This window comes from Drosophila elegans, unplaced genomic scaffold, assembly GCF_018152505.1.
Source record: "Drosophila elegans isolate 14027-0461.03 unplaced genomic scaffold, ASM1815250v1 contig_183, whole genome shotgun sequence".
NCBI classification, from domain to species: domain Eukaryota; kingdom Metazoa; phylum Arthropoda; class Insecta; order Diptera; family Drosophilidae; genus Drosophila; species Drosophila elegans.
The window spans coordinates 1,481,831-1,615,861 of NW_024545550.1; the positions used below are offsets into that span (position 1 = coordinate 1,481,831).

Sequence of the window (134,031 nt, forward strand, 5' to 3'; positions counted from 1 at the left end):
TTTGTTGCATTTTTTCAAAAATATACACATTTGAAGAGCGAAAGAAAAACGAACTGCAGCCGCATCTTTATCTAAAAATTGAATTGAAATGTATGTCATAATACCTTTGGCATGCCGGCCAGTTGCTTGACATTAAAAATGCGCTACACCCCCTTCACCCTTCCACCATTCGTTTCGGCCAGAAAAAAAACCACATATGGCTGAATGCAAATTTGCTGCCATATGGAGCAGAAAAGCTGATGACGTCGTCATCGTCTCACTGAAATTGAAATGCAACTCGCATTTGGGGCCCGCTCCTAGTTGAACAATTTGTGTTTTTCATTTCATTTTTCGCAAAAGGGCCCTGGTGTTTGGAGGTTGCTGTTTCCCACGTTAAATGGGTCTCCAGTGCGATATCGCTATACCGAGATCTGGGTCCCCGTCCGATGAGGGAGTGTTCCACACGCGTTCCGCACACCTGAATGCTTAAACAGATCGGAGACCTGGCGACGGAATCGGAATCGGAGTCCGGACAACTAACCGATAACCTTCGGGTGATTTCTGGGGCTTTTCCTATGGAAAGTCAAGCCGGTCTACGGATTTGGTAATAGTTGCCGGACAATAGACCGAATTTGGTAGAGGCCGGCAAGGGGCAAGCGCAGATTGATTGATAGTCGCGGCACATTCCAAGCTTCCCTTTGAATGCACCGAGAGAAATGTAATCCCTCTTGTTATGTTTTGTCGAAATCTATGACGCAAGTAACTTTATCGCACAACAAAATTTAAATTAAGGGAAACTTTTATTTATAAAATTGTGTAAATATATTTTAACTGATAGAGGAAAGTTAATGTTTCATTCAAAATTATAAGTAAATTCAATAAGTTGATTAATTTTTATTTTGTTAGAAAATAGAAAAGTGAACTTCTTATCGTGTATATATAATTTACTTATTTTTAATGTCAAATGCAAACTATTATTTATATTTAAATATTATTATATCTTTTATTTTTAGTTATACTTATTTGATTTGTATTTAAAAGTTGATTTAATTCATTCAATGTTGTGAGGCTTGTAAAGACAACACCTTATATGTCAATTTTATTTAAAACACATAAACTTTTGATTCTCGAAAAGGAAGGCGGTGATTACTCATCGTGCATATCTACTTTATTTATATTTAGTGTCAAACCGCAACTTTTTTCCGTGTACACCCCCTCCATAAACGTGTTTTAGCTCCCTCTCCCTTCCACTTTCCCAGTTTGTAACTCTCTTGTGTCTTTTGCAAAGCAAACGCGATTGGATCAACAAGCCAAAGCGATGATTAATTGGGAATGACGACTGGAGGTGCGAACCTCAGATTGGGAATGGTGGTACCCTGCCATTGCAGATGGGTCAGAGCCAGAACCCAAAACAGATCGTCTAAAATCGTTCAATGAACCAATCGGAAATAAACACAAAGGCTGAAGATCTATGATCTGTGTGGAAATAAACACCGTTGTTAAACTATAGCCATTGATTGGGCTTTGTTCTGGGCTCGGGATTCTTGCAAACTGATATTTGCATGTTTGGGCCAACCTTTCGCTTGTACCGTTAAATCTGCGCCACTCTCTTAGCACGGTCGTAAACAATAAATTAGCCAAAGCAGAAACAAAATGCCTCATTAACACTTGGTTTGCGTGCGATATGCGAGAGCTTTCGATTTAACGGTTTGGTCATGCCTGATAAAATGATTGAAACCTAATTTGATTTGGACCAAAGGGTTCAAGTTCGAATTTAATTAGATTCTTTTCTCAAAAGCACCTGAAGCCGTTCTAGTTGTAACTTCCTATTACAATCTTTGTTTGGCATTTAAGCTTCCTAGTTTTCATGGGAGTAGATTCCGTTCTCAAGATATGTAACTTTCCTGTTTTGTGTAGTTTCATATCCTAACCTATATTACAACATAACATATTGTACCGTATTTATAATATTATTTTATCTTTATTATTGGGGTATATGCATATGTGTTAATGCAGTACTGACTTATTATATGATGTAGTAACATAATTTTTTCAAAATTCCTTACCCGAGAAACGTTTTATTCGCGGTATATAATTAAAAGCTTGGGGGATCTTCTAAAAACTATATATAATCAGCAAATTTCTTTTAAAAAGGTTTTCTGTATATTTTTCTCAGAACCATTTCTTTGAACCTTACCGATATGTGCGAACCTTGGTTAATGTGTTTTAAAAACTGTACTAATAGTATTTATAGCGAATGACCTAATGTGATCTAAGCAATATGTTTTTATTGCCAAATTTTATATTTTTTATGTGCAGTTGCGAATGAGAACAAATTCCCCAACTATTAATTTTAAATGCATTTCCCAGCACATTAAATATTGAAAATAAGATTATTTTAATCTATAATCCCAAAACAATGGCAAACAAATTTTGTTGTCTTTATTTCCGGCACAAACCATTCTGAACTATAATAAATTAAATTTAACAGTTAGTTAATGTAAAACACTCTATTTTAGTGTTTCACGAATTAGAAAATCAATAAATATTCTTGTTAGCTGCAGACCAAAACGTGCAGTTTTCAAAGGAATCCAGCGTATTGTTTAAAGGTTTTTTTTTGGTAAGGAGTTCAAGTTCAGAGCCCCGACATCGTTGGTGGTCTTGGGTCGCCTGTTTCCTCCTCTGGTTCTCCTGAGAGCACACACTCTTAATTAAAATCAACTTGCGCTGAAAATGAAAAGTGCAAACAGAACATAAATCAACTTTGAGTGAATCAGAATCAGAATCCGATTCGAAATCGGACTCCTCAATTCTGAAGATGCCCGGATCTCTCGTGGACTGGACCCAACGGCCTTGCTTATCAGCCGTTTTCCCTTACTTTCCTCATTCGCTGGCTCTTTTGGCTGCCCGTCTTGCCACACGATCTTCTTATTCCCTTTGTTTTCTTTTTCGGGTTCAGTTTTTAAGTTCTTCTTTTTCAGTTTTTGGCTAAGTTGCAGGCCATTTTGCCGCAACAGGTTCTTGGCTCGCTTCTTTGACTCTCTCTTCGGGCCTTCCAGTCCCGCTGCCCGCTGCCCGTTGCCCGCTCTACCCTCTCACGCTTCCACAATCCAGAACTGGACAGCGGCAACAGGTTCTGACCGAAAAGAGAGCCGACTCTCACACTGAGATAAGTGACTTTCAATACGAAATACAAATATACCTGTTTGCTTTGGCTCTGCTTGATAAGAGGCTCTAACCCCCATTATTTAGCACTAAATTTACCACTGGGTCTTGGGCACTCGCTCTCTCTCCCGCTCACACATACTAGAAAACCACAGGTAATGCTCTCTGATAGACTGATTTCCAGCTGGCTGTTAACGTGGCTTAGCCGTTGGAAACTGGGTATATTAAGCTATTGCAGAAGTTTGTAACAAATGGCAAAAATTATAAGTTGAAAAAATAATAATTAAATATGTATGTCCTCTAAATAAACCAGTTAAATGTTATAACTTTGTTTTTAGTTAAGTTGTTAAGTTTATCTAACCTTGAGACAATAAAAAATAACATGGAACGATAGTTTTAAATGATAGTTCGACCACTAAACATATAGGCTTAATCTTATAGTCTATTATAAAAGACTTTATAAAAATGGGTTTGTTAAGAAAGTTGAGCAAGCCCCTTGAAAACCGAAATATTAATGGGTATTTCTTGTGCGTGGCGTAAGTATTATCGAATATATGTATAGAGGCATTTTCGCAATCCGAGTGAGAGAGCCAGAGGGAGAAAGAGCACAAGTGCGATTGGAGAGGCATGTGGCACAGCACACGAGCTTTGCTTGGTCTGATCGCGAGTTTCAGTCTTATTTTGGCTCTCGCAGCGTGCAGTTCGTTAAGAAAAGCAGAAAACCCAAGGAAACTCAGAGCGTTGCATGCCCCGCGATTCGGGGCTCGTGTCCGTGTGTTCGTGTACCTATGTGCCGCGTGTGTGAGTGCTAGCTTGTGAGTTAACCAAAAATTAAGCAACCAAAAATGCACAACAAAATTAAATGCAGTTTCTACTCAATGAAATCGCTGTGAATAAGTTTAATCAGCTCTCAAGCTCGTGTATAAAAGAGCAAGAGAGGAGTCACAAAAAACCTAAGAAACAACAACAATTAGTGGCAAAAAGCACGAAACGGCATAAAAAAGCGACAAAAACAAAAGGTGTCGTGTAAAAATGCGCCTGAAAAATTACAAAATTCAGCAAACATAAACAAAAAACAAAACCGTGTACAAAGATCAACCTTCTAGGCTTGAAGAATTCTTCCGCCTAAAAAATAGTTCTTACAATAAAAAAGGTTGGGTGTTGTGGTTGCTTTTGCCTTTTAGGCGGGTGGCAAGAAGTTTCATATTCTCCCTCTTCTGTATCTTCATCGTATTCTTCTGCGTCTTCTTAGTTTTTTTTTTTCGTGGCTGCCCCAACAAGTTTTCCCCCCAACATCAGCGATTTTTCCAACCAGTTTTTGGCGCTTGCCATTTTCCGCGCTTCAAAACTTCTTCTGCTTCTTTATTTTCTTCGGCATGTGGGGAGTCGGAGAAAGAGTCGGGAAGAAAGACCGACAGAAAGAGACAGAGATATGGACGATGTGGAGCTCAAGAGCAGCTGCAAATTTAGCATGGGTCAGTTTCAAAGACGAAACCATTCCGATCTCGATTCCATTTCTTCACCTTTAACCATAAAACCTGGCTTAGAAATATGCCCCTTACCTCCGCTATACAAATATGAGTCGGGCAGTACGTGTTTTTGATTGTTTTTGATACTCACTACAAAAATACATTTGCGGTAAGAAACTTAATTCGTAAAGCAAATGTATCTTTGAACTGGGTTTGAAATTGTGGTTCGTGAGACCTCCGAAGAAGTTACATAAGCTTAATGAACCAAAAAAGATAGACAGAACTTAAAACTGAGGGTGTTTTCTTCTAGACTTGATAAAGGAGTATTAGAACTCGGAACAAAGAAGGTTAAAAAACACTAATGCAATTGAAAAGCTGATAAGGCAGGTAGTGTCAACTAAAGGAAAATGGATACAATTGGGTTAGTAATATAGTGCATTAGTGAAAAAAAAATTGCTATGAATAAAATTATATTCTTATATTAAAATTGAATGGCATGTAAAAATATTTACATATAATAATAATACATATATATGTTTACATATAATAAAAACAATTTCCCCAGTTGTAAGACTACCGTTTAATCGATCTACTTTTATAAAAAAAGAAATTCAATATAAATCAAATGCAAAGATTGGCCTGGTTTGGCCTAAACAATAACCGACGCAAAGTCCCCGGGGCAGTGGAAAAATTTGCATAGACAACAAAGCTAGAAGAAAACAAATTCTCGAGTGCTAAAGAATTCCGAGTCTGATTCTGCCAGCGATAACGGATGATAAAGAGCAGGAGAGGCAGAAAGAATAATTCAAATCCCCCCGGCCAGGTGACAGTTCTGCACTGCAATTCAGGGAAAGTGGGCGTTAATGGGAGAATGGGCGGTTCCCGAGGGGAAGGGACTCGGGAACTCGGAGCAGGCGTAGGGTTTCCATGTCGTTTCCATATTACGACTTATCAACTGTCGCGACGGCAGGAGTCGGGATGGGGGGATCCCATAGCATCAACATCAAAAACTACTCAAGAATTTCAAAGCAAACTTGTTTGCTCAACTTGCTAGCGATTTGTGGGAGGGTTGGGGGTTTGCTACACAGGAAGAATAATATCAATCATACATTAAATAAGGATTATTCTTTCAAATTGATTTTTTATAAACCTATAAAAGGAAATAAAATACAGATAAAGTAATTAGTACCTATTAGCTTTCAAATACACGCCTATTAATATCATTTGATAAAACTAAAAAAAGCAAAAGTAAACACATGTAGTTTTTTTCACCGTGTAGTCAGGAAGGTAGGTAGGTGGAAATGGTGGTAAAGGTGGAGGTGGAGCAAACTGAGTTCAATACACTCGGCGGCATTCAGTGACGAACATTTGGCTTTTTGGGTGTTTTGAACTCATTTCGAAATGCGTAAAATTTGTTTTGTCTCTCGGTCTTTTATGTGTGTGCCCGCCGTTGAAAGATTGATTAAATTATAAAGATGTGTTGTCGAGCACCAATTGGCTTGCCGATGATCTATTTAATTAGGAAGGCAAACATCCGTGGAATGCGCTGCGAGACGACCTTGCCGTATTTGACGACTGGCTTTTCTATCTGCTTTTCATTCCCAGCCTTTTCAAGTAGTCAACTTCATTGGCAACCCGTTTGCGTTTCTTTTTTTCCTGTTGCCTCTTTCCATGGAGAGTTTTATCTTATCGGGCACTGTTGCCGGCTTGGCAGGCTAAGACTAATTATAATCTTATCTGTCACAACTAAGTAGTGCAAACATCAGTGGAACTGTAACCGAAACAGAAACAGAAACCCTATGAAACATCGCTCACCGAGAATTCGGGTTCAGATCTGAGCTCCCTCGTTCAGTTAAGCTGTAAATTCCTCATATAATAAGCTGAAATTTCGGGAAACAACATGCAAAGTGGTTTTCCAAGTTGCGCAAAAAAAAATTGGGTTCCTCTTGCCTCACACTTGTCTCGCAAAGGCCCAGCTAAGTAAATAAATACTAGCATTTATATAGGGGAGAACACCACCAGAAGAACTCAACAAGCTTAAAAAATAACTTCCCAAGAAATTGCCATTTCATCGTTATTTGAGATAGAACGGGATGCGAAGCAGGAAAAGATTTACCAAAGGTAAAAGCAAATACAGTTGTGGAAGAACCGATCAAACTTTCTAAGATTGCAGGCATGTTTAAGGGGAATTTCATAAGCTATCGAGGAGTTTTCGGTATATATTTCTGAAGTTATAACTTTTGTTTGTAAAGTGATTTAGCTTTCAAAACTAATGCAATGAAGTCATCGTGGGATTAATTTTAGGCTTTATTTTCTTTATTTTGCTTGGTTTGTTTCAGTAAATGCTTTAACAAAATGTCTAAAAAATAAAACAGTTATAGTTCTAGTCTATTCTATTTTAAAAGCTAAAGCTTTTCTCCTTTTTTCTGGGGGTTTTTGTATTTTTACAATTTATATTTGCACTGCATAGAGTGCGGAATTCGCTAAGTAAATATTTGTTCCCCGTACAACTGGTATGTACTTGGGTCTGTATCTGCCTCCATATAGCAGATACTTTCCACCTTGGGCCAGCATCTCAGCTGTGGAAGTGATAAGCGAATAGTACGACCTTGTTTCCGAAGCCAACGACCTTCGCAATTTACCAAACCAATTACAACTTCCCCGGGCAAACAAGAGATGTAGCATCCTGCTGCGAGATTGTGATCTGGGATCAGGATTGTGGGCTCTGGGATCCGAGATCCGAGATCTTTGATCCGACGGAAGTAAAATGGAACAATTGACGGGCTCACAGGATCTGCTTAGGTAGTTGACAGGATCATAAACAAATGCCGCTGGCGAGCTCAAAGAATGAGTTTCAAATCTGCGCTGTCTCTTTCTTTCTTCGTGGTTCCTGCTGCCTCTTTCACTCTGCATGGGATTTTTCGCGAGGTTTTCTCGATGTGTGGGTGTTTTCATTTGCAACTACCAAGAAGCGCGGCTTGGGAATATTTTTTCCCATTTTTTTTTCCATCTTTTTGTGTTATTTGCTGCAAGCCAAGCGCGGCGGAGCACTAAAGAAAGCGTTGAACTTGCTGCAGGTTGCAATTGCCAATGTTGCCAGGCCCTTTTTTGCGGAAATCCAGCGAACGAATTGCATTTAATTGTAAATTTATGCGTCTGCTTCCGTTGCCCGTCCCCGTCCCCATCTTCCCATTCTTTTACTTTGGGCCTAGTGTAAATGCCTCGCGATCTTCACCTTTTGTGTGAATGTTTCTGCAGCAGGTAGTTGTGTGAGAATTGACAAAATTATAATGAGTCGGCAATCTTGAGAGTGCACAGGGAAAAATCAAACATATAAGAGGTATGAAATGTATTAAAATGTTAAAGCAATTACTTTTGTCAACGAAAATATCTTATCCCAATTTTTGTATAAATATTGTTTTTGTGTATCATATTCATAACAATCATAAGATTTCATTGGGATTTCGTTTTAAAAAATTTTAAATTTGTTGGTATTTTTCCTAAATATGAACATTAATGTTAACAAATTGAGGTGGTAATTGTAAACACATTGGTCATATTTTCTTGGTTTTTTCCAAGTGAGTGTTAAAGGCAGCAAACCAACGGCAGCCTTGCCAACACCTCCGCCCAGGTACATAATCATAACACATAACCGGGCAGGTAACAATTTCCATTCATCTTTGTTGCTGCTTTGTTACGCTTGTTAGTAGCTGACACTACACTACAGAGTAAGACTCAGATTTACGACGACCTTTGGGCCCTCTTTGCATGCGGCTATCAGGTATCCGGGCATCTCAATCTCGGAACACTCTTTTTCGGAATACGACCACCTACGCCGCGGGTAATATTTGGCAGATACTTTTAAGCTGATAGGCAAACACTTGGCTTGCTGAAGTGGAAACAGGGGTCACAGTTCAAGAAAAGAACCGAAGGTTGCCAAAACAATATCTCCGTGATTTATTGTCCCTTTGAAGAGATTCTCGTTGCGGAGATTAAGATATCAGCAGTCAATAGGAAGATGTTGAAACCGTATTTAATATGCTGTTTTCGTTGAGCATATCTCCCTGGATACACCGAACATTATATTGTTAATAGAGATCAATGTGTTTCGCTTTGGCGGGGTTTTAGCCATTTGTGACCTCGCCATCGATTGGCTGGGCAATAAAAACCCGTTCTGGGGACTCGAACTGGGAGCTGCTAACTGGAATTGGAACTGGGAACCGACTAGCACTTGGTATTGGGACTGCAATCTGTGGGGCTGGGGTGTGTGTGCTCATTTCGATGGCGCCACTCCGATTTTGCATGTTTTCCGCATTATTTTTTTGTTGTCATTTTGCATTTTAACGTGGAATTTTTGTGGCCAGCAAAAGTGTCTAATTTCGGTGCAGAAAATCGAAAAGCCACTTCAACAGCAATCAGAGAGTTGAGTTGTCGACAAGAGTTTCGGAACTGACCGAAATCGAAAATAGCTTGCGAGAAGCGGAGACGTTGAATTCTACCCAAGGCCATAATTAACAAATTGGTGATTAGCTGGAAAGCTTTCCCACTCGAAAGTCGGGAGTCTAGGGGGCATGAAAGTGCATGGAGCAGTGTCATTGCACTCCTGAAGCTGCAGCAAGCTGATTTATCTACCACGTACTTTGCCCCCATCCCGAAAACAGGCTTCTTCTTTGGGGGCTTCTTGCCAGGGCCTAGGTCTTCTGCCCCTACACAGAGAAAAACTCAAAAAAGGAATCAGATTTATGTAGTTTTCAGTTTCAACAATAACAAAATTGTTGGACTAAGTTTCAAAGAATATCACTTTTCAAAAACAAATGTTAAAAAATAAAAAAAAAAAAATTTTTTTTTGAAAAATTTTTTAAAAATATGTTTTACTGGAAGTTCAAAAACATACATGAATAGGTCAAAAACATAGTCTTGGGAACTTGACTATAATGTATATTTTAACTGAGTCAAGATATGAAAAATGAATATAATTTTACCAACTACATGTCTGAGAACTAGAAGAAACTGTTTTTCTTTATACAAATAACTACAAAAATCCGGATTAAAATTTCACTTTTGAAATGCTTTGTCATGTCTTAGACTTAGGCTTTACCTTTTTGAATGCTTTGTCATGTTTTGGGATGGCTAACTAAAATGGAAACCTGAAGTAATTGATTCCTTGTATTGGAAGGATTATCTTTCGGCCAGTGTACCTCCGACTTCGATTTGTGTCTGGGTTTGTCAACAGCCTGGCAGAATCCAGTTTTCGCCTAGGAGTTGCTTGCCAGTCGAAGTAGGAACACAAGTCGATGAAGCCGAAGCAAAAGTCGAAGCCTCTGCAGTTCCAATTCCAGTTCCAGTTCTTTGGGCCGGCGCAGCAGCTCATAATTATGCATTAAACACTCGAAGTTTACGGGCCAGAAGTGGCAGCTGCAACTGCGGCTTTAATGGACATCAATTTGCATGGAAACCATACAGAAAACGATGACATTTCAAAGAGCCAACTGCGTGGGCCGTTTTCTATATGCTGTCCAACCGAAACGAAATGCAGTCGCCAAATCGCATTTGAAAATGCACAACAAAAACTTGTTTATTGGCTTAGACCCCTCAGCGTCGCCTCACTGCATATTCGTCTCGTCTCGTATCGTCTCTTCCCAACTCGCGTCTCGTGGGTCAATGTTATGTAAACCTGGTTCACTTTTTTATATTTATTTCTTCTTTTTTCGTATTTTTACCACACACATAATACGCTCAACTTATTACACAAAAACCCAAATAACTCAACAAATATTTACGGACGCAGTCAACAGAAATCGATTCAATTTTCCTCCCTACCTCTGTCTATCTGACTCTTTCTTTTGCGATATCCCCATCTCTGTCGGTCGGCGTCTATGTGGATTCGTCTTACTGGTTTGGCTGCACTGCATTCCAAAGATGCGAGTTGCGGACCGGACCCGATAACAGAAATAAAAGTGCAAAGCGGCCACAACACCAACAGTCACCTCAAAAAATGTCGCCAGACCAAATTAAAATAATTTAACACATATAATTTCGTGTATTTTTCGCTTACATCATAACTCTTGTCTTGACTTGTCAAAAGGTGGCCGAAAAATGAGATTGAAATGAAAATCGGGCAGGTCTAATCGCAAAATCACATCAGCAGAAAAGAAGGGGGAGAAAAACTTAAAAACAATTCCTGATCCAAAAAGTTTATTTTTTTTAACAAAGTTCTATTAACCGGTCAGCAGAGAAAAAATAAATAACAGTTCTTAAAAAACTTATAATATCATAAATTCAGTTAAAGACTATTTTACTTTACGTGCTTGAAATAACCCAAATAAACCCAAATAACTTTTTGATACAATCAATTTCATAAACCTTGTCTGTCTGACCCTTCTCAGAGGTGGCCAAAAGATGAGATTGAAATGAAAATCCGGCAGCTCTAATCACAGCAAGCGATCGTAAAAGCAACCGAAAGAAAAACTAAATGAAAATGCGCAACCACAAGGAGAACGGAAACGGTTCGGATCTGAGTGATCCCAAGGCGGCCGGGCAGAAAAACTTGGCCAAAATGGAGCCGGAGAACAACAATAAGATTTCGGTGGTGTCCAAGCTTCTGCTGAAGGATAGTAATGGGGCTAGCAGTCGCAGCAGCAACAGCAACGGCAACAGCAACATCAATAGCAACAGCAACAGCAACAGCAACAGCAATGCCAGCTTCAGTTCCGCATCGGTCGCCGGCTCTGTACAGGTAAGTCACAGAGTCCCTCTCTCTGACAACCGGTTTCGGTTTTCTTTTCTTCGGCCGTCTGACTTGTGTGCTTCTTGTTTTATTATTCTTGTTAATAAATCCTCAAAAGCGCGCAGAATTCCAATCGCACGGGCTGGCTGGCTGACTCACAGACCCCAAAGACCCGGCTCTCGGCTCTCGTATCTCGGCTTTCGGCTTTCGGCCAGCAAATGAAACAAAAGTGAAGGCTAAGGAAAAAACAAACAAATAAAACAACAAACGAATCGGAGCCAAAAAACCCACGCACAGTGGGTCTGGGGGTCTGAGGTCTGGGAATTCGATTTTCGATTTTCGGACCACTGCAGGTTCCTAATTGAATTATGGGTCTGACCTCCATTTGCATTGCCCAACCCGGGAAGTTTCGCTTTCGATACTCCATACTCCATACTCCATATACCCCATCAATACATTTACCCCGCAGCATTCACTCTGTGTCACTCAGTCACCCGAAATAATATACTGAAAACGGTACATTTACCACTTGGAGAGCTTTGTTTACTTTTGGGATCATCCAGGGGAATCCGCTGATCGATCAACCGACCACTCCTCATCTTTCTCCTCCGCAGGATGCGAGTTATTAATTGGACAACTGGCCATGAATGAAGCCGTAGGAATGTCGACTTGCGTGTGAAGTTGTTTTCTCGGTGCCAAATGAATGAATGAGTTGATGTTGTTTTGGTGCTTTTTCTGCTTATGAGATAAAGTGTGGGGACTGATAAGGAAGCTGTAGAAATGTGGCTCAAGGTGCGGTTCTAAAAATAAAGAGGTTCATTCGTTTTTTCTCATATATAAATTGCAAAGCGCAGTCATGAAGTCATTAACTACTTGTTAAGTAGAAAATATATATCCAATTTTCTCAATATTACCAGTTACCATGAAATTCTTTACAATCTTTTTATTTTCATGTTTTCACTTGCTTAGAAAGAAAGTTAGCCATATTTTGCTTGAGTATTTCTCTCTTTTATTCGCTTATTTAACGCGAGTATCTTGTGGTGCCTCACATAATAAAATAATTACTTTTAATGATTATTTTGTGGCTGCCAAATTCCCAGAATATTTTGGGATCTTTCACTTCTCTTTTCAACTTGCCCTCAATGATCCCATTCTCCCATTAGACACATAGACATACATATGTGTTCGATTCTGTTTGATTTGCCCCGTCACCCATTAACCTTAACTGAATTATTTGGAGCCAGGGCCACTGTGTAATCCCACCGGCCGCCATCCGATGCTCCACTGTGTGGCAGTGAATACCACACATTGGAAAATGGATTGGTTCGCGTCTAAAATGCAAAATAATTTACCAAATTAACGGTACCATTATCAACAGCGACGATCCGATCAATCAAAGTGAATCCGATCAATTAAATGTTGCCTCCGAGCGTGGCACAAAGCATCGAGAAAACACAGAAGAGAAATAAGCAATAAGAGGAAAAGAGGTTATGAACAGAACAGACCAGAATGCTAAGAACATAGCTCGTAGATGATGGTACACGTATAAAAAATGTAGGTACTACATACTGATAGATGTTCAAGTGATACGAAAAGCATTAGGTTGTTAGTTATTATATCTAAAATAGTTTTGACAACATGTTTCTTACTAGAACATCTGGCGTTAAATAATATACAATTTTCTTTGATATCCTCTTTATAACTAGCAGATGTTCCTAACATTGTACTCGTATGATCTTTATAATCTCTTTAAACAATGTTCAATTGGCAATTTCGTTTTTCCAGTGCAGCTGATCGTGTTGATGATAACTGGGCGAAGTTGGAGAAATGTGGATGAGAATTGGAACAGCATTGACCTTATCACCGAAAGCACCGTCTGCAGGGGGCTTTTGATTAATCATCTCCATTCTTAATTGTGGCCCCATCTTCATATGCCGATTGTTATCATCTCTGCGCCTTCCTCTTGGCTTTGCAAAATAGCCAGAGATATGTATTTTCCATAGCCTTTGGGCCTGGCTTAGAAGCCGAAAGAGAATGGCCAAGCGGCGATCAATAGATGGATCGATTCGCGGATCGATGGACGATGGCGGGCAGGTTATTGAACCGCTTTATTCTCGGGCATTTGTAACGTTTTATTTTTTGTAATTTTTTTCCATACATTTTGAGCTCTTCCACAAACGCTAATTACTGCCGAGGCGCACGCTTTAGTTCCAGTTATTAGACAAGACTCCAACTCCAACTCGAGCTCCAGCTGGCTTCTAACTCCAGTACTCCAATGCTCGTACTCCGTCCATTGATGGTGGTCGCACCACCACGCCCCGTCGGTCCCACAGCTTAGAACTAGTTTCGGGGTCTGGCTCAGATATTTTTGCATCGATTAGGCCACATTCCACGCACCTATCTCGCGCCGCTGGGCGTTGCAATCTCTTTGGGGCTATTTATAGCTGCAATCGAATTAATTGTGGCCACGCCCCAGCGTTAGTGCCGGAATCTCTGACAAAACAAACTGTAATGCTCCAAGTGGATAATGGGCGATGGGCAATGGGCATTGGGCAATGGATAGAAGGTAATGGCTAGTAGGCAGTATCCAATGGGCTTGACGAAGGTCGTCGCTGACCATTCTTTAGCCTCTTCTTTGCTTTAGATGAATGCGCAGATTTCTAAAGAAAAATATTTTGGTTATAAATGTAAAGATTTTTTTCTTCTTTTTTTTTTTTGTTTTGCTTCACTTGGCTTTTTTTGTATTACTACGTTTTTTTCTGTCGAATCAGCCAAATCACTTGACGCTGCACTGGAACCTCTTTTATGTATTTGTGTCTCGGTAAAGTTCAAGTATTTGTTGGGGCTAAAACTGAAGCGTGAGCTGATCAAGTTGAAGCCAGTGGGGCACCTTAATCGTCGCTTCATTTCCGCGCAGAGCTTTCCTTTTAGCTGCGGAAATGATCGCATATTTCGCCAAAAGAGCTCTCGGAAAGCCGAACTAGCCCATCGAGTTGTGCAATTAGGGGCGGCAAAGCGGTCTGGTCTACGCCTCAATGGTTAACACTCTGGGTGGTATGAGGGGTCTTTAAATTTGGGTCTAGACATAAATCTTTAGGAATTGCAAGAAAAGTATAGCTTCGTTTAAGAATTTTTTATAGAGCGTTTTTACAAAAATATTTGGCGCCCTCGGGTGTACATCCTTCACATTGTTTGACTATTTTAATTAGGTGCATGGATTCATTTTTTTTTATTGTTTTTAAGCTTAAGATGAAAATAGTTTTTTCTCCAATGTGTAAGGTTGATACTTGTATAACTTAAAATCTTTTGAGAAATGATTATGAATTATTTTATTAAAACTAAAACAAAAACTGGTCTACTTTGTACTTTTCCATTCTATTATAATTATGTCAAGAGTATCTCACCATCGATGTTCGCTGGCATTTCCTGGGACTGTCTTTTATTTAATTTTCATTTCAAACGCCTGTCGAACGCTTCAAGCTCAGCTCAGCTCAGTTCAGTTGAGCTCGGCTCTTAACGCTCATTAGTTCTCTAAGTCCGCCTGCCCCGACTCTCGTTTTGTTTCTCACACACCACACGCCACATAAGAGGCTTCAGCTCTGCAATTAATTAATGCCAACAGTCCGGCAGCAACATCAACAGCAGCAGCAACATCAACAGCAGCAGCAGCAACAGCAACATCAGCAACAGCAACATTGGCAGCAGCAACATCAACAAAAAGCAGCAACAATGCCGCCTGTCAGAGCTAAATTCTAGCCAGATTCCAGCTAAATTGTTTTGGCTTGTCTTTGAACTCGAACCGCCAGCTTTTGCTTCAGCTTCTTCCTTCCCTAGTACAAGGTACTGCCGATGGTTTGCATTTTTTCAGCAGAAAAAAAAAAATAAGAAAATTATAACAAATAATTGCGCTGCTCTTGCGACAGGTGCACACAACACACAACACACAACACACTCCTTCATCTTCATCTGACATTCTGCCCCCGGAAAAATGTAGTGGAAAATTTCACCTATGTCGCTGTGCTGCGGAATCCATTGTTCCGGACCTGGAAATACTCGGCTCATTGTATGCACTTCTTCTGGCCATGGGGCATGAAGACTTCTTTATGAGCGAGCAACTGCCTTAATTAATTAACAGGCCAAGTGAAAATGCATTTGGCCAGGTGCCGGTGGCTTTGCTCTGATCTGCTCTGCTCTGCTCTGCTCTCCTCTCCTAGCCAACTTCGATTTCATTTTCCGCTGGAGTTGCTGTTGGCTGTTTTTCGGCTAGTTCTTGAACCCACACGAGCAACAAATTTCACTTTTGTTTCTCCTCCAGCAACGGCAGACAAAGCGACATTCGAGCCACGAAAATTTTGAGGTCAACAGCAAGAAGCGTAGACGAAGACGCGAGGCGAAAGACTCGTTCCCATTACCGGAGATTCATTCGTCTGCCGGCCGTTTTGGCCAAAAGTGGCCACAAACATTGTTGCCATCTGACGACGTCTGTGGCTGGGACTGCGAATGCGACTGGAGTCCATTGAAATTCTTGGCATCGAACAGAAACTCTCCGCAATTTAATGCCAACTTAGAAGGCTCGAGTCGAGAGTGGAGCAGCTCGTCAAGAGCGACAGCTGCCCTTTCGATACAGTTGCAATTTGGGCAAAGTAAACATGATTTGCCATTTCGATTTTCTGTGTTGTCATCCCCGGCAGCTCCAGACAGCTGGAGGATCGGATCAGATCGGATCGGATCGGATCCTCAACGCTGGAAAAACAGAAAGTGACCGAGTGAAAGATTTTCGGCTTTCTAATTGGATCTGTGTGTGCTGGTGACTCTTTTTTTCTGCGATTTTTATTTTTGTTATTTTCGTTGGCCAGTCCAGTGGGGCTTGGCTAATTAAGGGTCTCGCAGCAGGGCTAATTATGGCAAATATTTTCCATTGGCACATGTGTGAAAGTGAGACCAAGAAGCGCAAAATGGGAACCAGCTTGCCGACTGCTCTTGACTTCATCCGCACAGTTTTCGGTTGCGGTCCGCTGGCCGAGCTAAACTGAACCAAGCCGAACTGGATATATGCATATATAAATTGCGATATCTGTACATGTTCTTCTGACCTTCTGGAGCTGGCATTCTCCCGCATCTCGAGAACCAGTTGGGGTTGTTGCACTGCGAATAAAAATGGTTCTATAAAAGTAAAAAGGTTCTGTCTTTTATTCTGAAAATTTAATGAAGGAAGGTAGTTTGAATACCTATGAATTCGATATCATATGGATTTCTGTAAATCTTCAGATTCAGATTTATTTATCAAATCCAACGCAATATTTAATCAGTCTTCAATTCATAGAATATTGCTTAAGAACTTTATTTAATGTCTAGCTTAGATGAAATCTTAAAATGATCGAATGTAGACCGAATTTTCTCCATGTGTCTGGGCAATTTATTTGTTCTTGTCGCAGTCTCCTTTTTGGCCCGGCCCGTTGAGGTTGAGTTGCGTTCCTCGACTGGCCATGTTCGTTCTTATTTGCTGCACGCCTGAAACTTATCACTGGCCATAAATCTAGCCGCATGCCAAGCGGGGCCAAGTTGGCATACCAGACCAGTGGATACGATACGATACGATACGATGCGATGCCAGTGGATGTGGATGCCAGTGGACCAGACGAGTGGATACCAGTGGAGACCAGCGGATCTGACCAGTTGCCATGCCATGACTATTACCAGTTCTCGGCTGCTTGGCCGTTCGGCCGCTCGGCCAGTTTCGCCAATAATATTAACGCCACAAGCGGCCATTGAGGTCAAGGATGCCTCGGATCCTGATCCCCAGTAAATCCATTTCACTTCATTGCATAAACTCATTCGCACTAATGAGACTCACCCACCGCGAGCTGCCAAAAACTATTACTAATGAACCGCAGATTCACTTTCATCGGTGGCCCACTTAAAGGGATTCACCGCCAGTTGGCCAGTTGCCCAGTACTTGCGAAGTTGGCCAGTTGTCCGTGGCCAGTCGTGGCCGATCACTTGACAGCTGGCGAAAGGAGTCGAAATCGAAGTGCCAGGCGTCATCGCCGTCCTCGCCTTTCCCCGCTTTTCCCCAACTTTCCCCGAAAGTGTGAGTCTGGCCGGGACCTCCCGAGCTCGCTGCCACTTTGATTTTATAAAGCCAAGAGCTACGCAATCTGCGGCGGTGGAAGCGAGCGAAATAAGTATTCATGCTGTCGGCCATTGTACAGTGGTTCCAACTGAGTATTTATGCAAACAAAAAATTGTATAAAGTTTTGTCGTATATACATTTAAAAATGTTTAATGGCTTCAATATTTTATTTAAATTTTCTGTTTGCACGAAATGATAGGTGGTGTATCGAAAGCACCGATCTAGTTAGTAAAACCTTTTCTTAGCATGACTGAGTTCTAAACTAAACGACTATTTGTTTTGTGCGTGTTTTAAAACACTTAAGATTTTCTTATGAACTTTATTTGCTTGGCCATTTTTTGTTGAAGAAATGCACTTAATAATCTTTAATCAACAATGCTTTGTGTTTGGTATTTGTTTGGCTATTATTCAACCCAATGTGCGACCACTTTTGGCCCGGCTCGCACTGCCGTTTTGTGACTGTGTCCAATTTGGGCGCAGATTGACAGCGATATGCGTTTAATTTGACGATAAATGGCCAATATAGCACGCAAGCCAAGTTGGGGGGAGTTCAGCGGGCAGGACTCGGGATTTTGGGCTCTTTGCAATTCAATTCTAATGCTCGAGGCCCGCGGGCTTCCCCGACTCGTTCGTGCTCTCGCCAATTGCCAAATTCAAATCCAAATCCAAATCGCAGCACGATCCAAGCTGATGCTGAAGCTGAAGTTGAAGTTGAAACTAAAGCCGAAGCCGAAAGGTTGAAGCTGAGTCTAAAGCTTAAACTGAAGCTGAATCTGAAACTGAAACTGAAGCTGCAGCTTGGCCACGTTGGCAACTGACACGTTTGCTCGCATTTTGATTGCAATTTCTTTTCTTTGGCCGACTCTCTGCTGGAAAGAGTCAAATTCGTGTTGGCCATTAAAAGTCAGCGACAATGGAAAACGCAAATCAAAATAGCTGTGGCAGAAAAAATTTACAAATTTTACTCACGAAATCATTGTGGCCAAAATAAAAGCCAAGTCAATCGGCTACACGAAAATCTCTGCATTCTCGCTGCAAATTCCGCATCTTTTGCGAGACATGTGGGCGGCTGTCAATCTGTCTTTGTCTCTGCCACTGTCTGTGTCTCTTTCTCTTTCGGTGTTGCCGTCTCTTTCTTTGTCTCTGGGCCGGCGTGTTGCTGTCTCGTATCACGCGACGGAGAACGTCTGACAGTCTGACTATCTGACCTTCTTGCGAGGCATGAGTCAAGCGTTTCGGTGATAGCCAGCGATATTTCCAAGCAAAGTCAACTGGATGCAAGCCAAGCGGTCTGACTAATGCCATACAGTAGAACTTCTTTAGATTCAGCTTTTCGATACAAATAAATTACATTTTATAATTATTATATTGATAATTCTTCTCTTAAAGAAAAATAATAGGCAGTTGAAATAATTTTCTAGTATATATAGCAGTGTGTTCTTTAATATCAGAAATGAAAGGCAGACTTAAATAAGTCCAAATTTAACAAAAGTCTCTTTTATTATAAAACTCGAATTTGTACATAGCTCTACAAATTAATATTAACCATAAATCATTTATCATTTTGTCAATAATCATTTTAAGACTTGGTTAAGGTTCCACAACACTATTATCATTAACTTAAAGAAAGATAAATTGTCGTAAATATATAAAGAGAATGCCCCCTGTAATATTATAATCTCCTTTTTGGATGGAATGTGAAAAACAATTAAACTAAACGGAAATCGAGTTAACCAAACAATTAAATGCTTGTGGCATGAATATTATCCCGCTAGGTTTAACCCATGGCTTTGCTAGCGGGTTTCCTCTCTATTGATATACTTTTAATGGATTTACAAATATTACGCATACGCCCAGATGCCCGCGGTCACCTTTCCCCAGCAGTTTCCCAGGCAATTTGTTTTGCTTTTCCTGCAGGCGGCTAGTCGGGCACTTAGCACAATTCATCAAGTGATTTATTTAACACGCGCCGAGCTTTCGGACGGAAGTTTGATTTTGCCCGTGGCACGGGATCATTAAGAATCCCACTCCAGCGGATCCAGCTGTGACCCACTGCACCAGTTAGGATCCCAGCTTTGGATCCCACTTGGTCTTCGGCTTCGGCTTCGGCTTCAGCTTCGGCATCAGCTTCATCTCCATCCCGGACTTTGGCCCTGGCCATTGATTTATGGTGCTGCCGGAGCTGCTCATCCAGGGCAATTTCACATGGGCACACAGCTGTGGCCGATAATTATGGGTTTTGGGCCAAAGAGGTTTCTCTAGGAATAAAATGGGCCAAAAGACAGCGAAGGCAAAGTAAAGGGCCCCGTGGGACAGTTGCTGATTTAAATTCGTGTTAGAGAGACAAAATAATTACGGCAATTGGGCAGAAAAAACCCCAAACCCAGGTGAACTGAAATGAAACTGCACGACGATCGACTGACTGACTAACTGAATGACTGACTGGGTGAGTGAGTGAGTGAATGAATGACTCTACTCTTGGGAACATTCGGAGAGTGGCTTGGAACCATTAACATTCTTGGCGATGCGCCCTAGGCAGAAACCAAAAAACCAAAAAAAAAAATCTGAAAACCAAAACCGGAGAGGGAGAGACCGACCTCAGACCTAAGTAGTTGACCCAGAAAACAATTCTATTGCATATCGGCAACTGTCAGTCATGTGATTATTATTGTTATTATATGTATTTGCCATTAAGCATTTATGGTTTTCTGATTTATTTCAGCTGCTTTTGTGGCGCCAAAGTCAAAAAGACAATCAGCAGCTGCTGCCCACGTAGCTACCAACAAACGCATATATATATATTTGTATATATATATATATATATATGCACATTTATATATCGTTAAAAAAAAAACCTCTACAATCCCCAAACTCAATGCAATCGAGACTTCAAGCCAAGTCAGTCAAGTGGCTTAAGGCTTGGTCTTGTAACGTTTCGTTTTCGTTATTTTGAGCGTTAGTTTTATTTCGAGTCGACTTATATTTTTCCCCTGCTTGCTGTTTCTCCATGTGTTTCGGCTTTATGCTCGAGTATTTACAATTCGATTTGGTTTAAAAGAGTCGCAGGCGCAAACATTCAAAAATTAAGTATACGACACGAGGGCTGGCAAGCAAATTGACTTGATGAGTTGATGAGTGGCGGCGAATTTCGGGAGGTGAATGTGGTCGAGGGGAGGTCTCATAAACTGTGATCACAGTGGTAATAAATGATTAACGAGAATAGTAATGACTGTGACTTGATTTATTAAAAGACTACCACCCCTTCTAGGCTTGAATGCTATTCAATTGATTTATGGCGAGCTGATAGAAAGCTATAAATGTGTCATAAAAGTAAAAGTATGTTATTTTAAGATTTCGCATAAATTGGGCTAACGATGTGATAAAATCACAGTTTCAAATTTTAAACTGAAAGCGAACATAAAACTATCCTTAACCAAATTTTAGTTACATTTTTTAGGTATCTAGGCAATTAATCAATAATTACAATATCAATCTCTTATAAGAAAGGCGTATGAATCATAAAATCAATTAAACTCCAGCTGATAGTGATGGTGAAAAGAAAAGCATTCATTATAGGAACAAACACTAGAAAAAGATAAGGCGTTACTCATTCGGTTTGTGAATGTATAAGCAATGATTCTAAAAGATTATTTACTGGACTACTTCCTATTTATATTTATTTCACGTCCCAGACCCTAACAATATTTAATGACTTTGAGTTCAACGACTTAAGTCACTGTTTGCCAGAAGTATTAAATACCCATGAATCTACCAAACCCAATCCCAGAAATGATCATGTTATCGATCTAATACTTTTTTTAAATCCAAATTTTCACCAAATCAAGTGAACTTGATCACTGTATCGCAGCATGAATCACGGCTTGAAGGCTTGGAGCCCTGCTCATGTGGCTCCGATTCGCTCGCCTTGTGCACACCATTACTTAATCCGGCTTATTATGGACGCGACGCTCCGTTTGGCGGTTGTGTCTGCATCCGTCAGTCCGCTCCCCCTTTCCACTGCCCCTCCCCCTTTGGCTCCCTCCCACGTTTTGCCTGCTGGTTGTGTACATAATATATATGCTTTGGCAACATCGCAAGTTTGGCTGTTGCCGCTGCACTTCAAATATGTTTGTTTGTCGGCAATTGCATTGCCTGCACTGCAATAATTTTCACTTAATTATCTAATGACCGATCCCAGACCATTGTCGATTTTTTGGCTTAAGCTTTGACCGTAATTATGGCTGCGCGGATCATTTGCAAATGTGAGCTATCCGGTCAGCGGCGGTCACATAACTAATGATTAAACCATTTAAATGCTTCGGACTTATGCAACGTCGATTTCTCTTCTCTGATCTCTTGCAGGATGATATGCCGCACCACAACAGTGGCCAACTGAGCCAACTGAGCCATCTGAGCCATCTCAGCCAACTGGGCCAGCACCACCAGTCGATGGACCAGTGCGGACTCACCCAGGCCGGACTCGAGGAGTACAACAACAGATCCTCCTCGTACTACGACCAGACGGCCTTCCACCACCAGAAGCAGGCCTCCTATGCCCAATCCGAGGGCTATCACAGCTATGTGTCAAGTTCGGATTCCACATCGGCCACGCCATTTCTGGATAAGTAAGTTGTCGCTGAAAAACTGGGGGAGAAATATCTGGTGTACAGAGAAAGAAATGCGGGAATCCGTATTTAAACCTCTTTAGTTTCTTTATCTTTTATGAAACTTAGATCTTTAAATAGGAAATATAAACAGAATAAAATATATATGATATATTCTATATTTTGATCTTTTATCATTTTGATATTTGATTTTAAGCTTGTAGACTTACTTGTTCATACATTTGCGTTGTAATTTTCTCTCCGTGTGGCTGCATTGCAAACACGTTTTTCCGCGCACATACTCGCATCAAATGCCGAACGACAATTATGAATTTTATTTGTACACTTAAAAATGCCATAAAAAATTCTTGGTAACACAAACACATGAGATTCAGTCCGCCGACGGAGCAGAGAAATAAAACCGAAAACGAGCAGCTTAAGCTTGACTCTCAAGGTCTTCATAGCTCAGTCTTCGTCTCCGGTTTTAGCTCTATTTTCTGTCTGAATGACTGGCTGTCTGATTGTCGGACAGTCCGACAGTCCAACCATCCAACTATGTATCTGAACTTGCCCCAAGTGCCGAAGAGAGTCCGCTTCTGGCTCTATTGCCCGATCCGAAGGCTAAGCAAGAAATTCAAGTAATTGCGGCCATGCGAAAAGCAGAAACCAGAAATCGCAAATTTCTGTAGCACGCAATGATTTGCCAAAAAGCTCAGTTCAGTTCGAGGTACTTTTAATGTTGACTTCAACTTCAACTTCCACTTCAACTCCAAGTCTAATTCCAATTCCAACTGGCTGTTCTATTTGCAGATTACGTCAGGAGAGCGATCTTCTGTCGCGGCAATCGCATCATTGGTCGGAGAACGACCTCTCCTCCGTTTGCAGCAACTCGGTGGCGCCATCGCCCATTCCCCTCTTGGCTCGCCATTCCCATTCCCATTCGCATTCGCACTCCCACTCCCATGGCCACGCCCACTCCCATGGAAACTCCTCCGCCTCCGCCTCCTCGTCCAGCTCCAGCAACAACAATAGCTTGAGTAACGGCAACAGCAGCACCAACAATAACAACAGCTCGGAGAGCACTTCCTCCACGGAAACCCTCAAGTGGTTGGGCTCCATGAGCGATATATCCGAAGCAAGTCATGCCACCGGCTACAGCGCCATCGCCGAATCGGGTAAGTCATCCCGTAAACCTGTAAACCCAACAAAAAGCTGAAAACATCGTTTTAATAATTGTGTCCTAAAAATAAACTACTGACTGTTAAAAAGTAAAAGCATTCATGCAATACTAAATAATATAACCCCTATACTCTTTAGTTTCATTACTATACCGAAGAGTCTAACACTGTTGTGAAAGGACTTTTTTAAACCATATAAGTGTTATTTTAATACTTTCGTGATAACTTTTCATCAATTTTGCATTTAACATGCATTTAACAATATAATATAACCCCTATATTTTTTAGTTTCATTTCTATACCGAAGAGTCTAAAACTGTTGTAAAAGGTCTTTTTTTTAAACCACACAAGTGTTATTTTAATACTTTTGTGGTAACTTTTCATCAATTTTTTATTTAACATGCATTTAACAATAGTTAAGTTCCTATGACCATTTTCTATTAGTTGTACAATACAATCTGCCATAAATATTTGTTAACTCATGTACCTAAACAGCCCGATTACATTAATATGGTTTTTCTTATATTTATAATGAATCAATTTAAAATTAAAGTTTTAAACTTTTTATGACAGTTTGGTTTGAAAGCTTACACGTCTGATCCTAATTAAAGTTCAGTCAATATATTGGTTTTTAATATTCTCTAGAGTTCGATTGAGTTAATCTAGTTAATATGGTGTATCAACATAAAAGTATAATCATTTCAATCAAAAAAGTGGCAATTGTGGCTATGAATCGAGTGGGGTCACAGTGGCAGTCACAGTTTCTGGGGGGGTGAATGGTTGGCCAGCTGTAATAAGAGAAGGTTGCCCAAAAATATTGGGCGACTGGCGGGCGAACCCACTCCCCCACGACCTTGGCTCACCGTTGGCCCACTTTTACTTGGCGCAGCCGCAGCAACTCCTTTTAGAATGGCCGAGGACACGCCCTAACCGTTCTCCCTTTGCAATTGCAATTGCAGTTGCCTCCTCGCAGCTGATTGTGCACAGCTCCCGGGTGCTGACCCCCAAGCGTCACCATAGCGAGAGCGTGCTGTACCTGCACGACAACGAGTCGGCGGCCCCATCTCCCAGTTCCCCCACTGGCAGCACCTCATCCACGACGATCGCCGAGGAGGACGTCGCACCAGCAGTGGTGCAGCAGCAGCATCAGCAGCATCAGCAGCAGCAGCAGCCACTTCGCATCCAGCACCGCCACAGCCCCAGCTATCCGCCCGTGCATACCTCAATGGCACTGCACCACTTCCAGCAGCAGCAACAGCAACAGCCGCAGGATCGCCAGTTGCAACGCCACCACTCCAATAGCAACACACAAAGTTCCTTGCTGGAGCTATCCTCGCCCACGGAGAAACCGCGCTCCCTCCTCGGACAATCCCACTCCATGGGCGATCTCCAGCAGCAGCAGCATCAGCAGCAGCAGCATCAGCAGCTGGGTAGATCCGCCGGCCAGCAGCACAAGTCCAGCATTTCGGTGACCATTTCCAGCAGCGAGGCGGTGGTCACCATTGCGCCCCAACCGCCGGCCGGAAAGCCCAGCAAGCTGCAGTTGTCGCTGGGAAAGTCGGAGGCCCGCAGCTGCAGCACCCCCAACATGGGAGAGCAGAGCCAGAGCCCCACCAACAGCATCGATTCCTACCGCAGCAACCACCGCCTGTTCCCGGTGAGCACCTACACGGAGCCGGTGCACAGCAACACCTCGCAGTACGTGCAGCATCCCAAGCCGCAGTTTAGCTCCGGGCTGCACAAGACCGCCAAGTGAGTATAGAGTATACTACTGTGGGCAAAAAGGATGGTTAATTTTCAGTTTAAACTTCGCGGGCCTACCATCTCGGGCCACTGCTTTTTTTCATGAGTTGGCAGGACTGTTAATGACATCTGTGCCAAATTTCATGTCAATGTAATTATCAGTTATATATTTCTGCTTGTGTTTACCCAACGACCAAGAGTGCATTTTTCGATTTTGACCATATCTGATTTTAATGAGCAATGAGGTCTCTCAAAATGATTTCTCAGATCCGTCTGATATTCAGATCATATCAGTAAGGTCTCTAAAAGTAATAGTAGATTCACCAAAGGCCTTCCGAAATATCCTCAAAGTTTCGGGAGCCGAAATTTCATTCCGTAAACAAAATTTGATGTATTGTCAACTCCTCAATTAAATCATTCATTGAAAAAAATCGAATAAGACACTTTTGGTCTTTTGGTAAACAAAAGCCTAAATACATATATTACTAATATATGGCTCAGATGTAAATAGCAGTCCTGCCAACTCAAGAAAATAATTGAAAATTCACCTTACTTGTTGCCCTTAGCAGTACATCACCAAAACAATTCAATACTTATTGGGTCCTATTTAACAGACTTCCTGTGATAACGCCAGCGGGGGCCACTGTGCAGCCCACCTGGCACTCGGTGGCCGAAAGGATCAACGACTTCGAGCGCAGTCAGTTGGGTGAGCCGCCCAAGTTCGCCTACTTGGAGCCCAGCAAGACGCACCGCCTCTCGAATCCGGCTCTGAAGGCGCTGCAAAAGAATGCGGTGCAGTCATATGTGGAGCGACAGCAGCAGCAGCAGAAGGAGGAGCAGCAGCTACTGCGTCCGCTCTCGCAATCCTACCAAGCTCTGCATGTGGAACGCAAGTCGCTGCCGAATAACCTGAGTCCCATAATGGTGGGCCTGCCCACGCGGAGTAGCTCCTCCTCGACGCGGGACTGCAGCTCACCCACTCCGCCGCCGCCGCCACCTCGCACTGGCAGCCTGCTGCCCCATCTCCTGAGGCGCTCCAGTTCGGCCTCGGACTACGCCGACATCCGGGAACTGCACCAGGCCCAGGGGCAGGTCAAGGCGCCCAGCATACGGAACATTAGCAATGCCGAGAAAATTTCCTTCAATGACTGCGGCATGCCGCCTCCGCCGCCGCCGCCCAGAGGTGGTCGAGTGTCGGGTGTGTCGGGTGTGTCGGGTGTGTCGGGTGTGCCCGCCCGACGCACTTCCTCGGCCACCGAGTACGCTCCCATGCGGGACAAGCTGCTGCTGCAGCAGGCCGCCGCCCTGGCCCACCAGCAGCACCACCCGCAGCAGCATCGCCACGGAGCAGCAGTGCCGCCCGAGCGTCCGCCCAAGCACCCCAATCTGCGGGTGCCCTCACCGGAGCTGCCACCACCGCCGCAGAGCGAACTGGACACCACTTACACGTTCGACGAGCCACTGCCGCCGCCACCGCCGCCGGAGGTGCTTCAGCCACGCCCACCGCCCTCGCCCAACCGGCGGAACAGCTTCGCCGGGCCATCCACAGCCACAGCCACATCCACTTCCATACGTCGCACCGCCTACGCAGCTCCCTTGGCTGCAGCTCCCAAGGTGCCACCGCTGGTACCCAAGAAGCCAACCAGCTTGCAGGTGGGTCGTCATCATCGTCGTCGTCGTCGTCGTCTGTCTCGACTACTGTTTATTAATTGGATTCTGATTTTTGCAGCACAAGCATCTTGCCAACGGAGGAGGAGGAGGCGGCGGCAGTCGCAAGCGCCCGCACCACACGACTCCGCAGCCCATCCCCGAAAATGTGGCCAGCCCCGTGGCGCCACCGCCGCCTCTGCTGCCGCGTGCCAGATCCGCCGCCCATGACAACGTGATTGCCAGCAACCTGGAGAGCAACCAGCAGAAGCGGTGAGTCCAAGCACTTTTCTATTAGGTTTTTATGGCGGGTTTACTACAACACTCACTTAAATTATTAGATATTTAGCTCCTAGCCATTTCATTTAATTTGTTTTTTATTTAAAGTAATCTTCCACCCCATGGAATTACATCAATTACAATTTAAAATGTATTACTCTTCAGAAGCGATTAGGCTGTGTTTATATAGGTGTATGTTTTTATTTTTGACAGGACTATAAAATAAAGGCCTACGGTTAAAATTATAGGATAAATATTTTAAATAAAAAAGCTATAGTTTTACATTGTCATAAGATAACTTATTAAATTTTTCCAATATGTAGCGATTAAACTGTGTTTACATAGGTATATGTTTTTATTTTTTAATTTAAAACTAAAATTATAAACATAATAATTGCTTCTTTAGTCTTTGCTTAGAACAGTCAAAACCTTAATTTTTTACCACAAATTTAAAGTATTTGTAATATTATTTCCTAGTTATTAAACCCTATTAATAGCTTAAATTAGAAAAGTTAGACTTGAATTAAGTAGTTGAGGGCCATTGAGAAAATCACAGCACAAGATTGCCTTCCCAAAGTCAAAACATGTTCAGTGAGCTTTGCAGCATCCGTGGGCTTCGACGACCACTCCCTGCTCCATTGTTCTTGACCTTATCGAATCCAATTAGCTCTGAATGGAGTGCGTGGCACGGTAGCCAGCGAGCTTCGCTGATCTTGGCTAATGAGCCGCTTCCTTCGCGGCCTGGCCGTCAATCAGCTGTCGTCTAATGCTTAATTGGATTATGAAATACACTGCTCGCTGCGCAGCTCGACTTTCGCTTTCGACCCACTAAGCCCGACCAATTGCCAATCGCCAAAACTAAACGGCAATTGAGCCGCCGCCACCTGAGCGGCCACAAAAATGTGTCAACCGAACAACGATTTATGTTTTGCTCCTTGGCGTGTGGGCAGCACAGCAGCGCAGCACCACTCCCCAGTTCCCCAATCCCCGAGATTCCCATAATAATCAACCCAAAAGCCAAAATGCCACCCCACTCAACTCAACTCCGCTGCTCGGTTCTTTGTTCTGATTGTGCTGGTAAAAGGCAATCAAATTGAAAATCGAAATTTATCCGGCCAGCGGGACAAAAGGTCCATTCTTGGCCGGGCTTTCGGCCTGACATTGATAGATGAACGCCGGGCGGTTCATTAGCGCACCGAGCGCATAGTTTTTGCATTCACTGTATGGCATCGCACCCAATTTTCGGGCATTAGATAACTTAAAGCCGCACATTGAGTTCAAGCTGCGGTCGCACAGTGGTTATGATTTCTATGCTGAGGCGATATGTGAGTCATTAATGCAGTTTCTCAATGTCTTTAAACTCATTTATGAAATTACATTCAATGCAATGCTAAATTTCCAATAGATAGTTATAAAATTCTCATTAAAAATCTATACTTAATTTTTAATGCCACAAATGTAAAACCACATGAATTATTAAAAAAAAATCAACTAATTAAGGGAAATATTTGAGAGAGCAGTAAAGTTATAGATTGTAATTCATGGGATTTTGTAAATAATGAATGTTCAGTGCTCTAGTTTGGATTACAACATTTAGTTGTTATTTAGGATACCACTTCAAACAAACAATGTTAGCCTTTTTTGTATCCGTAACAATCTCCATTGTCACACGTTCAATTGAATCTCTCCCACTGTGCACTGTCCATGTTCAATAATTTCTATGGACTGTCATGTTTTTTCCTCCGTTGTTCCTTTTTTATTGGGGGTGGAGGAGGAGGGGTTTTGTTTTGGTTTTCTTTGGTGGCTCAGTTGACACCGGGGCAGACCTTTGCGGCACGATTTGTTGCAGCAGCAGCATCCAGCACGAGACAAATATTGACACAATTTGTGGCGAAGTTTCCAGGCTGAGCCTGGCTGGCTGGATTCGGTTGGCAACTTGTAAATGGGCTTGTCAGAGAGGCTTCGTTGTCGTTTAAGCCTGGTCGGGGGTTCAAATGCCGTTCACCGCGAACGTGCCTAATTTGCATTTTGAAAGTTTGGCGTGCGGAAAATGGAGCAAAGGGCAGTCATCGCTTGCATTTTTCGAACCGAGACTCACCTGCAGCCACTTTTCGAGCGACTTCAATTAGAGCAGTCAGCGAGCGGACAGCAATCAAAAAACCGACAAACCGACAAGCCGAAAAATCTAAAAAAAAAAAAACCCTGAGAGGTGTGCCATGTGTTCTCTTGACAGCCCCTAATTATCGCCTCGCACAGCCGTTGGCTTAAGATTCGGCAAAGTGCAGGCATTTGCCGAATTAATTCCCTCTGTGGCCATTTGGCAACACTCCAGCTAGGTCTTGGCTGTATTATTTTCAAATTAACTGCCAGCATTGAGCTGCGGCCACAGACCACGCGTCGTATGCGCGCTATAAATCACTCATTCGCCGTGTTGCCGCGGCCAAGTGAGCCAGCAAAAGGAACAGGCGAAACATAATGGCAAACGCCAGGCCAGACAATTCAATTTATCCAGCCGCGAGTCGCGACTCGCGACTCTTTCGATGAAGTCGCCGTGATTAGAGGCTGCCTTTCTGGCCAGCTAGCTAGCTGGATAGCTGGATAGCTGGCTGGCTGGCTGGCACCGCATTTAACAAAGTGTTTGCCATAATTCCTGCCCGCTATCGCCAGCTAAATATCGACAGCACACAGAATGATCGATTGAACTTTGCTCCGATGACGATGCAACAGCAGCAGCGACAGATTGGCGATGAGAACAAGCTGGCATGGCCCAACAAAAGGCGATTGAATTTAATGGCTATGGGGGATTGGTACTGACAGCTGCAGTACGTATAACAATAAAGCTCGTTTTAATCCGAACAAAATCTTGATAAAGCAGAACAGGGATGTATTTATATATCTCTACCTTTTATGGTTCATACAAGGTTCCTTGGTCTCTTTAAGCTACTCAAATTGTTGCCTACTTTTGTGCGGTGGATAGTTACTTTTTAAGTTACAAACACTCTGCGCTTGAAACTATGCTTTAATTTCTTGTTAAGAGTAAAGTCAACATAATGATCAATTCCAATTCTCTTAACATGTTAATCAACAGAGTTTCAACAGAGTACTGTTACCTTTACGTTACGTTACGTTTTTTTGGATTACGTTCGTTGACGTTGCCGCAACTTCAAACGAGTTTAATCCGCCGTGGCGTTCGGACGTTCGCGCTAGTTGAGTCGACCAAACGAATCGAAACAAACAAAACAAAACGCGTGTGTGGAACATAAATCAATTGCATTTGCCTCCGAAATTCGGCAATTAAAAATGTAAAACTTTGGCGACACTTGGCTGCATGTGTATCAATTTCATTTTGCGGCCACAACTTCCTGATCGCCAATAACCCAAAATAAGGAAGTTCAGTGGCGGGTTCAAATGTTGGGCCAACAAACTGCATACCATTTGCACAAATAACTGGCAAATAACAAAAGGAAGCAAGATATCACGCAAAAGTTCGGTTTATTTTGTTGTCATTTGGGATTGTCTGCATCTCTATCTGTATTCGTACATCGTCTTGCATCTTCCCAACCAAATTGGATTTCACAATACTGGATACCGTCTACCACATGAAAATGGTGTTCGGCGGCAAGTTTCGAATCAGAAGGTAAACACACTTTCGCACAACTCAATTGCCAGCCAAGTCGGTTCGGTGTGGTTCGGCTGGTCAGTTATTATGATGATCTCAGCTGATAACGCCGGCTATTAACGACCGCCATTAGTCAGCGGTAGCAGGAAATTCTGTGAACTAAACCTCGCAATTAGCTGTTGGCACAGCGAAAAATGTGACATCTGTTCTAAAAAGACATTAGCACTTTTGGTTCAAATTTCAATTACTTGGAAATTCATATATACAACATAAATGTATAAAAAAATTTATTAAAAATAATATTCGAAATAACATTCTTTAAGATTGTAAAATTTTAAAACACATAGTTATGGCTTATAAAGAACATATATTCTCAAGATTGTCAAACTTTAATATATACAATTAAAACTAGTAGTTTAAACCAATTTAAGCAGACAACTCATTAGCTTACAAAGAACGTTTATCCTCATTTTTGTCCATGTACTGCAACTAAGCTCACCGCTTGAAAATGAAAACTTGACTTTTAATAAGAACGCGCGTCAGCCAATGGAGTATTTTTATTTTATTTTTTCCCAAGATAAGCTTTTCTGTAAGTCGTTTGTTAACTGCATTGCTGTCTGGCTTTTGATCTGAGCTTGCTGCTGGGATAGTTGATAGTTGATGGTTGTAGTTGTAGTTGTAGCTGTAGTTGTTGCCGCTGTACTAGTTTGTGGCGACGTTGTCGGCTAACTTCAGTGAAACCATATTTAGCATGCTCAATGCCTAACGTCTTCGCTAATGACAACAGTTGTTGCTGGCTGCACAGCGAAAAAAAACCCCTAACTGTAATAGCAGTGCATTTTATGGTTTTTAGCTATCCCTATACTAATTAAAATTATATAACTTTGACAATTAAAAAGAAGCAATTATAGAAATGGGTATATTTGTTTGTAATGATTTTAACATGCAAATCTTAAGAAGTTGTCCTATATTTTCTGCCAGTGTGCATCTCTGACTTCGTCTGAGGCTCTAACAACTTTAGCCCGAGCTGATACATTTTCACAGCTGTTGCCTCTCTTTCTTTATTTCTTTCTTTCTCCATTATGGCCATTCCCTTTGGCAGCCACGTAGGCGGCAGGTGCAAAACTGCGGCACGTTTCCCTCCCCTGCTCTGCATTTACCTTTACCATTTACCTGCTGCCATGGCAAATTGTCTGCAGACTCACCGCCTCGATGTTTAAAATGGTAAAATTTTATTTGAATTCCATTTGTATCGGTGTGGCCGAGACACGCGTCATTCGCCATAATTCATAACGAGATCTATTGACATTCGGATTCGGACCATATAAGTGATAGGTGGGTTACACTCTGTATGGAAAGGCGGCTATCACTGCACAGATCTTATCGATTTTTGTGCTGTATTTGATATTCGCCGGAATGAGAACAATGAGGACCTTTGTTTGGGTTGGCAAAAGCGGCTAGAACCGGTTTTGGCCAAGGAACAGTTGGTGGTTGATTGGTGGCTCAGTTGGTTCATTGGTCACCCCTAGGAGTGGTATCTTAGCAACTGTTAAGGCCAACAACCCTCGAGTGGTACATTAAAATGGGGACACCACTTTCACTTGAAAAAAAATAGTTCTAAAACCAAGAAAATTTGCCATGCATAAAGGAATACAAGATTTTTAGGTATTTAAGAAAAGATTTTCCTTTTCCTTTTATGTAAAAAATTTAGTTATGCAACATCCGTCTAAGAAGCAATTAAGTAAAAACTAACTCAAACGAATGGATTTGATGTGCCTTAATCTTGAACACTCTATAAAAACGCAAGAGAACTTGAAGTGCTGCAAATGCCTGCCAGCTTATATGCCCAAATTCGTTGAGGGTATAAACCATTAGCATAAAAAAAAGAAATAAAATAATATTCAGCTTTGCCGTGTTGGTTCGCTGTTATTTTTTTTTATTGAAGCTTCGCACGAATTTCGAAATAAACGACCGGCAAAAGAATTTGCTGTCTACGAGTAAAAATTTGTTAGCTCAGCGACGACAGCAGCGAATTTCTTTTGCTGCATAAACAAAACCGTAAACCGAAATAATCAATAAACATTTTTACAATATCAAAGCGGAGACAAGAATGCTCGATCGATCTTGTTCCCAAGAGATCCATGAAATTACTTCGACCTTCGGGCCAACTTAGATTTCTTCGATTTGTTTGTGGTGTATGGTGTATGGTGTGTGGTGTGTGCCATTTGCAGGGCTAAATGTTTATTGTTATTGCGACGGCCCATTCAACTAAGCTAACATCAAACAATAAATGTTTATTGTGGCCTGCGTCTGTTTTCATTGCCAATCGATTTGCCGTGGAAAACTTGTAATACCAATCAAACCAAGTTCTCCGCTCTGCTCTGAATTTCTGCCTTGATTTGTTTGATTTTTTTTTTTTATTTGTTTGTGGTTTCCATTACGAAAGCCCGGGATCTGTGATTTGTTCAATGCTAATTATAGGCGGCGACAAATGTCAAGAGTTTTCAATTAGCAGCGTCTTGATTGTTCTTTACACTCGGTTGATTAGATTTATGGGCTTTCGTCTTCTTCTCCGGCTCTATTATTTCATATTCAGGTCGCAGCACATTTTTTGGAAACGTTTCGCGACTATTTTTATGGCTAAACGATCGCCAACAGTTGAACAAACAAGATACCCACGAATTTATATACTGTATGGCGTATATAATATAAATTAACTTGCTTTCAATTGAAGCAACAACAAGAATGAGAATCAAGTACACGCGGCCATATTTCAGTCTTAATAAAAATGTATAAAAATGCCATTTCTTAATCAACGTTGACAAATCGACAATTTGAATAACATCTGCAAAACAAGACTTTAACGGAAGCACGTTTTAACGAGAGAAAAGTGGCGGAAGCCTGATAAAAAGATTCTGTTAATCAACAGGGTTCAAGAATCCCACAATCTACCGATCAATCAATCAGTCCAGTTCCCTGCGACTCTATTCTGTATTTATGATAATAAGATGGTCTCGTAAACCGAACAAATCGGTTAATGTGTTGGCTTCTCTAATGAGTTTGCCCTAACAACAATCGATTGCTCATTGTCGGGGCTCTGCGATTACGTATACGACGCGTACTGGGTACTAATGGTTGGGCTTCTGGGTCGCCCACGATATGCAAATGGTGCCACCATCGGCACGTGAAAAGCTCTTCATTATCGTCCAGCTCTGGAACTTGGGAACTTTGCAACTGAAAACTGGGAACTGGGAACCGGGATTCGAATTCAGTTTCGAAATTTCCCCCACAGGTGGGCTGGTCCCAACTCCAGGGAACTTGGCACTACAAAGAACCGCTCCACAATTTGCCAGGGGGGAAAAGCGTTAAACAAAAGCTACCTACGTAGAAAACACGATTGCAATTGTAATTTATTTTTTTGTTTTTTGTTCTACATATATAGTATATGTATACCCAACATTCTTACTTTCCCAACTTATCTGAAAGTGAACGGACGAACGATCGTTACTCATCAGTCGCAACAGAACATAAAACAGACAAAATGAAAAAAAAGACTGGCTTCAGCCAACCATCAAGTACGACCAGAACTCTGCATGAAAGCCCTGAATATACAGAGCATATTTATACAGATACCTATATTGTATATAGAACAAAAAGCCAAATGAAGCTAAATGAGTGCAGAGTGACAAAGGCAAATGGGTGAACTCCGTGGGTGACAAAAGCGACTTCGCAATGCTCTATCATAAAAGCGGAAGTGTCAAGTGAATTGGGTGGGAACAGAATGGGAGGTGGCCTTTGTAGAAAGTTGACTTCTCAATGCGATTGTGCTGAGTAATTATGAATTTGTCTTTCTTGATGTTCTGAAAAGATATTTCAGGAAATGGGTCTTAAAGTCTTCTAAAAGCAGATGTCATTGGGTGTTAATAAGTTGAGTTAATTTAAAGGTTCTTTGAGTGTAATTTAAAAGAGTAATAAAAGCATTTTATTAATCTTTTTGTTATTTAATATATTATATAAATACTGCCTTTGCAATCGTGTATTTAGTTTTTCAAATTAACAGCCTTAAGTAAACCTTACTAAACTCTTAAGCAAACAAACAACATTTTTAGAAAGGTTTTAGGCATAAGTCGTTCAAAATATATAACAAACTATAACTAAATCATTTTTATTTTGTAACCTTAAAACAGTAAAATAGTGCACTTGTTGTCATTTAAAATCTTTAATATATTGTAGGTAATACGTGAGGTTAAGAACTCAACCATATAATGAGGTGTTCTAAACATTTAGGTTTTGAATATTTGTGCACCTGTTGATCTAGGTCCAATGCGATGTGTTTTGAGACTGTTCCAAAGTGTGGCATGTGGGCAGGGTATAATTACGGCAACGGTTCCCATTCCAGGGGCAGATAAAGTTGCGGGTTCCCCCACAAGAATAACAGAAACAGAAACAGAAACAGAAAAAGGCAACAAGTTCAAGTCGAGCGGGCAGACAGAGTACCGCAAAAGTCAAACAAATGTGGCGGCAAGAGACAATGAGGGATATATAGTTTTGGTGTATATGGAATATATAGTGTATATAGGTGGGGGTACCACAGATGAGTTCCCCCAGCCAGCAGCTGATCGGGCATTGAGTTAAGAACATTTGGCATACATTTTTTCTTTTTTTTTTGAGAAGGGGGTACCCGGGTCAACGGATGTGCTTGCGGCTCCGGCATATTTATATCTCACCTCGGTACAAGGTCAGAGTCGTGGCCAAAATGATGGCAGCCAGAGCCAAAGCCGAAGCCGATGCCGATTCAATTAGCCACGAAATTAATGAGTAAGAAACAAAAAAAGCCAAGACTGCGGCTAAACGCTCCAGTAACCTCCGGCTGCGAGCGACTTCCTTCTGAATTCGTGGCCAAAAGAGCCACGCAAATCATTAAGAAACAACTGAAAATTTCACAAATTAACTTTATAACACGAAAATTTCTCGACGCCAGACGAACCAAAGATGGTAAATCAGAGATACTGGCACACACACATAAACATATACGTAGTATGAACAAAAAATTAATAATTATGAGCCGAAAACTGCCCAAAAGGTAAATAAGTCTCTGGCTTCCTGCTCAACTTCAGTGTTCGGCTACTGTTGAAACCCGATTGGATCTTCGACTCCTCTGCAGGGTTTTCTGCTTGGGCTTTTTACGGGCACTTCGATTTTCTGGTTTTTTGTCTTGTGCCGTCCACGAAAATTGCTTTGACACAAAAACAATGAAAAAACCTTTTTTATTTAGTGGGTCACGCGCGTCATGAGCAAATGAAAACCACTGGACAGTCAGCCAGTCAGCCATCCAGCCAACCTACCAACCCACCCAGATGATAAAAATCAAAACATGCGCAAAAACCAAAAAACCGAAAACCAAAAAAGCAATACCAAAAGCAAAGCAAAACAAAAAGAGCAGTCAGAAAGCCAAATTAAAATCAGAGCAGCACTTGGCCCGGGTTTCCCGGCTCAAAGCGCATGTTTAAATTGTTTGCCTAATTTGGTTTTTTTTTTGTTTTGTATTTTTGTGCTACTCTTTTTTTTTTTTTTGCTCGGCCGCAACTTGGCTAAAATGTATTGCAATTAACATTTTTTACATACAATATATATGTAGTTTTAAACGCAACAATTTCTCATCGGCCTGGGAAGGTTTTTTGGGCAATGAAATGCTCATGAAATATGCAATTTGAGGCATTTGTTGGGTTATTTGAAGTGGGCAATAAAAACAAGAAGTGGGAATGAGTTTGACAAGACCACGTTTTATTTTTGGGTGATTTTTATGGGAATTCTGTTTAATTGGGGCCTTTAATTATACCTGCTTTTGTGGGCTGTGGAGTTAAACTGGGTTACTCGTGCCTTGATAAAACTTAGCTTAACATTATAACTGAAGCCATTTAGTCCATACTTTTACTCTTAATGTCTAATAGTTATGTTTTTTTTACTGCATTGTCGGTCAAAAATGCTAGGTAAATATCAACCAATGCCCTAGTTTTTTTTTTTTATTTTAACAAAGATGGTAAATTTGCAAAATATAAATTGGCTTTTGCTTATATATCTTATCTCGATCTTATGTTTCGATTTATTGCGCTTTTGGACTTAACTACGTTTTATTGGATTCAAGCTGCTTAGTATTTTGACGTTAAGGTGTCTTTTGGATCACTGGTAAAAAAATTACTTAATTTAAATATTTTTCGCTTTGTTTGGCATACATAGCGGTTAAAAGTTATTTTAAAGATGATGATATTTCAAATTCAAAAGTAAGATATTTAGTTTTACCATTCAATTTTTTTTATTAGTGTTGCTTGTTTGCTTACTTTAATCAATAACTGATAACCAACTGGCAATAAATGATTCTCAAATAATAGCAAATTAGGGGAATTCCCTTAGTCTTTTTGTTGTTTAGACTGTGAAATTACAAAGTCAACAATACCTTTCCTTATATAAATACCTGATCGTGTGCTCTACCTTTGGAATATTGCGCCTTTGGTTTCGAGCCCTCAGAAGTTCCCTTCGCCCCCTTTTTTCTTACCGCGATTTCAGTGTTAAGTTGGCTATTGCCAAAGCTAATGACCAAGTCGATAACCGCAGCACAACGCAATCGGGCGTGTCGGCTTTGCGGCGATGAATGTCGCTGTCAATGAACTTCGTGGCTAAATTACGTGCCTGCAATTATTCTGGGGACCCAGGAAGAAGGGGGCCCAAAATGAAAAAAAATTCTGCATAAATTTCTGGTTGCGCAATGAGAACTCGCTCGATTGGTGTTTAAATTTGTTAAATTTGTGAAAGATTTTTACAGCCCATACGTGTAGATCGCATTTGCGACAGTTCTGCGGCGCAAAGAGCCGTTAAAATGGGCCCCAAAGCGAGCTGAGCTGAAATTCAATTAGCGACACCCACAGCCGCTCAGATTTTTCGGATCATAACGATGGGAGTCGCGAGTCTGAAAACTTAAAAAGCAATTTCGTTTTATGATAGAACTCAAATTGACACCGAAAATGTAATGGCCGATCGGATCGGATCGGATCGCTCCATTTGGGCTGTCTGGGAATCTAATGGGATGGGAAAGTTTTCTAATTTCATTGAAATGTGCGTAGCACTTGGGCCAGACATAAATATCAAATCAGTTCAAATAAATGAAGGCGAGAGGCGGAGAAATGCGTGTGCATTATGCATATTAAATGCTTTCACTTTCGTTTCTATCACATAAAAGTATTTCAGTTTTTTTTGGCAATGCCCTGCACGACGATGGCCGGTGTAAAAAAAAAAAAAGTGTATCTCGATCAGTCGAGCAGCAAATTGCGTGAAAGCCGAATCTCTGGGCCACAATTGAAATGCAAGACGCGGGATGCAGCTATTTCTATATTTATTTCTATGACTGGCTGTATCTGTGTATCTGTATATCTGGCCATGGTCAGCTGTTCGTTGACTGATTGTCAACCAGCCCGATAGCCCGATACATCGTCGTCTGCCTTGTGCCCAATCATTACTGCTAGTTGCATGTTTTATAACGCAGATGATCACATGAACAAGTAGTCATACTTGGCATTGTATTGGCTACAGACAGAAAATAAAGTGGGACATAATAGATATCATATTATTATCTGAATTACTAATAAGTTTAATAACACTAAATTCTTTGAGGTCTAATCAGCTTTGATTACTTGATATTTAATTTTACTGATAATGCAATTAAAGGTTATTTCAAGTGCTGATAGATATGCATTTAATTATTAAGGCAGATAAGATGGCTGAACTTGAAATATTTGAAATCCTTTCTATGAAACCCTTTATTTTAAACTGAAATATTGATATATGCATTTTCTGCGAGTGCGGGCCTAATAGCTCGTAAATCCGCCAAAGTCTAGACAAAGTCTGAGGCGCTGGCCAACTTCGTGATTGATTCCCACAAATGCAAATGCGCGGAGGCAAATGAAATGCAATCAGGGAGGGTTATATATACATATATTCCCTATTCTCCCTGCTGCCTCAGAAAATTGCCATAGCCATAAGCCAGCGTCATTATTATGCGTGCAAGTTGGGGATTTTGCTTTCGTACGTGGCCATTTTGCCGCCGCTTCAAGGCCAAGAGTCTGTCATTGCAGCAGATACCTCGAGCCCCCTGCAAAAGCGTTAACTAAGCTTTTGTGCTGTGTACTGTGTGCTGTATGATGTTCTCCTCGACCACATGACGAATTCAGCCAACAACAGAGACAACAAAGACCACAAATATGCATCGATCCGCTGATCCTGAGACTCTTGGCGGCCTTTTGCGGCCTTCGCATCACGTTCTTCAGGGAAAACCAAAACCAAAACCCAAGAAGCAGATGATGATGATCATCATTATCGATCATCATCATCGATGATGATGATGATGGGCTGAAAAGAAGGTAAACAATTTTCAATCAGCTCGGCGAACTTGCAAGCAGCTACCAACTGCCAAATCCCTCGGCTCCCCGACAAACCAATTTGCAATTTAAGCAAATGAAATGCAAACCCAAGCGTACAAATTTCAATTCTTCGTTCACACACCGCATCATCATAAATAAGAAATAAGGAAAAGCAAACGCCCCATCTGCATTCCTCGGATATATAGTATATGTATCTGTTAGATCATATACACATTTTGGGTCAGCCGCACTGCATAAATCAGAGCAGCCGCACTAAATAAGAGCCAATATGTCAGGCCGGCATCTAATTTGTTGGCTAATCAGTTGCAGCTCCCGTCTCCTTTTCACTGGGAAATCTGTGTAAATGGAACGGCGCCGATGTCAACTTCGCCACATGTTCCCTGGCATCCAACCCCGCCTCCTAAATAGCAACTCATCCCATCTCATCTCATCGCATCCCATTGCGTCGCTGTCATCGTTGCCAAATAAATTGTTTAGCTGAATTATGCCATTTATTTTTAGTCACCATCGCTCTCATTTTCCCAGTTCTCAATGCAATGTGTTGTTCTACAACAGGTTCTCTATGAGGACTTGTCCTACTGATTCATGGTTAATGACAAAAAAGAGCTTACCTTATCGTTTTGATAGCAAAGTATGCCCTATCGTTAATGGTTCTCTGATAAATCAAACTGGAGAGCAGAAAATTCATCAAAACAAAATGTTTTATTAGACAAATTTGATATCTCCAGTTATATAAAGCTTACCATACCATAAATTAACCAAATACCTTTTTATCAAATAGGTGTACCCTAATAAGGGTGTGATTAATGATTTTGTGTTTTCTTAATTTAAACAAGATTAAATTATCTATACAGATGTCTAAAAATATGATACATATTTAATTTAACAGATGGTCTATTAATCTGGTTATATAAGGTGATGAACTAATAGATCAAGTCTATAATGCTAACTATTTTTAAGCTCTCCATCCTTATAAGTAATGATATCATATTTTTAATCTCTTAATATAGTATATATTCGTGTTTATATTATTCGTGTAATTTTATTCACCCGTATAAGAACAAAATACTTATCATTATTTATTTATTTAGTAATCTCTATTAATTTTTCAAAGGGTATTGAATATTCCCTTTGGCCTCACGACTTTAGCATTTATTGACTTTACGTTTATTTTCAATTCGATGATGGCACATATCACTTTATGACATTGTCTCTCCCTGTCGCTCCTCGATTTTCATTCTCGCTCTCTCCCTCTCTCTCTCTCTGTCACGCCGAATGTAAATTTTCGCATTTTGCCAGCACCCTCAGTTTTGTTTTGTTCAATGAATCGCGTTGTCGCGGCTTTATTTTCGGCCGTTTATTTGATTTATTTTGCGGGGCAATTTGTTCGTGCCCCAAACGATTCGGTGCGATTCGATACAAAGTGAAGTGCCGCGTGCTCAATTGTTTTGATCTTGCCCATCGACTGGGTTCCTGAACTCGAGCCGGACAATGGCTCAGTGGTTTCAATGGCTCAACTTTCGGTAAAAATGGCAAATGCCATCGCATCGCATCCCATCGTCTAGACAAAAACCTATTATGCAGAAAATCAGCGAAATGGGAAAAGCTCTGACGTCATGCGGTGGAAAACAGGCGGCGGAATGCGTGAAGAGATTACGGATTCGTATTCGTTCGTTTCCTCGGCCATACTATATATGACTTTTAATTGCAGCGCCAACTTGGGCAATGCAATCCCCATAACAACCTTGAAAACGCAATCCATGCCGCCATGCCGTCAAATCTTGATCTCGTTTTTCGTTATTTTCGTTTTAGTTTTGTTTTTTGCCATATAATTGCGTTTTTCATTTGCTCTTGGCATTCACAGTTGTTGGCCAGACTGAAGTTGTACAGAGAAACAAAATGTATTGCTTTACATTTGAGCTGAAATTAAGGATAGAAAAGCAGGCCTATACTTATCAAATAACAACCAATATTAGTTGGAAGATACATAAGAATTCCCAAAAAAATTACTAGATAAAGAATAAATACATTTATTTTACTTACCAGTCTTAAATGAACTAAATTTTCTTTCTGTGTGCGATATGTTGTTGCACGCGATCGACGCCAAATGAATGCCAAATGTGTTTGGGTCTTCATTTTTGAGTTTTCAGTTTTGTTTTTCCCCTTAACCAATTTTGGGGCCCGGCCCAAAAAGCGAAATTCAAGCGACGGGGGATGCTTCCTGTCCTGCGGCATCCCAAAAAAATAAAGTCTGCATTGCTGCAATGTTGCAACAAGTGGCCCGGCAGTTTTTTTCGATTATTATTATTATTATTATGCCAAAGTTCGTTGAACATTTCACAGAAGGGGGGGCGAATGTCAATTTCACGCTTTACTCTTGCCAAAAGAGTCAGCGAAGAATTATGTTTATGACGATAGCGAGTCGAAAACGCCCATCAAAGCCGCACGAGACCATCAACATCACCATCACTATGGCGATCATCATCATCAGGCAGCATTATCATTAGGGGGAAGACCATAGCGATGAGGTTGTGGATCTTTTATCAATAAACCGTTAATTATCAAAAGCACCTAACTGCAGCGGTACGGTACAAACAATACGCGGATGTATTTCTGTAGAGTTTCTGTATTTTATTTTATATGATTTTATTTTATTTTACTTGGCTTTGCTTTGTCTTATCCCCGACGCGAAAAGCTAGGAGTGCCACTCATCCAGCGACCGGCTCACAAATCCAACAGTCCATGGGGCAACGTTCGAGATCGCCACGTCCAAGGTTTTGTAAACAACCCGGCCACTGGCAACTGAAAACTGAAAACTGGCAACTGGCAACTTGGAGATCGCGTGGGCGTGGGCTGGGGTTTTGTGGGCTTGGAACTTGGAATGGAAATTGAATCGGGCCTGTGAATTGGGTGTTCCGCTCCACAAATCCTCAACTTTGGCCAGCCAATTGCGACGTAAATTGCCGCCCCGAAAAACAGCCAAGAATAACAAAAGAACACTTTTGGCAAAAACTGAAGATCTCTCCAAAAGCAAATCCAAAGACAAAGGGCCGTGCCCAAGAACTCTCGGATGAGTTGGCAAGGTTTGGCTGTCTTAAAGGGGCGACCTTGTAACAATACGGTTAAATTACTCAGCTGTCATTGTTTTTCTGCACTCGTTCATCGGGCCAAGTTCTAAAAACTTAACCTTGTGACGTCAGGCTTCTAAACCCTCTTTTGTTTTCTTAATTATTTTGCGTTTTTTTTTTGGCTTGACAGGCGCGTGACATGCCAAAAACCCGATCAAAGTGCAGGGGCAGGTTCTTATAAGCAGCTATCTATAATATATTGCCATCAGAAATCGATCAATCGATTTCGAAACGGTTCGGTTCAGCGGCAGCAGCGTGAGAATATCTGAACTTTTCGCTCCGACTTCTCACACAGTTCACAGAGAATTTGCATAAATAATCGCTGATTGATGCAAATTCACTATGCTTTAATTACGCGGAGTTTGGTTCGATTTCATTGGATTAACCTTGATTTCTGTTCCCTTTGTTCTGCCTTACGACAACAGATGATCATTGTTTATTCTCGCCAATCTGCAATCATTATTGCTTGTGAATATATATGTATTTGTGGTTGGGTATGCTAAAGGTCACATTCGCATTCGAGGCAATTAAATGGTCCGAAACATAAACGCAAGACCATTCATCAATCTCTCACTTTCGTTCCAAAAAATAAGAAAAAAACAAAAAAAACGTACTTGAAAGTACGAGTTTGAGTATGTTTGTCTGTGGCACGTTTCGTGTATCTATATTTTATTCCTGGTGATCTCACTGGCGAATTCCCTATGAAATTGCAGTTCTGCATGGGTGATATCATTTCATATGATCATGGCTATTTGTTTGGGAATTGCCCTATGAAAATGCATGCAATAAACAGCTAATGAATGTTCATGACAAGGCCCTACTAACTTTTAACTAACTTTTATGGTGTAGGAAGTTCTCCGGCTTTTTTTTGTTAAACATTTTCAGAATTCCTTCTCACTCTCTCTCTCGTTTTTTTTTTGTTTGTAGTTTGTTGAGAAATTTCTGTTATTAAGAAATTAAAAGCCGCTTCGCATGCTTTTCTTTTCTTTTCTTTTCTTTTCTTTTCTTTACTTTATTTTACTTTTCTTTACTTTTCTTTTTATTTCATTTCTTCGCCGCCGGATCTTGGCTAACAAGTAAATGTGTGTTGGCCTCTTCGCTCTTTTGTCCATTATCTTTCGCTCTCTTTCGGCTGAAATTAGTTGGCCAAAAACAATGAGAAATCCGTATTCAGGGCAGTTCCTTCAATGGCCGCAACACTTTGGCATTCGACGACAAGCCGAACAGCGGCTTTTGTGTAATATCTGAAACAAAAACACACAGAAAAAGCGCAAATGGCTCAAAGTCTTTCCCCTATATCCCCCGCTATATCCCCCTATATATATATACATGCTGATCCGGCCATGGCGGACGTGTTGCGCATGCGCCCGAGGGCAATACAAGTTGGTCGCTATTGCTGTGTGTACAATTTATATGCCAAGTGGGCTGAGAGTGAAAATGTCATTGGCAGATGTGTCGCGGATATTAGCAGTGGATCCCCCTCTGACCCCTTTGTTACACTAAAAAAAATCTCACGGAAATTGGGTGCAAAAAACTCCTATTATGAATAAAAACTTATTTTTTAAAAATAGATTTTAATAGATTTAGGGCATTTTATGTTTGAAGTTATATTTTCTTTCTTATTTAAGCAATGATCTTTTCTTATTTTTCTTTTTTTCTTTCTTAATTTTAATAATATTAATATTAGACAATTTGAACATTGAACACTTTTCTCCCCGTGCACCATTGAATCTCGCACTTCCTCTGCAATCCCCTATCAACATCCAGCAGACAAAAGGCCCGCACTTGGCTGAATAATTTGTTTATGCAAACGCAACTTTGCGAATATCAAAAGTAACTATTTAAAGTGCGGCAGGTGGGGCTGGAATTATTTACAAGCTTGTTGCTGTCCCAGTCCAGTGCGCACACATGTTTCCCGTGCTGGTTGCAACTAGTGTTGCTTGTGTTGCTGCTGCTGCTGTAGCAGTTGTTGCTGCTGTTTCTGCTATGTTCTGCCCCCTGGTTGCAGGCATCTTTTTAGCTGTAATTATGATGAGCTGCGGCCGTTTAGCTCACAAGTTAATTACCCCGTTTCATCGGATTCAATGGGACAGGCCGACCACTTTCGACACTTTCAACGTTGGGCTGGGCCAAGAGCATGGAACATCTGTTGCTGCTGTTGCTGCTGTTGCTGCTGTTTCTGCCTTTTCTACGGCCACTGCTGCATTTCCCAAGCTGTCTATTTTTGGTGCTCGAGGGCCGCGAGCGAAAAGCGCCATTAAATCGATTTTACATTAAAAATATTGCACAAGCCATCATTGTTGGCGTTGCTGCCAGAATTAATGGATCATAATTATGGTACAGTAGCAAGCAGCAGCAGCGGCAACAGTAGCTGCGGCATTAGAAAAGAAAACAAGAAACCAAGCGGCGAGGCAGACAATTGGAGTTCGATCACGAGGCAGATGTACAGATGTACAGATGAACAGATGAACAGGCAGAAATTGCTCGAGAGGAAAAGTTTTCGAATCGGATTCAGATTCAGGTTGCGCGTGGAAATCTCAAGCGGCAATTGTGGGACTCTCCGCCAGAAGGTTAGAAGTAAGTCTTTTTTCCACAGACCCCAGATAAAGATGCCCACTTAGCTAACATTTCAGTGATGGAGAACTTTTCTTTTCTTTTTTACTATTGCCCGTTTGCCGATGTGGTTGAAGATGATGATGTTGCCGCATTGTTTTGCTTGGAGTTTTCCAAGAGAAATTTATGGCATAGTTTGATGTCTCTGTTTCTGTCTCTGTCGCTGCCTGAATACCTCAGTAAAAAGCCGCTCATGAGCGATTTGTTCTGGCCACAGTGCTGACCTCTGGCGATTTTCCCCTCAAAGAAAAAGCTAACTGCATTGCCATCTGGCTTGGTTTACCTTTCTTATTGTATTTTGTATGTTGTATGTTGTGCGTTGTATGTTGACTTGACGTCATTTTGCGGCAAGTGAAAATGTGGTGGCGATGCGGTGCTTGTGCCGACAAACCCGTTTTCAGGTTTCAGTTTCGGTTGGGCTTGTGAGATGTTTATGTTTTCAACAACAAGCACTGCAACAACATCAGCAGCAGCAGCAGCAGCAGCGGCAGCAGCAACATTTGTTCGCCTTTTTTTTCGGCTCAATGTTAAGACGAGATGTTAAAAACGTGATTTCCATGCGTCGCCAGCGTTGTCGTTGCCGTTGTCGTTGTCGGCATATTTAAATAAAATACTTTTACTATCAACGAAAACTAGTCGGCCACAAGCGGCGGCAAACAGCTCGTTATATTGCTGATCAAAAATTATAGTGCAACATCTAGTTGCTGCTGCAGTTGCTGCTGTAATTGGTGCTGCAGTTGCATACGCAATGCGCAACGCGCAACGCAAAAGGCCAGTGACCAAGACCTGGATCGGCAACACCACCCAAAAGCCAGTGAACCCACCAATTATACCATACCAGGCGGGTGGCGGTGGCATATAGCATTTAATACCCGATTTCCAGCCCTATACAGATATTATATATATATAGTGAAGAAAACGGTTTATTGTCGACATTGCCGCCGGTTATGCAAGGCCAAGCAATTTATCAATTTTTTCATAATTTGCATCACATAACCAAATGGAACGCCCCGCTCGGCTTAATAATGCCAAATAGAGGGAAAGATAGGCAAATATACAAATATACAAATAAAATATGCGTTAATTGTATGGAAATGTATTTAGCCCAGTGTCCGAACATTTCTTTTGACCCTTTCTTTCGGCTCTACACGTTCATAGTCTATAGGTTTATACGTTTTTGTCATTGTCTTTTTGGCCCCGCCGCCTGTATTATTGGGAATTATACAATATTAGCGGGCAAAAAAGAGTTATTTTCGATCTGTGATGTGAATCATAATAAAGCTGTTACATTTGCCGTCCGTTGAGGGTGTGTATCTATAATAATAAGCTTATGTCAGGTAAATCTGGTACTCGAAAGAGGAATTCTTGGGGGATTACAAGGGTCTGCTTTTCCAAGGCCCTATCTATGTTGTTGGCATAAGATTACAAGATGGTAACCCCGAGATATGAGCAATTATCTTTGTTTTTCCTCACCCTTCGCAAGTGTTCTGTGTGTTCTGGGCTTACGTTGGACCTGCTTTCAATTAACTCTTGTGATGTCATCGTCGCGATATGCAAATCTATGCTAATGCAACCGTTTCTTGCCTTTGTCTTAGCCAAATTGGCAGCTGGAAAAAAAGAGACTTACTCAACAAGCGAACGGAAGTGATTAAGAAAGGCGAAATGGCAGCATCAAGTCGTCTCTCTCTCTCGGCGAAGAAAGTGAAGAGGAAGAGGGGATCTAGACAAAAGGCTGGCTTATGCAAATGCTAACTGGCCGCTGATACATCCAAAATCCAACATTCAACATCCAACAGCTGTTTTGTCTAGCTGTGTGATGTAAGCCAGGCCAAAACGTATTCCCCGCTTCTTCTGCTCTTTCACTCTGCTCTTAATTTATGCAAATGCGACAACATTTCTTCGACGGCTTTCTTCAGATGCAAAACACCATATATACCATATATACCATGTATGGTATGTAATGCAGAAACAATAAAGATTTTGGCAACCTGGGGGTGGCCAAGCCGAACGATATGCGCTAAAGTCTCAACAAAAGCGTTTATAATAAAAGGCGAGATGAGATGTACACAAAAACATAACAAATTAGTTTAGCACTTTTGAAAGTTGTCAAGGGGAAGCGGACGTAGTCGTCATACGCCTTGCACACTAAAATGAGGCCCCCGACTCTGACTTTTGCTTTTTCTGAAACTGTGAAACATAAAACTCTTTATAATTGCACTGTAAACATTTCACTTTCGTTTTTATTCCGCCTTTTTGTGCCCTGTGTCTTGGAAATCAGCTTAACACACGACGAAATGTCGTCGCCGCGCGTCGTGCACAGAATAATTTCATCGGTCGTCGCTTTCGCCATCATATTACAATAATTTACAATATGTGGGTGCTCGGAGATAAAGATAAAGATTGCATCGTGTTTGGATGGTGACTGCGCCCGTCGAGGACTCAATTAGCATCTGTCCAGATTATGGTCGCAAATTTGCATTAATGAGACGTCCGATTCGGGGAACACTTTATGCCAAATCGTGGCGGCTACTGCCGATGACCCCACGGTTGACCCCCGAATGGCTGACATTTAGGCGACAGCAAAATGCTGCTAACCAGCCTTAAAATTGCCAACCAGTAGAGAAACGCCCACAACCCGATGATAGCGGTTATGAGAACATTTAAAGAAAAATTAACATTTGATAAAAATATATAAAATATAGAAATAAGATGAGTCTAGTTAATTTTATATTTACATATATATTTAATTTGGACATGTTTGCCAAGCATCTTTTTCTGTTTGTCTTCTTTGTTTAAGATTTCTTAAATTTGTATATTTTTTTTTTTACTTTAAATTTAAATTAGTCTAATATTAATACATCAAACAGTAAATTTAATGTTACACTCTCTTAATTTAAATTGCTAATTTAAAATATAGTTGACTTATTAACTAATAAAACTCTTTTAATTTATCCTTTTCAGATCGAATTCCAAGGCTTCGTATTTGCCGCGCCAGAGTCTGGAGAAGCTGAATAACACAGATCCAGACCATGGCATCTACAAGCTCACCCTGACCTCCAATGAGGACCTGGTGGCCCACACGAAGCCCAGCTACGGGGTGCCCGGAAAACTGCCCAACAATCTGCCGGATGTCCTGCCGCTGGGCGTGAAGTTGCAACAGCAGCCAAAGTTGCAGCCAGGATCACCCAATGGTGATGCGAATGTGACCCTGCGCTATGGCTCCAACAACAACCTGGCTGGGAACTCGCCCACGGGTGCCACGCCCCCTACTACGCCGGCGGGCAGCGGTACTCCACGCCGGTGATGTCAGCTCAGGGTTACGGAAAGAGTCCGAAATCCGCGTCGCCGCAGCAATACACGAGATCTCAGTCGTACGATGTGAAGCACACGACCGTAGTGAGCATGCCGCCGATGTCCCAGTCCCACGTGGATCTCAAGCAGGCCGTCCACGACCTGGAGACGACGCTGGAGGAGGTGCTGCCCCCCAGCACGCCCACACCGCCACGCCTCTCGCCGGCCTCCTCGCACTCGGACTGCAGTCTGAGCACCAGCTCCCTGGAGTGCACCATACTCAATAGTAATCCTATAGCGACACCGATTCCTAAGCCCGAGGCGCACATCTTCCGCGCCGAGGTGATCAGCACCACCCTGAACACAAACACAAACACAAACTCAAACACAAACACAAACACGAACCCTATGACACCGCCCAAGCCAACAATGAATCGGCAGGAATCGCTGAGGGAAAACATCGAGAAGATCACCCAACTGCAGTCGCAGCTGATGTCGGCGCATCTCTGCGACACGGGGCTATTGGGTGGCTACACCAGTCCCCTGATAACCAGTCCCACTGCCAGTGGGTTCGTCAACGAAACGCTGATGAGCCCGCCACCGCCGCCCAGTCCGCCGCCGCCGCTGGAAGAGGAGGAGCACCTAAGCGACGAGGAGCCCGAGATCAAGGAACTGCAGCTGATGCAACGCAGCGAACTGGTTTTGATGGTGAACCAAGCCACCAAGCCCAGCACCACGGACATGGCCTGCCAGACGGACGAGCTGGAGGACAGGGATACGGACCTCGAGGCGGCACGCGAGGAGCACCCCACCAGGACCACGCTGCAGCCCCGCCAGCGCCAGCCCATCGAACTGGACTACGAGCAGATGAGCCGGGAGCTGGTGAAGCTGCTGCCGCCCGGCGACAAGCTCGCCGACATCCTGACACCAAAGAGTTGCAAGCCGACCTCGCAGTATGTGAGCAATCTGTACAATCCGGATGTGCCACTGCGGCTGGCCAAGCGGGATGTGGGCACCTCCACGCTGATGCGGATGAGGGCCACCTCGTCGACGGCGGAGTTGCGGCTGGTCAGTGTGGAGCTGCAGTTGGGGGAGCCTAGCGAAGACCCAACGAATTTAATCAAACAGAAGCTGGTGCGTATTTTACTGGGATTAAATAATTGAAAATGTAATCTAACCCATGTGTTTTTCTTGTCCAGGATGAGCTCATCAAGCATTTGAACCAAAAAATTGGCTCCCTGAAGCGCGAGCAGCAGACCATTGGCGAGGAGTGCTCGGCCAATGACAAACTGGGCCAGGAGCTCTTCGCCAAGCTGGCGGAGAAGGTGCGGCCCAGCGAGGCGTCCAAGTTCCGCACCTACGTCGACGACGTGGGTCACATCACCAGTCTGCTCCTCTCGCTTTCCGAGCGCCTGGCCCAAACGGAGTGCAGCCTGGAAACGCGCCAGCAGGAAAAGGTCGGTTCACATACATACCATCAAAAAAAGAATGCATTTTACATATTTGTATATATATATATATATTTTTTGTTTTCCTATCTTTAGGGTGCGCTGGAATCGAAGCGGGATCGGCTGTACGAGCAGCTGGAGGAGGCGCAGCGGCTGAAGGCGGACATCGATCGACGTGGCACCAGCATCGCCGGATTGCTGGGCAAGAACCTCAGCGCCGACATGTGCGCCGACTACGACTACTTCATCAACATGAAGGCCAAGCTGATCGCCGATGCACGCGACCTGGCCGAAAGGATCAAGGGCAGCGAGGAGCAGCTGGGCTCCCTCAGCGATGCGCTAGTCCAAAGCGATTGTTAATGGCCAATGGCAATGGCAATGGCCGGATTCTATTTGATTTGATTCTCCTAGCTGTCAACTTAAAGTTGAGAGCCGATCGCGAGAGTCCACAGGATCCGCCTGTCCAGCCCGCAATGTGTATTAGTTTAAAACAATGTGCTTAATTACCACATACCCACACTATAATGTATAAATATTGTATGTTCATTTGTGATTTTCAACTAGCTAGTAGGTTAATTATTCTATATATCGGCCGCCTAGGTGTAAGCATTTTCTACATAATTATCAAAGCAAAGATAAACTGTATGCATTAATAAAACCATGAAAATTTGAAAATCTGTAATTTTTGAATGGACTGCAGTCATGGCATGGGCAGCCTGAAAGTAGGCAACAAAAGTAATATTTTTTTTAGTTTTCCAAATTTGAGTAAGTTTTAAGTTTAAGATTAAATATCATTCAACTTTCCTGTTTTTAGTTAATCTCATTTTTAGTTATTCTGAATGGAAGGGATACAACGTTAAAACGTATCAATATTTATTTTGTTTTTCAAACCGTTCTTTTTTCTTTTCTGCATCTGTATAGGAACTTTTTATTAACTGCCCATTTAATAATTTAAATCCGTAACAGTAAATAGCTTTCAAATAATCGATGGCTATCGATGTTGCCCAGTTTCAACTAACGATAGTATCGGATAAACATCGCTTTCTGTGCCACCTCTACAGTCGATATGCTAAACAAAAATTAAAAACATTGGTCAATTCACACGTTGCAGTTTTTTTGGCATTGGTCGAGGTCGAGTGAAATCACCGCGCAAGTCCCAAGAATCCCGCTCCCGATACGTTTGCTATGTTCAGGGTCAGACCGCTCTTCCCCCGGATACGAAGCACTCTGCACACGACCTTGAAACTCCAGCCAGATACATCCACATCCGAAGCGGTATCAGTCGGAATCGGACGGGAACTGAACCTGAACCTGCGACTCCCACACTTCGGTTGTCGTAGTCGCACGCTGAGCAAGTGAGTAGCAACTGCGTTTGGGGCAAAAGCAAAGCAGAAACCACCTGTTTTAATGTTACAAATTGGCGGAACAGCCAGAATTTCAGGGGAATGGCCAGCGGAGGAGAGTCACCCAAGGAGGCATCCGCAGAGGCGGCCAAGGACTCTACGGAGGCATCGACATCCCAGGTGATAGTCAAGGCGGCATTGGCAACCGGAGGGGCATCCCAGGAGGAGCCTCCAAAGCAGGGCAATCGCCTGCTCTCCTCCAAGTCGCCGTATCTCCTGCAGCATGCCTACAATCCAGTGGACTGGTGAGTAGCAACAAGCGTGGGTGCACCTGAAATCGAAGTGCGTGGGTGTCAGCTGAATCGAAAGTCACGTGTGATAAGAGATAAGAGGCGGTATAACTCACCCACTCCAAACTAGTTAACTAAACTCAACTTGTAATATGTCTCTGTTTAAGATATTTTATTTGTAAATTGTTTACTGCGCATTCAATGCATGTTATATAAATGGTTGTGTTTTGGCCACTTTACATCTTGAAAAAGACGTTATTTAAATCAGCTATAATTTAAACACATTAAAAAATAAGAGGGATCAATTGCAATCAAATGCTGTTGATATTAACAAAAAAAACTGATTAACTGCAGGTATCCCTGGGGCGATGAGGCCTTCGAGAGGGCTCGCAGCGAGAACAAGCTCATCTTCCTTTCGGTGGGCTACTCCACCTGCCACTGGTGCCATGTGATGGAGCACGAGTCCTTCGAGAGCCCCGAAACAGCGGCCATTATGAACGAGCACTTTGTGAACATCAAGGTGGACCGGGAGGAGCGTCCGGACATCGACAAGGTCTACATGCAGTTCCTGCTCATGTCCAAGGGCAGTGGTGGCTGGCCGATGAGCGTGTGGCTAACCCCAGACTTGGCTCCCTTGGTGGCGGGAACGTACTTTCCGCCCAAGTCCCAATACGGCATGCCCTCATTCCAAACTGTGCTCAAGTCCATTGCTAAGAAGTGGTCAGCCGATAAGGAATCTCTGCTGAAGGCAGGAACCGTTTTGCTCAGCGCCTTACAGAGGAACCAGGATGCGGCGGCCGTTGCAGATGCAGCCTTTGGACCAGGAAGTTCTGGAGAGAAGCTACGCGAAGCCATCAACATCCATAAGCAGCGATTCGATCAGCGTCATGGGGGCTTTGGTTCGGAGCCCAAGTTCCCGGAGGTACCGCGTCTCAACTTTCTCTTTCACGCGTATTCCGTCAGCAAGGATGCGGATGTGCTGGACATGGCGATTCAAACGCTGGATCACATTGGAAAGGGCGGCATAAATGACCACATTTTTGGAGGCTTTGCTCGATACGCGACCACCCATGATTGGCACAACGTCCACTTTGAGAAGATGCTCTACGATCAAGGTCAACTAATGGCAGCCTTTGCCAATGCCTACAAGATGACCAGGAACGAAGCCTTTCTGGGCTATGCAGACAAGATCTACAAGTATTTAATGAAGGACCTAAGACACCCTTCGGGGAGCTTCTTTGCCGGCGAAGATGCGGATTCGTTGCCCACCCACGAAGACAAAGTGAAGGTGGAGGGAGCCTTCTACGCCTGGACCTGGGACGAGATTGAAGCTGCATTCAAGGCTCAACCGGAGCGGTTTGACGACATTACGCCCGCGAAGGCTTTTGAGATCTACGCCTTTCACTACGGACTAAAGCCAACGGGAAATGTACCGTCCTACAGTGATCCACATGGCCACCTCACTGGCAAGAACATTCTTATTGTGCGAGGATCAGCAGAGGAGACCTGCTCCAATTTCAGCTTGCCTGCGGAGCACTTTGAGACCCTGCTGGCCACAGCCAACGATATTCTGCATGCTCTGCGGGATAAGCGACCGCGTCCGCACCTGGACACCAAGATCATATGCGCCTGGAATGGCCTGGTGCTGTCGGGTCTCTGCAAACTGGGCAGCTGCTACTCCGCCAACCGCGATCAGTACATGCAGACGGCCAAGGAACTTTTGCAATTTCTGCGCAAAGAGATGTTTAAACCGGAAGAGAATCTTCTCATTCGCTCCTGCTATGGCGTGGCTTTGGGAGATGAAACCCTGGAGAAGAATGAGTGAGTTTTCAGTGAATCTTTAATGAAAGATGATTCAGGTTATTACTTTTAATATTTCCACATTATAGATCCCAAATCGATGGCTTCCTGGATGACTATGCGTTCCTCATCAAGGGTTTGCTGGACTACTACAAGGCCACGTTGGACATCGATGCCTTGCATTGGGCCAGGACACTGCAGGACACCCAGAACAAGCTCTTCTGGGACGAGCGCAATGGAGCCTACTTCTTCTCGCAGGAGGATGCACCCAATGTTATTGTGCGGCTAAAGGAGGGTAAATATTTTTTAATTTATTGATTTTATGATCCACAAACTGACTTTGTGAAACCCCTTTGTAGACCACGATGGTGCCGAGCCTTGTGGTAACAGTGTATCCGCCCGCAATCTCATCCTGCTGGCGCACTATTACGAAGAGAATGCCTACCAAGAGAAGGCCGAAAAGTTGCTTAACTTCTTTGCCGACGTCTCGCCCTTCGGACACGCTCTGCCAGAAATGATGTCGGCTCTGCTGATGCACGAGAACGGACTGGATCTGGTGGCAGTGGTGGGGCCGGATTCCCCGAGCACCCAGCGTTTCGTGGAGATTTGCCGCAAGTTCTACATCCCAAGCATGATCATAGTGCATGTGGATCCCGCGAATCCGGATGACACCTCCAACCATCGCCTGCAAACAAAGTTTAAGATGGTCAATGGCAAGACCACGGTTTACATTTGCCACGAGCGAGCATGTCGCATGCCGGTTACCTGTCCAACGCAGTTGGAGAATAACCTAATGGAGTTCTTCTTCTCGAAGCGTGACTAAATCCTGGGAGTTTCGCGAATTATATTTTTAGATCATCTAGATGTTATTGAATGTTGTTTATTTTATTTTGGCTTCAAAAGCGAAAATCAGTTCTCGGAACTGCCTAGTTGTAAGTAGGCGTTAATAAAGACTCCAATAGACTTGCGACAGAGTCATATAACTATAGCTTCAAGTCTGAGAGACTTTCCCCGCCTGCATTGCTCCCTAGGTGTCTACAGTTGGTTGAAGTTGCTTTGTACATTTAAAGCAACATACAACTAAAATAATCTATGTCTATACAAAAATGTTAATAAACAGAAAGGGGGAAACCCCTTAAAAAAGGCTGGTATTTTGATCAATTGCAGAAGTGTAAGCCCACTTTAAAATTCCATATTATCATGAAATATTACCAGTGGAATCGTGACATCATTAAGTGTAAGTAATGAATTGATTGATTGATTGATTAATTGTAATTAAATATTAGATTTGTTCGAGTTTTGTGACTAAATTTGAATTTGAGTAAACAAATTTCTCAGCCTGAAAAAAATCACTTTTATAAATGAAACCAGCGTCGATTAATCTCTCTTCTCGAATACAACACGTTTTGTGCATTTATTGGAATCGTTCTGTTCGTGGAGCAAACAACCAGTCGGTGGTCGGCTGCACCTGCTCCGCCCCAGAGGCGTAGGCGTAAAACTAGGCTTTAAACTAAATGCGTGCCCTGCGCTGCGTCCGCGATCCGCATCCAAGCCCGGATCGGATCGGATCGAGTCGAATCGAAACGAAACGAATGGAGCTGGGATCCCGGAGGCCACGGCAATCGGCGTAGAAGGAAACTAAACGTATGGAGAGAACAGCTCGGTAATCGGTAATCGGTAATAATAATAGTAATAATAGTAGTTTGTAGCAATTAAAATAATTTAGTTGAAATTCACATTCATCACATTGTTTGGCCGACCATCTGCCATGCCTCATCCTCGTCCTCGTCCTCATCCTCAACTGTTGCCGTCGTCGTCGTCCTTCTTCTTGTCGTCGTCGTCGTCGTCGCCCTCGTCGTCGTGGCCTCCGCCTCTCAGGTGTCCGCATCGTTAAAGCTCATGGCCGCATCGAAGCTATCGACGATGGTCTCCATGCGCTCGTGGTGCTCGAATCGTGCAAATTTGCGGGCGAACTTGCGTCCGGATCGCGACATCCTGCGCGAATAGCGCGCCCGCCGAAAGAACCGGAACCGGGTGTCCTCCTCCTCCTCGTCGTACTCCGGCGCTGATACCGAATCCTCGTCCGTTTCGCGCAGAAACTCCTTGGGATCCCGGTGGATCTTGAAGATCTTGGTGGCCGTCGCCCCATTTAGCTTCGATATGGTGCGCGAGGCGTTGAGGATACCGCTGGAATTGGAGTTGGAAATGGAACCGCCGCTCCGATTCTTGATGGCCGTCAGCCGGTTCGTGATGGACACCACGTTGAACAGCTTGGACAGCTCCGAGTCGACGCAGCGCGATTCGCGACGCAGGTTCTTGCCGTTCTTCACATAGATGAAGTGGTTCAAGGGGCTCTGGCTGAGGCTCTGGCTCTGGCCATCCAGGGGATGGATGCTGCCGATGGAGCAGGTGGGCGAAATGGAGACGGATACGGAGGTGCTGCTGCCGCCGCCCCCGCCACCGCCACTGCCTCCGACGGTCAGCAGTGTGGGCGTGGAGGGCGGCGCTGGCGGTGGCACATGCGGCATTGTGTAGCAGCGCTGGCGGCCCGAGGCCAGAGATGACCCCCCGCCAGCCGCCGCCGGCCCATCGTACAGGTTGGTCACGTTGTAGCGGCTCAGGCGGCACAGCGACGTGGACTCCGACTCCAGTTCCGCCTCCGGATCGTGGCTGGTGGGCATGTCCATTGCCTGTGCGAGTGTGTGCGTGGTTTTTGGCCAGGTTTTTCGAGTGGGCGGAGTGTGGAGTGCGGAGTGGTGTGGTGCGGAGTGGTGTGGTGTATGGCGACGGGGCGAAAAGAAAGGGCGTTGTAGCTGTCTGTGGGCCATCCGGAAATGTCGGAGGATGCAGTGCATCCACTTACCTGCAGCAAGCCTTCGACCTCCATGTACTGGCTGTCGGTGAGACGGTGTGTTTTGTGCATCAGTTGTTGATATCAGGTATATTGATTAGGAAATATTATTATTTTCGCCAGTGTGACCGAATGCAGCAAGGCGAAACCCATTCAATCTGGGTCTAGCGCCAAATCACATCAAAATACCTGGCTCACTTTAAATTTGAAGACCTGTTACTTTATAAAGTATATAAGTTTTAAATATTTATTTATTGGTCTACCATTATATGTTGCACTTCAATTTTCCCCAGCATCTTAAGGAAAAACAACTAATCGAAAAAACAGGGCAACACAATTTCAATTTCTAAAATCAAATACTTACAAGTTCTTGAATTTATTACGGTAATTTAAATTCCTAAAAAAAATAATACTAGATCTGGTATTAAAACAACTAGCTGGCAGCACTGTCATTTCCGCCGCCACGAAGTCTATCGATAACGTGTTTACGTTTTCTTTTGTTTTTCTGTTATTTTTTAAGTTGTTTTAACAAGAGTACTGGGTATATTGGCCTAATGGCTTGGTTGACCAAATTTCCCTTGATTTTTTTTTATTTTATTGAACTTGTTATATTTTCATGGATTGGTTTTTGGCGGCTAAGTGCAGACCGAACTGGTTAGACCAAGGAAAAAATATTATAAAACAAATAAAACCTTTGTTATATTGTTTTTAGGTATGCAAATTAAGTTTTTAGTTTTTTTTATTTAAAATTTGACGGTTTTAAATATTTATGTGATCATTTTTATTATTTTATTTCAATGTTTTTTCTTCCGGATGTGCTGAAATCTTGAAAAATAATCACCACCAATAAAATAAAAACAATTGCATAGTTTTTTAGGTTTTGTTGTTTTGTAGTTTGTATTTGTTTTCTGGTTTCAGTCTTACAAGTTGATTGGTTACTTTATGCGTTTCACAGCAGCCTCTTGCGGTCATTAATAGGCCCCCACTCTTGGTTACGTTGTGAGGATTGCGGGCAGGACTCTTGATGTGCTTGTGGCCACGTCTCCGTTTGATGGCGCACGCTGCGAGTCTGGCCACCATGGTCCGGGCAAATCCCGGGTCGGATGGCTGTGCGCGCCTATGTCATCTGCACAAGAAGCTGGTTTTGCATGGGGGGGCGGGGAGAGTCTTTGCCGGCTGGAGGGGCGCGGCAGCGACGAGTCCCAGCCCGGGTTCGTTGTGGTTTTTGTGATGGGTACTGGCGTGCCTCAAGCTTGTCGCGGAATCGCAGGGGTGAAATGATAAACAGCCCTACACCCGTGATCCCGAATGGGACAATTTGACGTGCCAACCGCACGGATGGCGATTCGGGAGCCATCGTAGTGCTATGTGTTAACGAAGTATTTTGACAAAAGTCAAAAAAAGTTGGTTGGTTTTTTAAATTTCCGTAGAAATTTAGTTTTTGCCCGGTTCGCGCCCGCTGTAGCTCCACTCGCACCAGAGACATCGCGGGGGGTTATACGACACCCACCACCGAAAGTAGCCGAAGCTGCAGCCGGAAGTGGGCGGCGCCGCCCCTCGGGGCTGTCGATGTCACATGCAAAAGGATCTAAGCGGGCGATCACCGGACGGGGGGTTTTTTGCCAGCTTCACAAAGGACCTGGATCAGTCGAAAGATTAAGGGAAAATGGTCACTAAAGCGGTGATCACCACATTTTTCAACATAACGATCACCCCTCCTCGTGGCCAACACATCGCTACTTATCTTTCACTGAGCGGCACAAAGTGGAGCCGGCGGTTGTGAGAATCATTGGGCAGTGGGCGGCGACTGAAGATCAAGCAACATCCATTCGCAGTCGCAATGTCAAAACATAAAATTCGAAACCTTGGCTCGAATTTCACATTCATTCATTGCAAATAAGCGATTTTGTGGACGAAATGCCTGATCCTCAGTCGCCGCCGCCTAATAATTCTCGCAGCATAGCTTGTACAAGTTGTGAGTTCAAAATCAATGTTGCAATTGGTTGAATTGCTGGTTGGATGGTTGGCGTTCTTTGCCAAAAGAGCCGCAGGGCAGCGTGAAGTAATAAGAAAGTAGAGCCGTTTTCGGGTGGAAGTAATGGAAACAGCGTGATTTTTTGTGGTTCAGATGCTGATCGAGGCTTACCGGCACGCCATTTGCCAGTGAGTGTGAAGAGATTGGTATGTTGCTGCTGTACATGTTGCTGTTGCTGCTGCTGATGTTGCTGCTGCTGCTGGTGTTGCTGTCGTACATGTTGCTGCTCCCTCTCTCTCCGGTTGGTGGGCTCTCGCTGACGTTGGTCGGCCAGTGTGGCTACGAAAAGTTCTGGAATGTTTGGGGGGTGGGGGAGTGGGAGGCGGGGCCACCGGTGATGTCATTTGGTGGCCGTTGGTGCCCCTCTGTGATTTGTGGGTGGTGTCTTGATCGCCTACTCGTCGTGGTTCTCCTCCTGCCGATCCTTCTGCCGCTTGCGGCAGTTGTCGAAGGTGTGGCCCCGGAAGTGGCAGTAGGTGCAGCGGTTGGTGCGACGGGAGCCACGCACATTCTTTGTGGCGGCGGTCAGCTCCTCGTCCTCCTGGTTGTTGTGCTCGATGATGCGGCCCTGCTCGAGCAGCTCCTTGAAGGACTGGACGCTCTGGCGGGCGATGTGCTTGCGGTACTTGATGTTTAGCAGGCCGTAGAGCAGGTCCAGTTCGGTCTGCTCGTCGTGCCGATTGGCCGGCAGCTGGGCGAGCAGCGCTCGCTTGTGCACCACGAAGGTGTCGATGGGGTCGTGGTCCTCCTGCTTCTTCTGGAAGAACTCCATGTAGACCTGGTAGGCGGGCTTAGTGGGCGAGAAGTGTTCGCGGATGAGGCCGATGGCGTCGTTCCACGTGGCGGCCTCCTTGCGGACGCCCTGCCACCAGGTGGAGGCCAGGCCGTAGAACAGCAGCGAGATGCCCTTGAGGGCGTTCTCGTCGCTAATGTCCTCCAGCTCCTTGTACGTCACGATATTGGTGATGAACTCCTCGACCACGTCGTAATCGCGGGTTCCGCCGAAGCTGTGTGTGCAGGCGGAGAAGCTGCCCTTGCCCTTGGCTCCCTGGGCGCCTGCTGCTCCGGCCGCGGCCGCGTTTCCGGCGGCACTTGCGGCGGACACCCGCACCGCTTCGATCAGCTCATGCAGCTGCTCGCTGGTCATGTTAAAGGTCTGCGCCATTTTCGGCTATTTGAGGTTGGAGTGGAACCAAGTGGGCGACAACACGTTTTAGGTATTTTGCTCTGTGAGTTTCTGGTCGGCAGACAAAGCCAGTGTAGCGAATGCGGCCGATGTTGCGAACTGAGGAGCTCTCCCAAGTGGTGCCCCCTTTTATACCCGGCCGTTGTGAAATCGAACTTCGGAAAAGCTTGCGGCTTTGGGGAGAGCCAAAGTGGGAGCGGAGGAGCCAAAGTGGGAGTGGAGGAGCCAAAGAGCGGGCGTTGCCGGTTGTTTTTTTTTGGTTGCTGCCAGTGCCAGTGAATCATCGTCACCATATAATAATAACACTGAAAGCCGGTAACAGCCCCAAAAATTGATAAACAAACCTGATAGTAAATATGTTTAAATTGATTATTTATAAGTTTAGGTTACTAGAGACATTTTCTTGCATTTTAAGGGGTGTATTCAGTTTTCTACAATATTACATTCCCATGCGAAATATCGAACTGAGTAATATGTACATATGTTCAAAAAACTATGTTCGATTTAAATATATTAGACTTTGTTATTAAAACCGTAGTTGTATTTATTCATTTCTTGAATCATACCCTTCTTATAAAAATATTTTTTAAAATATTAAAATTTGTAATGGGGAAAAATACCAATGATAATATAAACACTGCAAAAAAAACAAAACAGAAAATATTTTAACAATTTAATAGCTTTAAATTATGAACATTTTTTCTTTTCTATCGATTTCCGTTTCAGTTATTAATTCATTTGATTGCAAAAACTGTGTGTGTTTATTTGCATCTAGAATATTACATTGCCACACGAAATTCTATAAAATTTGTAATAGCTCGGGGACCAAACATGCGAACTATTGAAATGGGCTAAAGTTACATATGTTACATATGTATGTATATGTATGCTTGTTTCAATTGAATTGGTTTAAATGGTTTATTTCAGCTTATCTACTCCGAATCAGTAAATTGTTTTCCTTGCAACTATTATATATGTGACGTCATTAGTTCATCTTAGTTTTTACTTCATACATATGTATATCTAAATTTGACAATAGAAATCGATAAAGACGATCTCAGAAATCCGGTTTATGGAAAAATGTTTGCCAAAAGTATAAGATAGTCGGGGTTGCTATTCCATATCAACATACAAAATCCATTTTCTTTTAGTATTGTCAATTATAAAAATGACATGTTTGAATGCCACCTGTTATCTGGGGTACTTTATCTGGAGAACAAATTCGTGTAAATCGAATTGTAGATAGGAGGGGGAAACACCCCAGAGAACAAGAGAGTGCTTACCCATTCAATTTTATCATTTTCAGAGAGCGATGGCTACTTTTCGAAATTCGAAAAAGCTTTTGGTCAAAGAGGGGGGAGAGGAATTGCGTATGATTTCACAACAAGCGAAATCGTTGAGCAGGCAAAAATTTACGCCAGTTGCTCTTCTACAATCAAATCGTTTGCTACAAAATCATTTCGAAGCGGGTAAATTTCCGGTGTTTGTTTACTTTTCGTGGAACCAAAACAAACCCGTAAATAAGGCGACAAAATGACGCAGATGTCCGACGAACAGTTTCGCATACTCATCGAAACCATTCGATCCCTGGCGCCGATCAAAGACGAGGAGCCGCCATCCAAGGGGAGCTTCAGCAACTGTACGGTCCGCTTCAGTGGCCAGCGGGATCACGATGCCGTGGACGAGTTCATCAACGCGGTGGAGGCGTACAAGGAGGTGGAGGGCATCAGCGACAAGGATGCGTTGAAGGGGCTGCCCCTGCTGTTCAGCAATATAGCCGTGTACTGGTGGAAGGGTGTGCGCCGGGATGCCAAGACCTGGCCGGAGGCCCTGCAACTGCTGCGGGACCACTTCTCGCCCACCAAACCCTCCTACCAGCTCTACATGGAGATCTTCGAGACGAAACAGGCCCACGACGAGGTGATCGACTCCTTCGTCTGCAAGCAGCGAGCCCTGCTGGCCAAGTTGCCGGAGGGACGACACGACGAGGAGACGGAGCTGGACTTCATCTACGGCCTGATGCAGCCCAAGTACCGCGAGAGCATTCCCCGGCACGAGATCAAGACCTTCCGCGAACTACTCGACCGGGGGCGCACTGTGGAGCGCACCAAGCACTGATGTCGGACATAAGTTAGTTAGTTTTATACTTATAGGTAAATAAAGAAGGGCTGAAATCAATTGAATCTTACAAAAGTAATGTCTTTTATTTACATTTGATTACTTTATCTACTTTTGCACAACTATACGACATGTAAGAAACGATATTTAATTATTATAAATAATTTTAATAACGTGCAATTTTTATTATTTGAGTTTTTTAACTATATAAAAAGAAATAAATTTATGTTAACTTTGCTTATTAACTGTTTGCCATAGTAAGTTAAACAATATATTTTTTAAATACATATCAGCTGCAAAGAAAGTTGAAAAGTCATTCATATTTAAATCTCCCGCCAACAAAGTTGCCATCTAGTCAGAGGAATTGTGTAGCTCTACCCGCCAGTATTTTTTCCTGGTATTCTACAGACGCGTTATCGCCTTATGGCAAAGTCTGGCCACGCTGATTTGGCATTTCACAAATCTGCTCTGAGGTGCGTTTCGATTTCAGTAATATTGTGCAAATAACGTGGAGTTGTGCGTTTTGTCGACCTACGGATGGGGGAAAGTGCCGCCGGAGGAGCTCGCGTTCCCAGCATCCAGGCGGCTCCTTTGCGAAGATGCTTCTCAGATCGCATTTTCTGCTCTTTCAGGTGGCAAGTTTCTGCTGGCGTCCTCTTGCTCGTCCTTTCGGAGGCTCTGATGTGAGACTGCGACCGTGGATCTGCGACTGGTACTACGACTGCTGAGCACCGGGCGGAGGACACGATGACCACCAGCAGCGAGGACGTGCTGCTCCAGATGGGCGAGGTGCGGTACAAGAAGGGCGACGGCACCCTCTACGTGATGAACGAGCGGGTGGCCTGGATGGCGGAGCATCGCGACACGGTGACGGTCTCCCATCGGTATGCGGACATCAAGAGTGGGTGCACCTCCGTCACACACACGTCTCAGGGCAGGCAGTAATCGCAATCCCTTTCCCCCCGCAGCCCAGAAGATCTCGCCCGAGGGCAAGCCCAAGGTGCAGCTGCAGGTGGTGCTGCACGACGGGAACACCTCCACTTTCCACTTTGTCAACCGCCAGGGACAGCCCGCCATGCTCGCCGACCGGGACAAGGTGAAGGAGCTGCTGCAGCAACTGCTGCCCAACTTCAAGCGCAAGGTGGACAAGGACCTAGAGGACAAGAACCGCATCCTCGTGGAGAACCCAAACCTTCTGCAGCTCTACAAGGACCTTGTCATCACCAAGGTGCTCACAAGTGACGAGTTTTGGGCCACACACGCCAAGGATCATGCATTGAAGAAGATGGGCAAGTCCCAGGAAATCGGTCCGTATGAAGTCCATTATGTTTCTCCTGTTTCTTACTTATTTTACTTGTTATGCAGGTGTCTCTGGCGCCTTTTTGGCTGACATTAAGCCGCAAACGGATGGCTGCAATGGCCTCAAGTACAACCTCACCTCCGACGTGATTCACTGCATTTTCAAGACCTACCCCGCCGTCAAGCGCAAGCATTTCGAGAATGTGCCTGCCAAGATGCCCGAGTCCGAGTTCTGGACCAAGTTTTTCCAGTCGCACTATTTCCATCGTGACCGCCTCACCGCCGGCACGAAGGATATATTTACGGAGTGCGGCAAGATCGATGATCAGGCCCTAAAGGCGGCCGTGCAGCAGGGTGCCGGTGATCCCCTGCTGGACCTCAAGAAGTTTGAGGATGTTCCTTTGGAGGAGGGTTTCGGCAGTGTGGCCGGCGATCGCAACGTTGTGAACAGCGGCAACATTGTGCATCAGAACATGATCAAGCGGTTTAACCAGCATTCCATCATGGTGCTCAAGACCTGCACCAATGTGACGTCAGCACCCTCGACCATGACCAATGGCACCAACAATGCCAACGGACCGGTTTCGCAATCCGCCTATACGAACGGTCTGAATGGAAAGGCCACGGTAACGGCCAGCGCCTCGAAGAGCTCCGCCGATCAGGTGGACAAGGATGAGCCGCAGAGCAAGAAGCAACGACTGATGGAGAAGATTCACTACGAGGATCTGGGTGAACCCCTCATGGAGGGGGACGACGATGCCGCCCACGGCGACAAGGTCACCAAGTCAAAGCAGTTCGAGCTGTCCAAGGTGGAGCGCTACCTCAACGGTCCTGTCCAGAACAGCATGTACGACAGCCACAACGACCCCATGAGTCTGGAGGAGGTGCAGTACAAGCTGGTGCGCAACTCGGAGTCCTGGCTGAACCGCAACGTGCAGCGGACTTTTATCTGCTCCAAGGCGGCGGTGAACGCCCTGGGCGAACTGAGTCCTGGCGGATCCATGATGCGCGGTTTTCAAGAGCAGTCAGCGGGACGTAAGTTAGCAGTTATGCAAAGATAAAGATAGTTTTAAAGAACACGAAAGGAAGCTACCTTTAGCTAGCCGAAGCTTATGACACAACATTAAATATTCTATAAGACTTCTTTATTGCTTTTTCCGATTGTTATAAATTTAAAACCGTAATTTCATAATAGTAAACCATCACTATATCGCGGAGAATGTTTACATACATTTAACGATACTTTAATTTTGTTTCTTTAAATTTTCAATTGTTTCTATGGGAACCATATGATATAGTTGCCCGATCCTTATACAGCCTATACCACTATATACTATCTACTACATGCAATAGAAATAAGTCTTTTTAGAATAATTTTTTCTGACAGCTTTAAAACTTTAAATTTGTTTGCTAAGAAACGGACGAATAGATGGACACGGCTAGATGGCTATAATACTCTCTGCAAACGTAAACAAACATAATTGAGTTGATCCCTTTCAAAAATTACTTAAAAACTTAAAAATTCTACTCGGAAATAAATAATTTCTAATTGCTTTTATTTACCCTGCAGAACTGGTGCCCAGTGACTTCCAACGCGAGCTGCGCCATTTGTATCTGTCGCTGTCCGAGCTGCTGAAGCACTTCTGGAGCTGTTTTCCGCCCACCTCCGAGGAGCTGGAGGCAAAGCTGCAGCGTATGCACGAGACCTTGCAGCGCTTCAAAATGGCCAAATTAGTGCCTTTTGAGGTGGGTTTTCATATATTATATTTGTTGAATAAATCACTAATAACCCATACATTTCAGAACCGCGCCATGCACGAGCTCTCGCCGCTGCGCTCCTCGCTGACCCAGCACATGAACCAACTGCTGCGCACCGCCAACGGAAAGTTCGCCACCTGGAAGGAGAGGAAACTGCGCAACACCAGGTAGCAAACGCCCAACGGAGGCGATCTCGAGCGTCTGCCACACACCTCAAGAACCATTATTATAGACTAGGAGTAACTATAAGCGTATGCGGAGCGCATTGGAATAAAACATTATTTGCAACTTGGTAGACCAGCCCTGTTTCCATGTCTATCTCTGGAGAATTCTCGGCACGGTGTTGGCGGAACTGCGGTTAGTTTTGGTGCGTACTCGTGCCGGTCAATTAACACAGCTGGTGGTTTTATAAAAGCTGTAAACATGGGCGCTAGGCGCTTCAGTAGGCTGGCATTTCTTATGCAAGCCAATGCGAAGAGACCTGTTGGACCTGATCTCAAGGCCGTTGAACGATGTTCTTCGGGAAACGTTTGACAAACGGAATGGAAGACAATAAACTGAATAATCGATCAGGCGCTTACAGTTTGAACTGCATTAAACCAATTCGGGCTGACGCAGACTTTCAATTCTGGGTTTAATTAACAGCTTCTTGGATACGCACCTTTCTTGTCGACTTTTGTTCGAAGCGACCGCCAGTTTATCTCGAAACGCTCCACACCAAACATCGGAATTCGATTACCTTTGGATATTAGAAACTTCGGATTACCATGTACAGATCTTTGATATTAAGCCCTTGGCTTTGCATATGTGCCATAGCATTGAGCTTGAACTTGGTTAACTCTACGCTGCTTTTTACCACCAACTCCGAGTATGGGGTAATTTTAACACATTAGCTTGTCGGCTCCTTCTTGTAAACTTTGTTTTGCTTTGCAGATATTCATGGCCATATCAGTGCCCATTGGCTTGCCACATCGCAATGTGTTTTTGTCTTACAATTACGAGTTTAATTACTACCAACCGGAGCACGTGTACAAATATCCTCCGATTTTGGTGGGTTCTATTCACACGTTCGCTTCCTAAGTCTTTTATTTGATGGCGTTTTTACTTAAAATTATCAGATGGGTCAGGACTTTGAGGAAGGCTATCTGACATATCCGACGACAGGACGTGATTCCAATGGCAGGCACTGCCAAAACTGTACGGATTGGAAAATCGAAACAAATAGCACTGGCTCAAATAATTCTTCAACCAATGCTGCATCGCGAGAAAAACGTGGTTTAACTCTAATGAGTCGCTCTGTTTTTTATGCCATGTTAAGGGATAAATTAAGGAGGTGGGTTCTATAGTTACTAAGTTACTATTTAACTTAAGTAAGTTATAATTTATAAAATCAAATGTAGGTCTGGTTTTTCTGCTGAAGCCTGTTTGCTGCGCCTAATATGTGATACAAATGCCTCGCAACTGGGCGAAGTAAATGGCTTTTTGGGCAGCCTAGTTCACATTATATTTAGGTGAGTTTCTTTATTCATAGTAACACTTTTTCTAACACTACCTGCTCTTTCAGTCCCAGTAGCTCCAAGGATGAGCACCTGCCCCATGAGTATTACCAGGCCGAATGGGATGGACGGGAGCATCAGGATTGCTCTGCCTATACCAAAACCTGTGATGAAAACATCTTGGACCTGATTTCTGTGCCATTGGAACAGGCTCTAAGCGATATTGTAAGCCGACGAAGATGAAAATAAAGTGGACTACCTGGGGGGAACCTAAAAGTATCTTTCTGAGGGGTTTATCCATCCAATTAGCGGCCACTCGCTTGGCAAGGGCCACGCACTTGCTGTTAGTACTTAGCTTCAATTGCAATTCAGTTGCTTTCTGAACATCGTGGAGGTCTATCGTGCTGCTCTCGCTTGAGAAAATGAATTTCCCCAGTTATTTTGTCTGCCTGGTTTTCCTTTTCACTTTTTATCTCGATATAACCAACTCCTTTGTGGCCTATACAGCTTCCAGCACTCATGGTGTAAGTTCTTAAAGTTATTACACCAAAAAGATACTCTTGAACCATCTCGATCTTAGATATTTGCCGCAATTGCTGTTCCGCTTGAGTTGCCCCATCGAAATGTGTTTGTCTCTTATAATTTTGAGGCCAACTACAATTTACCCACAAACTGGGAGAAATGGACAATATTTGTAAGTTTTATTTACGGCTATAAAACGCCACATTTGTTGACAATTAACACGCCTTTATGGCACAATTAACAGTTCAATCATAATGGGAGCATTGTTTGGTTGTTTACTCATCGTTCTTATTCCAGCAAAATGGTCCCATAGAGTCGGAGGAAGTGGTGGCAGACACCGATACTGAAACGGAGGCGGAGTCTTCCCGGAAATTGGTCGCTGGGTGCCATAACTGCACGGTGGAGGAAAATGAAGTGGGCGGTGAGGAACACGAGGAATCCACTGAAGTAAACCACCATGAACGAAAAGTTCGATCCCTGCTCACTCGTTCAAATATATATCGCATATTTATAGACAAATTAAAGAGGTGAGTTAACTATAGATTTAAAATTTAGTACCATACTTTATATACTTTTCATATTTTAGGAGTGGTTTTCAAGGCGAAACTTGTTTGCTACGGCTGATTTGTGAAACAAGTGCTGCGCAATTGGATGAATTCAATGGTGTTTTGGGCAGTTTAATGCATGTCTTATTAAGGTATTGTAGTGCTAAATTTATAAAGTTAAATCTAATATTGTTCTTTTCAAAGTCCCAGCACTTCCGAGTCAGAGGACCTGCCCCTGCGTTATTACCAAGCGGAACACGATGGTTCGAATGATCATTGCCAGTTCTATGAACCCGGCTGTGGAGAAAGTATTCTTGAGCTTATATCAGAACCATTTGAGGAGATTTTGAAACACATTGAAAGCAATAAAATATAGAACAAACGTACCTAATTCGAACTTTTGCTTGAGTAGAACCCACTGTTTGGCCTGATTCGACGTGCTGGCTTTTCAATTAGCAACTTTCGCTGCTCGAAACTAGAAATTCTTAATTGGATCATCACTTCTGGCTAGATAGAAAAGGTTTTCACCTTGCCTTCTTCCAGATTGGCATTTCAGTTGTATGAGGGCAGTTGAGTAAAATGGATGGTTACAGAACCCTTCCAACCCTGTTGTTTCTTGCCCTCTTCCATAATTCACAGGGCAAGTTTGTTTGGAGTACGGGAGGAGCATCTTCGGTGAGCTTAAGATTTGTCTAAAAAGTATCTCCTTTATTCATGGCCTTGTTAGCTTTTTGTGGCCTTAGCTCTGCCTTTGGATTTGCAGAGAGAAAAAGCGTTTTTGACCTACAATTTTGAGGTCTCCTATAGTTTGCCCAAAACCTGGAAAAAGAAGCCGCCAATCTTGGTAAGATTTTAAGTTGCTTTTGGGGAAATCATATTTAATTAAGTTTTTGGCCTTTTTTAGCGTTATGGTAATGGCACAGACGATGAAAGTCTGTTAGGTGATCACCATGGCCACCAACAGTTTGATGATTTTGTCTACGATGACTTCTATGATGATGATGATCATCATCATTCTGGTCACAAGCATAAACACCATCATAATAAGAAAAAGAAGAAAAGCAAATCCAAGCCTGGAGCTGCCGACAAGCCACCAAAAAACAGGCCCAAAAATAAGCACAAAAAAAAACATAAGCCAAAGCCAAAACCAAATCCACCGCCAGAGGAAGAAGACGAGGACTACAAGGATTTCTTCCAGGGATTTCCCCTAGATGTCATGGGCGAATCCGTGGGCAGAAGTCGTGAAAAGAGGTCCCTGCTCTCACGTTCCAAGTTCTATGACATTATCAATCATCGTTTCGAAATGTAAGTGGTTGTACTGCTATTATTATTTTAACCAACAATTTGGATTATTTTTTTTTAGGCATGGCTTAGGCTTGGGAGATCGCTGTTTATTAAGATTGATTTGCGAGGCAAATAGCTACCAATTGGCAGAACTCAATGGAGTGCTGGGCAGCTTAATTCATATAATGTTCAGTCCCAGTAGCTCTAGATACGAGGCATTACCTAAACGCTATTACATCGCCGAGTTGGATGGCCGAAATGACAACTGCGGGGGCTATCAGCCGCAATGTCAGCATAATATTCTCGACTTAATCACGCAACCCCCGACAAATAAAGCCAAAATGTAATAATATACTAACTAGATTTCATTTTACGAGTATTTTCATTTACAGAACACGCTATGTATTTTTCATGAACATTTTTAGCGCTGGCCAGGGGCAATTTTTCGCATAGGACTTGGCCTCTTGGCACATCCTATTGTTCCGTTGCCACATTTTATCCGGACAGGTGAATATGAGGCGGGCATAAGCGCAAAGGCTGTAGAAGAGGGCGTGTCTGTCGCAGGCGTCACTTTGGCGACTCAATGGGGATAGTTCCTGGAATCTGCTCCTCACCACCGACGAGCATCTGGCAAAGTTTGAATCATATACATCGATGGTGGGTCCACTGGCAAATGCCCGTTCCAGCATGGGACGAATTTTCGTCTGAACCAAACGATTTCCCTGCAGGGCTGAGCTGGCATTAAAGACGCAAGCCAGTCGGCACTTTAGGAGGAAATTTACATTTTTAGCTAAGCTTACGATATAGCTAAACTACTTACACTTGACTGAGGTCCCGAATCATGACATTCTTTATTATAAACTCCCCAATTTGGCATTGGTGCTGGACAGCAAACGTGTACATTCTATGGAAAACTTATGAATTTTAAATTAAATTAAATTTTTAAGTTCACTTTACTAGCCTGTACAGATTTAGGAGCTGCCTTGCACTTGGCACCCTGAAAAGGAACTATTAATCCCAGTAAAATCAGGGCAACAAGTATACGCCCTGTCTGCATAGCTAAAGCGTTGAGGGCCAAATGAATCAAGTCAATGTTGAAAAATATGTTTGCGTGTGATCAGCAGAGAGATTACATGGATGATATCCCCTAACTACACATTAACCCATTGATGCCGGTGGGAATAGCTTAGTACTTTACTTCATTTGGCTGTACAAAATATAAAATCTTTTTTGTAGGTCCAAATTTTTGTTTACCTTTAAAATGTCTTTTGTTGTGCGGCATTTGGTGGGTTTCTTGTGTCTGTATTTAATTGCTTGTAGTGCCAGCAGTGATGTTGTGGGCATTCACCAATGTACGGAGCTGCTCAACACCCAAAAGTTGGTCTACTGTTGTGGAAAGTCTTTTCTTGATAAGTTCCTGTTCGTGGGCACAAATTGTACACCCTATTGGGATGACTTTGGCCCGGTAAGTAACATTCCTATATATATAATTTTATGTACTGCATAGGGAAACTTCTATAGTGCCGCTATGAGTGTCTGTATAAGCACTGGGATCTCCTTGATCAGGATCACAAGATCAAGAAGCCGGAACTCTACATGATGATCACTAGCTTGTACAGTCCCTTGAATGGCTATCATAAATATGGAACCGCTTTGAAGGCTGCTCACGAGATCTGCGAGTCCTTGGGTTCGAGACATGCCGACTTCTTGTTGCTCTACAACAACCAGATAGCGGATCATATGGGCGTGGGCACCTCCAACTGTTTGCCCTATGCCATGCTCCATGCCCAGTGCACTACGATTTATCTGACCGCCGACTGTCCCAGCGAATATTGGCGGCCGGAGCAGGAGTGCAATGATCTGAAGAGATTGCTATCCAGTTGCACCAAGAAACTGGACGAAAGTAAAGAAGAAATCCAGGAAAAACATGATGACTTGGGAGGTAATGGGTGTGGTCACTCACTATCAAAGGGAATGCTTTTGGCCAGCTTTTTAACCCTGATTATCTCAAAGTTCTTGTCTGATGACTGATATTTTTCAAAGATAAAATATGAAGGAGGAGTTACACTTATATCCAGGGATTACCTCAAAATTTATCTGGTCTTTCAGTCTCTAATCATTCAAGCGATTGCATTTAAGCTTATCCAATTCAGACAGTATAATTGCAATCGTCTGGCTCTGGTCGAGCCCCCAATCGGACATATCGTTGGACTTTGACCCACTTGAAGTCCACCACCTGATCACGATGACTGTTCATTTGGGGTCACAAGACCGCCGCCAAAAATGTTTTTGCTGTGCTCGATTAATTAGTGGATCGCCCGATCGCCCCCGAAACTGGAGTTATAAATTAAGCGGTTAGGGGCAGACCAAGCTCAGACTGACTGAAATAATGGCCTGGAATATAGCTCTGTGGATCTGCTGTTTGGTGGCAATGGTGGCCAGTAATACAACGGATGTGGATTGTAATCGTCGTCAGGATTTCAATGTGAATTTCATAGAAACAGGAATATTTTTGAAATAAATAGATAATAACTTATGTTTTTTTTTCCAGACTGTAAGGGACTGTTGCGCTTATCCTACATTTAGGTTTGATCATTTCCAAAAGAAATGTGGTAAATATATGCCAGTTGGTGCCCCCAGAGCTTCACCCGTAAGTCTTGACTTAACCAGCCGTTAAATATATATATTAACCCATATATTTTAAGCAGTGCTTATATGATTGCATCTTTAATGTGACCAACGTCTTGGTGGATTCAGTTATTGATCCCGATAATGCCCGGATCTTGCTGGAGAAGCTTTTTGGAAATAATCAGGACTTTCTGGGAGCCTATTTCGATGGTCTAATGAGTTGTGCGGATTCTGTCAAAGAGATGATGCAGGAAAGGAGACCTCGTCCGCAAAGTAGAGGCAAACAGTGCTCTCCGTTCGCAGTTTTCTATGGGGTTTGTGCCCAGCGATACGTCTTTAACCATTGCCCAACATCCAGTTGGTCCGGAACCGAATCGTGTGAAATGGCCCGATTGCAGAACATGAACTGTCCGAGTGCGAAGTCAGCACGTGGTTCTATCAATCGAATCGTGTAATAAAACATTAAGTGAGCATTTTATTTTCACGATGGGTGGTGATGGGCCAAACCGAAAGCCGTTAAAACATCCGGTTTTGAGTTGTATATATATGAAATATGGGGACTGTACGATCAGCAGAAGTTACCCGACATGCTCCACCTGCTGACTTGGGCTCTACTTTTTATACCAGCTTTTCAGGCGGCAGAGAGAGTCTGCTCTGAAAGGCCAGATGTAACTGTGAGTATACATTTATTTATCTAACTAGCTAATAAACTAAGTTTATGCATACTTCCTAGGCCTTGAAAAATTGTTGCAAGCTGCCCAACCTTGATTTTTCAAGTTATAATTCCAAGTGCGGTCAATATTTGCTCAATGGGGCTCATATTGCACCAGTAAGTAAACTAACTAAATAGAAAGTTAGGCTTATAAATAAACATAACCTGTGATTACAGTGCAGCTTTGATTGCATTTTCCAAGCGGCAAATGCTATAAACGGCACAAGTCTGGTGATGGAAAACATCGAAAAGATGATAAGACCCATTCTGGAATCTGATGAGTTTCAACAGGTCTATGTGGACGGTTTCAGGACCTGTGCTGCCCAGGAGAAGGTTATGATTAAGGCCCTGAAACGTCGCAGGATGCCGGTCACCGGGAGTTGTGCCTCCATGTCCTTGATGTACGGCCTATGTGCCCATCGGTACGTCTACCGCAATTGCCCGGAAAGTGTCTGGAGCAAAACTGCCGGGTGCAATGAGGCCAGGGAGTACAACATTCGTTGCGACGACTATTAACTGGCTAGTCCATTAAAATGAAATAAATCACAATAGTTCAGCTGCCTTGATCACTGTGTGATGGCATTTATTTGGCTTAGTTAAAGAGTACCTCCCGCCAGATGGGTTTTTCTTGGAATCCATAGACATCTTGCCCAGAAGATTGATGGTTGATAGACGCCCCTTCTCCCAGCTGTACAAAACAGTCACTGTTATGGCTATACGTAGAATTTTGGTCAAGTTACAACAAAAAGACTTTTTGGGATTTTGTTTTTTGACAAGTCTTCAAAAACTTAAAAAAAACATTTAAAAAAATCAGTTTTTCTATCAAAACGCTGAGAAGTATTATTCAAATGATGGAATGTCATACATCGCTGAATTCGTCATTAAATTGCCTATCAAATGGCATTTGCAGTTAAAATTGTTTCAGATTTTCATATTTTTGAAAAAAATTATGACCCCCATCCTTATCAAAAACGCGAAAAATGGCCATAAAATTAATTTTTCAAAAACCGGGTTTAGCATCAAAACAAAATAAGTTTTTCTAAACCGATTGAGGATGGGTAGAATAGGTTGCCAGCTGTACAAAACAGTCAGTCTTATGGCTATACATCTAATTTTTCCCAAGTTACAACAAAAAGACTTTTTGGGATTTTGTTTTTTGACAAGTCTCCAAAAACCTAAATAAAAAAGAGTACGACTTTTAATTGGCTAGTCCATTAAAATGAAATAAATCACAATAATTCAGCTGCCTTGTTCGCTGCGTGATGTAATTTATTTGGCTTAGTTAAAGAGTACGTCCCGCCAGGTGGGTTTTTCTTGGAATCCAAAGCCATCTTGCCCAGATGAGCAGCCCAATTGGTTGATAGACTCCCCTTCTTCTCCCTCCATATTTAAGTTGGCTATTAAATAAAGTTGTCAATTCTGATGTCTTTCTTAGTATGCAATATGGTTTTGTAGCTTACCCAACTCATCCAAACTCATGCCCAAGCGTTTAGCATGTTGCATTAAGGCTTTCATCAGCAGATTGGTATCCACAACACCCTCATGCTGTACATCTTGCAGAGAGATCATAATTTCCTCACCCATATCCTCCTCATAAAAATCCTTCCTGTCTGTGGATAATTCGTTATCACCTTCGTAGGACTAAATTTAATATAAATATTATATTCATCCATGAGCAGGCTTAAGTTTATTTACCCCTGGACCAATCACAAAGTCCTGAAAAGCAGCTTGAACAGTCGACCAGAACAAAAGGCAGCTGACAAAGGTTAACTGGTTCATGGCAGGTTAATAGACCACTGTTGCCCAGTCGAACATCGAACTTTAACTGATCATAAGGTCCAATAGAAACGGGCGGAAAGTATTCGTGCTCATTTGTCATGGTCAATTTGCAGCCTAATGTTCAACAAATGTTGGTCGGGTATTGATGATATTTAAAAAGCAAGTCATCGATTAAATTTAATGAACGAAACTTTTACTTTAAGTGTTTGTTTACATTTTATAAATGTGTAAATCTATATGGGCCATCAACTGCTGGGCAGCGGAACGTGCGGCAGGGGATTGCACTGCTGGGCGAATTCCTTGGCCAAATTGCATGGTTTTTCATTTTTCCACATCTTTGGAGGGCAATTGAGGAAAGTCTCGGCATTCACACAACTATATAGTATTCCGGCAAAAGGTGAACAGCCATGGGGCAGGACTTTATAGGACTCAATGTTCGATGACTTCATGTGACCTTTAACTGGGAAAGAGAACTATAGCTGATTTGTTAGGTTTGTAAGATAAGCATACGCACCGTTGGACAGACAGGTCTCAAAGGAGTGCACTATATGGGAGACTATATCCTGATCCCGTCGATGAACATGCTGTTCCAAATACTGCTTTACCCTCTCCATTCTGATTTTTCCATTGACCATGGCTCCCGTTACCCGATAGATGCAGTCAGGATAACACTGAAATAGTTACAGTACTTAAAGGACACACTTCCCTTAAAATCAAATGACTACATACCAAATGGGCAAAGCTGGGAAATTTGGAATTGGCCGACTTCAAGCCATTCACGTATTCTTGGCACTTCTGCGGCACATCCCCCATGTCCAATTCCGGAGTACGACAGCAAGTGTTAATGTCCTGAAAGAATGACTTATTATTTCAGACACAGGAGACCCTCCATTGCCATTGATTATTCTTACAAAATTATTGAAGCTAGGCGGCGCTGAACAGTTAAATGCCGCCTGAGCACATTCCAGCAATAGAAGCAGCAAGACCAAAGAAACAATTGATTTTTGCATATTTATGATAGAGTGATTAATCTCCTCTGTGGTGCCGCAAAAAATATAAAATTTTTCCAGCCCACCGCCAGCCGCTTTATATAGCCGAATTCGGCGCGATTTTAATGGGCTTGTAATGAAGTCGGGTCGCTTGCCATTGTTTGTTGGTTCAATGCGTCCGCCGAAGGCTGAGAGCAAACATCAGCCGGCTCACAAAGGCTGGCTGACTGATGACTGGACTCGATTCCACTCGATTATTTGGCAGACAGCTCGTGCGTGACAAGAATTGGGGAAACACCAGAAGTTGCCGCAAATTGGGCAAAACTAATATGAACGGGCGATAAAAGCAGACTAAGGCCGAGTGAGTGACTCACATCGAAGGCATTCAGGTAAAGCAGCGGATAATCCTTTCGCTATTCCGTTACATCCTAATTAGAGCGGCGTGTAATTAATGATAATGCATGAAAGGCGAGACCAGAGGCACCGAGGCGTTGAAGATGCCAGCTAAGTAATTGTTGAGTGCTCCCACCACCAACTGACATGTGTGGGTGCACTGGGAGAAACGGCATCAAATTTATTTGTTACCAAAAATAGTCATATGTACGAGTGGTTCGAGCTCTGCTCATGTAACCATGTCAATGGATCTGTAGTTTGAACAGGGTGGATGAAATTTCTATTGAGTTTGCTTATTATTTGGTTTTTATTTTCCAATTTGTGGTTTTTTAAGTTGTAATATATTTATTTCATTTTAGAAGGCCTGATTTAAAACATGACTTTTATATAAGTGACTACTAGTGCTTTACAATTTCGTCATAATGCTAATTCTACCTAAATAATGTGTCTGGGCCATAAAACATTTTTATAAGCCGTCGAACACGTCTTCGCACCATCTACCTGATAATCTGTTCAAACCACTGACATCTGGTGGATAATTGTTGGTTTTTTAGACTAAAGTTCTGCAAACTCTGTACCAGAAATACCCTTATTACCCCAAATCGTATATATAAACCCAAATACGTGCTTAATAAAGGCAGTGCGAAAACAAATCTTGACGTATTCACTTTTCCACAGCCGTATTTGTTAATAACTTTCTGCTTGTTCGGCAATAAAAAAAAATATGCCAGCAAAGCGATTTTTTTTTTGAAATCATACAAATGCCAACTAAAACTTCTTATAAGTGAGAATTGTTTATTGGATATACACAATTTTGCAACACTATATAAAATAGAGCCCAGTCATCGCTTTCGCTTGTCAGTTTCTATATTAAAAAAAAGTACAGTGCATTTAATAGGTTTGTTATTTTTAGATCCGTTTAGATCTTTAGCCATTTTTTAAGTGCCAGATATTAAAAAAAACTTTTGTTAAAAAAAATTTCCTCGATTCGGCAGTAAACTCTTAGAGATGTGGGATATGAATGAGCAGAAGTATTACGGAGACGACAAGGATGCGCACTACGGAGCAGTGGACTCCCCCTGGACAGGATCCCTCGACAATCTTCGGACTCTGATGAGCCGCATCGATGAGCACATCTACAAGGGTACTACTCGCGAAGGTCATGAGGAGCGAGATCCGGTGCCGGAAAAAGCCCGGGTGTCAATTAGGTACAGGGCTTACTGGGAGGGCGAGGAGGCAGCCTTTGAGTCTGCGAAGCTGCGAGAATTCGAGACTGGTGGGGACATGGTGCTCAAGGGTCTGGAGGCTGCTGTTCGCACCATGCGACCCTACGAACAGGCGGACTTTGTGATATCCAACGAGCTGCTCTTCGGCGAGCTGGGATCTCCGCCCCACATCAAACCCAAGGCAGATGCACTGTTCCAGGTGGAGGTCATCGACTACTCGCCGATCCCGGATAACGAGATTCCCAAGGAGGAGCGCGACAAGTTCTATGTGGTATTTCCCCAGGCAAAGGACTTGTACAAGGAGGGCAAGATTTGGGTGAAGCGACTGCGCTATCCCAATGCGGTGACTGCTTTTCAGAAGGCTATCAAGTCCTTGAAGAATTGCCAGATGGCCAATGTCGAGGAGGAGCGCCAACAGACCGATTTGCTGATTCTCCTTTCCCTAGGCCTTATGATATGCTACAACAGTAAGAAGAAGCCGAAGTGGTCCTGCAACGTCATGAAGGACATACGCCGTCTGTCCGGCAACAATCCTCCCTGGAGGACGCTCTTCCAGGAGGGACGTGCCTTGGCCGAGTTGGGGGAGTACGAGCGTGCCCGCAAGGCCTACATGGAGGCCCAGAAAAAGCAGCCAGATAACGAGTACATCAAAGATGAGCTAATCAGCATCAGCAAGAGGATGAAAAATCTCGAAAAGGCCAGACAAGAGCTTTGGGAGCGATCCATGACCCGCTCCAACATTGCAGATGATTGATCTGGTTGAACACAACACAAATAAAACAAAAACTCAAATCCAGCTAAAAGAAAATAATAAATAATTTCAACCAATGAAACTTTATATTAACTCGTTATTAATTTATATTAATAAGATGTTTAACATTAATTAAATATTAAATTATTCATTCTATTTATAAAATCACATTTGACGGCAGTACATGTAGTAAAGTATATATAGCGGAAGAATTGCAATTCGTCACAATAGTTGATATAAGAAATTCTTCGCATATAGAAGGTGCCATCGTCACTTTATTACCTTTTAAGGCTTAACATTCGGGCTATTAAAATGGTGTAAATGATGTTTTTTGTTTTGTGAGCCATGTTGGTAGCCCTAATATCAAGCTTTAACGGTGTTTTTGTTTGATAAATTAACAAGATATATTTCTTATATTATAAAGAAGAACAATTAAAAGAAATGTTTAATGATACATTTAAAATCGTTAAATATAAATTGTATCTAATTTATCAGCAGCAAAATGATTTCTTCAGTGTAAACACATGCGAGCTGCTCTTTTGTGGGTCTTTTGTGTCTTCTGCTCAGTGATTTGCTCCTTATGTTCCTAACCACTAAGCTGATGGCTTTTTGGGCATAAAACGATTTCGACGAAGTTCCTTTGTCTTTAAGGTGAGCTTAAATGCTGAGGCAGTACATTATTTAAATGAAAAAAGGCCACTTCATAATCTTAAATGAATTAAAACGGACTTATCAAAGATACGCGCTCTGATTGCTTTTAGTTTTTCGATTTCCTCGGGCATATCTTGTTAATTAAAAAAAAGAAACATTTTCTATACAACATCGAAACAATGCATGCAACAATGCTGATGCATTCAACTGATTCCCAGGCCATTTCTGGACTGAAATAAAAAACAATGAGGTACATTGTGTGACAAACATTTAAGAAGAGGGATATCTGGGACAAAAAAAATATCGATTAAAATGCGTGTGACATTAAATATGCATGAGACAGGACGAACACTTTAATGCGTACAGGGAACTGGAGAATCAGAGAATCGGTGAAAAAGAGAAAGAGCGAGTGGGAGTGACACACTACAGGACAACGAACATGTCTTTGCTCTTGGGCATGGAGAGAAAGCATTTTTAAATTGGAATTTAAATGCTTCTGAGTGGCAGTTGACATTAGCATTTGTTTGAAAATCAAACAGTTTGGATAAGGATGTCGCCACCCCCACACTCTGAGCCCCAGAAAGTCCCACCCCCCGGGATCATCCCACAACCCTCATGTGTCACACGCAATCCAAGGCCTCCAGCAGTCAGAGAATCCGTCTAAATGTTTATCATGGTAATTTTAAATTTAGCCTGTGAATAAAAATGTTCCCTTTGTTTTCGCAACAATTTAATTTCAGTAATTTTCCGGGAACCATTTGGCACAGGCCCAGCCGTATTGATATTTCAATAACTGTCAGTCGCCGTGGGGCTGCCACTTGAGTTTAATTTGATTAGGCCACGTGAGAGGTGTCTCTTAGGCACTGCAGAACTCGCAATTAAATCAGCCTGCGACTTCAAAGGACATCTCATGCGTCTGTGGAGTTTCACATCCGTGTTATCTCTCTGCCAAATCCGGAGTATCCCTTTTCCTCATTCCCTAAACAAACAGGCAGCGAAATGCTGGGCAAACATGGGTCCCAGCAAATATTTGCATAAATCAAATAGGCAGATTTCCGGGCATTAGAACTGCAATCGAATCGGCCTCTATTCGAGGACCTCCCGCTCCCTCGCCTTTTTGCTTCCGTTCCACCTGTTGACTGGCGGAAAGCTTTAACAACAGCTTGTGGAATGCAGCTTTGCGAGCTTTCCCCGTGTGGATTCCAAAATTGGCGCCTTTTGGTAAGAAGGCGAGGCTTGTTAAGACACATCCTTCGGCTTTCCCAGCAGTTATCAGCGGCATGTGGACGAGTGCGGTTCGGTTCGGAGTTTCGAATTCAGCTGAAATCAAAACCGCTTAAGTGGAAACTAAATTTTGAAATATGTGCCAAGTAAAGAATGTGAATTTAAATAAGCAATATAAATGAATAACAAATAATTGGCCAGTATAATTCAGAAAACTTTTCAAAGTCATTGGCCCTAAGTGTTGCCATAGCAAATAATCCCGCATATAAATGGGAACACAATAAAGTTTTGGCCCAGTGTGTGGGCGTGTGTCAATAACCAAGGCAACTATCAAGCAGCTTAAACATAATCATTTCGCAGCTTAGAAGGCGGTCAACGCATTTAAGCCGGGTCAAGTAAGTGGCCGAAAGGACAAAGGGCCCGGGCCCCGTGGCTTCGGTGGTCAGTTGAAAAGTGCCGAATATGTGAGAGTGTTTAATACAGAGAAAGCCCAAGGATACCAAGGAAAACATAAGGGGGAGTGGTGAAGGAATTTCATTCTGCGAATACCAGCTTTCTTAGCGAAGAAGGTAGGCAAAAGCTAACAAATTGTGGTTAATTAAAATGCCAGTGGAGCATTCACACACGCTCACCTGCCGAGAACAATGCAATCGGTTAGCAAAGCGAAAGAGCCGAGATGATGGGTTTTGGGGGGCTTGCGGAGCCATTGTGTTGCATGTTTGCAATATCGATTGGTAAAATTTTAGGCCAGAAATCAGCAATCCCCCATCCACTCTATAGCCACCATAAGCCAACTGATAACTTGTTGCCCTCCGCTTTATAGACTTCCGCTGCGAGCTGAGTAAGTCCCGGCCGAATCTCCCTGGCATTTCGGCCACTTGTAATGCATTAAACCAAATTTTTATTGGGCCAATAAATAACAGATTTGGAGGCCAGCTTTTTATGGGCTTATGCTTATACGGACTATCCCTCACGTAGCTCCAACTGCAGGCGCCTGCACGTGCCGCACGCAATGAGCGGAAGCCAAAGGAGAGCCGTTAAAGGACAGACAATAAAACGCAACACTTGTTGGCCAATCGCTTGAGTGTACGTCCACGCCACTGCCCCATCCCATCCCATCTTCTCCTGCCAGAGGATATGTGCTGACTTAAGCATTGGAAGTGGCCAGCAGATCAGGCTCAGGCGGAAACGGAAATGGAAATGGTAGAGCGTGCCTGCAAATTATGATGTTGGCTTGTCTATAGTCTAGACTGGCTCTTCCCTATCGGCCCCCAAGGAAAATGCATTAAATTTAAGCGGCCAACGAGGACGAATAAAAGGAGCCATTGCTTTTGTCTCGCCATAAATATGCTGCTTATTATATATTTCTCCAGCAATTTCCTTTCTGTATTCCCGATCAAAAACATTGCCTGCACGCTTAAATGAGCAATTTAATTACAAACTTTCTATACGCTTATGCCTGCGTGCTGGCTTTCATGGCTGCCTTTGGCCGTATACATGGGGCGTATACGTAATATGCTGGTGCTGGTCTCTTGTGTGGCATGTTTATAAATTGTAAATGCTTCGCTTTTTTACCACTGCTGCTCTGGCAGGTTATGCATATAAAATTTAATGAGCTACATTAAAGAGAACCAAAAATAGCACTTCCACCCAATGTCCCTTGCAACGACGGAGCAATTGTGAAGTTTTAAGTGGAAAAAAAAACTGGCTTCAATGGCTCGAAAAAAAAAACTGGAATTTAATCTTTTTGTGCATACTTTTTTGGGATAAGTGCTAAATGCGAACGCTTGCCACTATTCACAGTGTTATTATATTTTCAATCCTCTAAAGAAATCCCCGGCAATTGCGAGCAAACATTTATAAGCATTATAGCAGCCGGAAATTGCAGAAACTCTCACAAGGGCGGGATAAAAAGGAAGGAATCCACATGCAATGCCCCCAACAATCCCCACAATTTTTTTTTGTTGTGTCGCCTTTGGCAAATCCATTGTGTGCAATCGTACGAGATTAGATACAATCTTCTATAATAGCGTGTGCAGAGAAGGCAGAGGAGCAGAAGGGACGATATGTGTGATTTGTCCATCGTCTGCTGGACCCATTTCTTATGCCGGCGTATATTTCTGGTAATGTCCTTTTCTATGCCGCCGTTGATTCGTCCAAGCTGAGTGTGTTTTTGCTTGTTTTCCCGCCGGGCTTGGACATTCGTCAAATTGACGGAACATAAATGAAATTGGTCCAAGCGAGCTGTCAGAATGAATTTGCATTTATTCACACACCGATATGAAACGTGCTTTAGTTGGGTTCTGTGGATGTGCCTGCTAACTTAACTGAAATCAAATATGCAATTAGCAGTTATGGCCATAATTTAGGCTTTCTAATTTCGTGCGACTTTATTTATGAGGTAATTAGAGGCGGTCCCTTCTCATTTTTTCCCTTTTCAAATAATTTCAACTTAAAAATGTGCCTGTCTTGTATATTGCTGTCTTAACTTATCTGTACTGTGCTGTGTTGAAGAAAAGCAGGCAACGGGGCGTATGTGTTATAAGTAACCAAGCGGCTAATGAAGCCAGGAGCCAGGACCATGGGAAACTCCGGAAAAGTCGTGCAGGCATGTACTATACTGTAATAATCAGCCAGTCTTTTGTTTTATGTGCATGCGTTAATTTACGAGAAAAACAAAAAGGAGCAACAATGGACCGGGAAAATACAGAGGCAAACACAGTGGGAGCCAGAAGTAGCACACCCAAGCCCGGGGCGGAATTTTCAATTTTCCTGAGGGTTTAATATTTCATGAATTGTGGCTGCAAATTCCTGTGCCAATTAGAAAATCGCTCGGGGAAAGTGCTGTCCGAGTAAATCGGAAATTCCACAGAAAGTAATTGCCTTGGGTTGGGTGGCACTTCTAAGAAACCCGTTTTTAGCATTGGTTTTTGGGGTTTCCTCTGGGATTTATGTGGTTTCGTGTTTATTTTAAATTTACCAAGACTAAGTAGTGAGTGGCAACTGCTTCCGCTTTGATTTTTGCTGAGATACATTCAAATTTTTTAAAGCACTGTAGCCAGAAACCATATACATATTTAATATCTCGTATGTGTGTGTCTTATTTCCCGCCCTGAGTTTTATGTCATGCATTAATGTAACGATGCATCATTTATGCCATTTAATATCAAAACATAAATGCGGGATTTCGTATCTGAGGCAGAGGAACCAAAACAAGGCAGCCCAGCCCCCAATCTTTGGCAGGAAGTTAGCGTTTCTAATTTCTATCACCATCAACCTTGACTCGGGCCCTTTGACTCCCATTTTATGGCCCCCATATCGGTACCGAAGGCAGAACGACAGGCTGCCATCCCTCTGATCTGCTGACGCTTCTGTCCGCCTTTGATGGCAAAACTAATGAATTTTTATGGCACTGGGCCTGTGCATTTACTTATCTAGCCACCATGCTTTCCATGGCAATGGTCTACGACTTAAAGCCCGCTCCCCGGAGAATGTATGGCCTTTAAGCCAGCCACGATGTGGGCGTGGCCCGGACTCCGTGAAACATGGCCAATGCAATTAACACACACAGGCCAAAAGCCGCAATCTGCGGTGGCGCGGGCAGAAGGGTTGGCGATTGAACTTTGCCCCGACAGCCTGATGCCAACCACCCGCCGGGGAATCCCCTAACAATTGAGGGAATTATAACTTTCTGATTGGACGAATTCTGTAAGGCAGAGCTAGGTTTTGTTTTTCCTGATTCGGCCATTAAGCCATTAAAGCCTACATATCTACTCTCTTGAAAATACATTTCGAATTTTACAAAATTTATTTTTACATACTACTTAGTATGATATAATTCTAGTGAAAACAAACACGACATTAACATAAATAATCAGTGTAGTTACAATGTTGTTATATTTGTCGAAAAATTATGAAACTATAAACTAAATTAATATGAGGTGGCTATTTCACAAACGTATTTTCTGATAGCTATTTCACTGATATTTCTTTGAAATATCTTTAAATTTTGTCTTTAATATCAATAGTTTCAGCTTTAAAAAAGTTTATTGCATATTATATGTTTTCAAAATCGATTAATTTGAATGATAAAGCGTCTGAACTCAAATTTTGCTTAAAATCGGATAGAAATACGCTAATATGCGTATATATTTTGTAAAGATTATTATTATTACTTTAATCTGATTTATTTTAGAACCTAAAATACTGAGTGTCAAGATGTGGTAGAATGACTGACCACGACCACATCAATTCGGTGAATGCCAGTGGGAGTGATCCCCTCCTGGAGCTGCAAAACCTAGCGGACATCAGCGAGAGTGTGGAGCTGCAGTGCATGGTGCAGGAGCACATCGAGGCCTCGACCTATGGCAACGCCAGTGACCACTGTCTCACCCAGTTCGACTCGATCCTGTGCTGGCCAAGAACTGCCCGCGGAACGCTGGCGGTGCTCCAGTGCATGGACGAGCTGCAGGGGATTCATTACGATAGCAGTAGTGAGTGAAAGCGAATCAAGCTGCCTTTTGAACTTATATTACACTAAAAAAACGTTGGACTTTTATGGGCTCTTAAATGCCAGCTAAAAATAATGATTAACTAAAAATAAATAAGAACATTGGGGCGTGCCAAAAAAAAGTCACTATGCTATAAAAATAAAAGGCATCATTTTTTAGACTAATTTTTATGTAATGTTAATACCCTAGTCATTTTTGTGGTATATTCGTTTAATGACATCATAACATTTCAGTATGAAAAGATTAATTTAAATTAATTAAAAGTGTTACTTAAACTCATCTTTGGGTTCCAGCCATCCTCCATAAAAGTACACTTTTGATTGAGCCAAACAAACGTTAATAGAACGCAGTCTATTTTAAAATTGTTGACATTTTCTTTGCGTGCCTTTTCGAACTTGACCAGAGAATGCAACGAGGTTTTGCCACGCCAATGGGACCTGGGAGAAGTACACCAACTACGATGCCTGCGCCCACCTGCCCGCCCCCGAATCGGTGCCGGAGTTCGAGGTCATCGTGGAGCTGCCCACCATTATCTACTACATTGGATATACCCTCAGCTTGGTCTCGCTCTCGCTGGCGCTGATTGTTTTCGCCTACTTTAAGTGAGTCGACTACCAATACCCCCAATACCCCCTGCCTGGCATTTATATATATTTGCTTTACCCCCGACTGCCCCGCCCATCTCTTTGCGCCACAGGGAGCTGCGTTGCCTGCGCAACACCATTCACGCCAATTTGTTCTTCACGTACATCATGTCGGCTTTGTTCTGGATACTACTGTTGTCCGTCCAGGTGGGTTTTATGTCCGCGGTATAATAGCAATTGCAGTCTTATTAAATCATACTTGAGTGTCTTTACGGCAAGGCATAAATGCTGCTGACAGACTTTAAGTAATAGTTGTTTGATAAAGGTTACCCCTTAATCTTCAGATATCCATTCGGAGTGGCGTGGGCAGCTGCATTGCCCTGATCACCCTCTTCCACTTCTTCACGCTGACGAATTTCTTTTGGATGCTGGTCGAGGGACTGTACCTGTACATGCTGGTGGTGAAGACCTTTTCGGGGGACAACCTTCGATTTAACATCTACGCCTCCATTGGCTGGGGTAAGTCCGAATGTCTCCAAGTGGGCGACCAATTAAGTCTCCCCCCTGCTGACAGGTGGTCCGGCCCTGTTCGTTGTCACCTGGGCGGTGGCCAAGAGTCTGACGGTCACCTACAGCACCCCCGAAAAGGTAAGTCTGCCCTGCGATTGCCGCCAAGCTGTCCTTCAGCCTACTCTGCTCTCTGCCTCCCCTTTGACAGTATGAAATCAACTGTCCCTGGATGCAGGAGACCCATGTGGATTGGATATACCAGGGACCCGTCTGTGCCGTGCTAATCATCAATCTCACCTTCCTGCTGCGCATCATGTGGGTGCGTAGAGCCTTACACTGTAAAAAAATATATTTAGAGGGATTTAAGCAAGGACTATAAAAATAATTCTTATTATTTTTTTTTAATTAAAAATTCATCCTTTTATTCGCATAATCAATTGAATTAATCACTTAAGACTTCTTCATACTTAATATTTGTTATTGCTTATATGAAATTGATTTTGTATATTGTAGTTTATTTGAATATGTTTAGGGTAACAAAGTGTGCTCAAATTGGCAAGGATATTTAACATGGATTTTAAAGGGTTATTTAAAAAAAAGAAAGAGGATCTTAAGGTTTAATGCAAGCTTACTTTGCGACTATTTTCTGAGTGTAAGCTGCCAAAGAAGTGAGCCAGATTATCAGATTTCTGTCCTCCTAGGTTCTTATCACAAAGCTGCGTTCGGCAAATACAGTGGAGACTCGTCAGTACAGGAAAGCAGCTAAGGCCCTGTTGGTGCTCATCCCCCTTTTCGGCATCACTTACCTGGTGGTGCTTGCTGGTCCATCGGAATCTGGCTTAATGGGTCACATGTTTGCCGTACTGAGAGCGGCTTTACTCAGCACTCAGGTTGGATTGTTTGCTTAAGCTGCCGCTTTTTCCTAAAGGTTTGTGTATGTCGCAGGGCTTCTCGGTGTCGCTGTTTTACTGTTTTCTCAACTCGGAGGTGCGAAATGCACTGAGACACCACATTTCCACATGGCGGGACACGCGCACCATCCAGCTGAACCAAAACCGACGGTAAGTAGTTCTAACTTTTAAGTTTAACCACAGTACACATACAAAAAAGTTTTATTAATAAGCTCTCAAAATGATGTTTAATGATACCTAAATCATATATCAACAATATTTGTAAAATTTTAACGTCAACTTCAGAAATAATTTTTTATTAATTATTTAAAATAATTATAGGATCTTAAATAAAATATTTTCATTCAATATTTACTTTCAAATATATTAGCCTTTCAACAACTTAAAAGCCCTTATAGTATAGTATCTATAGTATTATTGTACAATTTATTGATACTTATATTTATTTCTCTACAATCTTCTCTAAACTCGGCAGATACACGACGAAGAGTTTCACGAAAGGCGGTGGTTCGCCTCGAGCCGAGAGCATGCGGTAAGTAACTGGGAAAAAGATGGTATTTGGAGGTAAGAAGTGACAGTGTTTCTCGACCTGACCCCCATTGCAGACCTCTGACCAGCTACTATGGACGCGGAAAGCGGGAGTCCTGCGTGAGTTCGGCCACCACCACGACGCTGGTGGGTCAGCATGCTCCACTTTCGCTCCACCGGGGATCCAACAATGCCCTGCACACGATGCCCACGTTGGGGGGCAATGCCATGAGTTCCGGCAGCACTTTGAGCGTAATGCCCCGGGCCATTAGTCCTCTGATGAGGGTGAGTGGAGGATCTCTCCCTTGAAAGACCCTTTTGCCGGCCCCGACTAATCGTTCTTGAAATTGCAGCAAGGACTCGAGGAGAACTCGGTGTAGGCAAATTCCTAGCAACTGCATCTTAAGAGACTGAACTTTCATTGAATTCCACTTCCGTGCCGTAGGTCTGCGAGTGCGATTAGTTAGTTAGTACTATATTTTATGAGGAGTGCGATGAAAGAACGAAACCAAGTACCAAGCAGAGCAAGCAAGCAAGCAAGTTAAGTTAGGCCAATCGTTTTAAACTATTTGATGTCGTCTATGTGAATCGATGAGAGCCCCATCCCATAGATCAACCATAGAACCCCATGCGCCATCTACTCCACCTGTAACTGTTGAATGTAACTCAATATGCAAATGAATTAATTCTCTGTAAGAAAACAAATGAAAACAAAATCTGAGCATCTAAATAAATGTTCCACGTTCTCCGGTGTACATTTTGTTCTTTTATTGTGGGGGATTTTAGCTGCGGCTCAGGGGATGTTCTTCATGTCCTTTGATGATGCTGATTATGTGGTTTCCCAAACAAAAAAGCACAAGGAAATTTTTCTTTTGATAAAGCTGCTATGGCTACAAATATGGAAAAAGTTAAAGGGAAAAGTTGACACAGTAAACACATGTTTCGCTCCTCACAACTTTTCTAAAAGTGTGCAACAGTTTGGCCAGCCAACAATACAGCGCCACGGATCTCAAAAAACTTGTACGATAATCTGCGTGCGAAAAGTTTCATGGACAAAACTTTCTATCAAAACCAACATTTTATGAATCTGACAGGATAGAGCTAAAATGTTGTCGTTTTATTATGACTCCTATCCAGCCCTAATACTCTACCAGGTCTTTCAATTTAATAGAAGCCCATTGAAGGGTAGCCTTGGCTAACACTTTTCAGTTTAATTATTAATTGAAATTTCGGTTTCTGATGAAAAATTTGGCCTTAGGCGGCCTAATTGTTCGCTAATTGGACCTGAGCGCGGCAAACAGTGCCAAGTTTAATGAGTTAATTGACCCAAGTTGGGAAAAAAGGTTCCCCTTGGTCCATCTGCTTTAAAGGTCAACTTTTGGAAAATTTAGCGTCCAAATGGCTTCTGCACTTAGCAGCGCCCCATGGAAATATTAAGTTGAAAGCGTTGCACACATTCCGGCGTTCTCAGAATTCATGGCAACTACTGCCAGTATAGCCCCAAAATGCTCATAAATGTTGCATGAGAAGCGGCCATGCAAGTACAGATAAAAACTAGAAATGCTGGCTGTTGTTTACATGGTCTAGACTTTAAAATACCCACTTAAAAACTTGGTGGTATTTGTTATATTTTTTCATTAACAAATGCTTATTTTTATAACGAGAAAGAAGGAGTTTTCTTTTTCTAATCACAACTTTATCCATCTCAACTAAATAAATTACTAAAGCTTCCTGAGCAAATAATATTTACTATTCTTTTCAAGCATAAAGTCATTTTTATTTTCCAAACAAACTTATATATTTTATTTATGTTCCCGAATCCCAATACTCACTAAAATAACAGGGTACACAACTTTTAAAGCGAGGAGCACACAAAAGGAAAATCCAAATAGCAAAGAGAATTCAGAGCCGAGTAAAAATGCAAATATTTCACTCCAACTGCTGCTCTGTTTGTAAAGAATGCATGCCGAAATATAAAATAAAATATAAATAAATGTTTAATGTGCATGAAATATGCACGAAACGTTTGTTCTTCTCTAAATTTGATATGCGGCGATTTCTTTCTTTATTTCGCTCTCTTTCTGTGTTTCGTGTTTTTATTTATCCGCCGGAAGTGGCGATTGTGGTGACCATGTTTCCGTGCTTAACCTAATAGAAATGCCCAAAGCGCCACAATAAAACCAGTTTAAAGGAATCAAGTGCCAAACCATCCAAACAAACTCCTCGTAAAACTTATGCTTAAAGTGTGGCAAAGGCGCAAATGGAATCACATCAGTGTGTGGCAAGTCCTTAGTGCCGATGCCCCCTCAACTTTCGAACTTCCGTCAACATATGCGTCGTGTGCAGCTGTCGCCTTGAAGACCCTTCGCCTGCCATCCGGCGACAAGGACACTTGCCAGCACCTGAAGGACCCAGATAAGAGGGGCAAAGTGGCGACGGGGCGCCACAAAAATGCCAACGCAATTGTAGCTTTTTAATTAACCAAATTGTGCGCATAAAATGGCAACTTCAGCAACGCGGCAAACGGAACTCAATTATAAGTCGCTTAGGCGGCCACTATACAAGAAATCTTTTTCAAAGGGTTCGGCAGCTGCTTTAATTAACGCCATCTCCAGCACTCAAGAGGCGGGGCATCTAAGGCACGGCGTAGGAACTCAGACATTAACAAGTTGGCATCAGGTCAACGGGGCAAACGGACGTACAAAAAGTATTTAAGTATGAGAAGCCACCTGGTGAATTAGAAGAAAATTGAGGTTTCACCATATTGATTATACACTGGTAGAAAATATTTATCAATTACAAACTACGATACAAAATTAAACTATTGTTACATAAATTTAATAATACCGCAAAAGTTTCAAAATAAAACTTATGAGGTTTAAAGGTAAGGCCCTAGACTACAGTTTTTGGCTCTTCGGTATATAAAGTGTAAAAAGTGTAGGTGTTATATTATTTAATATTTTCCAAGACCCACTTATTAAAAATAAATACTTTTTTTTGGGTTTAGTTCAAAGTTGAATTTTATTATATATATAAATTTAAATTTAATCCTAAAAAAATGTATCACAATTTTAAACGGCTAATTCTAGGAATTAAGTCAAAAGCCTTTTCAGCAGAAAAAGTTATTAAAAGTTTCAGTTAGGCCCAAGAGTAGTAATTCCAGCAAATATGTAATCGGCTTCAAACATTTTTAAACAACAAAAAGAGATGTTCTAAACAAAGGGTGTTGCTCGACCGAAAAGGATCATAGAAAGTGTGAATAAAATGCGAAAATAATATATATATTCTTTCCAGCGAAAAATCCTCTGTAGCGCAACTTTCGCTTTTGATTAAAACAGTGTCCGCAGAAAAAGAGATGAGCATTCGGGCCGTATGTGATTTATGTGCAGCTTCTGCCTTTTCAGCAGCTCTCCTTAATTATGTGTAGATGTATTATGAATAGGGCCAAAGTTAGCGCCTTGATGGCGGCGGGAATTCCCCCGATGTCCTTGGCTATAAAGTGTGTTTCATCTGACGTGCCTTACGCTCGAATGCCTGTGGCTGCCGAAAAAATTTGGCCACAGGATATGTTCTCATTTCCCTTCCGTTTGGTGAATCTCTGCCCCGAAGAGCTCGGCTAATTAAATATTTGCTCTTGTCGGCGTTTCCGTCATTGTGCGGAGTAAACTTTGAACTTGTGCTGTGGATTGACTGGGAGAACAGGAACTTAAAGCCGTCAGCGGGGATGACAGAGAACTTCCTCAATTCTCCTGCCGGTGAAGGTTTGAAAACAATTTCCACCGGCAGCCGCGATGGCTGAGTAACATTCTTTATGCAAATCGAATTGGAGCAGCAGCTGCCGTCAGCGGAGTTGAGCCAGCCAGTGCCGTCAACTACAGTGGCGAAAAAGAGCACTTTTGATGGTGGCATATATGCAATTCTAGTGAATACTAATTACGGGTACTGCGATTAATACCCCCGCCCCTTGCAGTTATTCCCATTATTTTATTGCTGCGAAAATCAATCAAAAGTGAGTGCAAAGTGTTTGACATCGCAGTGCGCTTAATTGATTGCCTCCACAGCAGAGCAGGATATCAATCAATGCCGCTGGCGATGCAATTTAGCCGGATTTAATAAGGCTTTATATTCCCGCCGACGACCGCAAAGTTGAAGTGCGAAATTCAACGTGTTAATGAGTTAAGAGCTACGCTTAAGGCCATTTCACCGTTAGCCTTATTCATCACACTTTCGTTCATAAATTGCACAGCATTATCCTTTTCAGTCGGTAATCCCTTGGAAGAGTAACACCTCCTGTGGCAGAAACTTTTCTATTTCCCTCACTATTTTGCGTCTCCTGGCATTGGCAATTTATTTCCATATTCCATCTGCTTCATTGACATTTGCAACGGCGAAATGCATGCCAGCGGATACGAGTTTGAGTTTACACAAAACCCTCACCGAGTCTCTATTCATATTTATCTGCTAAGGGTATGAACTCGGTTAGGGTTAAGAAAAGTTTCTACGGCTGCCAGTGCGAAATGCAAAACAAATCAATAAACTGGATACCCAGCTTGGGAGTTTGTTCTGTTTTTGGTCTGTTTCGACCCCACTAATTGGCCCATAAATAATTTAAAACGGCAACAAGTCAACGTTCTGTATACATAAATAAATATTTTTTGGTTGTTCTCAGCCAGCCATTTAAAGAGTCAACTTCATGGCCAGACCCTTTTTTTGTGTGGCGAAAATGTAGATAGAGAGCTCAAGCAAAGTTTCACGAAATAATTGGGTTTTTTTTTGGGAAGTGGAAAAACACCGAAGACCACATGCCTGGAATCAACGACTTGGTCTGCAGTTCTTGGCAAAAACTTTTGGCCAGCTGTGGGTTTTGGCTTATACCTGCCTCTATCTCTTTCATATTAGCCAAGAGGGAGTTGTTTCCTCCCCCCATTCATTTTGTTTAGGTTTTTCGACCAAACCTAATTTATAAGCATCAAAGAATACAAAATGTGCTGCCTGCAATTTCCGCTTTCCAATTTGAGACGGAGTTTACCTTTTTCCGTGTGGTCGACACAGGTCGAAAGAGGAAAAAACCGACAAACTTTTCGTTTCTTTTCGCAAAAATCAACAAGTGTTGCCACACAAGTTTTCTTTGGCTCTTGACACTCGGTGACAGCTTTTCAAGAACCTCACACCCCCCATTCTGTCCACTCTTCCTGTCACCGACATGACTTTTGACTTTAACTCTGTACCAGCGAATGATTTTTCTGACAGCCTCAGAATCACAAGCACAAAGTTTTCTCTTCCTTAACTTTAATTGTGTTTACCTAATTCAATGAGGTTCTGCTTAACTCTCCAAGCTTTTTGCCTAATGGCACATAATGCAATTTGAATTTGTCTGATAATGTTATTTGCCCAGGGGCCGGAAAGTCGCCTTCAATTAAGAGGCGAGTGCTCTGTGTCGAATTCCATGCCAATCCTTTTTTAGGCCAGACCAGAACCCTTAGTCAGTCCGCAAAATGCAATAATTAATTGTGCCGGCAAGCCCCCAGCGACTTTTCTGGGACAATAATAACGCAAAGGAGCAGATACCCCGGGTATTGTCGTATTCCCTGGCCCATTAGCGCAGGTGTGGCCTGTCATTGACAGCTGGCTTTCAAGAGGAGGTCGTCTGTAAAGGTTTTCGGGATTTGGGATTTCTGCCTTCCCCCCTTCCGTTTTTCAAATTATATCGAAGGCCTTGTTATTGTCACATTAGCCAGATGGTTGACGTTTTAATTGGCGCCCGACGGGACGTATGATGAATAAAGCTTTCACTCTTTGCTGTTTGCTCTGAAAGTGCTTCTTTTAAAAGAAAATACTTGTTGATAGACGTTTGTATCCAAGCAATTGAGCACATCTTTATGCAAATGAAAGTGCAATCGAACAGCACCGTTCAATGCCAACAACTACAATTAGAAGCCCCTGTCGTCGGTGCATACACACACACATTGAGTTCACACATTGATTCAACTTGAACTCGACACCTTTAGACGCTTTTAACATTGCAATGAAAAGGTTATGCTCGTCCTTTTCCACCAACATATTCGATCTGAGTTCGATTCGAAGCTGCTGCCACACAGACGTTTCACATTTCCAATTACATTTTTATGGAAATTTTTATGCTGTACCCAGCATCCTTATTTTCAAGGTTGGGGTACTTCGTGTTTTTGCTGCTATACAAATGGAACCAAAATACATAAAAATTTAAACCAATTTGGAAAACTTAAAGACGAGTTAACAACACTGAACTTATAACTAAGTATTAAATAAATTCCTTTAATTTTCTTTAACATTTCAATGTTTGACCTTTTCAAGAAGTGTTTTTAAGGGGTATCAATTGTTCTCATCCTATAGGAAACCATTTAAATCTGAAAACGGAAGCCTGGCATATGCAATGGAAATATTTAAACACAATTTATTACATAACAAGTATGGCAGGGAGTGGCTTTTCACTCTCCACTTTTAAGTTCGCATCATCGTATCAACTTGCCTTTGCTTGGATTTTTTACTGAAACAGTCACTTGTCTCTTTCTTAAAACATAACTTGATATCGTCTGCGTTTGATACGATTATGTGGCTGCTCTTTCAGCTACTTCCGCTGCTGCTGCTACTTCCGGTCAGTTGCAGCCTGCAGCTGTACCGCGTTCCCTTGCGTCGCTTTCCCTCCGCCCGTCATCGATTCGAGAAGTTGGGCATCCGGATGGACAGACTGCGTTTGAAGTACTCCGAGGAGGGCAGCCATTTGAGAGGCGAGTGGGACTCAAAAGTGAGCACTACTCCGCTGAGCAGTTACCTGGACGCCCAGTATTTTGGACCCATCACCATTGGCACACCGCCGCAGAGCTTTCAGGTGATCTTCGACACGGGCTCCTCGAATCTCTGGGTGCCGTCTGCCACCTGTTCGTCTACAATGGTGGCCTGCAGGGTTCACAACCGGTACTATGCCAAGAGGTCGACCAGTCACCAGGCCAGGGGAGACCACTTTGCCATCCAATACGGCAGCGGAAGTCTGTCGGGCTTCCTCTCAACCGATACTGTTCGAGTGGCCGGCCTGGAGATTCGGGATCAGATCTTCGCGGAGGCCACCGAAATGCCGGGCCCAATCTTCCTGGCGGCCAAGTTCGACGGCATCTTTGGGCTGGCCTATCGCAGAATCTCCATGCAGCACATCCAGCCACCATTCTACGCCATGATGGAGCAGGGACTGCTATCGAAACCCATATTCAGTGTGTACCTGAGCAGGAATGGCGACAACGAGGGTGGAGCCATATTCTTTGGCGGCTCCAATCCGAACTACTACAGTGGCAACTTTACCTATGTCAAGGTGAGCCACCGTGCTTATTGGCAGGTGAGAATGGAAACGGCCACCATCCGGAATCTGGAGCTGTGTCCGCAGGGTTGTGAGGTGATAATTGATACGGGCACCTCCTTCTTGGCCTTACCCTACGACCAGGCCATACTCATCAATGAATCGATAGGAGGAACACCATCGTTGTACGGCCAGTTTCTGATACCCTGCGAAAATGTTTCGAGTTTACCCAGAATCACCTTCACTATAGGAGATCGTAGCTTTTTCCTTGAGGGTCACGAGTACGTCTTCCGTGATATCTTCCAGGACCGCAGGATCTGCTCGTCCGCCTTCATAGCCGTGGACCTGCCGTCGCCCAAAGGACCCCTCTGGATTCTGGGGGATGTCTTCTTGGGCAAATACTATACGGAATTTGACATGGAAAAGCATCGCATTGGCTTCGCTGACGCCATGAGCTGAGCCCATGTGTGCTGTTTGATGTGCTCCTTGTTATTTCACGGACTGGTTGCCATAACACGCCGAAAATCCAGCAAACAAAAAGAAAAAAAAAACACAGTTCGTGTTCATTTGACTGACATTTACCCTGTATTGACTTTCTCTTTGTTAACTTTTGAACATAAGTTGATGGTTAATAAAATGTGGTTTATTATATTTTTTAAAAATATTTTTGACGAGCTAAGGCTGAAATTCTTAGATTATTATTATATTTTACTTATAAATTATTAACACTAAATGCAGAGTTATACAAATGATTGTTGTTTTATATACGTTATATTCTTTTTTTTTAAGATTGCTGTAGCTATGTAGTTCAATATACCCTTTTTTTTCTTTAAGTCAGCCTTGAAATTTTGTTAGCAAGCTGTTGCGTTGCTATTTTTGGGCGCGTGTACGTCATCGCAATGGGAACAATGTTTACGACAGGAACAGGGGATGCTGGGTAAAGGAGGGCAGAAATCAAAACAGAATTTTATTATTTTATTACCTGCTCTTCCTTTTGCTGCCTGCCGTGCATTAGTCCTGTTCCGATGGTTTCCCCACCAGAATTCTGTGTGGGCGGAAGCTAATCAAAAAAATCGCTTGCAGCCAATGCGAGTCGATAGAGCTGGAGGGCCGTAGAGGGGATGGAAACGAGAACGAGATGAGTTCCTTGGGCGCACTGAGGATGTAATTGATTCCCTGGCAAAACAATGTCTCCTTTGTCTCTATGTATTCCCTCGGCTGCGATGCTTCTGGCGGTTTCACTCCGCTAAGTTAAACGCGAATTGCGGGCTTTAAAAAAATTAAATACATTGCCATAAGTTTACGAGTGACGCGGTGCGTTTGTATTCAAATTCCCAGCCGCGGCCGCGATATCTTTCCGGATACATTTGCGTTTTCCAGCGACTTTTACGAGTTGTCTCAAAAATTGCAAATACCACTTGGACTTGACCTTTAAAGGGTGGCTTGGGCCCTAAATAGACACTAAAGAGACGATTCTTAATAAACTATGAGCAATTTAAAAGATAACATTTAATTTAATAATGGGTTAACTTTACAAGTTAGTGGGCAAAATGGATAATAAAGATAATAAAAACGTATGTTATTTGTGCTGTAGAGTGAGATTATTGCTTTTGTTTATCTATCCCTGCTTATTCATATTTCTAAAGTTCAGGGTATTTTTTTATACAAACCTTATATTTGTGTCACTATAGTTATAAATATATTTACAAGCAATCTACGATGTATATTTGTGCGTATTGACGTTGCCGTTTTATGTGCTCGCATCGTTGGCCCTTGAGCCTTCAGCTTTTCTTCAGTTTTTCTTACTTTTGTGATTATTTTTATTTTTTTTTTGCTGGCTGCGGCTACTGTTTCTTTTTATTGTGGCTTGGCACTTTTTACATTGACCTTTCGCCTTCGTTCGCTTTGGCTGGCGGCTTACACGTCCTTTATTGATACTCTCCGGGCGACTTCTTTTGGCCTTTTTATGGCTCCCACTCACTTTCGTTCTTGGCCGAATTTGCGTGCTCTCCACACTTGCGGTTTTAAAAACTGTTGACTTTGCCGGCTTTTGAATTTCCCGGTTTCCTTTTGCGGGAACACCAAAGCCCAACCTTTTTGAACACTCAGCGGGCTCAGAAATATCCTGTGAAAAACCAAGGGTATCCCCCGACCCATTTTCCCGGATTATTTCCTTAATCCTCTCATTGAACCGTCATAACCTGGTGCTCAACAAAGCAAACCAAATTCCTGGTCAGCATTAGTTGCGCAAATATTCGATAATAAACAGCCATTAGCAGCAGCAATTTTCCTGCACCTAAGCCATGGAATAAAGTGAGTCCTGAATGCCTTCAAAGCCAGCTTTCCGATTAAATAAAGCAGGCCATGAGTCCACTTGGAAAAGGGTTAGGTCCTGGTGTCTCAAAACGATTTAACCGGCTGAAACGGTTGTAGCCATTTAAATGCTAAGCTGGTAGACGAACAAGGATTCTCTGTTAGCTTTATTCAACCGAGTTGTGCAATGTGCTAAATGGCAAGCAAAAATCCTTCAATCCCGAGTCATGGCAAAGTGAAAAGTTCAGCGAGGCATTGCAACATTTTACTCGCTAAGTGGCCTTTGAACAATCAACGTTCTTTTGACTGATGTCAAAGCTGTTTGCATACGTCAAAAAGTTTATTAAAGGAGCCAAAATATACAAAATGCATTTCATTCTGCCTTCTTTAATGGTTTAAAAACATATTTAATCCCCAAAAACAGAGACTACCACAAAGGCACTTTCTTTCCATTTAATTGTATACAAATATGGCAACTATAAAACGAGGATTAATGATATACATTTGAGTATTGGCAAACAAATCAGCCCAGCTCAATGTCTAACACATTTATTTTTTATGTTGATGTTTTTGAAATTTTAACAAGATTCAAATGGAATGCAATTAAAAATTTATGAGCCACTTTAGTAATTTTTTTGTATTTAAAACAAAATGAAGAATATATGCAAATATATTAGTCCAATGAAAATAAATATTGACCCACTTTAAAAACATTTTATTTTCCATTTTTTAAACATCGTTAAAATAAAATTAAATGAATATGAACGTGAAATATTAATTTGAATTGGCAAACCGCATGCATTTAAATGTCAGAAATGTTTATATGGGAAAAAATCGAATTTTTCGGTGAACAATTTGGTTGAAAAAATTGGAGACGAAATAAACGCAATAATGGTTAATACACATCGGAAGCAGGTCTTTTTTGAAGAGCACTCAACATTTATTTATTTATTTATTTATTTCGAGAGGTAATTGTCAATTGGAACGCGTGGAATCCACTCGAGAAGGGGAGGGTATCCATAAAAGTCCTCCAACTGGTTGTCATCCAAACAATTGCCATGGCAAAATGGGAGTAATTGGCTCGGCAAATGCCCCCAACTGGAGTCGAAGACATCTTTAGTGGCCGGTCCTTGCTGCTCATTTGCCCGTGTCCATGTTCGGTCAGATAGCCATGAGGATTACTGTAGTCAGGACCAGGACCAGCACCAGCACCCAGATAAGCATCACAAAGGGGCGGCCTGCCAGCGCCAGAAACTGGGAGGGACCCGCAGAATTAAATCATTCGATAAGATTATGCGTACAATCTCGGGTCGGCAGGATATTGTCCCCCGCCATTACTATGCAAATTTACTATAAGTCCACCCCCCGCCCCGTTGGCTTGTTTTTATTAAATTCCTCATGGCCATCGTGCCCGCAATGTCCTGGCTAATGACGCTCAAAACCAGTCTAATGAGTCAATAAGGCAATTTGCCAGGACACAGGACCTGACGACTATGCATGCCCCAAAGTTGTTATGCCACTTAATTACTTTAATATGACGTTTTGTGTGGTCTGTTGTGACAGTTGGGCGGAAGGGGAATCCACTCTAACAGGATATTTAAACTAGCCTCGGCCTGCTGGGCCCGTCGCTTGTTTTGCCAGGCACATTGACACCGACCACCGGACATGTGCGTGCCGCCCGATTCGGCAGGACATGCGGTCTGAGGCCAGGACATGGACATGGACTTGGACACCTGCATTGGCAATGTCAATTACTTGCCGGGCGATAGCAATTAATTTCGGTTTTGTGCTCGCAAGCCAGAAAACGAAAACAAATATCTATGCTCCAAGACGGAATTTCCTTAGCTAAATCGGGGGGCACTCGAGTTGGCCAACAAACTTCATAACAATTTTGTTTTCAACTTTAAAGTTTTCCAGTTTGGGTTTCTTAGAAATAGATTGGAATTTGAGAACAAAAGCATGCAAGGTATACCTCAGAATCAAATTTTCAATTAAAAATCAACAATTTTTGGTTTAGTTTCTAACGTATATTTTATAATAAACTTATTCCAGAAATGTAAAACACTTAAAGCCATTTTTCTTTTAATCTTATAAACATTTTTTTTCAATTTCACAAAAAAAAAGAAATATATGCGTTAATCAAGATATCTTTTAGTGACTTTAATTCATTCTTAAATTTGTAAAGCTCATAAATGTCTATATTTTTCTTGAACTCTAAGCCAACTGAACTCTTTCAACTGAAGTTCAACTGCATGTCAATTGAGCTGCCTCAGGATTCTGGAACACTTAAAGACTGATCTCTATATACTGGCCGTAAAAAGGACACTCATACGCTTTGACTCGTATAAATGTACTTACACATGTTGAGCGGCTAGATGAAGGGAAACATAATGGCCGGGATCATTTATCAAATATCCTTTGTGTCTGCCAGGCAAACATTAATCTAAGCGCCGTGCGAGTGGGTTGGCCCATCAGTTCGAGCACCCATCCAAAGCCACTACCGAAAACTGTTTGAACAGCCCTCGAAGCCGTTGAAAATGGCGCTGCCACAATATATTTTGTGTTAAGTAAGATTGCTCTGCGCCCTTTCGCCCCCATCAGGCCGAAAAAGTTTCAGTTTCGGTTTGCTGGCTGAAGGTTGGTCTTTAAGTTTCAAGAACACACGCCCGCATATCCTTCCAGTCACTTGCCACTAATCCCTGACGGCAGACGCGAGGACCCGTCATTTTTAACACATTACACATACGTCGTGTGGGCCGCGACATTGTTTGCCTTTCTGTCGTCGCGTCTTAAACGTTCGATTTGGGCGAAAAACGTGACAATGTTAACTAAAGAGAGTAAATGGTGGATGGTGCTGGCAGGTCTTTAAATCAGCAATTGAATCAACAACAATGGCTGAGTGAAATGAAATCTGCAGTGGCTCAATGGGTAATTATGTCTGGCAATTATTTGCAGAAAATGTACTTTGGAAATCATTGTTGCACAGATCTTAATTTCTCCATTAAAAAGTAACTTCTCTAGGGAAATCCTCTTTAAAGTGTCATAAAAGAGGCCTCACTGCCCTCGCAGCCACCTCTTTCAGCTTGTTTGTTGTGAGAAAACATCGAATGCTCCGACACATCTGTCGCCCTTACACAAGCTGTGACATGCATACTAATTAGGGCGTCGCAGGAACTGACAGATCCTGGAAGCCGCTTAAAATGGATTTGGCCAGAAAGCGCTGAATAATAAACCTAATCAGCCGTCAAGTTACTGGCTTAGGGCGAAATTTGAATTTGAATTTGAATGCAAACTGTTTCGAGTGCGACGCAATTCGTGTTGGGCAACTGCTGGCAGTTGGCAGCCTCTAATTTTGTACTTAACCAGCTTGCATTATTTTCCAGCTTACCATTTCCCAGAACCAATTCCCCAACTGTCCATCAAACAATTATGCCAGCCAAGTGCATAATTAACTACAGGAAAACGCTTTCATTTGGTAGAAATTTTAACAGGAAGTTTTACACCACCGCCACACATCCTCTTTGGTGTCATTTGAATGAACGTGTGGGTGTGTGTCTCTTCCCAATTTGCTTGTGCGACTGTGATGCCAAAATAAACTTTCCTGGCGCCTCGTTTTTCAAAACGGGCAAAGTCATTCTGTGTTCACCTCGTTTTTGGTCAGGAGTCCGAGTCCGCAGAGATTTATGAAATCGAAAAACTTGCAACACTCTGGTCAAGGTAAACGAGTTCCTTTAATTTGTATTTTGGAGAGAGTCATATGACTAATTGAAATGGGGAGAGGTCTTAAGGGATTCTATTGGGCCAAGGCCAAAACTTTAGAAAGCGGTTCATGATTTATGGGCCAAAGCCAGCTTTAAGTCCCTCATTGAGTTATTTCGAGTCATGCATCTTAATGGGTTAACCGCAGGCCACTAAACCACTGGAATTCTATTTGGGATCTGCTCAGCAATTCAAATCAAGTGTCGTACTGAGGAGCAGCTGGGCGGGACAATGAGTGGCCTGCAGTTTGATTTATGCGGCCTGCACTTTTGACAAAGTGTTTGCCATTCGACGTCTGTCTTTTGTCCCATCTCTCCATCAGTTGCCAAGCCAGGATTCAGTCAAGTGAGAGGGAAGGAAACTATGTAGGAAGAAATACTGCTTTTCTAGGACAACGAAGTTTAAAATTCACTATAATTGGCAATTACCGAAATAGTCTAATAAGAGCTTTTAATTAAGACTCTTCCGTCTACACAGAGATTCTGGTAATGTTTGGAAAAACATGACTAACTAAATAAGCAATGAATTAATTACTTACTTTTCACAGCTCTTTAAGTTACACTCTTGAAAAAAAGTTAACGCTTATAATATGAGATAAACTTGTACTTAAATAAGGAATTACATATTCAAGAAATCAAATGATAGCAAGTAAAAGCTTCATGCAATTGTACTTATTTGCAGTAAATGTACACTGGTAAAAAAAGACAGTAAATCCAAAAATCTGGTATTTCCTTTGATTTGATTTAAATTTCTGAAAAATTAATTTAATTTTTAGCCATATTTAACTCAAATAAAATGCATTTAAATCAAATAGGAACTATTTTAAATCTAATATTTTTCACAATAATTTACATCGGTTAAAGAAAAGGGTATATCTGTTTGGATATAAACATTTTACTGCCTGGCAAAATCCTGGAAACCGTTCAATACCCAATAGAAGAGTATTAACTCGGGCAACTGCCAACTTCCGCCTTGTGGCATTGACTTTGCCGATTGCCCATTGTCGAGCTAGCAGCTGCTCCTCGGGCTGCTCCTGAATGCAGAATCCTCGAACGGAATACTCGAATACCCGTACAGTGGAGACTGCTCGTGCATGGAAACGAAATGGCTCTGGGAATGGCCACATCCCTTCGGGGTTTCGAGTTTTTCGCTTGCCTGCTTACCTTGAATTATGTTGTGTACACAATAAACACAAAGTGTGTTCTTTTTCGAGCGACTCCCCCTGAGCAATGCAATGGTAATTGTATACACTGGAAATATGGTACATTGTGTTGTTATCAAGAGATAAGAAGTTTCTTATGCTTCTATACTTCTTCTTTTCGACGTCCTCTTTTGCTCAGTTTGTTGTGAAAGCTTTCCTGCTTTTGACAAGCAAATTTGTCGGACATAACAAAAGAAAAATGCCGGAAGTGGAAAAACTTATTGGTCACTCAGTAGCCACAAAGTGCGAGATGAAAACTGTTGGTAAGTTTATGCCAAACAATGAAAGGAATATAATTAAATTTCTACAAAGTTGGATGCACTCAGTTTGATATTTAGTTATTCGACCTTTGGAAGCGAATTAAACTCCAATCAATAACAAGTGCGCTTGAATGAAACGATATAATACAGCCAACGAACCGCAATGATTAATGGAAAAATAGCTAATTAAATTCGCAAACAATTGTTGGACCAAGTGTCAGTAATTGCTCTTATTAAGGAAGCTTTAATAGTAAAACCCATTGTGGAGTGGCATTAAAAATGCAATGAGAATGAGCGACTGTAAAGGAAAAGCTGCTAAAAATAAATTCATGCTGGCGAGGGAAGTAAATAGCCCTTCTCCAGGGAGTCTGTTTACTTGGCATGACCCACTTTGCCGCCCCCGCCACCGCCCCCTCTTTCTTACCCGCTCTCACACTATTCCCTTCTCGCTTCCTCTTGGCACAGCCAACTTTTAATTTGCGAATTTTGTTGCAGATTTTTTTGATGATTTCTGTTGTTTGGCTCGGTTGCTTTCCGAGTTCTGCAACTGTCGAGAGAATAATTTCCCAGCTATTACAATATGCAAAGCACTTCAGAAATGTAAACCACACAGAAAACAATATTTGACTGACAAAATGTTAAATTTTTAATTAATTAATCTTAACTTAATTAATCTCTCACAAGCAATATTATATAAAGTGTAATTGGTATTTAAGCAGGCAACAGATCTGTTATATAACTCTAAGTGAAAATATTTGTATTAATAATAAATGTTTCCAAAGGGTAAAAAACAACTAAAGTCAATGTCAAAATTTTCAAAAACCAAGTTTTCTTGGCTTAAAATTTAAAGCAAGCCCCAACCATTTAGCATCTATTCCCCAAATTCATTAGCCGGCGACAGGCAATCAAAATCGAATCAAATCCCCGGCTAGTTTCCACACAAGTGATTAACTTTGATCAGGCCCCGTATTCAGCGAAGTTCCACTCAATGACAAACGAGTGGAAACTCTGCAGTCATGGTTTAAGTGGCCCTCGAACTGGCATGGATTCAGTCGAGCATATTGTTGGCCATCAGAAATGACAAACAGATTTTGCATCGATGAAAATATGTTTGATGTGCAAATCCCCAGAGTTTTACCAAACCAACCGCACTCACAGGATTTGTGGTGGTGAGGATGGAAGGCGTGTAAGATGCTCCGTTTTCATTTACAAATCGTGTGCGAAAATTGTGGAAAGCTTTCTACTTCTGTCTCTCTGCCAAATGGACTCGCATGTGCGGCTTCCTGGCTTTCCCCTTGCTGGTTGGCCCGTCCCTTTAAACGACGCGCATTTAGTTCCACATCAACGGCAGCTGACAATGAATACCCGCTTTTAGACAGCCGTAAAATAATTGCGGCAATCAGCGAAACCACAATGGAGTTAGGCTGCCTCTTTTTTTGGGTTACTTGAAGGATGGAGCACAAAGTGCCTGCAATTTCCGCCTGGATATTAAAAATGCGGCAGCGAAATTGAAATATTCGGAGGCTTTACCTAGGCTCTCTGCACATGCTCCGCCGGCTTAGGCCATAAATCTTGGCCTTAGCTTGAGCCGGAGCTCATGAACTCATGGACTCATGTGCTGGAGACTCCTTTCCCTTAATGGCCGAACAAATTTATTTATTTAAAATTATCTCCGAACAAAGTCTGCTCTTTGTCATTGCAAAGCTTCTGGGCCGCTGGAAATTTATGCAAACGCAAACAGAAATAGAATGTAAACACTCGAAATTGAATTTTAATAACACAGCGCCAGCGAAGGCAAATCAAATGAAATATTTAATGAGACATTAATGCGCCGTAAACTCGTTTCTAATTAGAGTCGACAGTGGTCGAGGTTCTCTGCAATTTTGGCTTTTTGTTTTGTATGTACATCCTAATAAAACGAAGCGTCTGCCGACCAGATTGAAGAGGGTGGATTGACTCTGCTTGCTCCACTTCAGTCTGCTGCTCATATTTGAATATATATTAAATTTGATGTGGCCTTCATTTCAAATTCAAATCAATGGAGGAGGAAAGCAAAAAAGCTAATCAATATTTTCGAAAGAAAATGTATGAATTGTCCCCCCAAAGAAACTTCTTTGCTGCAGGAAATGGAATTTAACGTCTCAACTGGTATGCATCATGAATAGTGGGTTGCATTTTCCATTCTCCCCCATCAACTTTAATGATTTTCCTTTGCTTGCACAGCTGCTCCCATGCGGCTTGCAGGCCATTTCAGAGAAGCAGTATGCAACAACTTCTAATCAAAATGGCAAACAGCTTGCACAACCAATATACAATGCGGATAATGGAGCAACTTTACTCCATGAGACCACAATTAGTACAATACTTAGTTCGTAACAACGGATACACCCACGAAACACTTTTAAAACGGATATGACCAAACAAGCAACTTTAATTGTAGCCACAATCAAAATAAATTGTCAGTAAGGATAAGCAGGCAGATCTGGTTTGTGTTTCTGACAGGCAATTAAGGTTGGTCAAGGAGGTCTTGTTTTTACACACTTCAAAATGTGTTAGAGGAAAAAGGCTTGGAAAATCCTTTCAAAGTTTATTGCCCACACGTTGCGTGGGACAATGTTATTTATTTATTATAAATATGTCTAGTTTAAATATAATATTTTCACAACAGAATCAAGTATTTAAAGTATTCAGCTCGCTGTAGTCCAGCTATAAATAAACACACTACAAAACGTGGTAAAGTACTTGCACAGTTGCTGAACTTTCACTACCAGCTGGCCAACTGTCACAGGTATTTTATCTTCGGAATGGCCAACTGGCAGTGGAATGCAGTAGCTCATCAAGTATTTATGGCCAGAGAGCCAGAGAGAGAAGGTCCGGATGGCCCAGCTTTGCTTTGATATGCAAATGCAGTCGAGGGAAATCCTCGACAGTCCAGCCAGAAATTTAATTTGTCTGTTGCCACCAACTGAAAACGCGTGTTCGTTACTTAAAGCTTATGAATAAAATGCATTCAATAACTGCTGACCTAATTTATTCAGTCCCAACCAGTCCTCCTCCCACTGGTCATTTGCATTTTCTGCGCACCAACAGCTTGAGGCCATAGTTTACGCTTGGTTTCAATATGTGCTCTCGACGGAGAAGCGGACAACAGCACCGGGAAATTACAAAACATCGGTTAGCTGCGGTTTGAGGCGGCCGGCATGTGTCGACATTTCGACTATTTAAACGAACATAAATTTTCATTATCCCGCCGGGATTTGTGGTCATTGTCTGGGCACGTTCCGCACTTACACTTTCGCCATTGTTTGCGACTAAAATGGGCGGCAATAAAATGAGTGACATACCAGCTAAATAAGCGCAACGCAATGCCTTTGATGAGCAATCACTTTCAGATCTTTCCCCAATCACATTGCATTCCTGCCATCTGCTGGTTGTTTAAACAGACTAAGTCATATCCAATTCACCCTTGATTACTCCCGGTGTCTGTGATGACAGCCAAAATGCCTACTCATGGCAATTATTAGGCCCCCGAGTGCCGAAGTGGAGTTCAGTTTTGATCCTAGACGAAAATTTTAGTAGACAGCTCAAAACATAAAGAAATAAATTGTTGGTGTTTATTCTTTAATTAATTTTACATTCCTAAAATATGTTTGAAATGCAAACGATTCTTAAGTGCATACACATGCTTTACTTTATCTGTAAAACGTTAATATAACTCATACGTCATGTGGACTCATTTGTTGTTTCCAAGTTTAATGATTGTGAGGGCAGCTTAAAAATGTCATCAACTATTTATGATTTATGTTTAAAGTTCAGTGCAGACACACAACAAAATGTGGCTTTTGATGATATTTTCATGATGAGAAATACTTCAAAAAATATTCAATATGTTTTGATATATTTGTTTTACCTTTATTATCCCAATTTAAGATATTATATATGTTACTTTTCAGGCAATGCTTTCCATGAAAAACATAAGGTTGTTCATTAAACCTTTAAATTTTTAGCTTTTTCGGTATAAAAATTATTATTATTATTTCGATTAGGGAACTTTACATTTTATAAATAAGTACAAGAATTTTGCAGAGTGTATTGTCACACTAGTCGAGAAGCCTTGCCCGTTAGGTGCTTGGCACATTTCCCAAATTAACCTGGCCGAAGCCAGGCAAACACAAGCCAACACACACACACACATGGGAGGCGTTAGTTTAAGCGACTTGCGTGTTTGACAGCAGCTGTACATATGTGTGCGTTAACCATTTCTATGCCTACCTGTGGGGGGTGGGCTTCAGCTCATGGGAGACACATGGACACTTGGACTCCCAGAACAGACACGCAGTCTGTGGGTGTCACGTTTCCAACCAGCCAAAACATCCGCTGTGAGTGGCATACGCAAAATACCAAACAAAACAATGCCAAAACCCACTATGCATAGTACAAATGAATATATGTGGCGAATGGGTCGCCTGGCATGGCAATGACTTCATTTGGATAGATTTCAGGCGGGTATTTACACGCAGCCATTGAAAATCGAACAATCAAATAGTCCGGCTCTGAAGTTTTTTCATCAATAAAATTCAATTGCCCGCGTCGGCCACATGTCTAATTATGGAGCGTTGAACAGCGTTTTTATAGCAGTTGCTGGTGCACCATTGCACGCAAGCAAATGTATGTGATTCCCAGTTTCCTGTCACTAACATTCTCGTTTTGCGAGCCACTTGGTGGCTATAATGTGCGGTCAATGCAACTTAGTGGGAAGCAGCATCAGCACCAGCAGCAGCAGCAACATCAACGGCACCGCAGCAACACCAACAGCACAGGAGCAACATGAAAATCAACGACTGCTTGAGCTCTTTTCTGCGGCTTTTTACACGTGCTGGCGTTGACTTGGCTACCAGTTTGTGGTTTTGGCTTGTACTTGTAAGCCAAACGACAAGAAGCACAGAGCTGATAATGGTAATGATGATGATGATGATGGTGATGACTGGATGGAGCGTTTGCCAAATCAATTTAGGACATAAGGGTGGCCTCTTCTGAATGTCAAACCAAAAAAAAATCTTAAATGGAAATTGACTTTTAGAACAGGGATTTTTCCTCGCACAAAAAAATACGTTGCCTAACCTCAGGCGTTGGCCTTAATGACTCAACTGCGTGTGTAAAACTGATGATGCTGTTTGCCTTTGTCAGCTTGTTTGGATAAAAAAACCGTAAAAAGTAAAAACCGAGAACTCATTAAACCGGCGTGACGTCACAGGCACTACGCCCAAAAACGCCCCTCTAAATGTTTGTGCATACCAGATTCCCAGTGTGATTATTTGCATGCTGTGCACTGTTGTGCAAACAATTGGCAATGAAGATGAAGGGGTGAAAAGTTGGCCGGGAAACGAACCGTTATTGCCACACAATCTCGGTGTGCAAATATTTGGACAGTATAAAAAATCGCACACACACAAAAATTACAATCCCAGACCGACCCATTTGCTAAAAGGGGCGGTTGGGGCAGGACCAGTTATTGATTTCATTTGAAAACACACTCTGAATCTGCAGCAGACATGGAAGACGAGGACAAAACTATCACAAAATAGAAATGGAATAACAATCAGAAGCGATGTTTAAATTTGCTTAAATTTAAAGTCTATAATTATATATTTGTAAATTTTAAGGAACATTGAATCTAGCAACGAAATATTTCATGTATGTTTGAAATGCATATTAAGAACAACCTATCTTGTCGAATTAAAAAAAATATAAAGTACTTAAGAAAAATTATTTCGAAAATGCAGAAATGTTCTTATCGGGCTATTAAAACTTTACAATAAAAATTATACTTATTAACCTATGTATTTATTAAATTTCATTAATTTATAAAAAATAGGGTATTTTGGCCAAACCAAAAATAATTAAACAAAGAAATACTTTAACTATATAAAAAAAACAAAGAAGTTTTATATATATAACATGATGTGGTATTTAAATTAAAAAAGATAATTGCAAATTATTGAATTGTTTTTACTTATTTAAAAACCAGTTCTTTATAAAGTGGTATTTAAAATAAACCAACCTTATTATTTTAATCTCTTATGACATCAACTTCCTACATATCAAAATACGTTTCTTGATAGCCTTGCTCGACTGTAGGAACTTATGAGCTTACATTTGGTCCAGGGCAGTTACCATAATAAATTTATAACAAATGACATTGGGCAGCCTAATAAATGTGGCCCTATTAGTCCGAGGCCCCAAGCAGTGACCATTTAAGCAACCGAATGCCAATTGAGCGCACACACATGCACAGGAAGAAAATGGAGGCAGGACAACAACGATGTGGACATGAAATATTATTTCCTCGAGAGAACGGAAGTGTGAGTCCGGGATGGCCGATGTATAAATAGTTTGATTTAATGCCGCTGCAGCAGCAAAAACGATGACTGCGAAAGCCGCAAGGACATGTTCAGAGCAAACAGCGGTGGATGCTGATAACAAGGACCCTACGATCAATTATTGCGCCATGACTGGTGGCTTGTAAACAAGTCAGGAACGTGCCTTTAATTAGTTTCAATCAAATAACCGAGAAATCATTGTGCCAGACACATGTATAAATTATGGACTGTCGGGCTTAGCTGTTAGTAAGTAAACTGACTATTTGGCAAATATATTTGCGCCCCCATTAATGACGCAAGAATGTTTGCCAGACAAGCCGGAAAAGGGGCAGTTTTACGGCTGCGGGAAAATGTGTCATTAAAACGACAGTTTACGCACCGTCAGGTTTTGGGACTTGTGAGCAAGCAATTGCCATTGACGATATACGGCGGGAAAATCCGTCGAATACCATACATATGGTCGTAAAATGACACATGATAAAAAGTCTTTAGGGTCCGTAAACCGGGGAGTTAGCCGGATTTAACGGTTCACGCAACAATGTAAACAGAGATCGGGTTATTAGCGATTGGGCAGGCGAACGGTTCTGCATATTTATTGCATTTATTGACGTAATTCAATGGAGAACTAAGTTGGCCTGCAGTTATATTCATATCTGTATATTCAATGCAATATTCTTCACAATTTATCTTCCCGGCGCAATCGCCGCTATTTGTATGTGTAGGTGTGAGTTGGTTTGTGTTTGGGTGTTTTCGTGGTTTCTTGTCTAACATTATCGCCATTTCTAATGTGTAGTCTCAATGATGATTTCGTGCGTATCCAAATCGGGCACGGCGAACTTCATGGGCAAATAATCGTCGGGATGCATGTGGGACATCTGGTTGACCTCCAGCTGGGCCCGCTCGTGGTCTTCATGGCACTTGCTCTCGTGCTTCTCGTAGTCGGCGAACGTATCGAAGATGGCCCGACACACCATGCACTCGAAAAAGCTTCTGCAAATGGGATTCGGTTAAATTTGTACTTGGCGATAAAAATATGTAAAAGGATCAAGGACTCTATTAACTTGCTAACATATATAATAGTTATATAGTTAATAAGTGAAGCCTCTATTTAAAAAGGAACTACAGTGATAAAATACACCTAATTAAAAAAAAAAAACTGAAAAACTTAACTCTTAAATTTTGAGAACTTCTATAAAGGTAACTAACGAATGTCACGTTCCAAGGTATTTCTTTCTACATATGTGCCAATATTTTTAGTTGGCAAATACATTTACGATCTAAAAACATAGAGAAAGTAAATTAATCAAGCATTCCTTCAAAGTTTAAAACTAACACTATTGACTTTGGTATGTTTGAATAGTAAAGTCTAAATATTTAACTAAACCTGATTCGCCCCTTTTAGAGACTGTTTGGTTTCATAACCAATGCAAATATTTTTTTAATATAAATGTGTTCTATTAGCTTATAATAGAAGGAAACTGAGCTGAGCTCTTATCTAATCTGTTTGGAGTCAGCGCCTAATCAGTTTCGAATAGACCGATTGAGGTAGGTCTGAGTGGATGTAGATTGAGCGAGTCACAGGGCACCTTGATCCTGTGCAACCGGCGGCTACTTACGGTTTCTGCTCCGCCTCAAGGCGCTCCCTGGCCAGAGCGGCCGCCGCCTGGATGGAGGCGGGCACGTCCACGTCGACGCCCTCCTTGATGTGCGACTGCAGGTGGCGCTTGAAGTTGGACAGCTGGGTGAAGCCCTTCTCGCAGTAGTTGCACTGGTAGGGCTTGGCGTTGAGGTGGCCCAGCTTGTGCTTCTTGAGGTTGACCAGCTGGGAGAAGTACCTGCCGCAGCGCTGGCACCGGAACGGCTTCTCGCCGGTGTGTGTCATCTTGTGGCGCTTCATGTTGCTCTGCTGGGTGAAGGACTTGTTGCAGAAGTTGCAGGTGAAGGGTCGCTCCCCGCTGTGGACCGCATAGTGGCGCTGCAGGTTCACCGCCTGGGCGAAGGCCTTCGAGCAAATGTTGCACACGAAGGGCCGGACATCGTTGTGCACCTTCATGTGGCGATCGAGATTGCCCGAGTTGCAGAAGCTCTTCGCGCACAACTTGCACTCGTAGGTGGTCTTGTTGTGGTTGTGCACCTCCTGCCTGTGCAGCGTTTGGTCCCGCTTGCTCTTGAAAGTCTGTCACCCAAAATACACGAAATATGGCGATTAAACCATGGCTTTAGCTGCGATTTCCCAGACACTTACGCGGTCGCAGCGCTTGCAGCTGAACTGGTTGACCACCGTCTCGTCGAATTCTACCTCCATGCCCGCCATCTCGCTGCTGGCTAGCACATCGATGCGATCCGACTGGGAGTTCTCAAGATGGGGACATCGAAGATCTGCAGGTTAGGCGGCGAAAAACTCACTTTAATTAACTTATTCTGTAATTCTGTAACTTTTCGCGTCTAGAAAAAGTCATATGGTGGCCGAGAGTGACCATATGCGAACAAAGAAGTTGGCTATAAAAAATACTAGAATTAAATAATACCGCTTGCAGAACGCATCAAGGAACTTTATTTGAAATTTCATTTTGAGTCAATTAATAACTTAAATTCCCATTTTATCTGATTAAGCTGCCCTTTTAAAAAGAGCTCTAATAATTTATATTTAAATTATACATAACTTAAAGCCATCGCGAATGATTTTCACTTATCTAAACACAAAATTATCTAAATTTGATGAGAAGTGAATATAAACTTGCTTCTTAGGTGATACTGTAAACGTTTTTCAATCTGCTTATAAATTACTACAACATATCTTTAATTGGTTAATTGAATTACCTGTAATTAACTTTTAAGGAAAGTCATTTGTATTCACTACAAAAAACAGTGACTTGTGCGTGGTATTTTCTACCATCTCCAAGTTGTGACTCGTGACATACTTAGTTTACCATCTCTAGTTGACTCCAACGCGTTAGTGCATTTTACCGAGATGCTGAGATAAATAGAAAATAATTTCGGAAAAGCGATTTTCTGTTGTTTACCACCATGGCCACCTATTCCAATCAGCACTGGCTGCTCTCCCACATCCGCAACTCCTTCATCTCCACGGACGACTCGGGCATGTGTGAAACAGTGATGCTCAGCGATGACATGCCCAAGCACTATTTGCGCAAATACGGCAACTCGGGCGCTGGAGGGGATCACGGCCACTGGAGGCGGGGGCACAAGCCACCGCCAACGGGGGGCGGGACCACGCCCGAGCGCAACACCCGCCATCCGGATGCGCCGCTCCAGGAGGTGGACTTCATCTGCTACCCGGGACTGGACCTCAGCGACGATGAGGAGGACATGTCCACGCACTCCTTTGACATCCAGATGTATCCGGAGGTGGGCGCTCATCGGTTTCGCTCCAACACGGCCCAGAAACTGGAGAAGCTGGACATCGCCAAGAGGAGGGCGGCGCGCATTAAAAGTATCAACTACCAGGAGGAAGTGCAGCCGCCCGACAGCGAGGATTTCTTCAGGCGCAAGGAGGTGCCCCTTCGAATGGCAGAGCCCGTGGAAAAACCACCCAAATCCAACGAGGACGAGCTGTCGGACGAGGGTGTGCAGAGCCAACTCACCGAGCAGTTGGCCAAGAGTCCCAAGCAAACCCAGAATCGCTTCATTGAGTTCGCCCGCTTCGATGGCACTTCCCAGGTGGGCATGCAAACCAAGCGGATCAACGTGTATCTGAATATGCTTCCCGAACCGGATCGCAACTATCCGTTGAAGATATGCGTCCTAGCCACTGCCAAAATCCAGGAGGTCATTGGCTATGTCTGCTACAAGACCTCCCTACAGTATCCCGATGTTCCTTTGAAGTCCCTGCAGCATTACGCCTTGTACATGACGGAGGATAATGATGACATGGAGGACTTTCCGCCGTTGGACAACCGCGAACCCTGCTCCAAGTTTGGCTTCTCCCATCTCACACTAGCCGAACGTCGGCCCTTGGCTCCGGTGACGCGTGTGGACTACCACGGCCAGCTGGGCACCAAATCCATGACTTCCGAGGAGGACAAAGCGGCTCTTGCCGAGGCAGCTGTCAAGGCTCTGCAGAATGTCAGTCTAAATGGAAGGACCAGTGATCCAGGAGGAGGAGGGGGAGGAGGTGATGATAGTCCAAATGACAATGTCAGAGAGTACGAGAAACGCCTGCTGAACCACAATGACATGCTGGAGGCCCCCATGCACCGCACTTTCCGCCTGCACATCATAGACAAGCGATTCTTCAAATCCGACGTCACCCTCGGCATCTCCGGCGAGAGAATAGAGATCGATCACTACAAGAACGCCAAGTTCTGGCCACAGAAGAAACCCGTGTCCACGCCCATTGATTTGGTGGCCCACTGCGAGATTGTGGAGCGACGCCAGCTGAAGGCTCTGCTGCGCATCTGGCTAAAGTCCAACTCCTCGTCGCCCTCCTTCACCAGCGGCTGCACTTCGGCGCCGATCAATGCCAGCGTGACCACACTGAATATGGGAAGCGCCAGTGCGGGGATTGCCCACTCGCCCAGCAGTCCGGGTCACTCGTCTGGCTTCTTCTCGAGCAGCAATATCCGCTTTAAGCACTACGACTTCGACACGGACACCCACACGGCGGACCAGATCAACAGCAAGCTGAACTGCATCCTGGAGATGCGCTCCAGCGAACTGAGGCGCGAGTTCCTGCTGCAGCGCGAGCGGAAGATGGAGAAGCGGCAGCTGAAGTTGTAGTATTTATTCCTATGGCGGCGGCTGCTGCTCGTGTGCCTAGCAGGCGGGCTACTGCCACTGCCGCTGCCACGCCCCCGCCTACGTCGACGCCTCCGCCTCAGCCTCCGCCTCCTGTTCGATAAGTTGTATTAGTTGCTAACTAAAGATTGTGTTACACATGTTTGCCTAGCCTGTAAGTATTTATTGAACTCACCTAACTACGAATCCTGATCCTGAAAATAAAAATGCAAAAAACACTATAAACACTTTGTATCGGCAAATGTATCTGTAAAATTTTGTATTTAAGTTTATCTTTAAATGTATCTTGTAATGTCACTACACGTGTTTCTAAGCTTCCGCCTTGCTTGAGGCGTTTTTAGAGCGGTTTCAACGCGATTTTCGTGCGATTTGCTCGCGTTTTCAGTCGTATCTCTCGATTTTATTTCCGTTTCTCCCGCTCTACTCATTGTAATTGTCTGTAATCAATGTGCAATTAATCTAACAGACGCCCTAGACGGGGACGGGTCTAACGGTTGCCGTATTACTGCATATTGTTTTTAGTTTTCAGTTTATTTTTAGTCTAGCAATGTCAGCGATGAATGGGTGAGGCTGGGTCGTCTGTTAACAGCTGTGCAGCTGTCGAGAATAATGCCTAACTGCCGTTAGACGATCGTTGCATGCATATATCTGTGTTAGCCGCCGACACAAGCAATTGTAGCCAGTTCTAAGGCCAGGGTTAGCCGCTCGAAATCACGCCAAAAAGCGCGACATTTGAGGCCATTCGTCTGATGCCGATGCCGATGATGATGATGATGATGATGCTGACTGGCGTGACCAAATCGAGGCAACTCTCGATCTATGGCCCATGAATCACTGGAGATGCAATTCCCCGAGGAAGTGTAGCTCAGGTGAGACCTAAATCCAACATCACTCATACGCCACGAATGCCAAAAATGACTAACAAATGCCCGCGATCTTAAATAGCCGATAAAATAAAAGGAAAACGCCTATTTTCATGTTCAATATGTCCAGCCAGTTGGGGTTAAATGATTTATGCCTATCTGATTCAGCCTTGGCAGAAACTCAGGCCCATTCTTTCGAAAGAGACAAATTTGAATATCGCAGGCAATTTGTCAAATGCAAAAGATATTTATAGTATAGTATAGTATAGAATTTATTATCGGCAAGTGCGTTGCCTTCGAATTTCTGTTTCTCTCATTGTTGTCTAGTGCATTTCGCCGAAAGCAACATAACCATCAGCTAATTTGCCTAAGCAAATTCAGCAGAGGCGGCTAATTTCGACAAGGATGTGCGAGTGCAGCTAATTGAAAGTCAATAAATGCATTAATGCAGCGGCAACCTTGACATTGAAAACGAATGACAAACAGCGAAAAGTTCACTCGATATGAAAGTTGACAGGCATTATGCGCTTTTATATATATATATGATATAATATATGCTATATGCTGTATGCTATATACTTGTTATATAGTAGGCGGGGCAAGAAACTTGGCACGCATGTGAGCGGATTTTCACTGCGAATAATACGAAAAAATACAAAAGTGAGCGGGCCTCGTTGTCAATTTATCAATTGCATAAAATAATAGGCCTAGGCGCATAATTTAATGTCGCGTTGTTTGCCACTTTTGAAGGCCGCTCCGCTGCACACATATTCGCCTATCTGTATAGAGATATATTTTGTATTCTATGGCTACACATGCAGATTAATCGCTGGAAAATGCATTTTGCGCCTGAGTCACGCAACCGGACCCAAAGTTCGATGCGGTTATGATAGCCGAAAGATACGGCAGCTAAACTTGCAATTATTCGTATTTTTTTGAGCAGTTCATAAACAGCATTAAGTTATCAGTGATCAGCGTTTCGACTTAACTTCTCATTGCCGCACACTTTCAGATACACTTCCGTTTAGCGTTGTTTGTTTTCAGCTTGCTGTGGGAATTTTAATCGTACTGGGGGGAAATTAATTGAGCTATTAATAGACTAATTTATGGCATACTTCCCAACGGTAACTCGCATGCTGCAAATTGCTAGAATAATTCTGCCATTTCATAGATCACACAGCACCCTTTTGGCCATTTTTGTATAGACAAACTCGCGGGCCATAAACGTTGTGTCGGTCTTTTCATTATGACCATAACAGTTTGCACATACCAAAAGAGCCAGAGACCAACCCACACGGGGACAGGCGTTGCCCCAATGCGTTGCACGCACCGAAAGCTAAAAAAAAATAAAAAAAAAATTATAAAAAATTCAATCGGAGACCCACAGCTTGAAAAACGCTTGCGATTTTAATTGCACAACTCGGGCGGATTGTGGATTGTGGATTTTTTTTTGGAAAAGTGCGAGGCCTAGCCCCACACACAACAAAATTATACCCATGTCAACTAGATGGCCACAGGTGAAATATATGTAAATACCTACCAAAAATACCTTTTCAATATCGCTCTTGAATAAATATAGAAATAATATTTTTGATTTCAATAATTCTTTGAAAATATTTTAGTTTACATTTTTAATTGTTAATTGAAAGCGATATTTATTCTTAAATGCTTAAAAAGTCTTACTGGCGAATAAAAAGGTCGCAAAAACAATTTTTAATTTGACTTTTCTTTTAAATTTTAATAAGATTCTAAGGAAAATGTTTGTTTTATTTGTATAAAGACTTTAAAAATATATATTTAAAAACTTTATATATATATTTTTTTTCAAAACTACTGTACATTATTAAAAAGCTAATGTTTTCTATAATTTATAATTTTTTTTCACTGCAGAGCTTGTTCTCCGCTTTGAGACATTTGTAACCCAATTCTGTCTCTCGGGAAAGGAGGCATATATGCACTTTGCGATTTACATTTCGAACTGCGGCGGCTTAATTAAAAGCGTGCTGCACAATGGCCAGGCAGTCGAATAAAAAAATGTGCTGTATGTAACGCCATACCTGGAGGTCAGCCGTGCGGTCTCCAACCTGTTGCATCCCCATTCCCATCTCCATCTCCATGTCCATGTTGATGTCCATCTCCAGACGAGAATCGCGGACCAGTCGCCGGCGGCGGCAATGTCTTCCTGCCTCCAGCAGCGATAAATTGTACTGGCATCAGCCTCTGCCAAGGTCGCTTCCTTAATGAAGTGCCGAAACTTGGGCTCGTTTCGTGGCAGGCACTTGACATGGAACTGGTTTCGGGCACCGCTCTCAAGTGGATGCCACCACCAGATGCAGGTGGTGATTGCAGCTTACACAGAAGAAACTTCGCCGGAAGTTATGTATTATTTGTCATAATTAAATATATCCTAATAAATAATGCTTGGTTGGTAAATACATTTTTTTAACGGTCGTTTATACCAATTATATATGATTTATCATAATAAAATATAAAATTTGCTTGGTGAGTACTTTGTTTTAATGGTTGGCATTAAGCAGTTATATAACATTTTGTTAAAAGCAAACTTAAATAAATTAGGTTAGCAGAATAAATTTTAAGCTTACAAATTTTAATGCCGTTTCAGTTTATTTCACATCCTGAATCAATCTATAAATGAGGTTTTCTTTCATTATAGAAGTAAAGTAATACAGTCCCTACTGCTTTTTCTCTGTGTAGCACAAAACAAACCGAAGGTTGCACTGCCCTTGTCCTGAACCTGTTTTTATGTCTGGTTTCTGCGCTCTCATCCCGATAAAAGGTTCTGAATTATGTAATCCCGTGCAGGAGCCTGTTGATTCTCATGACCCACTTTTGTGGCCATCCATACAATTTGCAGCCATAAATCCGTTTAGCCGGACACTCAGGATATGCGATCATAACTCATCAACTTCGCATAATACACGGAATCAAAGGCAGCGTCTAAATAGCTGAAACATTGAACTTGAGGTGAGGGAAACTGTCTTATGGATTGCCAATTATTCGCCAACTGTCATGCAATCTAATGAGCTGAGCGCCGTGATTAAAATGTATATGAAAATGCAATAATGCAAATGTTAATGCTTCATACTCCATTTGGGATATCCAGCCTGATCGGTGCTGACAGCAATATCTTCCCACTTGAAACACAAAAATCTCTGGGGCGAAGTGAATTTTTTGCGTAGGCTCAAAAGCATAGCAACGCGTGCAAAATGTCAACAGAAGGACAAACTTCAGCTAACAATTGCTAATGTGCGCCGATCGCAAGCAGATCGGTGGCCCTGAACGCACTACTTCGACGGCGTCTACGGCACTCGGAAAAAAGTGCAAAAAGTAAATAAACGCTAGATAAAGGCAAATAAATGCGTGAACAAAGCCAGGCAAACAACAATGCAGCTTAAGGCTTTAAAATTGGCTTTTAGAGGCAATTTGCTACCTCCCTCCCATTTTTTTTTCGCGTTGTTTTTCGATTTGACCTACCTCAAATCTATCCACTTCCTGGATTATTTCAAACTTTGGGCCACAATCAAACGAGTTGGATTAATCGATCTTGGTGGGACACGCCTGCCAAAAAAAAAAAAAAAACAAACGGAAAAAACCGAAAATAAAAATCATAATTTTGATTTGTATTAAATAAATCATTTGCCATTTGCGGTTTGTTTGTTGGCTATGCTACCAGGCCCATAAACAATAAAAACTCTTGATTTCTCATTGTTGCTTTGGTCTGCTAGTGTGCCAGTGTGTCTCTTACCGCAAGGTTGCAAGATTTTTTCTTTTTACGCTATTCACTTATCTTATTTTTTTGTGTTTTTTTAGCTTTGTTTTTTTTTGGCAACATAATTTACTTGTTGGCAAATCAAATTGTAGGGGGAACGCTACTATTCGAAATGAAATGCTTGTCGTCAATTGGCAAATTAATGAGCATTTGATGGCCAGTTGACCTTATGTCAAGTATACGCCGTGTGGCCGGACGCTGAGGGGCAGCAGGCAACAGACAGCAGGCAGCACCTTGTAATTGGATTGCAAACGTTTGTTCTGGTTCTGTGTGGCCTTTTTTGTCTTGTATAATTTTATCAGTTTGGGTAAACAATGGAGAGCATGAAAGGGGGCGCAGCTGATGCAACACAGTGTTTCATAAAAGTATGGCCCACTAAAAGGATTATTCTTTGCCATTATGTATGGTGCATTTGCATATGAGTATGGGCGAAGGCGATGATATAATAATTGCAAAACACAGTGCACAAAGCAAAAGTCGAGAGAATGACGCTGCCCATGCGACTCATTTCATTATTGCACTTGAACTTGCACTTGACATGCAAATTGCCGATGCGATAACTGCGATGCAATGAAGATTCCCTGCACTAATGAGCCGGGTAAACATTGAGTTTGGAGGGATCCATTTCACGCAGCTTTAATTAAATTGTAAATTCCAATAAATCCATTACAATTTTGAAAATGTAATATTTATACATTAATATAATATTTTCCCATTATACATATATAAAATCATGTTTGGCCTTGACAATTGTACACGTTTGTTTTTATAATTTGTATTGAACCTAATTAAGATACCAAAAATTTATTTAAATCTTCAAATTTAAATATTTGAAATACGAGTCCTTCAAGTAATAACCACTTTCTACTTTCAACTTAAAGCCAAATTTCTTTCTGTGCGTGATCGATTCTATCTAAAGCGGAACTGACCTACAATTGATTGATCAGCGTCTCTGGGTTGTCAAGTGTGTAACCCTCAAATTGCAATTTGTTGTCGCTAGCTGCAATTTCCTTCCTGTTTCCCCTCGGAGATAAACTGCTCGCACTGGACGCAGTAGTTGCGATTGCAATTGCAATTGCAATTGTGTGTTTTGTGCAACGAGGTCACTACACGAAAAGCACTTTCCCAATTTTCAGGCGATCAATGCAAATCGGAAGTGACTGTGTGTGTGTGAGTGTGAGTGTGCGAGAACACATTGCTGCATAAATGTTAAATTTATAAAATATTCAAGCAGCTAAGCAAGCTGACAAATGCATTGAGCAAAAGCGATTGTCGCCAATGTGTAGCTGTTGTTTTTTGGCATTATTGCTGATGTTGTTGCAATTGTTGTTCTTGGTGTTGCTGCTGTGTTTGCTGTTGCTTCTGGCCATATTGCTGCTGTTGTTGCTGGTTTTATTGCTGTTGTAACTAGTGCTGTTGCTGCGGTGTTTGCTATAGTTGCTGCTGTGTTTGCTGTTGTTGCAGCTGTGTTTGCTGCTATTGTTGTTGTTGTTGCTGTTGTTGCTGCTCCCAATGCTGTTGTTGTTAACGCAACAAGTTTCGTGTGTGTTGCCAATAAGTTGTCGCTGCCGACGTCTCTGCTCTCTCGCGCCGTCGGCTGTTAAACATTGCTGCTGTTGTCGTTGTTGTTGCTGTTGCTATCGGCTTTTGTTGTTATCGTGCGTACTTGGACCGCTCAATAACGCCGCTGCTGCTGCCGCTGCCGCTGCTGCTGTCGCTGCCGCCGGCCGCCTGCTGCTGTAAACACGAAAAAAGAGGCAGAAAAAATTGAAACGAAAGCAGAGGGTATTTAACCGACCTCAAATCAATTTGCAATTTCAGTCGATCTCCGCGTTGCAGCGTTGCATGAACTCAATTTTAGTCGCGTGCGAAACACAAAGTTTACACAAGTTCAACTAAAAAAAAAAAAAACAGACAAAATCACCGCAAAAGCCTTACGGAAATAGTTAGGAAACGGGCAACAACAACAACCATAACCAGCAGCAACAACTTGAACTCCAAAATAACCCAAAACGCAGTCGAAATTGTTAATTGAACTTTTATTTATTAACTTTGGCAAAACGGTGTCAAGCGCGGCCTAGAGAAAGAAATAAAAAACAAAAAAAAAATAAAAACCCAACGACAAACGCCCAAAACAAATTCCAAGCACGTTGCAGACGAAATTACGCAAACGGCGATATAAAACACACCAGCAACTGCTGCAACTACAGCAGCAACATCAACACCAACAGCTGACGTTCAATGAACGTTTCAGTTTCAGGTTACCCAGATGCAGATCTTGGCTAAGCCAAGCCATCCAATGTAAAGTGCAGCTCCGCCCGAGAGCTTTTTCCCCCCCACACTGAACTTGAAAGTGAAAGTGAAAGAGAGCGGAGAAATTAAGGAAAAGAGAGCGTAAAGACAGAGAGATAGAAAACGTAAAACATAGAGAAAGAAAGACCATAACAGCTTTTCGCTTTTGCTGGAGTGCCCGAAAAACATCTCAGAGCATCAGCCAAGGTCGTCTGAACGAACATGAACAGTTCCAAGGATCAGCCGGAACAGGCTCAGTACGAGGTGAAGGCTCCTCATGCCGGAGCAGAGGGTCATACGTTTCTAGTGAGTCCTGTGGATCCCACCCCGATCCTGGCACCCATTCTCACCGCTGTGCCTGTTATGAAACCCCTTGAGATGGAGCCGCCACAGCCCAAGGAAGCGCCCAAGGAGGAGCTGGATGACGAGCAGCCCTGTTGCAGTTCCCAGGCCGTGGTGCCCTTGTCCTCCTCCCTGCCCTGCAAGTTGCTCCGGATGCATGCCCGGCGATCGGCGCAGGCCCTGTTACACCAAATGGAGTCCCTGGACTCACAGCTGGGCAGCAGCCATGGCAGCAACTCGGAGGACACCTCGCCCAGTGCCCCACCCATGTCGCCGACGGATCAGCAGCTTGTCGACGTGGGCATGGGCTCCTCCATCGGGGATTCGGAGGAATCCTCGGAGGAGGGTGACGAACTGAAACCGCTGGCCGTGGACAATCACATCATGCACGAGGTAGATCTAGCCGAGCGGCAGGCGTCGCCTCCAGCTGTCTTGAGTGAGGCGAACTTGGAGAAGTTCCGCAAGCACCAGATGGACAACATCTACCTGCATCCCAACTTCACTTTGGACGCCTCTCCGCCGCCGGCTGTGGCCCCAGCCAACTCACCTGTCTTGGAGGCCAAGAGAAGTCATCGCTCGTTCCTGTCGCTGAAGAAGGACAAAGAGGTGGACCAGGTGCTGGAGAAGGAAGTGCCGGAAGTGCAGGAAGTGCAGGAGCAGGATCACGAGGCCCAGGGACCCAACGAGATAGATTCCCTGGATCCCGCCCTGGTGCCCAGCGAGGAGCTGGCTGCTGAGATCACCGACGCCGTGGAGTTCTACTTCTCCAACGAGAGCATCCTGAAGGATGCCTTCCTGCTGAAGCATGTGCGGCGCAATAAGGAGGGCTTCGTCAGCCTAAAGCTGGTGTCCAGCTTCAAGAGGGTTCGCCAGCTGACCAGGGAGTGGAAGGTGGTCGGCGATGCAGTGCGTCGCAAGTCCCGCAAGATCGAGCTGAACGCTGAGGGCACCAAGGTGCGCAGAATCGAAGCATTGCCCAGCTTCGATGAGACCATGCCCTCTCGAACGATTGTGGCCTGTGATCTTCCGCTGGACAAGCTGACCATTGAAAAGGTTTCGGATCTGTTCTCGCGATGCGGTGAGATCGCCCTTATTCGCATCCTAAAGCCGGGAATGGCCATACCCGTCGACGTGCGTCAGTTCATGAACAAGTACCCAGAATTGCAGCAGAAGGAGTGCGCGCTGGTGGAGTACCTGGAGTCCTCGTCGGCCCGGGATGCCCGCCACCTGAGTGGTCCCTTCCAGGTGTACGAGATGGTGGCCCCCAAGAAGAAGACCGGCAAGAAGGCAGCCGTCATCCAGATAGCCGCTCCAGTGGCTCGCATGGTGGAGAACTATCGCTACTACAACGACACCAGTTACGAAAGGAGTCGCGGCGGCAGCTTCTCCGGCCACGAAACTGTGCCGGATCTGCGCTTCAAGCTGAAGCGGAACAACTCGGACTTCCAGCCCAGCTACTACCAGCAAGTGGCGGCGCCCAACTACCATGGTCATGGTAATCCTTACCATGCCAATCCCTACCAGCCACGCGGCAGCATTGGCAGTCAGAGCCAGGAGATGGGTCCCTCGGGTTTTTTCGGCTATGGACCCAGGCGCTACAGCAACACATCGACGATCTCGGCCAACACAGCGGCCGCCTTGGGCGATGCCTCGCCAATGTCTTCTGCTGTCAGTTCAGGCGGTAATCCGGTGTCCTCCATGAGCAATCTCCAGCGGCGTCTGTCCAACTGCTCCGAGCAGAACTTCACGCCCGAGCCAAATGCCCCGATGTCGCGAAGGGCCAGCAACTGCTCGGAGACCGGCGGAGTAGTACCTCAGCGACGTGATTCGAACTGCTCCGAGAATTGCCCATGCTCCAGGAGGGTTTCCGACTTCGGCCAGACCACGGACACCGGCTACCGGAAGACCTCTGTCTGCTCCAATGGCAGCTGCCCGGGCAATCAGAGCCAGGAGCGTCGCTTCTCCAACGGATCCATGCAGTTCGAGCGAACCTTCTCGAATGCCAGCGAGAGCAGTGGCTTCTATCGTCGTCCCTCGAACGACTTCAACATGGAAAGGGAGCCCATCCAAACGGATCAGCTGGTGGGCGGCGGTGGTGGTGGCTACCAGGTGTGGCCCCGCCGCTACTCCAACAACTTCCAGCAGCTGAGCAGCAAGCTGGCGGCCTACGACAATGCCCAGTATATTGGCGGCAGGCGCATATCCACGGACTCGGGCTACGATCGTCGCTGCTCCTTTGGCTCGGAGTACGAAGGATCGCCCAGATCCCGCACCGGAAGCTTCCTGAGCAACTACAAGCACGGCGCAGGAGATGGCTACGACGGGCAGCCAAGGTCGCGAACCGGAAGCTTCCTGGACGGATCACCGCGTTCGCGATCCGGATCCTTTGCCCAGCGAACTGCCGAGAGTCTGGTGCGCACTCCCATGGGTCCGGATGGCAGCAAGGGTTTCGGCCAGAGGGCCAGGAAGTTCGGACAGGCCATATCACCCGTGAACTAGGGGGTCAGACTACCGCAGAGTGGGGGATTTAATTGTTGATTAATTTTAGTGGGAAGATAAACTGTTATAGAACCGTATGTGAAATTAATGGCTGTACACTGTGATGCTGTCCAACTTGTTAAACGTCCCACACGTACACCTCCCCCAAAACCCTTAGCCCAACCTAGGTTAGGAACAGAAACCTATAGCTATCGAATTTTAATCAGCGAAAACTATACGGAGGTTACTTTGGTCAATGTGGAATTTTGCTAGCCCTTGCTTTATTATTTGTTTAAACCATTCTTATATGCAACATAACTACAACAATCACTGCCAATAGTTTAAGGAAAGGAAATCGGAAAACAATTGGTTTGGTAGACACTTAAGATCATACTAATTTGATTGACCATTAACCAGTTAATAGATTGTAGGTTTTATAATTCACTAAATATATAAATAATATATTTAAAAAAGAAAGAACTAGAATACGGGCCCAACAGTTATAATCACAAAGTCTCACTTGACTTATATTATTGCCTGACAATCTACCCTTTAAAGCAGCTTATATCCTTATGAGTTCACAAATTCTTACTGCAGATTTAGTATTGTTTTTATTGCCTATAAACTTTTTTAATTAGCGTGCAATTAGGTTAGTCATAGAATAGTCTCACCCATAAATCGAGCGGCTGCCATAAAAATCAGTTATAGTATCGTGGCCATAGTTAACCAGCTATACGGATGTAATCTGAATCAAGAAAATTATTTAGAGTCTCAGGTCATTAGGTGTAACGTTTGCAGGGTAGTCAAATACCGATTTCCACATTTGCCACCTAACCCCCTAGTATTTTCACAACTTTTTCTTTTAATTGTTTTTTTATTTCAACACTTTTATCCAGTTTTAACTATAGTTAGTCTAATAATTACATATTTAGATGTAGGAAACTTGGTTGTCCTCCCGCGAAAAGAAGGAGGAAACAGCAAAACGGATTATTACAGGAGAGAATAAAAATATTTTTCATTTTTAGCTTTTAATTTCGATTTCTTACAGAGCCATATATCTGTGGATGCAATAAATTATATTATGCGTGTTAACCATAAATAAACTTATTACACAAAAAAAAAAAAAAAAAAGGGGCGAACGCATTTGGGGGATTTGCAGCTGCAATTGGTCTAGGGTATTATTATTATTATTACAATTAACCGACAATGGTGAACTTGAAATGGAGCTTAGCTAACAATTTGCTGTCTTTTTGCCAAATCATTTAACGAATCTTGCGCAATGGCGCTGGCCGAAATTGAAAGCGAAATTCGCGCCACTCGAGAACCGAAGGTAACTAGGCCAACGAAATAGCCGACAAAAAATCAGCAATATGTATATATAGTAACAGCAAGTCCCAACCAGTCTGCCTTGCCTGTGAAAGCAACAATTTGAATTTTATTGAATAATATTCGTAATTTTTGTCTTCGCAAAGTGACATGAGCGTGACGCATGCGCCCCCAACTCGAGTTTTTGATTTGGATATTATTTTTTTTCTTTTTTTATTTCGGCTTTTTTTTTGTTTTTTTTTTTTGGCGAACTCGCCCGCGGTTCATAATTGTTCATAAAGCGGCCGTTAGCATTGTTATTGCCTTGTTTCCAGCCTCTGGGGCTGAATTTCGAGTACTCATGCCTTAATCGTTGCCGTGCGTGCGATTTTTTTGCGGTCCCAAGGTATTTGTTGTTCACTTTTCAGTTCATTTTTCTTGATTTTTGTTTCTTTTGGATTCGATTTATTAAACAATTTCAATGGGTATACACGCTCGTACACAAGTGAATGATTTTTCGCACACACGCATCCCGCCGCGCCGCCCACAGCGGCCTGACTTTATTTTTTTTTTTAATTTTTTTTGTATCTTTTATTTTGTGTTATTCGAAACCAGTTTTTTCGGGGCGCTTGGCCAGCGCACTGAACTAATTGTCGCACAATTTTTCACCGCGTGGGCAAATTCGTAAAAGTGCAGCAATATAAAATCTAGCCAACGGGAAGCATTTTGTGCGTGCATTGCATAAGACCATTTTTCTGGGGGGGTCTTACCCCAAATACTCGCATTGTAATCACATAGCTCGGGTTCATGTGCCCGCTTGATTAAACTTCCTGGCGCTGAGACTCGAATTGCCGAATTCCCTTTTTAATTTATGCTAATTAAACGTGCTCAAACAGGAACCGAACCAGAAACCAGTCGCATGGCTCGTGTTTTTCAGAACAACTCGCACTCATTAAGTGAGAGTTCATCTCCAGCCGATGGGGATAAATATAAACTCTGTGAATTATCGCCAGCGAATGAGGCATAAATTGTGGGGAGTTGAGTTTTGACCGATGACATAATGCGTTAAGTATTGAGGCGTTTTTAGGTCTCAAAATGCAACAATAGAGCTGGTTGCACAAAGAAAAAGTAGCATTGGTAATATTAATATTATTGGGTGTATTCGTATTATATTTTATAATTATAAATAACAGTTTTCAATATTGTATATATTTAATTTGCCTGTATCCACAAAAAATTGATTGAAAAGAGCTCACTCACACCCATTTTATCAGTCAATTATTAATGTAAAATGTAAGATTGCATTAAATTCCTGTAATTTCGCCCAGTGCACCACTGACCTTAGTCAAGTCTACACTTTTTTGGCAAGATCGCATATCCTTGGGCGGGCTAAAAATGTCTCAAACCGATCAATGATAAATACGCCAACGGGCAGAACGTAGAACGTGCTGTGTGGCAAGCCACCACAAGTTGCCTCAACCTTGACCGTCATTTCGTGGCGGCTGAGTCGAAATATGTAAGCTCTTCGCACGGCCACCGGGCGTATACTTGATTTCCGGAAACTGCACACTCTCCTTCGACGTAGCGCCAAGTCATCTTCAAGTTCAGAAGGCACACTGATATTTATTTATAAATAAAAGTAACCTTAGTCGCCGACTCAATAAAGCGTACTTGAAGTGCGCGTAGAAATTTCCGCACCACATTATTAACATTGCCAGTCATGTCGGCGAAACCACAACTGCCAGCCAGCCAGCCACTCAGTCATCAGTTCGTATTGATGAAATGATATATTGTAAGCCAAAATAAGTATACGCACCGCTGTCTCAGTTGCATGAACAACAACGACGATGCTGACCTCAACACGTTCGTTCTCACTACGCAATTGGCTAAATCAAATAAAATCACCAAAACATCAAAAATCAACAATTACACTTCTGCCATTCGGACGCGAGGCGAAAGCAAAACGATAATTCTAAAGAAATAAGGTCGATGATTCTGGAATACCACAGAAATAATGTGTAACCTCCGGGTTTTCATACCGTTTACGAGGAATTGGTATTTGATCACAAATCTCATAAATCGAGAAGAGGTCCTTAACACCAGTTCAAATGAGTGCTTTACAAAATCAAAAGACTATAAATTAAAAAAACCCAAAAACCAATCTTATCCATAAGTAGGCAGCATTTATGACAACAAAATTTATCAATACTAATTTTTCCTAAAACAAATTCTCAAACTTTACACAACTTAAGTTAATTTTTTGCACGCATAAAGGAAAACAATTGATCATTTAATACAAATATTTACTAACCATTAATAGTGGGCAACTTAGCATACTTTTCGGCGCCAGAATTAAAATGAATTCCCAGTGTCAAACGAAATGGCGCAAATATAAAAGCATACTTTTCGGCATCGGACTTTAAATAAGTTGGCAGTTCCAAACAGTTGGCGGTAAAATATAAACTGAATTACATACAAAAGCTTCAAAGGCTTCAACGTAATTACAAAAAGAACCTAAATCTAAACATTCACTAGAAAACAAATAAATAAAAAACCAATTTTGAGTATATTTGGATTGCTTTTGTGCTATTTTTATTCGCTTGTTATTTTGTAATACTTTTGTCTTTTGGAGCAAACAAACAAATTCAACTACATTGGCTTGGCTCGAGGGGAGTTTTGTGTTTTGTGGTTTTTTTTCGATTTGGGTTTAAGGGGGAGTTGCCTATGACTAAAATGTATATTTTAAATATAGCTTTCCACATCCGTTAACTTAACATTCTTAGGTCTTTTGTTTGTGTTTGTTTGTGTATTTTTTTGTTTGTCCGCTAATTAATTAAGGTATTTGACTAACAATTAAAATGTAATCGAGGTACTATTAAATTAGACATTCGCTAATGCTCATAATTTGCTTTTGTTTTGTGCATGCAATTTGACTATTCTTGTGATTTGTGACCGTAACTTGGACCCTTCGCATTTAGACCAGGCTAATGCTGAGGCCCATGGGTAATCGCAGGCCGGCAAGTTGGAGCGAAGCTTGGTGGGAATCTTGATGGCTGCTGCCTGCTTTGCGGTGGCTCTGCGGTTCTACTGGCGCTTCCGCTTCCTCTTCCGCTTGGTCGTCCTCCTCCAGCTCCAGCTCCATTTCCTCAGCCCGTCCGTTTTCTTTGTCATCCTGGTGGGTAACCTGATAGCCGAGGCAGCGTCGCGCTTTGGTGGTTGGCAGGACTTCGGATATGGCACTATCGAATTGCAGCAGTATCTCATCTTCATCGAGGTGCCGCGTCCAGCGCGGTCTCGGTTTGAGGGGACTCATGATCTGCGGGGGTCGCGACGACACATTCGTGGTGGAGGAGGTGGTGGCGGTGGCTGATTCTGCTGAAGATGCGGGCGGTGCCTCCCTGCTCAGAGTGGTCCCCAGTCGCCGGAACATGGCCACTACCTTGCCATCCACACTGGGCTGCGGGAATCTTTGGTTAGTGGGTGCGGGACATGCAGTGGGTGCGGGTGCGGATGTGGGTGTGGCTGCCAGAGTCACCTCCTTGACCAGGCTCTCCGCCGGTTTCCGTCGCGGCGCCACACACTCCACCTTGCAGATCACATTGCTACGGCGCTGACCCTGTCTTAGGTACACCAACACCGACTGCTGACTGCGCTTCTTGGGACTCCGCCGCAGGCTCTCCATACAGCATTGTCGCAGCACTCGGCTCATCCGGCTGACAGAGGCACTGCGTCGGCTGGTCCTTCGCTTCGAGTAGGTAATGGGTGCGGGTGTGGGATTGACGGGCACTTGGGGCTGCGGCTGCGGCTGCGACTGGGGCTGGACGCGCACCTGGGGCCGGACCATCGCCACCGGACGCAGCTTGGTCCGCTCCTGCTGCAGCACACTGTTGCCCATGTGCGAAGGACTTTGGCTCTGGCTTTCGGCCTCATTGCTGTTGACCGCCTGCAGGGAATGCCAGTTGATTAGCCAGTTGTTGCAGCTGAAGCAGAGGAACTTGTCCTCGTTCAAGGGCTGTAAGTGAAGAGAGAAATAAATAGATGAGTATACGAGGCTCAAAGATGGGTATATATTTCATTAAGTTATTCTTATTTATAACGATAAATCTAACCGTTTTCCAGGGACGCTAATATGAATCTTTAAAGTCAACATAAATACTTAAATACTATATTTTATGCATAATGCATTTAATTTCAATAACATTCCTTTAATGTTTCACATTTTAGGATCCAGAGAAATATTTTAGATTTTTTTTTAAATCTATATTAGAGATAGATTTTATTTCTTACAAAGTGTGAATCCTGCTGACTTTGGACTTATAGCACAATGTGTGTTACAATTTAAAGGCATACAAGTTACAAGGCTTATCATTGCCTTAAACTACCAGACTTTATTGTATCTTTTGAAACTATTCAAACAGTTGATTAGTTTTAATGGTAGAGAGTAAGAGAAGCTATTGAGAAAAGGTAACTATCGAAAGCAATTAGTTTATCCCTATAGGTCTGTCACCGTTAGGATCATTAGGACTCAGTAACTACCTTAGAATGAAATGTGACCCCAATTCGATGGCATGTCCTGCAATCTCAAGCCAGGCATGACCACAGAATAAACCTCTTGAAAATTACGATACGCCTATGCACTTAGTGATCGCTCTCGGTTGCCACCCGAACGACCACTAATGAGCATCGAACCGAAGGTGCAAAAAAAAAAGGCATAACAATCCCAAAAGCAACTGCCAGACGGCCCGAGCATATTAATTACCCGAGCGGAGCTCAGCATTCCTGGGGTATCAATAATTTCGTGCACCTGCCAACGAAAACTAAGCGCCCAAGAGCAAAGGCAGCTGGCCCAAACGCAGCGAAAACCAGTCAAAAGCCAAAGGGACATTCGGTTAGTTCGAACCTCGCAGCAAACTCGTTTTGGCCAAAGGCCACGCGCCCTATTCAAGCGGAGTGGTGGAACCGAAGCGGGGAACTGGGTTAAAACCCAACTATGACGGATATTAGGCACGCGCATGCGCGACAGCTGCTCCGGGAATTAGATAAAGGTGATCACAGGAGGAGGAGGAGGGGCACCATAAGGATCGGTTGGCGGAAGGGGAAGGGGAAGGGGAAGGGGAAGGGGAAGGGTAGCCAGGATCAGGAGCGATTGTGGCTGCCTGTTTACCTTTTGCCTCGGCGCTGAAAAGGTGTGCTCCAAGGGCCATGTGTAAACGGTATAATAATGCAAATTGCAGGCCAGGTGCAAAGCAGACAGAGAACCACACACACGCACTTACACTGACAGAAATTGTGAAGCTCTCCATAGATCTGTGGGCTTTATTACCCAGAGTATATGATTATTACCCTATATATATTACAAAACTTTATGAAACTTTTATATGTATAATTTATTTTAATTAAATATTTTATAACTTTAAAGGTTTAAAGTTTATTATTTTTCCTATGTGTATAAAAGAAGGAGGCCGGGAGGCAGTCTGCTAAATTGATTGCAACTGGAGCTTATGGCACTGTCATTGAAGGCTTTATTTTGTTCAGAACTTGCGAGGGTGTCATTTCAGTAGGGGGTGATCGGTTGCCATGCTACGATCGCGGCAGGTGGTATATATGTACCGTATAGGGTTTCGCAATAACGGTTCAAAGTAAATTCTAACGATCCTAGGGGAGTGAAAACATATAGGGTGAACTTCGTGGGTCAGTTGTGGTGGGGTAAACCGAGGGGTTTTATTGTTATGAAATTGAATAGCGTGCGGCTGCAGTATTTCGTAATTAAATTGATTGCTTTTCCAGCAATTAAAGTTTAGCAATTATGAGTCCTTGTACAACAGAATTGTGTACAACAACATCTGCTCTTAAGGAATAATACATACGAAATTAAACTAAAATTCTTTTAATATTTTTATAAAGTGTGTTGGCAACCACTTAACATTGTATATGTTTTGATAAGGCTTCATTTCACTCTACTTACAGTATCTTTCTACAATTGCCTGACCCATTTTTGCTTTCTAATCCAATAGCAAAGAAACCTTAGAACGAACATTCCCCAAAAATAAATAAACCATAAGAAGACCTTTAAATTAGAGTCTTGTCTAGTTCTTGTCCTTTGTTTCGGCACTTCAAGGACTTCTGCTGGAAAATTCACAGACTCAAAATCTCTCATACCTCATTTTCTAAGGGTAGATCTTTTGTTTGGATTTGCGCACTTTAAGAAACCGGATTTTCTGTTTTAAGGTTTTTTTGGCATTGTTTAGGGGTTCCACCACCATAGTTCGCTCTAACGAAAATCCCTCTACCTTGAGTACAATAAACTGTGAACTCCGATCCCAGGTATTCAATAGTTGTTATGCGAAAAAAAACTCACACAAAATCAGAAGAAGGTATGAAGAGCTGATAAAGCAGCAGCAGCAGCAGCAGAAAAGCATGGAAAGGGAACCCTGATGGGTTGGATTTTGAGTGCCAAGCGGCAAATACAGCTGTCGTTTGGGATATGGAAAAAAGAGGAAAAAAGAGAGGGTGAAGAGTGTATGGAAGGTTCGTTCACTGCCCGCAGAAATTGGAGCAATCTCGGCTCCTCAACGAATCCACCGCACATCTGCCCTTCGAGCAGGTTTGTGGTACAGGTAGTCAGCGAAGTGAAGTGGAGGTGGAGTGCCGGTAATCCGAGACCCGAAACTCACTTCCACAGAAAACAAACGCAGGATCTCTCGGCCAGGATCGATTTCCCTGGTCATCTTCCGCTGTCGCATTTCCCACACACCGCACCATGCATATTAGAACAAGCTGTTGGAAATTATAGGAAAAGGATCGAACTAAGTGGCGGCGCATATGCAAAGTGTCCAATTACCGATTTTAGTCAGGGAAATGCATCAGCTGCTTCGAGACAGGATATGCAGTTCACAGGGCAAAGAAAAAGGGCATAAAAAATATGACATCTTTTTCCAGAATAGCTAACAATTTATTTTACTGCATTTAAAAAAAAAACATCAAAGATTTTTGTACATTCTTGATTGAAATATTAGTGGTTTGGTTCCATTGAGTTGCACAAAATATATTATAAATATTATAAGGTATGTATTTTGTAAGGCATATTTAAGGAGTTTCAAATTGAAAAGTACATAGAAAACTAAGCTCAAAAGTTATTATAAGTAGGCAAAGTTTCAACACATTAAATCATTACTTATGAGTTAATTAATTTTAAATTCAAAGCTTTACAATACAATGTAATTTTCTTGAAACTAATCTGAGGAAAATTGTAAATAAAAAATTAACAATTGAGGCGGATCATTTTTTCTCTGTGTGAGATGCTGTGGGAGTGTTACCTTTACCTGTCTAAAAAAAACCCGCCACTCCTCGCCTGGAACCCTTCTTTTTTCCGCCCTGCGAAGTTCATCCCCTTTTAACCCAAAAACACACACGGATACACGCGCACGGTAAGTAAAACTTTGGCCGAAGGACGTTGTGGCGTTGCATGACTCATCCGCCGAGTTGCCCCAATATCGATTTTTACTTTTTATTCGCCCACACCACACACCCCACACATCCCCACCGCCCAGTTGTAAGATGGTCCTTGATGAAAAATCCATACCTGAAACTTGAATTTCGCCTGGATTAGCTGGACGATATTGGGTCCGGAGCGGGGCTCGTAGATATTGATCGTCTGGTTGGTGTGGCAGCCGCAGATGAGGCAGGTGCGTTTCAGGTATTCCGAGGAGGCTGCGGCGGCGGCCACGGCGGCCGAGGGATCCGCCTGCTGCTGCTGATTATTGGCAGACATCCTGGCGATTTTTCCCAGCCTCTGACGTCACCAACGGTCGGCACTAACTTTCTGATTTTCGCCTCTGGCACTCGTATTTTATATTTGGGGTGGCGCGAAAAAGTGGCAAACAACAAATGCGAAACGGCAGGCGGCGTGCGCGAGCAAGCGAGAGCGGTAGTTGGATAGAGAGCGGGACAGCGAGCTACGGAGCGGCACGTCCTTCGCGTTGCACGCACAAATTTCGAATGAGCCTGGCTTGTCCTCTTGCTCTTTGCCTTTGCCTTTCAAAATGTGTGTGTGGCCTGCCGGACTGGTGAAAAGAGAACGAGTAGGAACGACGGGTTGCCGGATCAGAAAAAAAAGAATCCTAAGGCAAGATGCACTTACAATTTAAATACTATGTAATATGTTATTGACAAATATTTAAAATTTTTACTTTGAACACATAACTAAATAATTGTATTAAAATTTAAGCTTATAAATGTATATATTTGAATTTTTTTATGGAATTTATTCAATATTTCATATCGAAAAATAGCAGAGTAATTAACATTTCACCTCATTGTTTTATAGTTTAATATATAATATAAAATATACAATCTAAAAATATAGGTTTTTGGCTTACCAGGTAAATATCCTGGTAATGTTGACCTAAAACATATACATATTTTGTTTAATTCTACCAAGCACCAACCGTCTGCACTGAAAGAAAATGCGCAGGTAGGGGTGGCACAGCCTTGTCAGCATATGTTCACATTTAAGGGTGCCAAAAGGGATGTTGAGTGGCAGAATGACTAGTGCGAATTTTAGAACAGGAAATCGAAAACAACAAGCAATGCCAGTGAAGGTATAACAGCAGAATTTTGACCTTTTTAACACGAAATAAATTATTAGAATACCTACAGGATTGAATTTTCAGAATTTTTTATTGAATCCTTATGTCTAACGAATCGAAAACTATTATTTAATAATTTGTTTTATAAAAATAGTATTGACCTTTACATAACAAATTAAAAATATTAATATAATAATTGTTGCTTAACATTTTTTTAACTACAAAAAAGCCGAGATATGGTATACTTATTTAAATCAATTATATTATGGGACTTGGTAACAATGAAATCTCAAGACTTAAATGAATTTATACCCAAATATTGTGACAACATATTGACGACTTGAATTTATACCCAAATATTGTGACAACATATTGACGACTTGACCTATCTGAACTTTTGGCACTCAAGTTACCTCTTCTCCAGATCTTTGGTTGGGCTTAAGCCTCCCGGAGGAATCGGTGGCAGCTGCCATCGAGCGACAAACACCGAATTTAATGTGTACAGCTTCCTTCGCTGGTACTTATTATTATGGAAGACCCACCGGCTCAACACAGAGCCTTTAGCATATAGCATAAAAGCATGCAGCATGTGTGCATTGTGGACTCATCAACAGGCTGCCGAGTGTCTGCTGCCCTCCAACGCCCCGATCCAGCGATCCACAGATCCGAGAGACTCCTCCAAAACACCGACATCAACGGCAGCTGCTCCCAAATACAAAAGGTGCGTTTCGGTTTTTTGTTTTTCCCATTTTTATTCGGGCAGCTCAATCATATGTTCTCTGTGTTGTAGCTCATTTTGAGCCGGTGTTGCAGCTTGCAACCGGGTTTCTTCGTGGCGACAGATGTTTCTTCTGTCTTTCCTTCGCCCGAACCTTCTTCGTCTGCCTCTCCGATTTGCACCTTCTCTCCAGATTGCAGACACTGGGTTAACTGGCGCTGCTCGCCGCTACTTTTACTACGCATCTTCGACGATAGTAAACAAAGGAGTAAGGGCCTCGCAATCGCAATCGAAACCCCTGATGAATGAAAATATGAATGGGCCTTTGCGGGGGAGGAAAAGAGCGGGGAAAGCGTGGCGAACGAAAAATGTATCCGCAAACGGAACTGGACCCTCCACTCGATCGATTTCCTCGCCATATGCGTAGCAAATTTCCATATTGATCGTAGTCCGGGAAAGGAAGTGTTTAAGGTGATAAAATGAAATCACGGGGAAGAGAAGGATAAGCTAATCAATCTAAAAAGAGTTTGGAATCAATAATGAAATTGGAAAATCTTGTATAAAAAATATATTAAACATTTTTTTCTACTTGCAATCATATCAAATGCCAGAACGGAAGCTAACTTAGGCAAACCGAAGTGTCAATACCCTTGCAGTCAAGGAATGGGTTCTAAATTATATATAAGCACATGTCATAAATATTGTCAGTATTGCAGATATATAGCAGCTATAGAATATAGTCAACCGGGTTTGATCAAATATCTAGGGATTGGGTTCTAAACCCTATACCGTATAAATATTTATTGCTTTGCAGTTTACTTTAATAGTTAAATGTTACTTTTGTAAAAGCGTAATTTACTTAGAATGGAATTAAAATTATTTATTAGCATCTCTGTCCATTTTATGTCACAATATTTTTTGGCGATTTAATTAATTAATTTTTGTGCTTCACTTCTCGGAAAGGGTTACTCGCCCTTGCTTTGAGTGTTATTGACCCCGATTGCATTGATCTAGAATAAGCAGATTTATATAGACATACAATTTATTAATACAAATTTAGTTAAATGTTAGTGAACAGATTGAGTCTCTGTAGCTTAACATGTTATTACAGTGCACCGTTTACTATTCTATATCAGCGCCACTGCGGCCGCTAGAGGCGCATTGCACTTTGCAAAAATATACACAGATGGCGCTACTTCTGGCTAAAAATAAACAAAATAAATACAAATTGTTTTTAAAATCAAATAAAAACAGTATGATTCCTTTTTTACAGTTTTTAGTTATAGTAACAATTAAATAAACTAAGTGTATATTCGTACCACAAAAACTGAACTTAAATTTTCCGTGTCGATTTTAATAAAATGAAAAAAAACTTAATTCTGAAATAAGAAACCGATATTTATTTTCGAAATTGACAAGCAGCGAAGCTATATATATTAAATATATGTATATATATATATATATGTATATATATATGTATATATATATATATATATATATATATATTTCAACATTTAAATTTTAAAACATTGAAACTAATATGATTTTCAGCTCAATTATTCGATTGCTCCTAATACATCTATAAAATTTGATTCAAATTTAAATATATTTTAGTATAATAGAAAAATGGCAAATATAATTATATATTTATTTGTGCTGCGTGCAACTTAATTTACTTTTAAACATATTTTGGGTAAAAGGGTGTAGTGTTCAACAAGAAAAGTCATATGAATAAAAAAATGTATAATAAATATAGAACAATATAATTTGATACATGCCTTTTATTTAAGAATAACATGTTAAGCCCCTGACTGTTCCACTTAAAATTTACAATTTGGTAGGTATTTCGTATAAACATAGTAGAATAAATAGTGTTTTGCGTTGAAATATTGTTTAGCTTTGGCTATATCCAACTTCATCAACTTCCGTAACCCATGCGTGTGACACTCTTGAAATGTGGATGAGTGGAACGCATAACAAAAGATCCATTGCCAATGTCGTCACCCGCTGCCAAAGCACGAAAATCTCCGCTTCTGGACACGATTCTCACGGCCCACCAAGGAGCTGGGCGTTATCCCGCTGCTGAGAAACCAAGTGGAAATTGCAATTCGCAAGGCACCTTGGGAGAATCGGACTCGACTCGAGATCGCGCCCCTTTGGACCCCCCATACGCACGTGCGAAAGTCGACTATAAAATAATTGACTTGACTTTATAATTGCAACAGGCGAAGCGGGGAAGCGGGAAAGCGGGAAAGCGGGAACAAATCATACTGTGAGC

At 42.7% G+C, this 134,031-nt stretch overlaps 22 protein-coding genes across 25 annotated transcripts; 15 read left to right on the top strand and 7 right to left on the bottom strand.

Annotated features, from left to right (window-relative positions):
* Positions 1-3,828: 3,828 nt before the first annotated feature.
* On the top strand, positions 3,829-50,130 carry LOC108149744 (protein Shroom). Its single transcript, XM_017277523.2, is given in 11 exon segments — positions 3,829-3,959; positions 11,000-11,349; positions 21,836-22,098; positions 22,888-23,252; positions 24,215-25,007; positions 25,613-26,651; positions 26,728-26,918; positions 47,678-47,973; positions 47,976-49,141; positions 49,207-49,464; positions 49,552-50,130. Coding segments are annotated over 10 exon segments (4,899 nt in total). The 5' UTR covers positions 3,829-3,959; positions 11,000-11,085; the 3' UTR covers positions 49,816-50,130.
* Positions 50,131-50,500: 370 nt separating this feature from the next.
* On the top strand, positions 50,501-53,874 carry LOC108149818 (spermatogenesis-associated protein 20). 2 transcript variants are annotated; one of them, XM_017277687.2, is made up of 5 exons: positions 50,501-50,810; positions 50,885-51,103; positions 51,443-52,909; positions 52,978-53,183; positions 53,248-53,874. In XM_017277687.2, the coding sequence occupies exons 1-5, from the start codon at positions 50,641-50,643 to the stop codon at positions 53,709-53,711; spliced, it is 2,526 nt and encodes an 841-aa protein (XP_017133176.2). In that variant the 5' UTR covers positions 50,501-50,640; the 3' UTR covers positions 53,712-53,874. The 2 variants fall into 2 exon arrangements, with proteins under 2 accessions (XP_017133176.2, XP_017133177.2); XM_017277688.2 differs by having other exon boundaries at positions 50,720-50,810; positions 50,889-51,103.
* Positions 53,875-54,265: 391 nt separating this feature from the next.
* On the bottom strand, positions 54,266-55,896 carry LOC108149842. Its single transcript, XM_017277719.2, has 2 exons — positions 55,752-55,896; positions 54,266-55,578 (listed from the first exon to the last, which is right to left on the bottom strand). The coding sequence occupies exons 1-2, from the start codon at positions 55,809-55,811 to the stop codon at positions 54,763-54,765; spliced, it is 876 nt and encodes a 291-aa protein (XP_017133208.1). The 5' UTR covers positions 55,812-55,896; the 3' UTR covers positions 54,266-54,762.
* Positions 55,897-56,718: 822 nt separating this feature from the next.
* LOC108149804 (activity-regulated cytoskeleton associated protein 1) lies at positions 56,719-59,070 on the bottom strand. The gene has a single exon (XM_017277670.2). It carries the CDS (start codon positions 58,937-58,939, stop codon positions 58,169-58,171), a length of 771 nt encoding a protein of 256 aa, XP_017133159.1. The 5' UTR covers positions 58,940-59,070; the 3' UTR covers positions 56,719-58,168.
* Positions 59,071-60,373: 1,303 nt separating this feature from the next.
* Positions 60,374-61,153, top strand: LOC108149702 (activity-regulated cytoskeleton associated protein 2). Its single transcript, XM_017277467.2, has one exon. It carries the CDS (start codon positions 60,494-60,496, stop codon positions 61,076-61,078), a length of 585 nt encoding a protein of 194 aa, XP_017132956.1. The 5' UTR covers positions 60,374-60,493; the 3' UTR covers positions 61,079-61,153.
* A 352-nt stretch (positions 61,154-61,505) lies between these two features.
* On the top strand, positions 61,506-64,430 carry LOC108149812 (general transcription factor IIH subunit 1). Its single transcript, XM_017277681.2, has 6 exons — positions 61,506-61,551; positions 61,711-61,979; positions 62,047-62,385; positions 62,444-63,412; positions 63,948-64,123; positions 64,181-64,430. Exons 2-6 carry the CDS (start codon positions 61,826-61,828, stop codon positions 64,304-64,306), a joined length of 1,764 nt encoding a protein of 587 aa, XP_017133170.1. The 5' UTR covers positions 61,506-61,551; positions 61,711-61,825; the 3' UTR covers positions 64,307-64,430.
* Positions 64,431-64,535: 105 nt separating this feature from the next.
* On the top strand, positions 64,536-65,964 carry LOC108149814. The gene is made up of 5 exons (XM_017277683.2): positions 64,536-65,010; positions 65,069-65,185; positions 65,254-65,468; positions 65,536-65,646; positions 65,700-65,964. The coding sequence occupies exons 1-5, from the start codon at positions 64,903-64,905 to the stop codon at positions 65,872-65,874; spliced, it is 726 nt and encodes a 241-aa protein (XP_017133172.1). The 5' UTR covers positions 64,536-64,902; the 3' UTR covers positions 65,875-65,964.
* Positions 65,965-66,053: 89 nt separating this feature from the next.
* LOC108149813 lies at positions 66,054-67,074 on the top strand. The gene is made up of 5 exons (XM_017277682.2): positions 66,054-66,155; positions 66,212-66,325; positions 66,451-66,680; positions 66,740-66,850; positions 66,903-67,074. The coding sequence occupies exons 1-5, from the start codon at positions 66,054-66,056 to the stop codon at positions 67,072-67,074; spliced, it is 729 nt and encodes a 242-aa protein (XP_017133171.1).
* Positions 67,075-67,272: 198 nt separating this feature from the next.
* On the top strand, positions 67,273-68,329 carry LOC108149680. Its single transcript, XM_017277427.2, has 4 exons — positions 67,273-67,373; positions 67,426-67,542; positions 67,603-68,003; positions 68,062-68,329. Exons 1-4 carry the CDS (start codon positions 67,278-67,280, stop codon positions 68,327-68,329), a joined length of 882 nt encoding a protein of 293 aa, XP_017132916.2. The 5' UTR covers positions 67,273-67,277.
* Positions 68,330-68,380: 51 nt separating this feature from the next.
* LOC108149716 lies at positions 68,381-69,089 on the bottom strand. Its single transcript, XM_017277482.1, has 3 exons — positions 68,944-69,089; positions 68,803-68,886; positions 68,381-68,746 (listed from the first exon to the last, which is right to left on the bottom strand). The coding sequence occupies exons 1-3, from the start codon at positions 69,037-69,039 to the stop codon at positions 68,381-68,383; spliced, it is 546 nt and encodes a 181-aa protein (XP_017132971.1). The 5' UTR covers positions 69,040-69,089.
* A 111-nt stretch (positions 69,090-69,200) lies between these two features.
* Positions 69,201-70,013, top strand: LOC108149704. Its single transcript, XM_017277469.2, has 2 exons — positions 69,201-69,447; positions 69,504-70,013. The coding sequence occupies exons 1-2, from the start codon at positions 69,244-69,246 to the stop codon at positions 70,011-70,013; spliced, it is 714 nt and encodes a 237-aa protein (XP_017132958.1). The 5' UTR covers positions 69,201-69,243.
* Positions 70,014-70,356: 343 nt separating this feature from the next.
* LOC108149703 lies at positions 70,357-71,081 on the top strand. The gene is made up of 3 exons (XM_017277468.2): positions 70,357-70,467; positions 70,534-70,632; positions 70,691-71,081. Exons 1-3 carry the CDS (start codon positions 70,372-70,374, stop codon positions 71,063-71,065), a joined length of 570 nt encoding a protein of 189 aa, XP_017132957.1. The 5' UTR covers positions 70,357-70,371; the 3' UTR covers positions 71,066-71,081.
* A 2-nt stretch (positions 71,082-71,083) lies between these two features.
* Positions 71,084-71,883, top strand: LOC108149705. Its single transcript, XM_017277471.2, has 3 exons — positions 71,084-71,284; positions 71,344-71,439; positions 71,500-71,883. Exons 1-3 carry the CDS (start codon positions 71,198-71,200, stop codon positions 71,836-71,838), a joined length of 522 nt encoding a protein of 173 aa, XP_017132960.1. The 5' UTR covers positions 71,084-71,197; the 3' UTR covers positions 71,839-71,883.
* A 699-nt stretch (positions 71,884-72,582) lies between these two features.
* On the bottom strand, positions 72,583-73,129 carry LOC108149715. Its single transcript, XM_017277480.2, has 3 exons — positions 73,018-73,129; positions 72,783-72,963; positions 72,583-72,719 (listed from the first exon to the last, which is right to left on the bottom strand). Exons 1-3 carry the CDS (start codon positions 73,099-73,101, stop codon positions 72,601-72,603), a joined length of 384 nt encoding a protein of 127 aa, XP_017132969.1. The 5' UTR covers positions 73,102-73,129; the 3' UTR covers positions 72,583-72,600.
* A 181-nt stretch (positions 73,130-73,310) lies between these two features.
* Positions 73,311-74,836, bottom strand: LOC108149714. Of its 2 annotated transcripts, none has more exons than XM_041707424.1 (4): positions 74,013-74,836; positions 73,831-73,950; positions 73,616-73,772; positions 73,311-73,555 (listed from the first exon to the last, which is right to left on the bottom strand). In XM_041707424.1, the coding sequence occupies exons 1-4, from the start codon at positions 74,109-74,111 to the stop codon at positions 73,347-73,349; spliced, it is 585 nt and encodes a 194-aa protein (XP_041563358.1). In that variant the 5' UTR covers positions 74,112-74,836; the 3' UTR covers positions 73,311-73,346. The 2 variants fall into 2 exon arrangements, with proteins under 2 accessions (XP_041563358.1, XP_017132968.1); XM_017277479.2 differs by having other exon boundaries at positions 73,314-73,561; positions 74,013-74,834.
* Positions 74,837-75,281: 445 nt separating this feature from the next.
* Positions 75,282-76,545, top strand: LOC108149711 (inactive peptidyl-prolyl cis-trans isomerase shutdown). Its single transcript, XM_017277477.2, has 2 exons — positions 75,282-75,381; positions 75,479-76,545. The coding sequence occupies exon 2, from the start codon at positions 75,492-75,494 to the stop codon at positions 76,461-76,463; it is 972 nt and encodes a 323-aa protein (XP_017132966.1). The 5' UTR covers positions 75,282-75,381; positions 75,479-75,491; the 3' UTR covers positions 76,464-76,545.
* A 1,855-nt stretch (positions 76,546-78,400) lies between these two features.
* Positions 78,401-86,080, top strand: LOC108149686 (diuretic hormone receptor). 2 transcript variants are annotated; one of them, XM_017277451.2, is made up of 12 exons: positions 78,401-78,904; positions 82,531-82,828; positions 83,250-83,448; positions 83,544-83,637; positions 83,775-83,949; positions 84,005-84,078; positions 84,149-84,259; positions 84,642-84,830; positions 84,886-85,001; positions 85,327-85,383; positions 85,457-85,664; positions 85,733-86,080. In XM_017277451.2, exons 2-12 carry the CDS (start codon positions 82,564-82,566, stop codon positions 85,757-85,759), a joined length of 1,515 nt encoding a protein of 504 aa, XP_017132940.1. In that variant the 5' UTR covers positions 78,401-78,904; positions 82,531-82,563; the 3' UTR covers positions 85,760-86,080. The 2 variants fall into 2 exon arrangements, with proteins under 2 accessions (XP_017132940.1, XP_017132941.1); XM_017277452.2 differs by having other exon boundaries at positions 78,401-78,730.
* Positions 86,081-91,879: 5,799 nt separating this feature from the next.
* On the top strand, positions 91,880-93,352 carry LOC108149710 (lysosomal aspartic protease). Its single transcript, XM_017277476.2, has one exon. It carries the CDS (start codon positions 91,969-91,971, stop codon positions 93,163-93,165), a length of 1,197 nt encoding a protein of 398 aa, XP_017132965.1. The 5' UTR covers positions 91,880-91,968; the 3' UTR covers positions 93,166-93,352.
* A 13,823-nt stretch (positions 93,353-107,175) lies between these two features.
* Positions 107,176-109,091, bottom strand: LOC108149843 (zinc finger protein 239). The gene is made up of 3 exons (XM_017277720.2): positions 108,865-109,091; positions 108,236-108,795; positions 107,176-107,609 (listed from the first exon to the last, which is right to left on the bottom strand). Exons 1-3 carry the CDS (start codon positions 108,931-108,933, stop codon positions 107,402-107,404), a joined length of 837 nt encoding a protein of 278 aa, XP_017133209.1. The 5' UTR covers positions 108,934-109,091; the 3' UTR covers positions 107,176-107,401.
* A 472-nt stretch (positions 109,092-109,563) lies between these two features.
* Positions 109,564-111,602, top strand: LOC108149831 (stress-activated map kinase-interacting protein 1). Its single transcript, XM_017277705.2, has one exon. The coding sequence runs from the start codon at positions 109,647-109,649 to the stop codon at positions 111,357-111,359; it is 1,713 nt and encodes a 570-aa protein (XP_017133194.1). The 5' UTR covers positions 109,564-109,646; the 3' UTR covers positions 111,360-111,602.
* A 6,246-nt stretch (positions 111,603-117,848) lies between these two features.
* On the top strand, positions 117,849-122,234 carry LOC108149825. Its single transcript, XM_017277697.2, has one exon. It carries the CDS (start codon positions 118,545-118,547, stop codon positions 121,161-121,163), a length of 2,619 nt encoding a protein of 872 aa, XP_017133186.2. The 5' UTR covers positions 117,849-118,544; the 3' UTR covers positions 121,164-122,234.
* Positions 122,235-125,022: 2,788 nt separating this feature from the next.
* On the bottom strand, positions 125,023-130,428 carry LOC108149691 (protein phyllopod). The gene is made up of 2 exons (XM_017277457.1): positions 130,030-130,428; positions 125,023-126,459 (listed from the first exon to the last, which is right to left on the bottom strand). Exons 1-2 carry the CDS (start codon positions 130,216-130,218, stop codon positions 125,422-125,424), a joined length of 1,227 nt encoding a protein of 408 aa, XP_017132946.1. The 5' UTR covers positions 130,219-130,428; the 3' UTR covers positions 125,023-125,421.
* Between the last annotated feature and the right edge of the window lie 3,603 nt (positions 130,429-134,031).

Coding starts and splice junctions, on each gene's coding strand:
- LOC108149818 (XM_017277687.2), top strand. CDS start 50,641: ATGTTCAGGGTCAGACCGCTCTTCCCCCGGATACGAAGCACTCTGCAC. Junction 51,104..51,442: donor GCCTACAATCCAGTGGACTG/GTGAGTAGCAAC, acceptor GATTAACTGCAG/GTATCCCTGGGGCGATGAGG. Junction 52,910..52,977: donor GAAACCCTGGAGAAGAATGA/GTGAGTTTTCAG, acceptor TCCACATTATAG/ATCCCAAATCGATGGCTTCC.
- LOC108149842 (XM_017277719.2), bottom strand. CDS start 55,811: ATGCACAAAACACACCGTCTCACCGACAGCCAGTACATGGAGGTCGAA. Junction 55,579..55,751: donor AGGTCGAAGGCTTGCTGCAG/GTAAGTGGATGC, acceptor ACACTCGCACAG/GCAATGGACATGCCCACCAG.
- LOC108149804 (XM_017277670.2), bottom strand. CDS start 58,939: ATGGCGCAGACCTTTAACATGACCAGCGAGCAGCTGCATGAGCTGATC.
- LOC108149702 (XM_017277467.2), top strand. CDS start 60,494: ATGACGCAGATGTCCGACGAACAGTTTCGCATACTCATCGAAACCATT.
- LOC108149812 (XM_017277681.2), top strand. CDS start 61,826: ATGACCACCAGCAGCGAGGACGTGCTGCTCCAGATGGGCGAGGTGCGG. Junction 61,980..62,046: donor TCGGTATGCGGACATCAAGA/GTGGGTGCACCT, acceptor TTCCCCCCGCAG/CCCAGAAGATCTCGCCCGAG. Junction 62,386..62,443: donor GGGCAAGTCCCAGGAAATCG/GTCCGTATGAAG, acceptor CTTGTTATGCAG/GTGTCTCTGGCGCCTTTTTG.
- LOC108149814 (XM_017277683.2), top strand. CDS start 64,903: ATGTACAGATCTTTGATATTAAGCCCTTGGCTTTGCATATGTGCCATA. Junction 65,011..65,068: donor CCACCAACTCCGAGTATGGG/GTAATTTTAACA, acceptor TTTGCTTTGCAG/ATATTCATGGCCATATCAGT. Junction 65,186..65,253: donor ACAAATATCCTCCGATTTTG/GTGGGTTCTATT, acceptor TAAAATTATCAG/ATGGGTCAGGACTTTGAGGA.
- LOC108149813 (XM_017277682.2), top strand. CDS start 66,054: ATGAATTTCCCCAGTTATTTTGTCTGCCTGGTTTTCCTTTTCACTTTT. Junction 66,326..66,450: donor GGGAGAAATGGACAATATTT/GTAAGTTTTATT, acceptor TTCTTATTCCAG/CAAAATGGTCCCATAGAGTC. Junction 66,851..66,902: donor TTAATGCATGTCTTATTAAG/GTATTGTAGTGC, acceptor TTCTTTTCAAAG/TCCCAGCACTTCCGAGTCAG.
- LOC108149680 (XM_017277427.2), top strand. CDS start 67,278: ATGGATGGTTACAGAACCCTTCCAACCCTGTTGTTTCTTGCCCTCTTC. Junction 67,374..67,425: donor GTACGGGAGGAGCATCTTCG/GTGAGCTTAAGA, acceptor TGGCCTTGTTAG/CTTTTTGTGGCCTTAGCTCT. Junction 68,004..68,061: donor ATCAATCATCGTTTCGAAAT/GTAAGTGGTTGT, acceptor ATTTTTTTTTAG/GCATGGCTTAGGCTTGGGAG.
- LOC108149716 (XM_017277482.1), bottom strand. CDS start 69,039: ATGCAGACAGGGCGTATACTTGTTGCCCTGATTTTACTGGGATTAATA. Junction 68,887..68,943: donor CAGCTCCTAAATCTGTACAG/GCTAGTAAAGTG, acceptor AGTTTTCCATAG/AATGTACACGTTTGCTGTCC. Junction 68,747..68,802: donor ATTCGGGACCTCAGTCAAGT/GTAAGTAGTTTA, acceptor TTCCTCCTAAAG/TGCCGACTGGCTTGCGTCTT.
- LOC108149704 (XM_017277469.2), top strand. CDS start 69,244: ATGTCTTTTGTTGTGCGGCATTTGGTGGGTTTCTTGTGTCTGTATTTA. Junction 69,448..69,503: donor ATTGGGATGACTTTGGCCCG/GTAAGTAACATT, acceptor AAACTTCTATAG/TGCCGCTATGAGTGTCTGTA.
- LOC108149703 (XM_017277468.2), top strand. CDS start 70,372: ATGGCCTGGAATATAGCTCTGTGGATCTGCTGTTTGGTGGCAATGGTG. Junction 70,468..70,533: donor ATCGTCGTCAGGATTTCAAT/GTGAATTTCATA, acceptor TTTTTTTTCCAG/ACTGTAAGGGACTGTTGCGC. Junction 70,633..70,690: donor GTGCCCCCAGAGCTTCACCC/GTAAGTCTTGAC, acceptor TATTTTAAGCAG/TGCTTATATGATTGCATCTT.
- LOC108149705 (XM_017277471.2), top strand. CDS start 71,198: ATGCTCCACCTGCTGACTTGGGCTCTACTTTTTATACCAGCTTTTCAG. Junction 71,285..71,343: donor CTGAAAGGCCAGATGTAACT/GTGAGTATACAT, acceptor CATACTTCCTAG/GCCTTGAAAAATTGTTGCAA. Junction 71,440..71,499: donor ATGGGGCTCATATTGCACCA/GTAAGTAAACTA, acceptor CTGTGATTACAG/TGCAGCTTTGATTGCATTTT.
- LOC108149715 (XM_017277480.2), bottom strand. CDS start 73,101: ATGAACCAGTTAACCTTTGTCAGCTGCCTTTTGTTCTGGTCGACTGTT. Junction 72,964..73,017: donor ACTTTGTGATTGGTCCAGGG/GTAAATAAACTT, acceptor TATTAAATTTAG/TCCTACGAAGGTGATAACGA. Junction 72,720..72,782: donor CATGAGTTTGGATGAGTTGG/GTAAGCTACAAA, acceptor TTTATTTAATAG/CCAACTTAAATATGGAGGGA.
- LOC108149714 (XM_017277479.2), bottom strand. CDS start 74,111: ATGCAAAAATCAATTGTTTCTTTGGTCTTGCTGCTTCTATTGCTGGAA. Junction 73,951..74,012: donor CGCCTAGCTTCAATAATTTT/GTAAGAATAATC, acceptor TCATTCTTTCAG/GACATTAACACTTGCTGTCG. Junction 73,562..73,615: donor TGAGACCTGTCTGTCCAACG/GTGCGTATGCTT, acceptor TCTCTTTCCCAG/TTAAAGGTCACATGAAGTCA.
- LOC108149711 (XM_017277477.2), top strand. CDS start 75,492: ATGTGGGATATGAATGAGCAGAAGTATTACGGAGACGACAAGGATGCG.
- LOC108149686 (XM_017277451.2), top strand. CDS start 82,564: ATGACTGACCACGACCACATCAATTCGGTGAATGCCAGTGGGAGTGAT. Junction 82,829..83,249: donor GATTCATTACGATAGCAGTA/GTGAGTGAAAGC, acceptor GAACTTGACCAG/AGAATGCAACGAGGTTTTGC. Junction 83,449..83,543: donor ATTGTTTTCGCCTACTTTAA/GTGAGTCGACTA, acceptor TTTGCGCCACAG/GGAGCTGCGTTGCCTGCGCA.
- LOC108149710 (XM_017277476.2), top strand. CDS start 91,969: ATGTGGCTGCTCTTTCAGCTACTTCCGCTGCTGCTGCTACTTCCGGTC.
- LOC108149843 (XM_017277720.2), bottom strand. CDS start 108,933: ATGGCGGGCATGGAGGTAGAATTCGACGAGACGGTGGTCAACCAGTTC. Junction 108,796..108,864: donor GCTGCAAGCGCTGCGACCGC/GTAAGTGTCTGG, acceptor TTTGGGTGACAG/ACTTTCAAGAGCAAGCGGGA. Junction 107,610..108,235: donor CTTGAGGCGGAGCAGAAACC/GTAAGTAGCCGC, acceptor TCCCATTTGCAG/AAGCTTTTTCGAGTGCATGG.
- LOC108149831 (XM_017277705.2), top strand. CDS start 109,647: ATGGCCACCTATTCCAATCAGCACTGGCTGCTCTCCCACATCCGCAAC.
- LOC108149825 (XM_017277697.2), top strand. CDS start 118,545: ATGAACAGTTCCAAGGATCAGCCGGAACAGGCTCAGTACGAGGTGAAG.
- LOC108149691 (XM_017277457.1), bottom strand. CDS start 130,218: ATGTCTGCCAATAATCAGCAGCAGCAGGCGGATCCCTCGGCCGCCGTG. Junction 126,460..130,029: donor AGGCGAAATTCAAGTTTCAG/GTATGGATTTTT, acceptor CTTCACTTACAG/CCCTTGAACGAGGACAAGTT.